This window comes from Xenopus tropicalis, chromosome 2, assembly GCF_000004195.4.
Source record: "Xenopus tropicalis strain Nigerian chromosome 2, UCB_Xtro_10.0, whole genome shotgun sequence".
Classification (NCBI taxonomy): Eukaryota; Metazoa; Chordata; class Amphibia; order Anura; family Pipidae; genus Xenopus; species Xenopus tropicalis.
In genome coordinates this window covers 92024374-92168552 of record NC_030678.2, presented here as the reverse complement: position 1 = coordinate 92168552, position 144179 = coordinate 92024374, and the positions used below count along the sequence as shown (strand labels likewise).

General features: G+C 36.7%; 1 protein-coding gene across 1 annotated transcript; it reads left to right on the top strand.

The window, feature by feature from the left end:
• The first annotated feature begins 27474 nt into the window (after positions 1-27474).
• tbx4 (T-box 4) lies at positions 27475-127604 on the top strand. The gene is made up of 9 exons (XM_002933826.4): positions 27475-27803; positions 37339-37494; positions 67753-67847; positions 83062-83181; positions 95077-95224; positions 116332-116484; positions 120137-120225; positions 121756-122000; positions 124581-127604. Exons 2-9 carry the CDS (start codon positions 37342-37344, stop codon positions 125201-125203), a joined length of 1626 nt encoding a protein of 541 aa, XP_002933872.1. The 5' UTR covers positions 27475-27803; positions 37339-37341; the 3' UTR covers positions 125204-127604.
• Positions 127605-144179: the final 16575 nt, after the last annotated feature.

The following is a 144179-nucleotide window of genomic DNA, read 5'->3' as shown; positions in this document are numbered from 1 at the left end:
TTTATGGGGAATTGAATGAAAATATCTCCGCCTATAATATCTCCACCTATTTTTCAGCAGTGCGTTTTGTAAGAGACATACAAAACACAGTTTGCTTTAAGCAGGCGTTTATTCCTGTGCTCAAAATTTCCGTGTAGCAAAGCAGCCCTGAGCATATTAACAAATTACCCAAAACATTTCAAGTAGAAAAAAGTTACAAAACACACAGACTGGAAAAAGTATTAGATTTTTACAGGAAGATGTCTTGTATGAAAGTCAACATTATGCACTACAAAGTAACATTATGAATTAAACCAGAAATAATTCTTTACACTAAACACTTCAGCTGTTTACCAATTAGACATGGAAAATATGGCATTCCATAAAAGCCTTTCCTAATCCCAAATGTGTAAAGATATTTTTAAATGAGCATAGTGCTTAAGCCCAGAAATTGAAGATAGTGGTGCCAGCCCTATCAAGGTGAAAATGACGTGGAAATTTGGGTGTGCTCATTTTCAGATTTGAGTGGCCCATTTCTAAGTAGTAAATAGAATACAGTCCTTGCCTGTTAATTAAATTACAAAGAAGCAAAGCATTTTTATTTTATAATGGTGTTTTACATTAGTAATGAATAGTTGCAGCAATGAAAAAGAAGCAGATTTTGTACTTTGCACCTATTTTAGTTAATCCTGAAATTTGGCACTCAATATTCTGCCACACTGACTGCAATTTTGATGTTAAGAATTAGAAGTAGGACTAGATATACTAGATTAATGGGTGTATATGAAAAGTAGCACAGTCCTACTGTCTCAGACAGCCTTGTATCTTATGCCATGTGCAGTAGAACCCCATTTTACGTTTTTCAGGGGACCAGAAAAAAATGGTGCAAAATCTGGGAAAATGTAAAATCAGGGAAGTTTATTATGTGTTATATATTAGTGGGACCACAAAGCAATGGTGTAAAATGCAGTGAAGTTACACCGTATATATTGTAGTAAAAGGCTAGTTATCATCATATCCACTGGTCTTAGATAATTCCTAGTGCTATCCAGAGGTGATGCTGCAGATCTATAATGAATTACCATTCACACCCTATCTAAGAGGCTTTCACAAATTTGCACCCATACATACACACACCAAACAGTACATCTTTAGGATACATCATTTACCCTCCCTCATGCATGTGATTTATATCTCACTATCATCCCATTTTGCTCATAGTATATTTTCTCACGTATGTGGGGATTTGATTTTGAGTTGAGTGTTTTGGAAATGTTGAACTTATTCTATGGAACTATTGCTGTAATAATCAATAATAAAGTTGTACTTAAAAAATCAAAAAACCTTCTGCCTCATATGAATGCAGCACAATTTGTCTTTGTTTAAAGATGAATTATTCAATTTATGTCATTATGCAGGTCACAAATTGTAGTGAGCCAGAATCATGTACTCAACATATGTACTTTCCACAAACCTCACCTATCAGACTGGGACCACTTTTTCACTGACACTAGCTCTACAATTAGGTTACCAAAAAAGCAGAAAAAAACTAAGAATAATACATATGATATTGAAATGAAATAATGAAATAGAAATAGATTAAATAAATGTTGATGAACTCTTCCAAGACTACCCATGTTCACTTGGTCATTTATGTTTCAATGTCTTCATAAACCAATTTTTGCCTGGTGCCACATTGCCCTATTACTTTTTTTGATAAAAACAAATTGTGGGGCTGCCCCTCTAAGCTGAAAGAATTCTTGTTTCCGACCCAAGATTTACTTGGAATGATGGTTTGTGTTTTATACAACAAAGGTTTCATATGTTCTTAACCTTGTTATGAGCTAAGGGTGTTCCTGGCCAACTACTGTAGCTGAAAAAATTAGAAAACCACTGTGTAATGTCAAAAGGGGAGTATACACTGATATCTAAGATCCAGTTATTAATCACTGGATTCAGTTTGTTGGCACATTTCTTGGAACAACCAATAAAACGCCAGCAAAATATTTTTCTGTTGCAGAATTAGCATAGTTTTGACACTTTGAAAAATATTTCCCTACAAACATGCTTACATCATTAAGATGGACTCAGCAATACTGTGTGCCAGGATGCTTCTGGTTCCAAACTTTCACACTTGCAAAAATAAGTGTGCATCCCTGTTTATGTCTCAAATCTGCCTACCCAGAAATTCTGTAACCAAGCTTTCTGCTTGCTTTCATCATTTTATGCATGGATGTTATCTGTATACACTTAATAAGAGTTACTCTTCGCTGTGACTAGTATGCAGATAAACAACTGAAAAAACAAATATTCCAGTTACTGTATGTTTTATATAAATTAAGTATATGAGTATATAAAGTAAAAAATAGCAGTATACAAATGATAATAAAAGGCAGATACAGCAAGTAAATACAACCCAGTGCTACTTATCATATATTATATCAATAATTGAACTTTGTAATTCAGTGACCATTGTAGCCTCCTGACCATAGTTACTATTATCTTATAAGTATTATTATAGATACAAATTGTTAATAGTGCTTAATCTGATTGAGCACCAAGGGACAAGCTCTTGCCCCCCTTAGTGCTCTGCACTTCTTCACCCAGTCTGTAGCAGGTGACCACTTATGTCTGTTTCTTGACCTGTTGAGTATGATGCTGCCAATATAGGATGCTGCTACTTAGGGGCTGATTTACTAAGACACGATTTCGAATCCGAATTGGAAAAATTCCGATTGGAAACGAACATTTTGTGACTTTTTCGTATTTTTTGCGATTTTTTCGGCGTCTTTACGTTTTTTGCGTAAAAACGCGAGTTTTTCGGCGTCTTTACGATTTTTGCGTAAAAACGCGAGTTTTTCGTAGCCATTACGAAAGTTGCGCAAAGTCGCGATTTTTTCGTAGCGTTAACACTTGCGCGCAAAGTCGCGCCTTTTTCGTAGCGTTAAAACTTTAAAGGCGCGACGTTTCGCGCAAGTTTTAACGCTACGAAAAAGGCGCGACTTTGCACAACTTTCGTAATGGCTACGAAAAACTCGCAAAATTACCGATCATTACGAAAAAAACGCAATCGGACGCATTCGGCCCGTTCGTGGGTTAGTAAATGTGCCCCCAGGTGTAGGTATATATATTTATTAGCTTTTATATCTGCAATTTGTATTTTAAAAATCCACGTACACACCCTTGAATTAGTTAAGAAACCTGTTGACTCATGGGTAACCACGATAGCCACAGACTATTTGATTAAAGATGTGGACTAATGAAATCTGCCATGCTGTCTAACTACTCTGTTCCGGTTGCTGCTCCAGAAAAAGGTGATAAAATAAATGTATAAGTATAAGCGAGCTGTGTGGATTATATGCTAAACATAACTACATACATATTGCTGATGTAAAAGGGCCAGACTGCAAATAGATTTTTCCTGCACGTTAACAAGAGCATTTTGTATCCTAAGCATTTAATGTAAACCTTAGCCTATAGGAATCTATTTACATTCACCTCTGGACTCATAATTTATGAAAAAAAGGATGCAAAGTGCTGGCTGGAATAATGAGTGATGTGTATGGCTCTATGCACATATGCACTCTGAATTTTAAATGTAACTTTATGCCAGCGATTTCTAGCATAAATGTGGACATTTCTAAATCAGAAACCTGTTTTTTACTACTTTGTATGATGAAAGGTTTGGTAAATGTAAATTTCCAGTGATAGATATATAAAGTGTAAGAATGTAAGAACATTTAGCTCTCTTGTATCAGAGCAGAGTAGTGGAGGCTGTATAACTGGACTATCCATTTCAGTCACACAGTAGAAAGCAGATTACCACTTCTGATATATACTATTACCAAAAGTATCCAGACATCTGCCTGTCCAGCATCTCATTCTAAAAACAAAGGGTATTAATATGAGACTGGCCCTTCCTTAGCTGCTGTAAAAGTCTTTGCTCCTCTTTGCTTCCATTCAACCCCATGAGATTGGGCAGTTATGGTGAGTTATCAGGCCTTGCTTACAATTGGTTTCAATTCATCTGAGGTGTTCAGTTGCATTGAGGTCAGGACTTTGTGTAGAACAATTGTTCTTGCATTCCCATCTCAGCAAATCAGTTCTGTATGGACCGTGTTTTGTGCATAGCAGAATTATCTTGCTGGACTCGAGCTGTTGCCACAAAATGCAAAGCACAGAGTATTAAGGTCTGATTTTACTGGAACCAGTGGTACTAGCCTAAACCATGACAAACAGCCCAAGGCCATTATACCTCCTCAACCAATGTTGCATCAACCAAACCCAGAAGTATCCATCAGACTACCAGATCAACTTTAGTTCTTAAGGTGGCCATACACGGCCGATTGTAGCTGCTGATATCGGTCCCTCGGACCGATTTGGCAGCTTATCACCCCCCGTGTAGGGGCAGAAACGACGGGCATACCTGACCAATATCTGGCCTGAAATTGGGCAGATATCAATAGGGCAGGTTAAAAGATTCAGTCAGATCGAGGACCGCATCAGCTCGTTGATGCAGTCCCCGAACTGACTGTGCCATTGCCACCATTAGAATTCGATCGTTTGGCCCCAAGTGAGGGGATCTTAAAGTGTATGGGCACCTTTACTCAAGAGAAAATAATGCCAGGCAGTCTCCTGAGACCCCCCTGTTTCTTTTAAGCAGAGCAACTGTATATATTGTTACATTTTTGTATATATATTCACAAAGCTTGCATGAACATAGCAAGAATGCTATGATTATATGAGAGTTTTTATGTGAGCTTTGAAATTCACCCCTAAACATGAGTCTTGTTGGCAATTTTGGGACATTTCTGTAGGTCACTGTGAATAGAACCATATGAAAATGCCTAATTCATTGGTTAATAATACTATTTATGATATGAATACTGTTCGGCATTTAAAGTTTGTATACAGAAATACTGAGTGGTTTAAAAGCATGTTTTATTTCCCAGATTGAGACGGATCTTACTGACTTGACGGCAAATGAATTGGCTGCATAGCTAAACTTCTAAGGACTCCTATGGTTAATAAAGTATCATTAGCATTAGTGGGAGGCAATTCTGCCCATTCCAGCCTTTCACTTTCAGGCCTGGAATGGACAGATTCACCATCAAACACCCTTAATGAGCAGTGATTAAAATGAAATTAAGTTAAAAAGATTCATTTATTTTAAAATAAAAAAAAGTGCTTATTTAAAAATCATCTTGTAAAACTGAAATTGTAAACTCCTTTGTAAAATTGGAAACATTGAGTCCAAAATTCCCTAATTAAGACACCCATAAAACAGATGTAATTAAACAAACATTTTAGGTTGTGTATCCCTGGGGTCTTTTAATTGGTTTTCCCATGTGCAACACTGGTACAAAAAAACAACACAGTGTTCCTGAATAAAGAAAGAAGAAAAACCTATTGAATTTCTTGTTTTTCTTTCTGTGTTGGGTCTACATTTGCACCTGCATTTTATCATTTGCTCACAGTTTCTAATGGCTTTTGTGCATATCGTGTACTGCCTTTCTCCATAATGCCCCTGTGTTCCAATGCTGTGATCGAGTAGTCAACAAACCTATTCCAGCAAAGAAACCTACTGATTGTATGTTGTTTGTGGTAGAGTTCATGTCAGAATGCCTGGGACTATAAGCCTGTAGATATCAACAAAATGGTACAGCTGTGTGCAAAGCAACACAAAGCACTCTTATATGCCATACATTGATTCTGATTTCATTGTGGCTGAGTAAACTAATGATTCTATGGCACATGCCACTAAACCAGCACTGCCAACTTATCCATTAGCCATACTACCAATATGCCTAATATTTGAAAAGCATATTAAAATGACAATGTTTATTAAACCACATCAGGCACATACATCAGCATTTGAACAATGCAACACTAATCTATAAACACTTGGGGTGTGGAAAGGTTGTTAGCATCAGCTGTTGCGTACTACTATGATACTGTGCTACATTCCACCTAGTCCATATGTTTCATTCATATACTATTGCCTTTTAATCAAGCATGTTCTAAATAACCAGTAAACCAATTATAATATTTCCTAATTTCTTTAAAGCACCACTCCAGCAGTAGGTACTGGATAAATAATAGGAAGGCACTTAGTTTGTGCAAGTTTTACAGGTATTGTGGGTTTGCTAAATCATCGTGGAGGTGGAGGAGTTCAATAATACACTTTTATGAAAGTGCAGTGCTTGCTTTTATTCTGCTTAGACTTAAATCTTCATTTGTGAATAGGGCAACTTTTAAAGACCTTTGTTTTCTTGTATTGGTTCTTCTATATTCTATTTTAGCTAACACTAGCTAAAAGCCTATTACATACATCAAAGTATATATCTTCAACTAGAATACAGTCCAGTACAGCAAAGGTTATAAAGGACTACTGGGCTAGTGAAGCTGTTATTGTGAAGGTGTCACCTGCAAAAAAACATAAAACACATTTAAAAAGCTCTTTTTTTATTGTAATGCCAGAATGACTACTTTGGAATGAATTACAGGTTTGTTTGCCTATCACTACCTGCAAGAGATCCAGATTAGAATGTTCATCTCTCAGTTACAGCCTATCATTTTATTTTATATTGCAGTGGTATTTAATACATATAATGTTATCACTACTAGACAATGAGAGAAATAATTGTCCATTATAAATTGATGATGCTTCTTGGTAAAATTGCTGTCTAGAAAATACTGACCTTTGGTAAATCAATCTCCAAACATCTTCAGTCAATTGTGATTTATCATCTCACCCATATTAACCCTTACAAACTAACTGAACTTTAAAAATGATGAAATAGAGAGTGATTGTCTAGTAGTTATTAGTAGCTTTAAGGGCTGATAATATATGACATACAATATTACAAAGTTTATGAGTGTATGAGTATATAAGTATTATTATTAGAATTTAAAGAGACAGGCACATATCATGTAAAAAAGGGTAAAAAGGCACAAAGGCATTGTATTGAAAAGGGGGTTATAATAGTCATTTATTATTGAACTCACACCTATACACATGTGAGTGTTCAGATGAGGGGGTGAGTGGGGTAATAGTAACATACCTATTTAATAAATTCCATATTCTATGTATAAGGAATTGCCTAATGAAAAAAATGATACTAAGTCAGACAGGTATTTAAAACAGAAAATGCATTTTATTAAGGTTGATGATGAAGTCAGCATCACACATACAAAAACATATAAGTATAACTATTTATTGAACATATTTGTCCCATTTTTTTAATTTGGATGCCCCCAATACCTTATTTTACTCATAATTCCCTGTAGACCCATGCAAACTTTCAGTCCAGTGATAATAATTCTAAAAATAGTCATTAATACCAGTATGGGACCTGTTATCCAGAATACTCAGGACCTGTGGTTATCAGGATAAGCAGCCTTTCCATAATTTGGATCTCCATACCTTACGTCTAATAAAAAAAAAACTATTAAAATTGTTTAAACATTAATTAAACCCAATAAGATTGTTTTTCCTCCAGTAAGGATTAATTTTATCTCAGTTGGGATCAAGTACAAGGTACTGAGAAAAAGAGAAAAAAATGTGAATTTTTTTTTTTATTAAAATGTCTATGGGAGTCTATGGGAGATGGCTTTCCTGCAATTCAAAGCTTTCTGGATAACAGGTGTTCAGATAAAGGATTCCATACTTGTACAGGTAAGGGACCCATTATCAAAAATGCTTGGGACCTGGGGTTTTCCGGATAAGGGATCTTTCTGTAATTTGGATCTCCTGCCTTACTAGAAAAATTATTTAAACAGTAATTAAACCCAATAGGATTGTTTTGGCTCCAATAAGGATTAATTATATCTTAGTTGGGATCAAGTACAAGGTACTGTTTTATTATTACAGAGAAAAAGGAAACCATTTTTAAAAATGTGAATTGTGTAATTCGATTAAAATGGAGTCTATGGGAGATGTCCTTCCCGTAATTCTGAACTTTCTGGATAATGGGTTTCTGGATAAGGGATCCCATACCTGTACAACTAAAAATGGCACTTAACTAGAAAAGACTAGTGTTTCTTGAAGAACAGGTTGGTATCGCCTCATCTAAAATGAATCTCAAAATAAGTCCAATTCAGAGTTATGACCAAGAAATGCATTTTCTTTCCAAAAAACAGTCATTATTACACACACATTGTGGATGCTCACAATTTACGAACGATTATTAATTCATTCTTCATACATCTTAGGTGCCCACGACCCAGTTATCTAGGAAAATTGTACATTGTAGATATTTTCTTATTTTTAAGACCAGGGGATCTGATCCTGGCAGCCTGTGTGTATAAAAATATATTTATTTATTTATGTATTTTGCCCTGACATGTTCACACAATGCATTCATTTATCAAACTTAACATAATACATTTTTCTTAAAAAAATAAAATAATCATAATAACTGAAAAATGCATCTTATTAACAGGAAATATAGTCATTACTGAAGCAACAAGTTTCAGTATTATTATTTATTTATTTATTAATTTCCTTAGTGAGCAGATATTTTATGAGCTTGAGAACAAAACAAAACGATTGCCTACAAAATAACAGAAAATATCTTTATTAGGGACTCTGGACAATTGTCTTATATACAATTACTCCCACTTCTAGTATTAGTACGTGCGGTTAATCATACTGAATCTGGGTCCAATTAGTAATAATGCTAACAACAGGAATTCTTGAAACCAATTAATATAAGATATATGATAAAATAAACTGGCATCTATAAGTAAAGAAAGTATAAAAGTATATAATAGTAAGGTCCAGATAATTGGTCAAGGAATAAATCAGGCCAACGATGAGATTTGTGTCGGATAATTCTGCACAGCTCCCCATATTATCAGTATGATATTATATCTGTAGTCTACACGGAAACATTTTATTTTTTAGATTATGATCACTACCACTACAATGCTCTCTGATTGCCACATATATATATGCTGACTTTTGATAATACAGGTATGGGATTTGTTATCTGGAAACCCGTTATCCAGAAAGTTCTAAATTATGGGAAGGTCGTCTCCCATAGACTCCATTTTAATGAAATAATGTAAAATTGTAAAAATTATTTCCTTTTTCTCTGTAATAATAAAGCAGTACCTTGTACTTGATCTCATCTAAAATATAGTTAATCCTTAAACAATTAGAATCCTAGAATAGAATCCTAAACAATTGTATTAGCTTTATTTAATTTATAAAGGACTTTTTAGCAGACTTAAGGTAAGGGGATTCAAATTACAGAAAGATCCCTTATCCAGAAAAAAACTGGTCCGAAGAATTCTGGATAACAGCTCCAATACATGAAATTGGCTTGGATGATTTCCTGAACAAACATAATATCCATGGCTATTGTGAAACTGAAATCTACATTTAGTATTGATGTTGGTATATATAGTTTATGTATGTGAGTATATAAGCCAGTATAGGTTTTTATGTATGCTGGGTTCTCTTGGAAGGGTTGAACTTGATGGACTTTGGTCTTTTTTTCAACCCAACTCAACTATATACCCAAGTAATTGATTTGTGTTATAAACCAATTCCAGGTCAGAGCTTTTTACTATGTATGTGGTTTTAAAAGCTTCCATTGGTGCCTTGGTGCATAATAATTACACCTTGTGTCTCATACCCCTTCTCTTTTAGACCTTAAACTCTCTTGAGCAGGGCCCCCTTCACCTTTTGTTTTGGTTTTTGGTTGTATTTATGTATGTAATCTGTATGTTCTAGGCATACACCCATTTATTGTACTGCAGAAAATGATGCGGCTTTATGAATATGTGTTGTTGTTATTATTAATAATAACAACAATAATAATAATGCGGATCAAAGTTTATGCTTTTTTATACTGGATTCACTGGAGTACTGCATTCAGTGTTCATTGACACAACAAGATGGAGTTTTTGTACACACCTGCTATGTGTCTGTGTGAAACCCCCCACACCTAGTATCCAGCAAAGCAAGGCTATAAAAAAAAAGGGGCATTAGATCAAGCAGTTGCTGGGTGGCCCAGTGGAGTATATATGTATGTGCAGTGTAGACCAGGTCTAGAGCCCATATCAACCAACCAGATGTTTGCTTTCAGACATATGATCAGTAAATGGTACTTGCAATTTGGGTCCTGTGGGTTTACTAAATCTGGCGTGTATTTTGTTCACTTTATCCCCAGTATGTGTTATTTGTACTTAGTTTTAGTAAATCAGGCCAGGTAGTAAGGTTCCATTACTTTGTGTGAGCAAAGATTTCCCGGCACCTATGCTTCATGGCCCCTGTCTAAGGTTTCTGCTCTGGCTCTGGCATTGGAACAGTGCTCTTGTTCAGAGTTTGCTGCTCCATTGACTGTAATGCAATCGTGAACTTGCTTTGGTCATGTAATGAAGCATTTTATGAACCGTATTCATGCACTATAGGCATCCAAGGTTCTGCTATAGCAGGCCACTCCAGTCTCACCTTGTTTTTAGGTGAATGGGAGGTATAAGGTTTCCAGATATAAAACTGTGCATGTGAGTTGCTGTCCGTCTCAGTGGGACCACAATGGGTTGTATAGGCTGATCATAAATACCTCAGCACTGATTTCATCCGCACAGTATTACCTTACTGCTTAAAGAAGCCTCGCTGCCAACATGGAGTACTGGTTCTTTAGGCCTGGACAATAAAATCCAATGATAAGTAATGCAAATAGTGTGTTTAAAAGGGATCTCATTGTTGGTTTCCCCTAGCGGGCATTTTATTAGTAGAAGTCTTGAAGCAACTGCTTTTCCTTTCCTTCTCATCTGATGCACAGGTCTTCATGGAGAAGTCACCCCAGCCAGGCACAGTGATGCTCATCTGTTACTTTTAGGAAATCAGTCTGTAAAGCAGAGTTTTGTGTACATGTTACACTCATATTGGAGGACACTTCAATCTACTTCTTTCCATCAGTAGAGAGATATCATGCATGGGGTCCCTTTGTAAATATCTTTTCTCTTAACTTGGTTATTTGTGGAGATGGTGAATATATTTTTATAATACTGTTTCTAAGAATATTTATTGTTCCAGCTGTGTCCAACTTAGTCTCTTGATCCACAATTTGAGGCCTGTTATTGGCATTAATAAGTTGCACTGCTAAAAAGGAGCTCTAGAAGAAACTAAAACTGCACAACTAGATTGGCCCATGTAGCTTAGACTTAGACTTAGACTTATCCTAAATCCCTCCTTTGCATCACCCCAACACATATATACGCAAAGGCTTACCTTCTAGGTATTATGTACTACCTATGCCCAGTGAACTTTTAACTAGAAGTTTCTAGGTAACACTGAAAAGACTCCCTGTTTTGCAAAGGGAAGTGGCTAAGTGGGTAGCACTTCTGCCTGGGGTGGGTTCCCTCCTTTACTCCCAAAACATACAGAAAGGTTAATTGGCTCCTGATAAAAGGTTGCCCCTACTTTGTGGATGTGTTCAGGACTTAGATTGTAAACTCCACTGGGGCAGGAATGGATGTGAATGATGTATAATCTCTGTACAGCACTGCCTAAACTGTATCAGTATAATATAAACAACTGGCAATATATATGTAGAGATATCACAATAATTTAGGCTCAAAATACTCTTGAGCCCCCCAGCCACAGGGTCTGCTACACCTAATTTTATGGTTATGTTCATGACAAGATCAGTGCTCACATGTCCACAATAGAAAGCTGCACAGCTTGCTTCCCCTCTATTTAGCCCTTTGCCCACAGAACATGAGGCAGGCTAGCCAACAAGAGGCTCTTTTTCTAACAAGAGGCAGTATTGCCAATGCAGACAGCCATAGCAATAACCAATTACCTATGATAAGTGGCCTACAGATGGAAAAATGAAAGCATAGCTCTAATTGGTTTCTCTGGGTTATTGTACTGGGGTAAATTTGCACAGTAAAAAACTGCCCTAGTACAAACCTGTCATTATTAAAGGACAAGTATAATTAAAGTCATTGAGTAAATGGGGTAGGCACCCCCAGAGACTTATTTGCTTACCTTTTAACCTGGGTTACAGCTTCACCTCTTTAAAAATTGCACCCAAAGTCGTTTTTGGCAGGGCAAGAAGCCATCATCTTCACGGGAATCCTCTATGGCAGGTTTTTACCCCCCAGTGAAGTAAACTGCAAAGTTTTCCTATACTGCATTCAAACATGCTGAGTGGACAAAGGTGGTTCTGAAGATCCAGTTTCTCTTCCAAAAATATAATTGGCAGTTCCAGAAATATTTTTTTCTCAAAATCTAAATTGTACATTTTTCCATTATGTCATTGATTGTTTTAGTTCAAAGATCTGGAACACTTCCTGATGTTCATTTACCAGGTACTGTAATAGATGATAAGCAAGTACATTTGGTTCACAAGATAATGCAGTTAATTACATTCAGGGGCATGGAACCATGGAGCACACAGATAGGACCAAGTCTGACACTTTTTGTGTGCCAATGTCTTTGGGGCTAATTTATTAATACAGGTGCAAAACTGTCTCAGTGCAGTTGCCTGTAGCAGCTAATAAAGGATCAATAAGACCTAAGACAGAACAGAAAGAATTTTAAAAATAATTCATATATAATTAACTGTTGCCCTGCACTGATAAAATTGGTGTATTTACTTCAAAGCCACCACTATAGTTACTTATAAATTGCAACTTATAACTTACTTACTTGGTTTTAACCATTATTATATAATGGGAGAGAGCAAATACAGCTAAACTATCTGGCCCCCATTTAATTACATGGAGCAACTATAGATACATAGTCAATCACTGTATTAATCAATAGCTGGGTTTTGTGTGTTTAATCAATGAATTTCATGCTTGCAAACAACAGTGTTAACTTGTTGAAAAGTGTGCGCCCTATAAGAGATTTGGTGCAAACACACAAGCATCAGACGCTCCACATATATACATGACATATTTGCAATATTGTGTATAGTAGGTAGTAAACATAACCAATTTGCCCTTTATCCACCTAAAACCCTGTGCCATATTTTCCTTTTGTTGAAATAAATTGTTGGCTGTTAGTGTTTGTACTGCAGTGAATCGGGCACCTGGATATCATGAGAGGGAGGGGAACATTGTCAAACAAATTTGCCCTTTCGTATCTATATATTACATGACTGATGAATGGATACAATTTAAAAATTGCAACTTTTTTCAAAGGTTATGCTTTTTAATCAGATTTTCCCCGCCAAATAAGAGAACTTTCATGTTTTACCATGTACCCGACCATTTCCACACCTTTTCAATTATTAGCATTACCAAGTCCCATATGAGCGCAAATATGCTTAAAACTTCGAAATGCAATGGAAAAAAAGCAACAAAACTCATGTATTTTTCGTAGCAAACTATTATATTTTCCTTGGTTAAAAAGCCAAATACTTAAAAACCCCTGTGTGAATTTGGCAATAAATGGCCTTTTCCCTATTTATCGTAACTCTTATATGGAGCCAAAAAAATTAGATGAGATTTGATTAAACGAGTGAATGAAAACACATCCATGTGAAATGTCTTAAATCTCCCAGTTATTGCTCGGAATACAAAACTCTTTTATTCAAAAACTTCCATAGTCTGCTTAAGCAGAGGAATATTAATTCCCCTGAGCCCATGGTAATTCTACAGCAACATCAAAACAATAACAAAAGAAAATATCAAATGTATTGTTCTGCTGCAGGAGATCAAAACCTTCCAACGCTGCCATTGCGAGTCTCTTCTAAACAACAAAATTGCCTAAATTAAAATATTTGTAGAGATTTCAGATTAATTGGTAAAACGACCTGACTGCACATAAATATTTTGGTTTGCAAAACAATGTATACATTCCCCGCGTTTCGACTTGGTGAAAATATTTTTACAAGAATCTGTTATATTTTTAAATCCAATAAACAAAGCACCGGGTTTCCAGAAAAGGGACGAAAAAATGTTTTGGCTTTAAGAGAAACTTACGCTAATCATTTTCCTCCTTTTATTAAAAACACATAGTAAAGTTGGGAAATGCTGGTTTGGTGGCGGTGCTATAGGCAGATACTTGCCACATGTAACATTTTAATGCGTTTCATAATGTTTATTTGTAGCCAAACGATGAAGCAAAGTATAGTATTACTTCGTGTTGCTAGGGAAAGAAATATATAAATCCCATTCCTTTATCTAAATACAGCCAATAATGTTAATATTTAGCCCACTAAGCAGTTCAAAAGCACATTAAAGTTCACTGCAGGAGAGTTTTGTTCGTTCCTATTTAGGATACACATAATTCACTCATTAATTTATATACAAATGCATAATATTGAATTAATGAACCTCTGATGTGCTGCCAAGTTTCCCGATGTTGTTACCAGGTCAGTAAACGAAAATAGACGAAATTAAGTTAACGTTTCCAAATGCAAACCAAGTGCTCCTAATAGGCTGTCGAGGTGTATGTATTAAGGAATTACATCTGCCCTCTTCTATCCATCCCTTAGCGAATTTCCAAGCCATTGATAAATCCTGCAGATCTAAAACTACATTAGGCGCACTTATGGTTCCAGATGCTGACAAGGGAATTAAGGGAGTCCTTTGATTCCCATCCTATCACAAACCCTAAAATGTGCTTGCCCCGTTTATACATAAGAAAAGTGCTAGCTGCATATGGGTGCCAAAACCTGTCAGCTCAGCCACACATAAACCATCAACTTCGCTCTCTCAGCTCAACTCAAATCCATGGATACAGTGGGGCAAAGTGCAACACTTTTCTAAGAGATTAACCATTGGCAGGGATGCTTGATACAATCTGGAAAACTATGATTATTGAGTGGGAATAAAAACTGATTGAAGAGACTTTCTGCAATTTCTCAGATTTTATTGTATTGCGTCACTTGTGGAGAAACCACTGCAAAATGTTCGCAATATATACACATATATATCCTTGTCTGCGCCTTATTCACATATTATTGAATCTATCTCTGAAGGAAATGATAACTAAGACACCTAGCAATACTTCTACTGGCGTTTAGCCTATACAAATAGCAATAGCTGTGCGTGCTGACAGTCAGATCAAGGCAATTCTCAGTGGATAACTATGCCCTTGTATAAACATACAAAGCATCTCCTGACACCACAAAGGGCTGAGCTGCCCTCAAAGCCAGTCATTATTAACCATCAAGCTCATCGCCCAAGGTTGGAGCCTTTATACATTAAACAAACTCTGGCAGCACCTCCAAGAGACTCATCATGTCTCATCATCTGGGGCTCCAGTAGTAGATATGCCCTGCATGCAATCCTACATTTGTCTAGCGAAGTATACTGGGAGTTGTGGTCCAGCAACATTTAGGTTGCCACCTACGAACACAGATACAGTTTATTTTCCTAAAGGATATAGGACATAAATTAAAAATATTAATTTCAGTGATTTAATAACCTGTCAAATTGCTCAAAGCAGTAATATTATTATTAGTAGTAGTAGTAGTAGCGTTATCATTATTATTATTGTTGTTGTTATTAAGAATAATAATAATAATAATAATAATAGCAATCATACAATTCTAAACGGAATAGTTGATAAACCTGTTTTTCCTTAGCACCAGGGAAATCAATTATTTAAGAGTAAGTGGAATCTGCAGAGTATCTGTGCATCATAACATATAATTTGGAAGTCCCATATGGTGAATCGTCAATGGTAACAAAAACTATTTGTGCTTTTACGATTTTGAGACATCTGTGTTCATTCTCACCTGCTGTGCCCAGTCAATACCTTAACATTCTTAATATCTGAAGATGAATATAAAAACAAATCATTTATGTCTAGTCATCCTAATCCAGTCCCATAGTTGTACCAGGAGCAGAGTCGGCTGTAAAAACCTACAAAGGATATTATTTAGAGTATGGTCAAGGTTAAACAAATAAACACAATTGGACATTATCGAATTCAAAAGGAATCCATGAGGATCCGAGACATGGGAAATTTCTAAACAAGATTCTTTTGGAACAAATCGTTTCGTCATATAGCAGACATGTAAACGTCCTGTCCTCGGGTTTGATAAATAACGTGCAACCAGTAGGATTTACCAGTAGTAGAGAATCGATTTATTTTGTTAAATATTTTTGGCTGGGGGATCAAGAGCATTTTTTTCTGTATTTCACGAGCCCCAACGAGGGATTTGAAAGGAAAAGTTCAAAGAGGGGAAATGTGACAGATTCTATATGCAGTCACTCGCTCTGTTTACATATCATACGTGTTTGAAACTTTTTATAATTCTCAAGGAAAAAAAAAAAATCTCTTTGCGAAGGACGTCTGAGAATTGTAAAGCGAACACTCAGATTAAGGAACACCAGTAGCCATGCCTTTTATAATAACTTTAAAGACAGTTTAATGCAATAACTTTATTTTTTTGTTTTACATTTCAACTTTATTACACGTAAGAGCTTGAGTGGAAGAACTAAGGTCTTATGTTACCCAGTTACCCCTTAATAGGGGTAGGTTTAAAATAAAAAGAATTAAAAAAGAGTCTCGCTGACTTTTATTTTAATTAATATAAAACGGATCACAGCCTTGGCTTTATAGAAATGCATTCGACTGTATCAAAGATGTATCTATAGAGCAATGACAAAGTAGAGGACATCAAGTTGACGGGTGACCATAATGTAGGTTAAGTAGTTAAGCAAAATGTCAGCGCAGTTTCTCCTTAAGGGAAATTAGTTATATTTATGATAAACTCCTTTGTACCCGTGGGTGGAGGTGTTAAAATATTGTACGTGTTCATAACACTTAACTATTATAAATATATTGCTATCACATCAACGTTTCGGTAAACAGCAGGCACCTTCCTCTGCAGTGTTTATGAGTTGTGTCCCTCTCTGTAGAGATGGAGGGAGAGATACCTGACACTACCTTGTCCAAAAGTGCTTACAGAAGATGTTCAAGGTTCCCCTGTCTGCAGAATATTTTATCCTATCAAGGTTTCAATACTAAACACTGACTGATCGAGAAGTATTCTCATAACCAAGTCTTGTATGTGACAGTCTACCTATGCATGATAGAGTGACTGTGAGAGAGACCCCCAAGTGTGGGCGATTCTGTGAGAGTGTGTGTATGAGAGAGATAGAGATTTTCTTGTTTCCCCTTCCCTGACATCATTTAACATAATATTTGACATATAGCAGCCTATAGACACACCAATCAGGGGCTAACTGCTTCCTTATACAACTGCCTCCGTCCATTTTTACTGCCATTCTCCATAGCCATCTGACTAAAACAGATTTTCCAAAAGGAACCCTGTGCTAGAGAACATACTGACAGAACTATAATGGCAGCTTTATTTTGTGGTTCTTACTTGTCCACTCACCGAGGGTCTGCAGGAAAGCTGTGCAGAAGGAAGCTATTGGGAAAATGGCCATAAAAGCCCTGGCCCCCTTGTGGATATGAGTGCTTGGCAGTAACCTGTGCATGTATAAAGCAGTGAAGGTAGCACAGGCTGGATGCACACTAAATGTACAGGAAGCACGCTCAGCATTTAAGAGCCGGGAATCTGGTAAATGTGATGGAATCTAGCAGGCTTTTATGGTGCGTTACACCTGGCCAGCGTCACTAGAAGTAAATCAGGCGCTGCCCTCCCCTCCACTGGCTCCCCATTTGCACCCAAGGTGCCCCGGTGTCTCCCCTGCACTCCTCAAGGGGTGACCTTATTCCTGGAAAGCTGCATCACAAGATGAGCACATGCCTGGAAATGTAGCATTCGTTTTACTCCATCAAATTTGGGGGTTTCTTCTAGTAAATGAACTTGTTTCTCCTGGCTAACACTGTAGTCCCCCTTTCCTTGTTAATTGCCGAGAGGAAGTTCTCCCTTCAAAGCGTTTCTGGCTTACTTCAAATGAATTGCCTGCAAGGAGGAGGTGTGCGGGAGAAATGATATAAGAACCTGGGATCAGCTCTGATTAGAAGCTGAAAATAATAAAAAAAAAAAGTTAAACAAAAACCAAGTGCATTGAGTTGTAGGGCAGCTTTCTGGTCAGCAGCATTCCCTGTGTGTGCTACTAAACACACGTGTGCAGCTAATATTCCAGATTTATTGGGAGCCCTCAGTTATGCCATAAATATAAACCTGCAAAACATGCAGAATAGCAGCTTGTCGCCTACTGCACCCCAGTGCCAGCCACTTGCTAAGCATACCCCCATCTGTATAATGGCACTGACCCGTTTGCTCATCATAGGTTTTACTCTTTTTTTTTTTAATTTAGAAAAACAATTAGCATTGGTGTATCTGTTGCAAAGTGCCTGAACTGTTTCCCTGAAATTCGCTACATTGGCGCAAAACAGCATTTGTATTATTACAAGAGATCTAGTGACTGCCCCAATGTCTACGTTTTTGTATTTTTACCTAAATGTATATTTATTTTTGTTGTTCTGCTGATTTCCGTTTAATATTGCTAATTATACCCATACCCATAACGTGTGTGTGTGTGTATATATATATATATATGATGGCTGACATTCTCAATATGCGATTGAATAAAGGCTAGCACGGAAAAATTGTCCCCGTTTAAAAATCAAATTACATTTTTAATGACGCGCTGACATGTTCTCTCCAATTAATAACAAAGATTTTATGTATTTATGTATATTGTGTGGTCTTGTTGGCCCCGCCTCAGTTAATCATTCTGGGCCCAAATTCGTTATATATCAGATAGTCCCGCAGGTGGGAATGGATAGAACCGTGAATTAATATCTGGGAGATAATTTATCAGTATTTCCTGTGTTGATTTGAAGACCAAATAGATACGATTACAGATTACCAAAGGTGGAACATATAAAAACAAACCTTTGCAGTGATGGTGACACCTAAAAATGATGCATTCAGCCAAGCTTTATATCAGTTCAAAGATTTTATTAATGTGGCATAACGCCTGTGCACATACATCTGTTGGGTTGTGTCATTAATGGTAATTGATTACCCTCTTTTAATTTTAGCATTTTGTTCGGATAGCCACAAAGCATTGTTTTATCCATAGTGCACTTACCGGGCATTTCAATTACGGTGACAATAATCTTGGTCATTATTGCCTCTGTCCGAGTAAATAGGTTCTATATTTTTTTTTAATGACTACTAAATTGAAGCCTAAAAACTTACCTAAATAAGCTGAATGGATCTCCATGTACCGACAAAGTAAAATGTAAATAATCCTTTAGTATAAACGGTATCTAATCTATCCAGTGTCTTATTAACTAGCTGATATGAAGCAAGAGTCACAGCCATAAAGTAATATGGTACTTCTGTTTTGTTTTGGGTTTTTCTGTTTTTGTTGTTTTTTTTACCAAAAAGGAAGCCCTATTATTTTTACTGAATCTACAGAAGATGAGGTATTCAAATATACTTATATATATATTCTGTAAGTAGGTGCTCACATCTGTTGTTTAGAGGTCATTACTGAATGCCTATTTCTCTAATTAAACCAAAACCAAATCCCTACTCATTCTGTAACGAATACAATTGTAGCAATGTGAATCATTTCCCCCTGAAACAAAAGGGAGAACCTAAAGACACACTCACACACACACACACACTCACACACTAGTGCTCTGAAGGGAATTAGAACCACATTGAAACAAGTAATGAAGTTATGAAGCCAATTCCCTTTCAAAAAGTTTACATAATCCATAAATTACGGTCTTTATCGGCCTTTCAAACTGAGTCCAAATTCTTGAATTTACACTAAAAGTATGTCTTTTAACCTGGCCTATATTTGCGATAAGGTAAATCCCAGGGTCATAAATTGCTGTTGGTGTAGCCGCTCGCGTTTAATGGTGCAGACATTAGGGCTTCATTGAGAGGATTGCTTGATCTTCCCATCCTTCCCAGGTTATTAGGCAGCGGTGACTCTGGGGGGAAGGAATGTGTTTGCCAATCTCTCCCTGGCCCCATGATCACAGTTCTCTTGTGCCTGCTCTAATGACTCTCTGCTTTATTTGGAAGCACCTAATTATCTGCACACAGACCAGAGGCTCTAATTCTCCTCACTTCTATACACGGGGAAAGATGCATGTGTCTATATGTACAACTGGAGTGGCAGCACCTGGCTTAGTGCAATAACAACAGAGAAGCGTTCATTTTCTGTGAAAGCTGTAAAAGCTTCCGAACACCAACGCGTATATTATTCAGTTTTAGCTCAGCCAGTGGTTGTCTTGTAACATATAGATGAGTTATATTAGGGCACCTTTCTTATTTTCCTTTACCCTGTCTTCTCTTTTCTCCTCTACCCCTTCTTCTCTCTTCCCATACAGCTTCCATTGCTTATCTTCACCCCCTGTACCTTCCCCACTGTTTCCAACACTTATTTATCTAAAGACTCTATCTTTCTCTGTTAATCTTCTATGTATCAATTCTTTATTTGCTAAATGAAAACTGTAAAATCTATGCTTCTACTCTCTCAGTGTATATGTGTATATGTGTATATCTATCTATCTATCTATCTATCTATCATCTATCTATCTATCTATCTATCTATCTATCTATCTGTTATCTATCTATCTATCTATCTATCTATCTATCTATCATCTATCTATCTATCTATCTATCTATCTATCTATCTATCTATCATCTATCTATCTATCTATCTATCTATCTATCTATTATCTATCTATCTATCATCTATCTATCTATCTATCTATCTATCTATCTGTTATCTATCTATCTATCTATCTATCTATCTATCTATCTATCATCTATCTATCTATCTATCTATCATCTATCTATCTATCTATCTATCTATCTATTATCTATCTATCATCTATCTATCTATCTATCTATTTATCATAATCGGTACAGATTAATGGTGTTTAGCACACTGTCCTTTAATTCCCGTTTCTCACTCACTCTATCATCTTCTGCCTTTCAGGCGTGTGTGCACTGTACTGTTCTGCACTAGGAATCACTTGAAAATTCAGGGACACGTCTCTTAAACACATGTTGCAGGGCAGCACTGATTGCATTTTAAATAAATTGCAATCAGTTCAGCCCTGCTAGTTGGATTCTAGATATGTCCCTGAATTTTCAAGTGATCTGGTCACCCTAATCAATCTATCTATCTATCTATCTATCTATCTATCTATCATCTATCCATCTATCTATCTATCTATCTATCATCTATCATCTATCTATCTATCTATCTATCTATCTATTTATCTATCTATCATCTATCAAGCTAGCTAGCTATCACCACCTCTCTATCTCTCTTAAAATCTGTCGCCTTCTATCTTAGTTATTGTACCCTTGAAATGCACCATTTCAAAGGTTAAACCAAACCACATTGGGCACACAGCAGCGAATTTCCAGTTACAGGTGTATATACAGTAGGTGCCTGTACTGTGTCCCAAACTGCCCCATGACTTGCTATGTATGTATGTATGCATGGCAACCTTCCCATGTCATACACTGAGTGTCAGTGATTGTAGGCTAAAGATGACTGACTAGTAAATAGCCCAGACCCAACCTCAGTAAGCCATATGTGCATGGATAGCCCAAACACTGTAACTCAGTGATTCTCAGCCAGTGGCTCAGGAGCAACATGTTGCTGACCAACCCCTTGGATGTTGCTCCCAGTGGCCTCAAAGCAGGTGTTTATTTTTGAATTTATGGCTTGGAGGCAAGTTTTGGTTGCATAAAAACCAGTTGTACTGCCAAGCAGAGCCTCCTGTAGGCTGCCAGTCCACATAGGGGCTACCTAATAACCAATCACAGCCCTTATTGGGCACCCCCTATGTCCTTTTTTCATGCTTGCATTGCTCCCCAACGTTTTTATATTTAAATGTTGCTCCCTGGTTTAAAAAAAAAAAAAAGGTTGGGGACCCTTGCTATAACTGTTTGCACCAAATAACTGTGAAGCCCCCAGTTTCTGTATAAAATTAAGCATTTTCCAAAATGACTGTCAAGAGATGCTGGGAAGAAATGGCCTAACATATGGCCTTCTTTCATTTTGGTTCCTAGCGCAGCACAGCAGTACAGAGCACACAGGCCTGACAGGTAGAAGATTAGACAGATAGATAGATAGATAGATAGATAGATAGATAGATAGATAGATAGATAGATAGATAGATAGATAGATAGATAGATAGATGATAGATAGATAGATAGATAGATAGATAGATAGATAGGGTGACCAGAAAATTCAGGGACATGTCTAGAAAATCCAGCTAGCAGGGCTGAACTGATTGCAGTTTATTGGTAATGCAATCAATGCTGCCCTGCAATATGTGTTTATCAGAAGTGTCACTGAACTTTTTAAGTGATTCTTAGTGCAGCACAGTAGTACAGTGCACACAGGCCTGACAGGTAGATGATAGATGAAAGATATATAGGTAGGTAGATAGATAGATAGATAGATAGATAGATAGATAGATGATAGATACAGTAGATAGATAGATAGATAGATAGATAGATAGATAGATAGATAGATAGATAGATAGATACAGTAGATAGATGATAGATAGATAGATAGATGATAGATAGATAGATAGATAGATGATAGATAGATAGATAGATAGATAGATAAATAGATAGATAGATAGATAGATAGATAGATGATAGATAGATAGATAGATAGATAGATAGATAGATAGATAGATAGATAGATTTTACACAGATATGCTCTTTTACACACAGAGAAATCCTGTTTTAGAAACAGTGAAAACATACATGTGATGGGATTATTTTGCCCTTAAGAAGCCATGGGTACAACACACACAGGCCCACTGCTTTGCTACTGATCATAATACATTTTCTTTTTCACAGTAAATCCGATTTTTACTTGTGATGTATGACAGGGCCCTAACAGTGTTGGGATTAAGCAGCACAGGATCAATGAGATCCTTTCAAACCAGCACCAAACCCCACTGTTCCTGAAATGACAAGTAAACGAAGGGGGGGGGGGGGGTTGAGCAGCAGTGCTACTGAGCCTACTGAGCTATTGAGCCTGTGGGGCAGAACAAAGGTGTAAATAGAAAGAAGCAAAGTACCCAGGTTTGCGGTATTTTATACCTGTTCTATCCCATAACACTGTTGCTTCTGTGGGGAGTGGGGAGTGTGTGTGGGAAGAGGGGTTAACATAAAACCCAAGTGCCAGAGTCAGGCAAAGTCTGATATAATTGGCATATTAGAATCCTTACCAGCAGGGTGAATCCGTCCCAAGTCCCCGGAACACATCACTTTATCTTCTCTTGCACCAACTTTTTTTAAGAGTGGGAAAATGGTTCATTAAGAGGTTGACCCTAGTATACTCCTATTCTGCTTCTGTTCCCAATCTCTCAACCACGTGACGGGGGGAGTGAATTTGCTTTAAACTCACTTTCAGGCAAATCTGATAAAATCGTGCCCATAAAGAATCAGTAGTTTTATAGCATTGTCTTCCTTAGGCTCTCGGTATGCGGCAGAATCACTTGCCTTTGCACATCTCAGCTTAAACTACAAACAAACAAAATAATAATAATAATAATTAAGCAGGCCTTTATCATCTCATACAGAGGATCACCTGGAACAGAACTGGTAAGGTCCCCTGCTCCCTTCATTATCTTCTATGGCCAAGTGTTCAGGCCAAATGTATAGGGCTCTGCTTTGGGTTCTCAGATTGTATTTCCATCATCTTTGCTTTTTATACCTGAATGGAGGCATGGGAAGGAAAAAATGTACAGCTGCTTTATCGCACAGACACGGGCCTTAGATTAGAGAAATATACAGCATGTATTATTCTTATTATAATACCTTAACCTTTGTAGCGACAATAGCAGACTCATATATAGAGAATAATGGGAGTTTGGCGCTTGTTATATGATAAATATGATTTCACTAATCTTGCACTGCTTAATTGTTATTGTGAGCATTGCTGCTGTTGTTGTTCTTCGTGTTCTTGTTTTTCTTTTTATTATAATTAGTATTGAAATATAAACTTCTGATAAAGAGAATTTTTGCGATTTTGTTGTTTGTGCCGACTGGCAATTATATATTGGATCAATATTTTATTATTATTTATTATTCGCTATTAGCATCTATATAATTCTTCTGCTCCTCGTACTTTAAAGGAATTCGTCATCCTTATGTATTTTAACCGATATATGATTTACATATATAAGGATATGAAAATAAACAAGGCCCAGTGTATACATTAAATGTGTTTAGGTTGATTTTTTTTATATTACCCTTTGGGTTAGTACTATACATATATATATATATATATAAATGTGTGTGTGTGTGTGTGTGTGTGTGTTTATAACTATATTTGGGCAGGTCTCAATATATTAATACATCGATGTAGAGGAAGAATATGGATTGTTTGTATTTTTTAGAATTGTATTTGCATTGCGTTGGTAATTTGTTAGTTTGCGCTCTTCCATTTCGTACCATTTATAATATCGCTCAGTTATTGTTTGATGAGTTTAATTCACTGATATAATGTATCCTCCTTTGAAATTTAAAGCAAACATACTATATTATAAAGAGAAGTGCTATGGAATAAGCAAGTCTCCAAACTGTATTCGTTCATTTCAGAGCCGCCCCTCCCCCAGGTCCATAGTAGTGTTGTGTGTCTGTAATTAAAGTAGCCAACAAATAGGGCATTTTGTTTATTAGGAGTGGTAGGTATCTAGGAAATGAAAGTGGGAGGCAGGGATAGAAAGGCAGCTCAAGGGAAGCCAGGCAGCTGTGTGCAGGGATGGGTAGCAGTGGAGGGAAGCTGGGGGCAAGGCATGGCCCTACAAATTCCCCAAACAGGCCAGACTAATGGCAGGACTAGGTATACTTATGCTTAGTTGAAGGCAAATCAGTGAGGATTAAATACCATCATTCTGTGTATTGCTACTTGGTCCCCCCGACACTGCCATTTATATTTCCCCACTTTTACTGAACACTGACTGCACTGAGATCTTTGAAGCGGAGTCGCAGGGATGGAGTAATATCCACTAGCATGACATTCCGCAGACTTGCCCAAATATTTATTTATTACCGTCTAGATGCTGGGCTCCTTAATGGCCGTTGGCACTAAGTGAATGGGGCGCTTTGTTTGCTCTTGTATCAGCGGGAGCAGCCCTCAAGCCGTACCGTTGTTCATACAAGTTCTCCTACCTGCCCCTTAGCTTTTCTGCGCCCACATTATAAATGGACGATTTTACATTATTTTACCTCTTACTGAAATGTGTGCCTTTTATTTTTATATCATTTGCCAAGCGATTTCTTGAAGAAAAAATCTCAAGGCAATACCTGTATATTTCTTTTTAACCTGGCCCACACTGAGACTTAATGGTCTTTTCATTGGCCCTAATTATTCGTCTACATTTATAGAAAAAAAAACGTATTTGTCTTAATTACCTACATCTATTTACAAATTGCTATATTATGTATTAAAGCACCTTCCATTTATTGGCAGAGGGAAATGGGCAAGTTTATGTATTCGTCTGTATAGGTATTCATACGTGTTTCTCTTTCTGTTTATCCAACCGGCTATTGTTATTATATTTTTATACATTTTTATGAGCCCAAATTACTATCCATCCCTCTATCTATCTATCTATCTATCTATCTATCTATCTATCATCTATCTATCTATTTATCTATCTATCATCTATCTTTCTATCTTTCTATCTTTCTATCTATCTATCTATCATCTATCTTTCTATCTATCACTTTATCAACGATTATCTCACATTTATGTGAGTAAATGTAACCCATCTAAATTTGTATCAACCTATCACTATATCTATCTATCTATCTATCTATCTATCTATCTATCATCTATCATCTATCATCTATCAATCATCTATCTATCTTTCTATCATCATCTATTTGACATCTTTCCATCTATTTTTATTTGTCCATATGTGCATCCGTCTATACACCAACCTGCTTAGTATAAAATACTTGTATATATTTTTTTTATCTATAAATGTTTATTTTATCTATATCTAATGTTTATCTTTATGTTTACCCACGTATTAGCAATTATGTATTAATGAACAAATGTATGGTTTAACTCTATCTAATACTTAAATTCTTTGTTTCAGTCCGCTTATCTGTCAGTCAGGGCTTTAAGAATCTTGGAATCTATCATCTAGCTGTCTGCCTATCTGTTATCTATCTATCTATCTATCTATCTATCTATCATCTATCTATCGATCATCTACCTTAGTCCTAAAACTATAATTATAGAATAAAATAATCGATTTATCTATCTTTCAATATTTTTTTATCTTGTCAAAAATATCTATCTATCTATCTATGTATCTATCATCAGTCTGTCACCTTTTTGTATGCCCTGTCTGTCTCTCTATATATCAAAATAAAATATTTATTTAAAAAGGCAACACGCAAGTTATGCTGTCAGTCAGTTCATGCCACAGCACTGAGAGGTAAGATGATTAAGAAAGCATGAAATATGGAATAATCTAGGCTCTGACATTCACCCACACCCCTTGGAGGGTCAGACATATTATAGCTGATCATTTAAACATTGGGGGCTTACCGTTTGGTAACGAATTCAGCTTTGTAGAGGTAGCAGCTGGAAAGAATTTTGTATAGAATTAATCGTCTGCTAATATTTGCATCGACTGTATTTAACTCAATTTTTTTTTCATAACTGTAGCATATAAGTACTTTATTGCTTACAACATTTTGTTAACCCTTAGATTCCATGTATAAATCTCATGCATACTTATTGGTGAACGATTTAAATGATCCAAATCCTCCAGTGGTACAATTTGATACGTAGGACATTGACATATTCCTTCTAAATTATTTCTGATGTTTTCCAAGTCGTGAAATTTCCAACTAAAATACAAATTTTTTGAATCTTCTATGTTTCGATAGATAAAGTCCAAAGTTTGGTTAAAATATTTTTGGCATTAATATAACAGAAATTATACTTTCTGTGGAAGTACATGTAAGAGTCCTGTAATAATCCTGTCAGCTTTACGTATTCTTTTTAGACGAAATAGCCTCAAATGATTTTGATTTTAGTAAAACCAGAGTAATGAAAGTGTGTTCGTTGTAGCTATGCACGTTTATGTCTAAATATTTTTATATAATGAAGAAAAGTCAGGGTGAATTAGACATTTATATAGGAAAAATATGTCCTCCCTCCCCCATCTGCTAAAAAGGTGAAAACGTTACAAATGCACACAACTTGAAAAGTCTTCCAAAACATTTTATACACAGATAATCTTGCCAGCCTCCCTCTCCATAAAAAGAGAAAGAGAGAGAGATAATAATCCCTATTGTCCGGGACATTATTGCCCTAGATCAGTGCCCACTGGGAATGCTGTACAAATGCCAGGGAAATGGATGTATTTTATCAGCCGAAATGTGGACACTGGTCAGTGGAGAGATGGGCAGGGGGCTAATTGCACAGAGCACAGCACCAGAATGTAGGCGAATGGACTAAAACAGTTAAATTCTGGGGGATGATGCTGAGGGAACAGACTTGCACTGAGACTGATTGACAGCGGCAACGTCAGCAGGAGGGGGGAGACTAGAAGGGGAGGGGGAAAAGAAGGCCAAAAAAATCTATCTCTGAGAAACTTTTTTTTAGAGAAGATCAAGGAAAAGTTTCCGTGGGATCTGGGAATGTCTCCTCTCTCCTGTGTGGAATGAGAGATCGGGATGCGGACACAGTGGGAAGGGAAACTGATCCATAGAAGCAGCTGTGCCGCAATCTAAAGGCAGCATTGCCCACTCCCCTGTGCCCACAGGCCTGGCAGGATCATCCTCACTGCCACTGCAGGGAACCCAGCTGCACCCATCAGGAAATGCTTCTGCTTCGTTCTTGGATATAAAGGGACGTTCCTAGAGCCTGGAGCCTGTTTAACCACTGTAAGTTGCCCATTTACTTGGCACTATTCTGTGTGCGGGGAGGCAGGGCAGGGAGCAGGGCATGGAGACAGGGCAGGGAGCAGGGCATGGAGACAGGGCATGGAGACAGGGCAGGGAGCAGGGCATGGAGACAGGGCATGGAGACAGGGCAGGGAGCAGGGCATGGAGACAGGGCATGGAGCAGGGCAGGGAGCAGGGCATGGAGACAGGGCAGGGAGCAGGGCAGGGAGCAGGGCATGGAGACAGGGCATGGAGCAGGGCAGGGAGCAGGGCAGGGAGCAGGGCATGGAGACAGGGCAGGGAGCAGGGCATGGAGACAGGGCAGGGAGCAGGGCAGGGAGCAGGGCATGGAGACAGGGCAGGGAGCAGGGCAGGGAGCAGGGCATGGAGACAGGGCAGGGAGCAGGGCAGGGGCCCGGGAAGTAGCAAAGAACAAGCAGCAGGTTTATATACCATACACCCAAGGAATAGAGGGTGGTGCCAGTTACTAAGCACCCAAGTGAACTTGCTCCCTCTTGTCAAACTATTCCCTTCTTTTCTTTAGCAAAAATACATATTCCAATACACATGGAAATAATGTTCTCAGCAAATTACTGTAGATTTCAGTTGTTTGACAATATATGACTGGAGAGGCCAATGAGGCCAATGAGGGTCGCATCAGAAAGGTTTTAGGTGTATTGGGTGCATTGCTCTTTACTTTCTAATTTTCAGAGCCTATTTCTAACCCCCTCACATCCAACAGAGCAAAGGAATTTTCTGCCTTAGCTGCCAATAACTGCCTATGGAGTTACTGTTTAGTCTAAACAATAAGGTAAATTAAGTAAATATACGTTTAATCTACTGTCGCAGGCGCAACTTTGACTTCCTAGGTTTACATCAGAACTGCGTGCGTTTAAACTGCAAATCGTAATACTAGTTCTGATGTAAATGAAGGCCTTCACCAATGAAAGTTGTGCTTAGAATTGCGCCTGCGACAGTAGATTAAACTTAACTTTACTAAACAACTAAATTTACTAAATTTTACTCTAAATGCAGCAGTGGGCAAAAAAGCCACTTTGTTCTGATGGGTGTTTAATTCCCTGGTAATCAAAGGTGTCGAACCTGGTAACAGATTAGACACCTCTAGATTATTACTCCCATCACCCAGTGACTGCCAGCATCCCATGACAGTCTGGCCTCTGGCTGAACAACCCTGTATGTAACTATTCTGCACCACCAGGACAATGATGCTAGTAATGATAATAGTAATAACAATGTAATTTGCAATAATGCAATATTGTAGGTTATATTATATGTAAAAAAGATTGCTTTGGATATCATTTATATACTAAAAATTTCTGGAATTTAACTGCATGGTACAAAGTATTATAATTAATTTGGGCCCGCAGAATTCAGTCTTGATGGCCTTTACCAGCCGCATTGCAAGGTCGCAAGGATGAAAAATGGCGAAATATTCTCAATAAATTATAGTCTGGTATAACAATAGATCCGTTTCGCTAAAGTGCATTTACTATGGTATGTACTTTAGTAGTTATAGAGATATTTTAATCACTTGTATCTTAATCATTTTAAAACATTCTATCGTTCGAGCGTTGACAATTTGATTCTAAAAAAAAAACATTTTAAATAAAATGTTTAAATAAATAATGTGTAGTAAATCTATTAACTCTTTTAATATTATTATACCATAATATGCCATATTCTGTTTTTATTCAGTTTATGTATAAATCATCAGCATATCAGATATAAATACAAGGTAATATATTTAAAATGCTTTACCATTTAGAATGGAGAATTCAAAGCGTTTCCTGTTTGTTTAGTTTGAGAGGTTAAAGAGCTTTTGACACTAGATAAACGGTAAAGCTCTGATATCCCAAGAAACGTGACTCTGTAAATATAAATATTTTCTCTTACCTAAAGAGAGCAGCATACGAATATACACACACGTCACTCAGAGGCACTCAGCAAGCATTTCATTCCAATACACACACATTCACTGCGTCTGATCGCTTCCATTTGTTGGCCTAGCGAAATTGAATATAAATAAACTTGAGAGAAGAGGACAATAGCAAAGAGACAGACAGCAACAGTTCATTTTTGTCGAAATTAAAATATAGAAGGGTCACTAATAAAGATAAACTTAAGGAATAATTAAAAAGTGGTGATTTTTTTAGTGTGTAGAAGATCAAATTAATATCAGGAATGTTCGGGGTTCCAGAGAAGCTAATCTTACAATCCCAGCATCAATAGACATTGCACGACAGCTAAATGATGGTCCCAAGATTAACCGTTTAGGTGCAGAATAAATTTTTTTGACATTTTTTAGGAGAGGTTGGAAACAGACTTTTTTAGATCGTTATTAGAGTATATTTCCCCCATGGGTGGAGGGCAAGATGTTTGTGTGCTGAGTCGGTGCGCTCCAGCTCGGACAGGTCTGTCAGTGTCTGGGATCTCTCATTCCCCATGGATAACAGGCCGCTTTGCTCATCAGAGCATCTCCCTATAGCCCCCATGTTGCTCCAATTACAAGGATTATGCAAAGAATCTGCAGGGCTGTACACTCACAGCGGCTACAGGTTAAAATATGTCTCCTTGTCATGCAACAATCTAACCCAGAGAGGTGAGTGACCTGGAAATTCGCCAAAAAAATTGGCATTTTGTTGTCCGCTTGTGTCATTTGTATATTGTATTCTCATTTACAAACACAAGGGCATATAAGGATGAACACAAACAGGACCATTCTGCTAAATAAGTAGCCCCCCCCCACACACACACACAAACACACACTTTGTTTCAAGTAAAAGTCAAGGATGATGAGCCCCAGGTCCCACGGTGAGGCTGTCATACCTTATCTTTATTGGCCTTTCCCCGTCTCTGCCCAATGTAAAGCTTTCCCTTTTATCTGCTGCCCGAGCTCCATCTCCCCGCTCCACTTATCTGCTCGATTGCTCACTTAGGCGCATCTGCCTTGGGTATCACAGTAGCACCGTCTGGCCCATTACAGTAGCATCATGCAGACAAAAAGTAACGAGATAATACCAGTGTGCGAGTTTTTATTTAGCGATATATAATAATGCACTGAGATTTAGTAACTCTGTGCAAACCACATGGGCCCCAGCACTCGGGGGAGATCAGGCCAAGAGCACTGGGCAGGGATCTGGGAATGTTACCATTTTTTCCATATAATAATTTCACATTTATAAACAAAGTTACTAATGCGAATGACTTCATCTGGTTAGAAAAAAAACAACAAAACGTTGTAGCATTAAATAATTCCACATTAGAAAGCTGAAGCAAACCTAGTGCTTCCACGTGTTGTTAGACATGGAGTACAATCCAGGCACAAATCCGTCTCTCAGCCAGCCGACCCCCTCGCCACTTCGGCCTGCCCTGTAATGGAGCGCACAGCAGGCTGCACAAAGTTGCGCCAGGTAGGGATGAGCGCTATCATCGCGCTATTTATATGGCATGATCATGGTGCTTTGCTATTCTCCTGGTAGGAGCAACATCCTTTAGGTGTGAGTCTCATTATATACATCACTGAATATGACTTGTGATCTGTGTTTATGGTTCATCTTACAGCTCCCCATCACACTCTCTTTCAAGTGACCTGTGCTTTTAAGAGCTTCCCCTGCTCACTTTTACAGAAATGAAAATATACATCTGCTGTGGGTTTCTGCAAATGATAGGTCTGCATTGTAAGGGCTAAAGGGAAGAGAGGGAGAGAAATGGAGGGAAGAAGGAGAAGGTGGGGAGAGAGTGTTCTAGTTAAAGGAACATAGATAGGGAACCTGCCACCTCTCAGCTTATTTCTATAGATTACAGCTATCCTGCACATTTTCATTTTTGGCTCTTGAATTTGACTTTTTTTGTGTATAATACATATATGATTCCCCCCCCCCCCCCCCATGCTGGGGTTTTCTCTTAGAAATACATTTATAATACTAAGTACGCATCAGTATTATGGATAGATTTTGCTGGCTAGATCCCATTAGAATAGAAATATAACCTAAAACCGCAAAAAGCTAAGGAATCTCATTAAAATAAGCTGCAGAAATGGAACTTGGTAGATTGGACTGCAATCGTGTAGGGTCTCTTTGAAATCAAATGCAGGGTGAGTTCTTATTTATAGAAAAAAAATGGGGATGGAATTCATTTCTGAAATCCTAAACAAAACTGCAGAGGGTTTTCGTGCATCCAGTAAAATGGGGATTTGAAGTGATTATTCATGTGTTTCATTTTGGCAATGAATGTACAGTTGTAAAGCAAATCAACTTTATATTAAATATGGAGTGAAACATTTCCCCCCTTAACTAAGCGAAAAGTCCTTGATGTCTTGTTAATAGAAGTGCTAGACCCTTGAAAGGGAACATTCATTTGGTGTCATAATTCCATTTCTTTCCCAAACCCCAACATTGGGTCCTTATGTGACTGCAGTCATCAGCAGACAATGAACATCTTCATTAAACAGTTTGATAGTTGAAAGGATTGTGACGTCACAATACAGCAAGAAGCATTGCCATTACACAGCCCAAACTGATTTAGCCTCATTAACCAGTACAAAATAAGGTTTTTTCCAAATAAGACCCATCTAGTACTGAATCTAACTGCCTTGTAAAACTGGAAATAAGCCACATGTCGGCCAAGCTTGAGCCCCCTGTATATCATCCTGAGAGCACATTCAGTTCTTGTTTTCCAGCTGTAGAATCCCATGGCTTTTGTGTTGCTTGGAAATATGTAAATACAAAAGATTAAAGTTCCACTTCTTTTTAACTGTGTAAACGGAACCATTTAATGGGGCTCTTAACCTCAAGATACTGAAGTGCATCAGTTATTTTACATGATCTTGATTAGTGCTTTGATGTGTAATTAGAGTGCATCAGGCCCCCCATTTAACTCTGTATGGGGAGAAAGCTTACGTTAACTAGAGAACCATGTATATATATATATGCATTCCCTATGTTGGCGAGAAATGATTATCTTGTTGGAAACACGTGGCATAAAGTGTGTAAATAGGGTCAAGAAAAGATTCTCTCCACCTTACTTGCCTTATTCCTAAATCCATACCTTACTGCTTAGATCTCTAATTAATAGAAACAGTTGCTGTTGCAAAACCATCAGAAAAAAATGTATTTAAATGTTATGGTGATTTAAAGCATGATTCATTTAATGTGAGCGGCTGAACTGCCAGGGAGCACTGCTTTACATGTCATTTTATAGAAAGCACAGTTTACATACTGTTCCTTCCATTGATAATTCTGCAGCAGGCGTGAAACACTCTGTTTTTTTAAGACGTAAATATGACAGATGAGTAATTTTTTTTCAAGGGGATATAAGCAAGCTTCTTAGCTGGAAAAATAAACACCAGCGACAGACAGCACTATAAATCAAATTCTCATGGTTGCAAATTCTGCCCAAAATGTATCTGCCAAAATATTTACTCTCAACCTTACTCCTAAAATCATATTTCTAATTAGTGCAAAATATTTTTTTTTTACCTGGAGGAATACCTAAACTTGGCTAATTAGATACATTTAATACAAAAGGGGCCTTTTTCAGTATCCAGGAGCTTTATAGAAGAACATTCTGCTTCACTACTCTTTCTAGGCCAAATTCATTACAAAATATGGAATTACGACACAGTAACAGGGCAGAACCTATTTACGATGGCTATTTTACCTTTTAGAAAATATTTAGGTAGCTTATTCTATACGACTACTGACTCAACACTATCATTAATATTGCGTTGCTTCTTGAATTTTACATTAAAATGGTATGTGAGTGTGTTGGGTGGTGGTGGAAAGCTTTGTTTTGATTGATTGGTGTCATGTTCAGTTTGCAGGTTGTTACGATGCAGAGGATATAGCAGTCAGTGTTACACAATGGCACAAGAAGGAAAGTGGACTGATTTATTTAACAGAGAAGAACATTTTCCAGACCCCCCTCAAAAAATAGTACAGTAGCATATTATTATAGAAAAGTGTCATAAATGTTTTTTTTCTCAAATGGATACAGTTTTAGAGAGAATACTGCAAACTGAACTGATATTGTTAGGAACATAGTAGGGACCTGGTTAGTGATCTTACATACAGGATCTGAACAAAAGCCCCACAAATAAATGTAATAGGATCACAGCTTAAGGGATTCGCAGACTTTTTAATTAATGATGGGCAAGGTATGGCCTGCCCAGATGTTCTTGAGGCTGTCAGAGGATTCTGGGTGTTGTAGTAGAGCCATAATGTGCACATGTTTGCTTTATACGCTGTTATGCATTTGGGAATTTATAATGATGTTGAAGACAAGTGAAGAGGAATATAATGAAACTATGCATGCTGCACTAATCTACATAAATGGTTTATTATACTTATTATTGTTAATGGGGAAAAAAGAGAAACTGTTCAGGAAAATCCTTAAAAACTCATCCATATTAAAATATCATATAAAAATATATATATAAAGGCAGTCACCTTTAGAGTTAAAAGACCTTCTTTTCCAAAGTGAAAACAAAGTCTTTGTTGAGTCTACATTTTGTTCAGTATAACATATACATGTCTATCACACATATACAGTACTTATATGCACACATGCACAATGTACATTTATTTTCTTCTTAGCGTTTCATGTTTACTGTAACTGGTCTGTACTTTCTGTGGTGAATTTTTTTAAATTTCACCCTATTTAAGACCTGGAGACCTTAGGAATGAAAATATCCACCAATTCTTCATTCTTTAATAATAAAATAATGAAAAAAGAACCCAGCACTATATTGTGTATAGTTATTTATGTTCTATTTATGTATTGCTTGAACAGGTATGGGACATGTTATCAAGAATGCTCTGGACCTGGGGTTTTCCAGATAAGGGGTCTTTTTGTAATTTGGATCTCCATACCTTAAGTCTACTAAAAAAAACATCTAAATATTAAATAAACTGAATAGGCTTGTTTTGCCTCCAACAAGAATTAATTATATCTTAGTTGGGATCAAGTACAATTAACTGTTTTATTATTACAGAGTAAAAGGAAATCATTTTTAAACATTTGAATAGTTAAAAAATGTGTGTCCTTCCTGTAATTTGGAACTTTCTGAATAACAGGTTTCTGGATAACCGATCCCATGCCTGTGTAATTAAAAATATACAAACATACCTATGTACTTATATAAGTTTGGATTTGGCCTGCGCAGAGGCAGTGGCAAATTTATAGAGCTTTCTAATTCCTACAATATTCTGCAGAAGTTTGTTTTATCCATTTCCGCATTTACCTTTATTTTATATATTCTGTAGTTTATTCTACCATACACAGAGGTTTTGTTCCCTCCAGTTACTGAAGCGGTAAATGCTATTTTTTCTCTATATTTTTACAACATTTCTTTTTCTCCTTGTCCTTTTTTTTTAATAAATTTTCCCTTTCCCTTTTCTGTAGATAATTATTAAAATTGTTGCATTGAACTAACTATAAATTGCACATAGTGCACTTCAGAGTGCAGCACGCTATACATGCATTTTGTTTACTGTTGGCTCAGCCTTCTCTAAAAATAAAGATGTAAAGAGATGAAAATGGAATCCCGTGTGTGCCTCATTACTGGGAGGTGCAGCTACTGACCTGAAGAGATTACATAGTATTTTCCCAACACACACGAATGCTGTAAGAAATCAGTCGCAAATTCGAATTAATGAATTGTTACTGATAAGATCATAATTACATGAATCAATTATATTTTCTTGGGTCAATTAAAGCAACTAACTGCTTCTTTAAAAGCATGTAAAACTCTGGGTTTTTATCAACTTTTTTAAACTACAGTTTCTACAGTTTAGAGTCTTAGTTGACCTACAGATAACAAGAGGCTTTTGGGCACTAAACTTCAGAAACTGGGGGGCCTAGAATCTGCCATCCTTGTAATAACCTGTGCTGTCCTACATATGTTGTTTTCCTGATGTTGTAGAATCTTAAGACTAGAAAACGTGAAAAAAATGGTGGGCCAGTTCTGTGACAATTACCACTTTAATACTGCAGAGCAGTATATCACACGTGTGTGCAATCCATAGAAATGGATGTTATTTTATTCATGTGGGTTTTACCATTAGACGTGCCACCATGAAGTACCGTATTGAAAATCCAGTCATGTATTTCTTGCCTTGTTCTGCGTTTTTGCAGGTCATCGGTATTTATACAGTTCCTATTTTCATCTTATTAGCTTATGAAATGCAAGTATGTTCATTGATAATGCTAGTCTTTTATAAATTCAACATTTTGGTCACATCCATAAAGATCATGTGCATCAGAATGTATTCCTGGATTCGTAATGTCAATAAACATTGTAAATCTATCTATCTATCTATCTATCTATCTATCTATCTATTTGGACTTAGTAAAACACATACACACTGACATCCTTTATAGTATAGTAAGTAGCAACTGGGCAATTTTGAGGTTGGGCTAAAGAAGCACTCGTTCTCAGATTCCTGGGAAACAACAGTTTTTTAAAGTCTGTGCTCAACAGTGGATTTAGTAGTTTAAGTTCATAATTTTAAAAAGAATATAAAACTGCAAAAAAGTTTTATCTAGAATCCCAGCTATGAAATATTCTTCTTATTAAGTAAGAATTTAATAGTGTGTGAAAAAAAATATTGGTTCAGGTCAAATATAAATATTATGATTTCTATTGATATTTTAATGAAATCTTATAGAGACATGTTTTTGGCTTTTGATAATTGTAATTGTAATTTCCTAGTGGTTTATGAGGCTATTTAAAAAAATGCAATTAGAATACACTTCATGGAATATTGAAGTGCTGATTGCATATTAACGACACCAGCCCAATTAGTGTGTGCACAAAAGATTAAGTAAAGCTAATAATTGGAACTTTTTATATCTTTCCAAAATAATTACCATTATTTATCGATCACATGACATTTGGAGAAAATCTAGAACAGGAAAAGTTTGTAAAACTGTAAACATATTGATACTGTCTTAATAAAATAACAACTGCGCCCATAAGATTAATGTACGGATGATCTACCCAACATGACAATGCTTAAAGATTATTTGAAAATATTTTTTACTTGATTTTTGTTTTGCAAAACAATTCTTTTGTCTCTGATTACCCTGATTAACAAATGTGAATGAGGATACAGTGATTTATCTGTCATGATTTAGGTTTAGTTAATGTGAATGAATGAAGAGCTTATTAATGTATTAAGCACTCTTCTATAAACTTTATATATAAAGTAACAATGCATTTAAGAGATTCATCTGTTTAATTTATGGCATGAAAATCTTAAACCATGTTTTCCACGATGCAAGTCAATTTATAAAAATAATTTAAAATCTGAATTTAGAATGATTCTTTACAATAACATATTTTAACAAACACTATTTTTTAACAAGGTTTTTTTTATAAGAAAAAGTATTAATAAATAAAATTAAAAATTTATAAAATAAAAATCTTGAAATTTTAGCATTTCAGTTCAAATGTTTACTTTTATTTTCTTTGTAAGAGGACACAGTGTAACAACTTATCTTTCTGTTGATGAAGGAAATGCTCCAAGAGAAGAGCTTGTCAGAAAGCGAGGACGGGTTTCCAACAACCCAAACAGCTGGACATGCAGAGGCTGCTGCAGGATCACCAACACTGGGAGTAGCAGGTCTGAGCACCTCTTTGAGCAGCCCACAAAGCCAGGATCCAGAGCAGGTAAAACAAATCTCTTCCTAATATAATCCAGGTTTGCCTCCACGTATTAATAGGCCCTGGAGAACTATACATGCGAGGCCCTTATCCCCAATCACTAAATCTTCTTTAACCCCGCTGATACAAAAAATGCTGCATTATTGGACTAGGTATGTAGTTAAGTTTATTAACACCAGATAACTTGTCAGTTTCAGACCACACATATGCTAAGCAAGCACAATAGTCCTGGAAACGAGAGATAAATACTGTATTTCATGATATGTCAAATAGACCATATGCTTCAAACTGAACTTTTTAGCGGGCAGCCCGTGTGTCCCATAGGATAAGAGGAGGATTAAGCTGTTCTTTTATTGTGTGGTATTCAGTAGCACTTAGCTTTTATGTAAACATGCAACGAAAGGGGCAGAGGTGGGGTTTTTGAAACTGGCATATATATTACAAAAAAAATGGAGGGATCACATAACAAATTACAAAAATATAACTTTTTCAGGTAATTTGATCTTTGGATAACATAGGAAACAGAATTAGAATGCCATGGGGATCGAGCTAGAGAGCTAGTATCTTAGCAAAATGTACATATTAACTGGATTGGGGCTGAATCCAAAAAAATCTTTCACATTGAGCAGACTAAGAAAACGGTGGTCTAAATTCGTAATTGCTGCTTGCAAATTGCATCAGGGGTTCATGATTTGGAGGGCTGTTAGAGTTCAGTGCTGCAGCTGAGCTCTAACACCCCATGAAGTAGAATGGTGTTTGACTGCTCAAAGTAGTTGAACATGCTATGCCAATTGACACCTTTTTTTCTTCTTTGATGTGAAGGTGTGCATTGGATAAAACACTCTTCTGACTGTCAGGATATTTTTCCTGGCACTCATAAATGTGTTAATAATTGTGGAAAATGCCATGCCAGGAATGCCCCCTGGAATCTACAGTTTGATATGTAAAAAAATCTACCTTGAAATCTGTCTCATGGTGCTTTGGACCAACACAATGCAATTATAAGTCATTTATTTCTTACCAAGGCAACTTCTTCTAAAGCTGTAGTGACAGAAACCAAGTCCATTATCCCATCCCTTAATGTTCTGTTATCCAGAAAGCTTGGTAAAAAAAAAACGTCAGTAATAAATAAACCAGTAAGATTATTTTGACACTAATAAAGATTAATAAAACCTTAGTTAGGATCAATTACAAGGTACTATTTTATTATTACAGAGATAAAGAAAATCATTTTTAAAATTAGAATTATTTAATTAAAATGGAGTCTATGGGAGGTGGCCTTCCTGTAATTCGGAGCTTTTTGTACAAAGGGGTTCCAGAAAATGGATCCCATACCTGTACATAATAAATTAAATCAAAAGGAAAGATAACATTTTAAAATAAATTCAGTAACAGTCAGACATTTTTTAAAGAGACTGACAGGAAAAGCTTATGTATGATCCTGTTTTGAATATGGAAATATGCAACAGAAAAATTTACAGGGTAAGTGGTTCTCATGATGTTGCCCTAAACTGGTCCAGCTGACTTTATAAGATCATGGATCTTTGTTCCCTGCTACTCTGGGCAAATGGAAAGATAGCAATTTCAAAAGAGATCTCTTTAGGATGTATTTAAGATATACGTACATAAAGTAGCTCACTCATTTATGAAACATGTAGGTAAATTTCTAGTAAAAAGAAATATATGCTTAATTTTAAAGTGATCATTAAATTCACTGCATTTGAGGAGAATGCAGTGTCTCGCTCAGGTGCTGCTTAGCAACCCAAAACAGGGAGGCAACAGTACTACCCGTTCTTATTTTAGGCTTTATTTAGGGGATGTCTGTAAATATAAAAGTAAGTCTATGAAGTGTGACCAATGTGCCTGCAAACCAGGCAACCAGACAGAGGGACCATATGAACGGAGAGAAATGCAGCTCCAAAAGCATATTAGAATCACAAACAGAAAATGGCTACTTGTGTATGTAATGTAGGATGTAAAATGTTTGTAATTGTTTAGCAGCCTGTTTGCTTGTTTTTAATACATATATACATATATACATAGAAAAACATAACAAAACATTATATATATGTGCTATTGAAGGTTTAGGCACACACACTTTAGGATTTTAACCTGGATGCAAATCAGAAATATTTCACAAAATTGAAAAAATGCTGGTGCACACCAGGAATTTATACAAATATATACTATTTATTGGATCAACGTGTCGGCCCTCACCTGGGACCTTTATCAAGATACAATAATACAAAACAGAAAAGTGCTTTATAGAACCAATGAACCAACACCAAACCACACTTATTATAGCAAACAAGTGGATTAACCCTTCAGTGACCAGAGTTCTGGCTTACACCCTGATATAAACAAATCCAGATCATCTGAAAAGTAAAGTGCATTATGCTATAATGTAAAATGCAATTTACAGTATGTATAAGCATTAATAATTATTTTAAAAATATAAATATCTATATCTATATATCTATATATCTCACTCTCTCTCTCTATATATATATATATATATTAGGAACACATTTCCAACAGTGCTCCCCTTATTTGTGTTGGGTGTTCCCATCCATACTTTTTCTTTGTGTTTCCCTCACTCCCAAAAAAACCATCTCAATCTCAAGCAACATTTTTCCCTGCTTTAGTAAATAATGGCAAATAGAGCAATGGGGAAGGAGCATTTATTGAAATCTGAGACGTGATGAATCCCTCCATTTTCACTGTTGTTTTGGCACCTTTTAGTATTTCAGAACTTTTTACAAAACACAGGCAAAAGTTTTTGGCTGTTTATCTGTGAATTGCTTTACCGGTGACTAACCACTAGCATTTGTGGAATTTTGAAACATGCCGAATGGTTTTACTTTTCAGCAATATCATTTAACTCCTAAACCAAAAAAAGTCTTTCTCTACCACAGAGAGAAACATAACCATTGTAGCAATGCTTATAATAATAAAAAGGGATACCCGTAAACATGAAAATAATAATAGTACACACACAGGTGATTTAATTGGAAGCTTGGATTTTCTTACTGGAGATTCCTTGTTGAGCCATGGCAGTGACAGGAAATACTAAACAAAATCCGAACAATGCTCGTTGATTGTCCCAATTTATTACTGGGCAAGGCAAAGGGTAAAAAAGGGTTCTGATGAAGAAAGAAAACTGAAAAAAATATTTTTGGCTTTTAGCGTTAGAATCGCTCTCTACACTAGCCACCTCACCCTGCGAGTATTTGGGAAAGATGAAAGATACAGGGATTCCACATGCCTCCGTAGCCTAAGCCACCTCTAATTTTGAGTGTTATGCCCTTGTGGACATTCTAAAGAATTGCTTAGGGCTTCCATTTGCAGCTCCTGGTTACCTCTAAAAGCCTGCTACTGTCTTTAAAAAAGTTACTACAATGGCATGGATAGGTACCTAAGAAAGGAAGACCTGGGCAAAATTTGTCCAAACATGGAGACTGGACAGCAACTTATATAGACAGGGGTAGAGCTAGCAAGGGCTCTGATCCCATTGGTTGATGAAAAAGGCAAGGAGGGGCTAATAATGACATCTTTTTTTACATATACAGATTATACATTTACAGATCTTCTGATTTCTTTTCTACAACTACAAATATGGCCACATACCTATGCTGAATGAAAAAGTGTGCTCATCTGTGTTGGTAATGATAGTTATCAATGATTTATGTTTAGGCTTAAGTCATGCTAGAAGATTAATATAGCTGCTACTTGTAGCTGGCTCAAAATAGTTTTTGTTGTTTCCAATGGGGGCGCAATAAACAACTCAGCCCTTAGAAAATGTTCTATTTGTGACATAAGCCTTAGCTAGCCATGTGGCAATCATTTTCTTTGCAATATTAGCTCAATGAGCATCATCCAAAAATATGCCTTAACAATCAATAATTACTGCAATAATCATTTTACTGGAACAAGAAGTAAAATGGCCAAGAAAAGTGCCCTTTTCCTATAGTACTAGTTCCCTTTCAAATTCTGTATAGTTAATAAAGACATACATATGTGTCAGTTAGAAACTGATACTTCACACTGACGGTTGTACTTATTTATTTCTTAAATTGTGATACTGCCTTTTTAAAACATGCCCCATAATTCTTTAAGGGACATATTCTTTCTGTAAACTTGTACTGTTGCTTTTTACAGTTCATTCTGCTGCATGTAAATGATTTGGAACTTACATTTACGCTCTAGATTTGCATTGCAAGGGACTTGTTAGAATCATCAGTATGTCTTCAGCCAGTTTCCTTTTGCACTGAAAATAAACTGAATGACTGAAAATGAACTGTTAAATATTATGCTGAAAGTTTAATACACTCCTTTATTAGCATGTTCTACACACTAGCAATCAAGCCACATCACACTTAACTGTTTTTGGTAATTGAAGGTCATAATATTCCACTGGTTAAGACCGTAGTGCTCTTTATGGGTTAGCATTGTGGTATTTCATCTTTTAAATACAGGAGAAATCACTGATGCTTTCTGCAGGCTGTGTAAAAAGTTTAAATAAAAATCGTTTATGCATTTTGTTAATTGCTGGTACAAGATACAGTATTTGTGTTTTAAACAAATAATAAGAAAGTGTACATTTTATGCGTACATACTTGAATAATATTAGTATGACGAAAGATAGCAATATACAGCATGTATTTGTTGCAAGGGAAGTTTGAGTAGTGATTAAAATGGACTTTAAAGAGTACACATTTTTTACATACTAGTAATTAAAGGTTTAGTTTTTTTTATATAAAAAAACAATTTATTTATATAAACAATTTATGAATGCATTTCCCCAACCTATTATTTTATTCCCAAGGCAAGCAACGCCATGCAAAATCAGACCAGGTGAAATCAGCTATTGACTCAAAGCATAAGGGGCATATTTATTACAGTGTGTAAGCCAACATCACTGGTGATGTTGCCCATAGGAACCAATCAGATGTTTGCTTTTGTTTTGTAACTTGTAGGTGACTTGTGAAATCTAACTGCTGGTTACTGTGGGCAACATCACCAGTAATCTTGGGTTACACACTATAATAAATATGCCCCTTAGTGTATTCTTTGCAGCCAGGTAAAAGTATGTTCAGTTGAGGAACGCACAAATATAAAAGAAGAAACTATATAAGAATAAAATTAAGTTTTTGTAAAACAAATGTGTTAACCATTCACTACAGCTTAGAGAATTATTAAACTAGCAATTGTTTTCTAAAGATTTTAAGCAGACTTAAGGTGGCCATATATGCTACAACCATCGGTCTTAAGAAATTAAGATTGTTTGTCCACTTGACTGACGTCAAGAGCTGAATTGCAGATATGCAGATAAAAACGAAGGAATTCTTAGCCGTATCTGACGATTCAGCATTAACGTTTCAGATGTTCGGGCACCTTCAAATGCACCCGATCAAAATTTTCAGTCCTGCCCGATCGACGATCAGTCACCTTGTCTCCCGCCATACACGATGTTTCTGTGCAATAATATCAGTCATGTATGGCCACCTTTAAGGTATGGAGATTCAAATTACTGAGAGATATCAGGAAAAGCCCAGCTCCCAAGCATTCCGGATTTTTAATCCTATTTCTGTACTGACTTATGGACTTTTGCAGATTTCTCCTGCATCCCTTTGTTTTCAAGCAAAAAGTTTATGATGTTGAAGCAAAGGAGCTCCATCAGATCATCGTTTTTACATTTAACATCCACCAAACAAATAATTTTACTTTAATACCTTAATTCATTTTATATATATAAAATATATACACACACACATATATATATATATATATAGTCAAAATGCAATACTGGCACTCACGTATAAATCTCAAATCCGCCTGGGTGCAGTCTTCACAGTGAAACCGAGATAAGAAGAAAAAGAAGCCGCTCTCTCAGGACTTAGGTGCAAAAATAAAAAGTAATTTATTGAGTAGACGAACTATATACATATATATAAACAACTGACAAATCAAATCAGGAATTTAAGTCAAAATAACTGTTTTGTGCATGTTAAATATAAAATATATACAACTACCAGCAGAATATATAAAACTATAAATAAATGCAACTGCCATAAGGTAACCATGCTTACTGCAAATTCCATGATTCTTGTCTGTGCAGCAGATGAAGCCAACCAAGCCTCCTGCTGATTTAAGTTCATTTTTTCTAAAAAAAATCCAAAAAAAAAACTGCTGCTTGAAAAAGTTGAGGAAAAATGGAATTTGCTTATGAAAAATAGGAAATTACTATACATTAAAAAAAAACACCAGACGGTTAATTTCTCATTTATAACATATAATGGCACCCCCTCTTACATTTTGGGTCCCGAGCCAGGCTTTCCTCCCAAAAATGAAGACAAAGTGCAGTAAAAGGTGCAACATTTGTTACTGGTCTAGTAACCCACAGTAACAATCAGCAGTAAGCATTTATTGGTCAGCTGTTTGAAAACAAGCATTTGATTGGTTGCAATGTGTATATATATATATAAACAACTGACAAATTAAATCAGGAATTTAAGTCAAAATAACTGTTTTGTGCATGTTAAATGTAATATATATACAACTACCAGCAGAATATATAAAACTATAAATAAATGCAACTGCCATAAGGTAACCATGCTTACTGCAATTTCCATGATTCTTGTCTGTGCAGCAGATGAAGCCAACCAAGCCTCCTGCTGATTTAAGTTCATTTTTTCTAAAAAAAAAAAAAACAAAAAACTTCTGCTTGAAAAAGTTGAGGAAAAATGGAATTTGCTTATGAAAAATAAAAAAAAACACCAGACGGTTAATTTCTCATTTATAACATATAATGGCACCCCCTCTTACATTTTGGGTCCCGAGCCAGGCTTTCCTCCCAAAAATGAAGACAAGGTGCAACATTTGTCACTGTTCAAGTAACCCACAGTAACAATCAGCAGGAAGTATTTATTGGTCAGCTGTTCGAAAACAAGCATTTGATTGGTTGCAATGTGTTGCTGCACCTGGGAAACTGTGCTTTTCATTACAATACTCTGACAAAAGTTTAGAAATGAAGTCACATGCTAATGCTGGTATTAGTGTCTCCACATCGGTATGCCATAAGTGACATCAATCCCACTATCCAAATGATAGTCACAGAAACACACAAAGTAATTAGGATTCATTTTGTTGCATTACATGCATTAGACAACTTAGCTGTGGGCTGAACTGACAATTGAATTCTTAAGAAACAATAGGGTTGATTCACTAAAGGTCGATAAGTTTTATCTCACTCTTATTGTGTTAAAATTGACGTGAAAAAAACGTGCGATTCGCTAAAGTATTATCGCGTGCGTTAAGTCGCATATCATATGCGTTAAGTTTTGTGTTACCGAATGCGTTCATTTTAACGCATTATATTAATTTGCGCGCAGAAACGCATGATTCACAAACACTTAGACGCGTTAAATATTGCATTTGTCTGTGCGAAAAATAACACCTACTTGAGTCAGGCGGTAATTATAGAAAAGTACAGTTCATGAGCTTTTGGCAATAAAATATGGACTTTGCAGTGTTATTTATTCAAGTCTGTGTTGGCCCTAGAGTAATGTAGCCTCCAGTTTGCAGAGAAATGGTCATTTTCTTAAAAGTAGTTTTACGAAAGTAATGGCATGTATGGCTAATATGGCGTGCGTTTTTTTGCACGCAGCGACTATTTGTGTGCAATGTGTTCATTAGCGTGCGTTCCGTCAAATACCGCACAAAAATAGTCTCCGCGACTTAAGAAACGCAAACAGCATCGCGTCTAAATTAACGCAAGTATCCTTTTAGTGAATCGTGCGCTAAGACGCGAAAAATTAGACGCAATAAAATTTTTAACGCATGCTATAAATAGCGCTCGAAATATCGACCTTTAGTGAATCAACCCTAATGTATTGTGGGGAAAAAAGTTGATTTGTGCCCAAAAAGCATAGTTTTAGTGATGAGCGAATCTGTTACGTTTCGCTTCGCCGAAAAATGCACAAATCTTTCAAAAGATCCGCGAAACGGCGGAAAATTCGCGAAACGGCAAAAATGTTGTGCGGCAAAAAAAATTGTCGCCCGCGACTATTCTTTTTTTGACGCCGGCGACAATTTTTGGACGTGCGGCGAATCCATGCCTGGCGAAACATTTCGCCCATCACTACATAGTTTGCATCATGCACTGCATTCGTACTTGAGCCTTTATTTTCCTTCCTTAAAAGAGAATAGGTTCTCACCAATGTACCGGAATACAGCATTGACAGAATTTGTTTGCACCTCAGTAAAATCTAAAAACAATTTTGATGCACTAGTTTTTTCTATCCTGTCTACAACTTCATCCTCACTAAGTTTTCTCTCAACCACCTCTATCCATTGCAGTCATAAATAAGAAAGGCTACTGATAGCCTTATAATCACCTGTTCAGTTACACATCTGCTTTCCAACTGTGCAAATCCATCCACAGGTCCCTATTGTTTATTAAATAATATGTATGTGTAACCTTCACTGTAACTGGTAAATCAGTTCCTACTCTTGTTTCTCTTTATGCTGGCAAGTCTATGTGCCCTGAATATACTTGTTTTATTATTTTTTAAATCATTCATATATTAGCAAACCTGTACTCAGACTATAGTCATTCTCTAAAAGTTTAATATTACTATATTTTTCAAGATAGTGTTTATGCAGTTTGAGAACTTAAAATTATGTGATATGAATGAACATAGCTGAGGAGTCATAAAAAAGTATGAAGAATTCAGATTTTTTAGCGGCACAACTTGAAAAAGTTGCGAAAAGAAAAGGTTATAACTTTTTCAAGATTTACTATGTGTCAAAACAGCTAAAAATCCAAAGCCGACAATTTGCCAGCTAAAACCTGGTGAGATTGTGTAGAAGTCAATGGCAGATGTTCCTTCCCTTCCCTGAAAACTTTACAGGTTTTCAGATTTTTGATGCTGATTTTATGTCCAAAAAGTAAAGGTTTTGGAGTGACAATTAGAAAAAGTCGCAGTTTTGTGAATTTTCCATGACTTTTACCCGCTCAGACTTTTTCAGTTCAGGCTTTTAAGTAAATGACATTCGTAGAAACGAGTTTATTCTCGAGAAGCACGCTTAAAGCAGAAGGAAATTTACAGTCACAGTGTGCCAAAAGTTAGGCACCACCCAGTTTTTGCATTTACTTAGCTGATACCCCGGGCCTGTGCTCCTGTTAGCAGAAATGTGCCCTGGCTTAGGGTTCTTTGTAGCGAGTACCACCTGTTCTTCTTTTTTTAAAACCCTGGGGCCAACACATGTGCAGTAGTAGTGAAAAAGATGGCCTTTTTTGTTAAAGTTAGGTATTTCACTCTACTGTGCATAGATCTGAGCAAAGAAAGAAGAAACAGGAAAAGAATCGCTCGGTGGTGCTCGTTGGAAGATCCCTGGGTGGGTGCAGTTTTCTGCTAACAGGAGCACAGGTAAGTGGGGGTGCTATTTACTTTAAACATTGGCACAGCCTTTATATCATTGGAAAGGAAGCAGTAATGCCTATTTGCTACAGTAATATCAATAGAATATATCATACTTGGACTTATTTGCTAAAGAGGAAAGATGCAAAGTGCAGATAAAGGACAGACGCTCTGTTTTTTGTATTTTGCCCTGTGATTTGTGCCCAAAGGCACAGGCTTGCTTCTTGCTTTAAATACAGCACTGGCTGCAGTTAGCAGCATTGTTTTAAAAAAGGTTGGGTGGTACATGGGTAACCCCTGGATCCTTTATCAGCTACCCTATTAAGTACCCAGTGGAGCCAATGTTACAGAATACCAGAACATTTTTGTATTTGCACCAGTGCTTGTAAAGGAAATGTTATCCTTTATCCAAAAACCTATTATACAGGCCATGTCCCATAGATTCCATTATAAACAAATATTCTTAAAATTCTTAAAAATGATTTCCTTTTTCTCTGTAATAATAAAACAGTACCTTATACTTGATCCCAACTAAGGTATAATTAGTCCTTATTGGAGGAAAAGCAATACTATTGGGTTTTATTACTGTTTAAATGATTTTTAAGTACACTTGAGGTATGGTGATAGTGATGATTTATGAAAAGATCCCTTATCTAGGAAAACCCTAGGTCCAGAGCATTCTGGATAACAGATCCAATACCTGTAGTATTTTGTCTCATTGAGCTGTAGTATAAACAACTTTGCTGAAGCTTTAAGAGGAAAGGAGAGGCGAGGAGGAGAGGAAAAAGACTACTTTTGGGGGATATCAGAAGCCCAAAAAGTGTACAATTATATGCACTTCCTGTAGCCATTCAATGGTCAACTTTTCTACTCCTCTAGAAGCAACTGATCTGCGACAAATGGGTCCATTGTGTGGAGTACAGTGCAGAGTTCCTTCAACTTCTTTAAATTTAGCGGAAATTATCATTCTGCAAACACATTAGAGAGACACAATGACAATTGTACAGAGAAATGACGATTGGCAACTTAAACTGGTTCCTCAGCCTGCTGAAAAACTACACATTAAATATTGCATAGCTCTTTTGCCCTATGCTTACAATATGCTAGATTTTCTAGTACAATGCAAAGCACAGAGTGTCTGACTATAATGTTAAATATTTACTTTCTGAACTTTACTTTCTGCAGCTATTAAAAACATAGCTGGTGACGTAAAGTCTGAAAGAATGATTTATGCATGAGGCCATGTCACTTATTTAATTAAACATATTTAATTTAACTGGGCATGTAGACCATTGCAATCTCATGGTCATGCTGCTCTAAAGAAAACAAGTTAGTAAGTTATATATATTAAGGCTTAGCTTATGAGACAACTGCCTGAAAGTCAATGCCCTATCCTGCTGACTGTATACTTTGACATACAGGAAAAATTCCATTTGGTTTAAACTTCACAAGCATTATATTTAATTCTGTACTGATTAATTACATCATTTTAATTAATTAATTTACCAGTTTACAAGGCCACTGTATATACTTATATTATTATTATACCGCCATTGTCTCCTCCAGCACTTTACAGAGTAAGGGATACAAATACAAGGCATCACCATAATTGATGCACTTTTGGATTTAAGAATTTGCCTGTTGAAGTATGTGCTATGTCATCAAGAAGCAAAGCCATTACTGGATTGGTGTTTTTTTTTCTTCTTTATTTTGCTTTTAACAATGAAATGGGAGGTACAGAAGGAAAGGGGGGAGGGGAGGGTAACAGATATTCAAATATTTGTTCATCAGTGAGCTTAAAGCATAGGCTGACAACAAGTCGTTGCTGTCAAGTATCATTCCATGTTCACATTGTCAATTCAGCATAATCCAACAGTTTAAGTATACTCTGGATTGGTGTTTTTATCCAGGAGGCCCTACATACCTCTCCCAGGCACTAGCCACACTACAATAAAGGCTTGTTGACCTGCTCTTTATAGAAAAATTCTGCACATTAACAGTCCTAGAGGATTATTATACCAAGAAACGTTTTTCATAAATATATGTAATTGCAAAGGTTTGCTATTAAATATAAAAAAAGAACACGTGCAACATTAGCGCATGTTTAAAATTTTTCCCTAGACACATCTGGAACAATTTGTAGTCTCAGAATTTTGCCATTTATAGCTTGATCTTTTACCTCTATGGAATCTATATACTATGCTTGAAATGTTGCATATTTAAGAGTAATAGTTTCCCTTTCCATCGGTTCACCGTGGTACATATGAGGGATAATGCACATTTTACTGCAATTTTAAGGATATAAGAACCCGCAAAAGGGTTTGATAGCCAAATAAAGGTATCAAGTCCAATAATACTGGGTAAAAACTCCCAGGTGACCTTTAATATATATTAATGATTTTCATTTCAGGGTAGGTGTCTTGTAATTTAATATATTCGTATAATGCAGTTGAAATAGCGGTGGTAAAAGCAAGTTCAGTTAAGAGAACCTTAAAAAAATGAATGTACAATTGTCTACAGCACAGGGTTGATCGAGGATAAAACCATTGCCTGTTTTAAGAAGTGAATGAACTAGAATAGTGTTAACTTTTTTGTCTACTTTTCTTGGTATCAATAGCTGGATGTCCCAGAGGTGGTTACACCTGATAAATATTTGCATTATATCACTCTTCATAACTATAAAATTATGGTTATTAGGCAATATAATTTCTAGATTAGGAGAGGTAGTCAGTGTGTAATTTCAATGTGAAAGGGTAATTCATTTATTACACTGACATTTATGTAACATTATATGCAGTTTTTCACTGCTGTGAAATCTTTAATTATACTATTTCCACAGTTTCCTACTGGGTCTATGTTAAAGGGCAACCCCCCCAAAAACTGCTTTTTATCATGAAACAAATAAATTGAAAAAAAAAATACACATGAATTAGTTTATTAAGTTTGTAATGGTTTTAAAGATACTTGTGGATATAATTGCATTCAAGCAGTATTTGTTTATCCCTTTCTGTTATCTTAAAACCAGTGTAGCAGAAGTTAGTTCTTCTTAGCTGAGTTCAGCGAATATATACAGCCATAGTTATAGATTGTTTAAACAGAAGCTGTAAACAGCAATTAAAACCATTGAAATGTATGCATATCTAGAATTACATTGCATAATGCAAAAACTGTGTGGCAATCCTTTTAAGGACTTGCAGCAGGACTAAGCTGTAAGGACTAAAGTAAGAGTATATTCGAAAATAGACTGAATAGACACCGGAACCATTAACCAATGTCAGTTAAAACATGATTTTATTCATTCGTTTAAAACAATACGCCTGACGCGTTTCGTGAGTGTGTTCTCACTTAATCATAGGCATGCCTTAAGACAGGGGTCCCCAACCTTTCTTACTCGTGAGCCACAGTCAATTGTAAAAAGACTCGGAGAGCAACACAAGCATCATAAAAGTTCATGGAGGTGCCAAATAAGGGCTAAGATTGGATATTAGGTAGCCTCTATGCACACTATCAGCTTACAGGAGGCTTTATTTGGTAGGAAATCTTGTTTTTATTCAACCAAAACTTGCCCCCAAGTCAGGAATTTAAAAATAACTACCTGGTTTGGGGGCACTGAGAGCAACATCCAAGGGGTTGGTGTAAGGCCCACAAATTAGGTAACAATGCAAGAACACCACCTAGACTTCGTTCTTCAGATATCAGAAGAGATTTAGGGCCTGATTCACTAAAGGGCGATAAAAATTATCGCACGCTTTTGCGCGTTAAAAAACGCAAAATAATTTGCGCGCGATTCACCATAGTATTATCGCGTGCGAAAAATCGCCATTTTCGCATGCGGTATTTCTCGCACTAGCTTTACCGTTTTGCGTTAATTTCCGCGCTGAAAAGAATACGATCGCATGATTCACTATAACTTTTGCGCGCTAAATATCGCATTCGGCTATGCGAAAATTAACACCTACTACAGGCAGGCGAAAAATTATACAAAAGTACAGTAAATGATTTTTTGCAATAAAATATGGACTTACAGTGTTATTTATTCAAGTCTGTGTTTCCCCTAGAGTGACGCAGCCGCCAGTTTGCAGCGAAATGTTCATTTTTAATACAGTAATTTTCTGCAAGTATTGGCGTGTATGGCTAACATGGCGTGCGTTCATTTGCGCGACTATTTCTATTTGGCTACAAGTGATGAAATGTTTCGCCAGGCATGGATTCGCAGCGAATTTTTGGACGTGCGTTGAATATTTTTCGCGGCAGATTTTTTCATGCATTTCTCAAAACAATCTGCCAATGGCAAAACGCATGAAAAAATTTGCCACGCAAAAATTCACCGCACATCCAAAAATTGATACAAGTGTCAAAAAATAATAGTCACGGGCAACAATTTTTTTGCCCGCACAACATTTTTGCCGTTTCGTGGATCTTTCGAAAGATTTGCTAATTTTTCACTAAAGATAACCAGAACACATTTGCTCATCACTAGTGGCTACTATTTATAAGCATCTACTATTTATATGATACCATTTATATGCTACCATTTATATGTGGCTAATATTTATATACACCATTTATATGCGGCGACAATTTTTATACACTATTTCTATGCTACCATTCATATGCGGCGATTATTCGCGTAATTTAGCGCATGTACCGGCAAATACCGCATTGAAATAGTCTTTCGCGAGTTAAATAACGCATGCAATATCGCGCGTACAAAAGCGCAAGTATGCTTATAGTGAATCGTGCGAAAAATCGCCAAAATTAAACCGCGGTAAAAATTTTAGCGCACAATAAAAAGAGCGCACGTTTTATCGCCCTTTAGTGAATCAGGCCCTTAATCTTTTACATCGATGGGGAGAAGCCACATTCTAATTCCTGCAAAAGCCAAATCATCAATTTACTGAGAAGCCTTAGTATAAATAAACCCCTCCCTTCCCCTAGATGCAGCCTGTTATCTTTTTAGGTAGGAAAAGGTAAGAAAACAATATAGGATGTCTGTATAATGTCTAGTTAATATTCTAGGATTTTCCCAGACAGTAATATGCAAATAAAATATGTACAGTGTGGCCTCATAAAAAAGTAAATAATAAGCTCAAGTATATTTGTGTTTATATAAGCATGTCCTGTTACTGCAAACAGTGCAATGTATGCATATAAAATGAGTAGTTACGCTGCTGATTCACATATAAATGCTGTGCCAACTTCATGCTTAATGGCTCTAGAACATATGCCTTAAGATAGTCAATGTCAAGTTTAATGTCACTAGAATACACTAGCAATGTAAATTATGTGCCAACTTCACATAGGGAGGCCTATTTATCAAAATTCAAATTTAAGAAAATAACGCAAGTGCACAAAAAATAAAGTGATCAAAACACAAGTGTCTTTTCAAGTTTTTTCTCTAATGCTAGCTAGTCCGACTATTCAATGTTTCAATAAATACTAGCTTGCAGAAAAAAAGCTATCTTGATTTTTGATAAATCTGCCACTCAGTGTCACCAGACTACATAGCATGTAAACGATGTGCCAACTTCACACATAGGGGCAGATTTATCAAAATGTGAATTTAGAACATAATACATAAAAACTCATTCACATTCTTATAGTTACTATCAAATTTTTAAAAGCGTATTTATCAAATGGTGAGTTCTAAGTTTCACCCATCGATAAATACACAAAATCCCATAGGAAAAATAGAACATGGGTGAGTTTTTGTGTATTAAGCTCTAAACTTACATTTTGATAAATCTGCCCTTCAATGCCATCAGCACACATAGCACTATAAATACAAAACCATTGTGAAAACCATCAGTGAAGACCATCAAAGTGTGGCCAGCGGGGGTAGACTTCACACTCCAGGATAGGTTCCTACACACAGACTGGAGTGTGTTTGCTACTCAGGCCACCTGTGGCTCTCACACGAACTTAGACAGCTACACCTCCTCTGTTCTGGATTACATCAACACTACTATAGATAGTGTCACAACCCAGAAGCAAATCACCACATACCCTAATCAGAAGCCATGGATGAACAAGGAGGTGCGTCTCCTACTGAAGGCACGAAACACTGCCTTCAGATCTGGTGATGCACAGGCTTACAGCACTTCCAGGGCTAATCTGAAGAGGGGCATCAAAAAGGCCAAACACTGCTACAACCTAAAGCTAGAGGAGCACTTTTTACACTCTGACCCTCGGCGCATGTGGCAGGGTATCCAGGCCATCAGTAACTACAAATCCAGTCACTTCACCCCCACAGCCACTAATGTCTCCTTTCTGAATGAGCTTAATGACTTCTTTGAGAAAGATAATAAAGAAAATGTCACCAAGATCACTGCCTCACCCAACCACTCAGTTATCACACTTACCTCATCTGATGTATACAATGTACTGAGCAGGATCAACGTGCACAAAGCTGCTGGACCAGACGGTATCCCTGGGCGCATACTGAGGGCATGTGCGGAGCAGCTTGCTGGGGTATTTACAGACATTTTTAACATGTCCCTTGCCCAAGCAATTGTACCAGCGTGCTTTAAATCTACCTCGATTGTGCCAGTGCCGAAACACTCTAGCCCAACGTGCCTGAATGACTTCCGTCCAGTAGCACTCACACCCATCATTATGAAGTGCTTTGAGCGGCTAGTCCTGACACACCTAAAAGACTCTTTCCAATCTTCACTAGACCCACACCAGTTTGCCTACCGTGCCAACAGGAGCACAGATGATGCAATCTCCATAGCGCTGCACTCTGTACTCACACACTTGGATAAGACAAACACCTATGCACGACTGTTGTTTGTGGATTTTAGCTCAGCTTTTAATACTGTTTTACCCTCCAAGCTAATCACCAAATTGAGAGATCTGGATATTAACAGCTCACTTTGCAAGTGGATCATGGACTTTTTGACCAACAGACCTCAGCATGTTAGGTCAGGCCATATTTGCTCCACTACCTCCACGCTTAACACTGGCGTACCACAAGGCATAAGCCCCTTCCTTTACTCCCTCTTCACCCACGACTGCAGGCCTGTGTATGGATCTAACAACATCATCAAGTTTGCAGATGATACAACAGTGATTGGCCTCATCAGCAACAACGATGAGTCTGCCTACAGAGAGGAGATCAAGCACCTGGCCACTTGGTGCACGGACAATAATTTGCTCCTTAACACCAATAAGACCAAGGAGCTCATTGTGGACTTCAGGAAAGGAAGAAGAGGTTCACATGAACCCATTCACATCAATGGGATGGTTGTTGAGCCTGTCTCATCCTTCAAGTTCCTGGGGACCCACATCTCGGAGAACCTATCCTGGGCTACTAACATCTCTAGCCTGGTCAAGAAGGCCCACCAGCGTCTATTCTTCTTGAGAACACTAAAGACGAATCAGCTGTCTTCAACTATTCTGCTGAACTTCTATCGCTGCACAATAGAAAGCATCCTAACCAACTGTGTCACAGTTTGGTATGGAAGCTGTTCTGTTGCTGAGCGTAAGGCACTGCAGCGAGTGGTGAAAATTGCCCAGCGTATTATAGGGACTCCACTTCCAGCCATTGAGGACATTCAAAAGAAACACTGTGTGCGTCGAGCACGCAGTATTCTTAAGGATTACTCTCATCCCGTCCATAAACTGTTCTCTCTCCTGCCTTCTGGACGGCGCTTCAGGTGTCTCAGGTCAAGAACCAACAGACTGAGGAACAGCTTCTTTCCTAGAGCTATCTCCTTATTGAACTCTGCCCCCCACTGACACCTGTTTACATCTCACAACCCTATACTCTTACCATTATACTAATTACACTTTACACTATTTAATATTGCAACACAATGTACATATCTGTTTGAAAATACAAAAATACAAATATCCATTTACAATACATTTGTAAAACTTCTGAGTATATATTCGCACATGTCTACTTGTAAATTCCTGTACACTATGTTCATGTTTATCTGTAAATGTTCACTTGTAAACTCCTGTCTGTAGAAATTAGCAACCTGTATATTATGTTCATATCTATCTGCAAATTCCTGACTACAGTTAATAATACTTGTATATACGATTCATCCATTGTAACTGGTTACTAGTAATCTGTAGTCTGTATATATGCTCACCAATGAATCTTCTGTAATAAGTACCTATAGCTCTACCTGCACATATCCCTTTAAATGCACTTAGAACTTATACCTTTATCCTGTACTTTCTGCTAATTGCACTTCTGGTTAGACCTAAACTGTATTTCGTTGCCTTGTACGTGTACATGTGTAATGACAATAAAGTTGAATCTAATCTAATCTAATTGTGGCTATAATCCCAAAAATGTTGGATCTGAGGCATCCCTAGTAAAGTCAAAATTACTTTCTTCTCCCAAGAGACTATATACCCTTTAATAAAAGACAATATGTGACTATGTGGCTAGCATTTGACATACTGTATGTTGGGCTAAGTTCAAAAACTAGGTACGGCGCAGATTTCATTATTAGCTCCAGCTGAAGAATCCAGAAGTATTTCCCCCGGTTTGATCAATTTTGTGATTTTACAAAACTTTCTTGACAGCTTTAACCTTTTCTTGCCAGTGATTTCACAAGTTACTTCATGAACGCTTCCTATGTATGTGGCAGGTCATGTCATCTGTCCGAGCCGCCTGCTAAAGGAGTACAATACATGAAGGCATCCAGACTATGTATGTAGGTATTAGAAGAAAATTGCAAATGTGAGCACAAGGAATTGTTAGAGAATGTATTCTGTGCTGAAAATCAAAGCTTGTAAAAAGACAGAGAAGGGTGTACTGAAGTTAAAATGTTCATTAGAATAGTGGGTTTTGCAAAATTTTTATTCATGGTATAAAGTTATTGCTAAGAGCTACCTTTTACAATTTTAACCGGGGGCCCTGTGGGGGGGGGGGGGGGGAGCGTGGCTGGTGGGGGCACCTGCGGGGCCCATGGGACAGGAGCCCCAGTGGGCCCTGCAACCCCCAGTCTGACCCTGTTTATATAACCCTAATTCAGTAAAGTGCTGTGGGAGATATTGAGTATATAATCATAATACTAATAATACCACAGCAAAGTTAATTTTTAATGTGCTCACTCAATATTACATTTATCTTTGTAGCCTAGCATCAATAACATCAGTTAAGCTTTTAAGCTCCCATATGCTAGATGATTCAAGTTTCAATTTTTTGTGGATGTAATGGACGCTGCATATGAATGGTTGCCATTTTGGGCTTTATTCAGCTGGATGAGGATTTGGCACTTTAGCAGCATGTGCAGACTACTGGACAATCATTACTGTGGGGCTGCAATGAGATCAGTCCTTCTGTTTGTTACCTCCTGTATACAGCAAAGGCCATTATTGGCAGGGTTCCTGGGTTGTACCTCTCCAGAGACTCTGTCTGATGTTTATATCAGAAAACATAAGCTTATTTTGTATCTAGAGAGTAATTTCTGCACATACACTTGCTTATGTTTTTAAGCTGTTAATGATTGTTCTATAAACTGTTATCACTTTTTATATGTTTTAATATACTACAGTATAGTACAGTCACTCTCTTGCATATTAAACATTCCCTTAACAAAATACATTTGTTCTTTACTTTATGATTTCCATCTCGTACACACAGTGCTGTTGAAAAAGCTTTTCAAAAAAGTGTATTTTTTAAAATAAGATAATTCATTTTAGGCTAGATAAAGTTTGACTGCCATTGGCAGTCAGCCATTAAAATGAGTGTCACAAACAGCATTAACTGATGAATATGGCAGGGAGTGCTAACTCAGGACACTTTGGAGTCTACAGATAAACTCTGAAATGATAGAGTTTAGCATTGGTCTATGATCACTACAGGACATCACCCATGCTGCCCATCTTATTCATGACTTCCAGGTGTAGCCTAGCTCAACCTTCTTGCATGGTACCCCAAGGAATTGTCTACCGGCATACAACTTCAGACCAGCAACTATGTTGGATAAAACATTAAATTTAGCTTGTGCTTGGTACCATACTACATGGATATTGCATGGCTTTAGAGCCATTTATTTGACTTAATTGCAGAGAAGTCTGTACCTAGCCAAGAATCTGTGGGGTATTACCATGTCACTTGATACTGTAGTATTGTTGCTTTTAAGAAAGGGACTTTTTACAGTTCTGAAGCATCAAGCAATTTGAAATAAATGATTTTTAGAAGTCTCAAGTACCCTGGTGATGAAGTGGATTTGTATTTTCATTCATGATTATTTCATAAACCAAAAAAATTACGGCAGTTTGGTCAGACAGTGACCATACAGCCAACTTTTTAAATGATTAATTACACCAATGTCTGTTATACTTTAATAAGAAAGGGTGAATACCCAAATGCATTCTTCCAACGTAAAAGTATTTATATTTTGGGGGCTTAACTTCAGAAGCAGCTCAAGTTGAAGGCAGGGTTTACTGTGGTGTAAAACATATTAGAACAAATTTGGTATTTCCTTTGTGGAGGAGTGCATTTTTTCAGGTTCATCAATTCAATAATGCATTCTTTGCTAGTTTGGCTTAACGGGAATATATGTTGTTAATGTTGTTTTTTTTCTAAAACAAGCCTTATTAAGGATAGCACATTACCAATCCCCTGAATGGAATAATAATAAAAACTCTACAAATTAATCCCAATTGGAATAATATCCTTGGTTGCCATAAACAAAGAGAATTCTTGTTTATCATTAAATCAATAGAGTATTCATAAGGTCACGTATCATTTTCCATTGCACACATCATTTTTTGGAAGTCTATCAGTGAATAAAAATGTATTTCATTTGCAACAAGGGCAGTTAAAATGCATTAGTTGTAGCTTGGAAAGAAAAAAAATCTAGAGAAAATGGAAAAAGGGTTTAAATGTAGCCACCTGTGGCAATGATAGTAAATTATTTGGTTTACAACTATAGTTTTGGACGAATCCTGCGTTAAAAAGATTGAAAGAAGTTTTTGGTTTTATGGGAAAATATATTTATAATACCCAACTTGGTCATAATGGATAGAAACGTTTTCCAGAAAATGATGTTGTTGTTCCAAATGGTCAAAGATCTACAAATATCAATGTGATATTTCAGAGGTAAATGTAGTTCATTGTTTTATGGGTCTTTCTTATTAAATGCTCAGACTGCTACAGGACAGGAAAGAACAGGAAAATATTTAACCATTCTTTAAGAGCAGTACCGGTATTACAAACTAATCACACTCTAGCTATTGCAAATCCCAGCTGTGAGAATGAAGGCTGATGGGAGTAAATATAGCTAGATAGTTGCAGGGAAATGAGTTAGGGCTCCCTGAATTGTTGCTTTCTTTATACCGTGTAAACCAATTAGCTTTCCTTAAATAAAAGCAATGTGTCATGGTTCTTAGCTGGTGTCCTATATTGCTGTCAGTCTGGATTTGTAATGAAACACTTTAGGAGGGTTTCCTATAAAGGATGAAACAGTAGACAGTGGTGGATGGAGTATTCTAGATCTTGAGAAACAAAATGTGCATACAGTTGTGGTAATTTTGTTAAATAGGGCACAATTGCAATAGGCCTAGCACAATTGCATCAAGAGCATTGTCCCTTTGCACCACAAATCCATCAAAATTCTGGGAAAATATTGGTCTGTATTGTGTGTATTGGGAGTTTGAGCTTTCAAGCCGGCTCAACACATTAGAACTGCTTTCAGATAAGTTATTGTTTTTCCTACTCCCATGTAACTGGAGGAGTCATGAGCTGGATTTGGATTTTTTGTTTACTATTGAGAGCTATCCAGTGACCGGTGACCCGTAGCAGGGCGTAGGGAGGCAGGGGTATGACAGCGTCGTAGGGGTTGTAGGCCACTCCCAGCTGGTTTGGGATTGGTGGGTTCAAATGGCTGCAAGTCAGGGGTATAAACAGGTAGCTCAGTGCTTTCTTGCTTCCAGTCCATATTAGACAGTACAGGAAAACGCCCACCCTCCCTCCCCAAACAGGTGAGTTGGTATTATAGTTTGGCTGGCGGAGTGGTTGAGTCCGGGAACCAATGGTTGCATGGTTATTGGTGGTTGGCACGCCTGGCACCTCAGGGGTAAGGAGGTGTGTCAGGAAGTGAGTTTGTTGAGGAGTAGGTGGTCCCAGGCTAGGATGGCAGCTGGCAGCGCTAGTGGCGTTGCGCAGTTATTAGATTGTTACGGTTGTTTGTTATACAAACGTTCAAGTTATCATATGTTCATGATATGTTATCTTATTTTCATGTTATGTTTGTTTATGTTTAGCATATGTTTGTGTTATGCTATTTGCTTACAGTATGTGTTAAATTAAACTTCAGTTGTTAATAAATGTTCTGCGGCCCTTTCCATCCAAAAATGTGGTGTCCGTGTAATTCTTCTGGGATAGGAGGGGTGGTGTGGTAGGTTGATAAGAGGTGGAACAAGTCCCAATGATGCGCCTGTCATGATATCTACCACTTTTAGCAATACAGGTGTCAGGGAGCTGCTATCTTGCTACCTTCCTATTGTTCTGCTGATTGGCTGCTGGGGGGGAATGGGAGGGGGTGATATCACTCTAACTTGCAGCTCAGCAGTAAAGTGTGACTGAAGTTTATCAGAACACAGGTCACATGGCTGTGGCACCCTGGGAAATGAAGAATATGGCTACCCCATGTGAAAGTCTGGTTGTGTTTTTAAAAAAATAATTTTAATGCAGGATTCTGCTGGAGAAGCTCTATTGATGTGTTTTGAAAAAAAAATGTTTTCCCATAACAGTATTCCTTTAAGATTCAGATTTCATTTTGGATTTGGCTGTATCTTTCTGGTCATTCAGTATTTGGGTGGATCCTCAAATTGTGGATTAAAGGGGTAGTTCACCTTTAAATTACTTTTTAATATGATGTATTCAGATATAATTTGCAATTGGTTTTCATTTTTAATTTTTTTTATGGTTTTTCAGTTTAGCTTTTTGTTTAGCAGCTCTCCATTTGGTATTTAACAGCTATCCGGTTGCTAGGGTTTATCCTATCGTAACAACCAGGCAGTGGTTTAAACAAGAGATGGGAATATAAATAATAGAGGTCCTGTATAGACAGATAAGTAATAAAAAGTAACAATGAAAAAAAAAATTGCACTGAGCAATGGTTTTTGGCTGCCAGGGTCAGTGACCTCCATTTGAAAGCTGGAAAGAGGCAGGAAAGAAAGGCAAATATTTTAAAAAACTATAAAAAAATAAATAATGAAAATCAATTACAAAGTTACTAGGAATAGGGCATTCTATAACCACCCCTTTAAGTACGGGATAAATGGCTGTTGTCATCTATTTATAAAATAAAACTGTTTCAATAATATTTACAAATGTTAAAATATAGCTGCACAATATGTATTATTTTCTTATGTGTATGGGTTTATTACCCACAAATTCTATATTATAAACAATAATGAAAATGTTTCAAAAGTATTTAGAATGTTATGAAATACATTATAATTATTGCAAAAGCTTTACAATAAAAAACACCCCTTTGTAAAAATCTGGGGACCCGGCCAAAATGTCAGTCGCTCCTCACTAAATACACTTGTGATTCACAATAACTCCTGTGAGTGCGGGGTTCCACTGTTGTGTGGGAAAACCATAGAGTATAGATTACAGAAAAAAATCATATGTATGACATTTACATTCTTATGAGTTTCTTTTTAACATAACATTTTGAGAAATTATAGGCAGTGCATTTGGTGCAAGGAGAAATAATTGAACAATCACATAAGTGAAATCCATCATGAAGTATATCGCGGGGAAAGATTCCTCATGAATATAAGCATCTGATGTTATATATGAAAACAGTTTCAATGCATATATGCAAGCAAGCTTTGGTTGTGTTTTGGCTAGAGATCTTTGCAAGTAATAGCTGCTATAATAGGTAAAATTGTAATATGATGAGATTTTTTATATATGTTCCATTAAAAGCCTGTTAATCCCAGAGCATATACATCCTATGTTGATCACCTTGTTATTAAAAGGTTTGTTTAACTCCTAGTCTTAGAAATATGTTCTACCACATCACATTAGTTGGATAACATCCATATGTAATAAAAGGCACACAGGTTGCCAAAGTTCAGTAACCTATAGCAACCAATAAAAAAAATTAAACATTACTACCTGTGACTGGTTGCTATAGGTGACTAACAAACTTTGCACCTTTTATTAGATAACCCCATAAGACTTTTGAAAAGTATTCCTTTATGCTTGGTGGAAAAATTGACTGTCTAAGCCCCCAAAGGCACGTTTTTTTTTAAACTAGAGGTAGCAATTCAGTTCTACAACAGAAAAGATAGATTTTGACTGGGGCAGTGTCATCCTATATCCCACTTATTTGAACCAGTCCCTTACCCTTTTCCCCAAGGTCCCCAAATAAATTGATACAGAGTCCAGGATGGAATTGTAAAGGCCACAGCTTTATTTATACAAACAGTATTTGCCGAACATACAAATCTCTAACTAATAACAGTAACAGGGGAATGCTTGCCACTGCACAGAACACACCACAGGAGTGAACGGGCCTCCCTGCCATGCTGGCCACCAGGTGCAGCCACACTGTCACTCCGTTCCAATGCCTCCTGGGCCCAATACCCAGGGAGGTACTGACCCATACTCTACTAGGCAGAGGAACCTGAGCCCCTAACCACCTGGCAAGCATTCCCTACTGCTAGCTAGCTGTGACTGCAATAACAAGGGAGGGTGGGATGTTGCCCTTTGTGCTAATGCATATGGTGGGAACGGAACTCCCTGTACCCATTATATTCTCTCCTAGCAACTTTTTTCACACCACCCTTGCTACTGCCCAACTTTTTAGTCCTCCCTGCCTTTCTAGCCCAGTCAAGGATCCTCTTCCATTAACCCTTCGGTGTCCAGGAGGGCAACAATATTAAACATTAATAAAATATCTGATCTGAAAGCTCACCTCAGATCTTATAATGATGAGAGCTTGCATTGAATGTGTAATCTAAACAGTTACTGACACATAACTTGTGTCACCTGATCTAATAACCAATTAGAGAACCACAGAGCTTGTTTCTATCTTCCACCTAGTCATTATTTACAGGGGTAAGTGGATCATTGGTCAAAGCCTTTGTTAGGCAGACACAGGGAACCTGAAGATGCTTGGAAAATACAAAGGCCTTGAAAGAAGGTTATAAAGGCTGTCCTGAAGGTTAATGTCTCCTTGGCACATTTTAGAAAGCTAGGATTTGGATCACATTATATAGCAAATATGAAGGGCAATAAGGTAGCTAATTTTTAGATTATTGATATTACTTTAATCATTTTTTTGAGAATATTCCACTTCAAGTCAATGAGTATACTTGGCTGTTGTTTTTCTTCTTTTTTTTTTTTTTTTTACATTTCTATTAATTGCTTTACACTCATTTACCATACATGAAATGCATGTGCCTCTTCTATTCAACCTTTCAAAGTGCAAATTTAGAATGACCAGCCATATATTATTAGTTTGGATTTTCTTTTGGTCCCATTGATAAAAGAATGAAAGAATATTTTATCTATCCTTTTTTACTTCTTGGATCCATAGGAAAAATTATACTTTGTCTTCTTCATTGAGCCAGGACTAGTAAAAGACAAATGTCCCGTCCAGCTTTCTTATGCCAAAAATACAAGTAGAGCCCATAATCTCTTGCTCCAAATCCCTTTTTTTGTTCTGAAGGAAGAGACTCAAATATATCATCTTTTTACATGCTCTGAGACAGGAATTAAAATGTGACCTAAGGGACAAGTATGAAATTTTACTATTCATGAGTCGCATTCAGTATATAGTGCCAAAGGATCAAAGCCAAGGTAACAAACAGCCTGAGGAAGGCGCCAGCCACTACAAACCTACAGAGGGGCTGGCAGTATATCTGTCTAAAGAAACAACTGTTTTAAGGTTGCAGTCTGCTCCAATTAACACTCTAAGTAACTACAAAGCACAGCATTATTTTCACTTTGCTCATTGGAAAAATTACTTATTTTTGTAGCAAAAACATTTGTAATAGAGAAGTGAGAGAGAGAAAGAAGAGCACTTTCTATAAAAGTCAAGCTCCTGAAGTCCAGTAAACAGTATTAGCATACTGAGCAAAGGCTAGTCCTGTAAGTAGAGTTCTTCATTCTGTATAGCAAATATCTAAAATAAAGATCTAAAGGACATAATGGCACTTCCCAGATATTACATTATTGTATTTTAGTAGTTCTTTCTCATGCCCCTCTTTCCTTTATAAATAAGCAATTTGGTTGTAGCACATTGATTTAAAGTGCAGAAAGAAGTAACATCACTATATAAAACATCATTTATATTCCTGTGGAAATCCAGAAAATAATTGATCATTTGAATCTTGTCAGAGCCCTGGAACACTAACATGCTTTGGTTTTGCAACTGAATATACCATTTACAGCTATAGTAATCCATAACATTCTAGAAGTGGTTTGGCATACAGATTATGTAGACTTATATTTATTAAGTTTTTATTCAAAAAATGTTTGAAGTGATCCAGATCCATTGAAGTCATACATACTTGTGCATTCCACACATATCTACCTGTCTGTCTGTTCATATATCCCTGGCCATAGATTTATGTAAAATACCATTTTGTGTTTTTATTTTCTCTTCTCCTACACTATGGAGACAGCTAAACAGCAACTGAGACATTCATATGGGATCACTTCAGCGAATGGTTAGTGGCCTGTGACTTGAGAAATATTGTTGTTTTTCAGAGGTCATTTTATAAAACTGGGCAGAATGCATATGGACAGCAAACTTTTTATTCAAAAGTGCCTATTTGTGTACTTTGCTGAGCTTTATATAGAGTTGCCATTGTGTCGCTCAAAGATACCTCATCATTTGAGAATTCTGTTTACTCATCCCTGTAGTAATCAGGGTTACATTAGAGGCACTAAAGGTACCAGCTTAAACCTTTCCATGCCACATATTGTGGAATCTACAGCACTGTCACAGAATTACCAGCAATCTACTGATGAAATATGTAAGAAGCAAATAAAGCAGTCCTGAAAAAATTGCATATTTCTAACACTTTCAGTGGTATTTTTCTATTTTTCAATTTCAATTCATTTCAATTTACACTGTAGAAAGAAACTGTCAGGAAAGGGATGCAGTGCTGTTAAATCCTTTATTATGTGTTAAAAAAAGAAAAATAATTCTCACAACCTCTTGTAACAGCACAGACCTTCTTCACTGAGTGTTTACAACAGCTCAATGAAAGATTCTTGGAAAGAGCTGTATCTGTTATAGTAATTTGCATACAATACACTGCATTTGAATAGACGTCAAGGGATTATGAGACATTTGTATATATTTTAAGCTTCATTAAGTAATTTTAAAGGAAGCATAAATATTACTAAATATATATTTAAAGGGGCAGTTGACCTTTATTTTGGAACGCAATATCACAAATAAAACATTATCCTAAATGCGATATTGTTAATACCAAATGCCTTTCCCATGAAAGATATTCAACTAAAGCTGAATACCATTTTGACAGTTGGAATTACATGAGCTTTCTTTCAGTCACTGGCATTATACCAGACAAGAGGGAGAAGGCGTGAAATAATGGAGTGACTAAAATCTATCTACCTTTCTAAGGACCCATGGATTATTTTATCAGGACCTGAAAACTACTTATTGGCAAGTTTACCTAAAGAAAGTGTGTTGATTTCTTTTTGTTTATAACAAGTTAAATCCACTGAAAGATAATATCACTATATATTAAATAATATAAAAATAACAGAAACCCACACAGCTAAAGGCACAGCTGTAAACATTATGTGGGCCGTGGAATGATACAGTGGGCGTCCGTGGTAGGAAGTGATGCAATGGATATTGTTATGAACCCCAAATTAGTAGCCTGTACTGATGGCTTTCTTTGCATTTTACTTAAGATGTTAATGTCTCAGTTTTAGGACATGGGTAATAGGAGAAATCAGAAATTTAGGAGAGATACTCAGGATTTAGACAGTAGATTGTGTGCAGTGCTCCCATTAAACATAATGGTTTTCAGTTGCTCAAAGCAATATATCCTCACACAGTACATTCTGCCACAGGTATTGAATTTGATCATTGTTATCTAGTAACACAACACAAGATCTGTTTTTAAAATCAGATTTAGCAATTTGTGTTTTTGTTTATATGCAATTGTAGATGATTTTGTACAGTCTTTTGCTTCACTTATGAAAAGTCCTAAACACTAAGGTTAAAAGACTGAATTTGTGGCTGATACATAATGAAGCCTCAGTAAATTTAGATGCAAATACTATGATGAATCTCTCTTATGTTAGAAGTTCATGTCCATCTTTGTATACAAATTCAAACAGTGTAATTTACTATTAAGAACTCAATGGCCTGTTTCTTGGGCAGTTTTAAGGGGGCGGCCCACAGATGCCTATATGGTAAAAAAACAAAAATAACCTTGCCATCACTGAATACTTGTTTACAAAATCAAGAGGAGGAAGAGGTGGTGGTTACCTTTTGGGCCAAGGAATGACACAGTGGGCATGCATGGTAGGAAGTGATGTAATGGACGTGTATATTAAGAATCTTCCTATCACACACGTGAACTACATCACTTCCTGCACATGCATGTTGAGGTTTCTGATTAGGCATGCATCTAACATTATAATTACAGTAAGAGGAGTGAGTATAGCAGTATCCACATTTTTTCATCATTTTTTAAATATATGTCCTTAGGTTGAGCTTCTTAAATTCTATTAGATAACAGCAAGATGACTGACAGTCCTTGTGTGACTGACTTTGTGCTGGTAAGCAGCATTCTTATTGCTATATTCTCTTACATCTGTAATTAAATTTCTGCTTATATACTTTAGAGTACTACAGTACATACTCGGTAACTTTAGGTGGAACAGTAATGTGGGACAGTTTTATATAGGGTTTAAATCCCTGTCAAAACCAAGGCAAACAATCCTGTGTAAATGAATTCTGAACTCCCCAAATTTCCCAGGATCCAAAAATGTAAGTGTTCTTTGTTTGTAAGTGGAATACATGAAATGGCTTTGATTCATATCATTTAATGAATTTGGCATCAATAATATGGAATGGATTGTGTATCCAAACATAGAAGATTAGACATTTTGCTGAAAACTTAAAATGTTTTGAATGGGTTTCAAAATTAGACATGCATGTGTTACAGTCTTGGTTTTCTGCCATGTTTTATAAAATATTGGCAGAGATGGTAATTTTAAATCATTATTTGAAGTGATCTAATGTGATTCCATCTCTGGTGGGCTTTCTGCTTTCAGTACTTTGGCAAGCTTAGTCTTGAAATGTTCACTCTCCTCACACAGTCTCATTATTATTATTTATTTATCCAACCCTTTTCTATTTGGATATATTAAAATGTTATAGTTATTATTAATAATAATAACTACTACTTATGTTAAGAAGGGGAAAAGAAACAAAAAACATACTTTTAGGAAAGGAATGAAAAGAAAGAAAGATTCCTTACACAGTTTACCCCACACATGTTATCTGAGTGAATGTACAAAATTCAACATAGATGGAATGAGAATCACAAATGGAATCTTATATTAGTACTGATGACCACTTGTAATTGCCATCAGGAATAGGGATTATACTCACAAACGTAAAATACACTGCTCTCAATAATGTCTAGTGATGAGTGAAACTGTCCTGTTTCATTTGCCAGTAAATTCAAAATTCTGGAACCTATAGTCAAAAGGCATTTTTTCTTCCATTAGCAAAAACACAATTTTCGCCACAAATCCATACCAGGTAAAAAAAAAATGTCACTTCCAATGTCAGTCTTATAGATAGCCCAATGTGTTTTATACACCTGTGCCAAACTCTTCAAAACCTGAAGGCCCACAATGAGGATGAATTATACTTTGTAACTTAAAGGAGAACTAAACCCTTAAAATGAATATGGCTAGACATGCCATATTTTATATAATGAACTTATTGAACAAGCCTAAATGTTCAATTTCTCTATAGTAGTAATGATACAGTCCTAAAGTTCTCACAGGGGGTGACCATACTGGACATACTGGACACTTCTGTTAGAAGTGACACTCACATGCTCAGTGTGCTCTGAGCAGATGTTGAGAAGCTAAGCTTAGGGGTCATTGGAAATCATCAAGCAAAGAAAATGATGTTTGTCTGTCATCAGCTGTTCCGAACAGGTTGATGATTAAAGTCTGATGCTAACTGCACTGATTTCAGAGCTGCCATGCAGTAATCATCTGTGTTAATTACTAAACTTATATTGTGACATTTATATCCTATATACAGTATATAGTATAATGTGAGTTGGTCCCTAAACTTAGTAACTGACAGCAGCAGAGAGCATGTGCAGTGAAGCAGCAGAAAAGAAGCTGGGGAGCTATTGGGGCATCTTTGGAGGCACAGATCATCATTGTTAAAGGGCTGTGGTTGCCTTGGGGTGGTACAGAAGCACAAAATATAATGTACATCATTTCTAGCCTACATCTTTAGTTAAGCTTTAGTTCTCCTTTAGTTTACTTCAAGGAAGAATTTCTATAGATACCTATTGCCTTTGTAGACACGGCTGGCAATTAATTAAATTATAACTTTGGCCCTGCCAGGTTCCAGGATGTGCTACATTTCTGTACGAATGTCTGTATCCAACAATTTCTTTGATTTGATTTCTAAATGTATTTACGTGTGTTATTAATTGCGGTTTTTAATTTATTTTGCTATTAAAATAACAACAAACTTAAACATACCAGTGTTCCAGTTATGTAATGTAAATATTATATTTTGTAAAAGTAAGAATGCCACAGACAATAGCAGATTCAGCATTCAAAATTAAATGACCAGAGTATCCTTTCTCCATTATTTAGACTATAGAAAACATCAAGGTGTACCTCCATGAGAAGGAGCTTTGGAAGAAATTTCATGAAGCAGGAACTGAGATGATAATAACCAAGGCTGGCAGGTATGTTAAATATTTGAAAATGTGTTATTTGCCTTTAGGAGTCTGAAGCAATCTTAGCACTGATTTCAACTGATATTTTCAAACATCTGTATTCGTTTTTATACAAAGGTCTACTAAAACTAAAAGCTTCTCATGTGAAGTCAGTTTCTGTGTAGGATGTTCTGGGACTAGATCAGGCATAACAACTCTTAGCAGGTTCCTTAGCAGTACCTTGCTTACTTTACAAAATGTGCAACTTGACTGATTTCTGAGAGGTTCAGCAATAATCAACACTTTCCCATTTATCGAATAACTGACCTATGTACATGCTATGTATTAACAAAGGAAACCTTTTATGGATGCCTGTCCTCTATGGGGCCTCTCTAACAAGTGATGAATCACTTGGGCTTTAACTCCTGGATCATTATACCTAATTCAACTGTTGGGATCAGACATCATCCTTTTTCAGGTCAGAACTCCTGAAGATTCCCAATAAAAAAATTCACCATGAAAAAATTTGGCGTACATAAAAAAAGTTACGTTGGCGGCAAAATAGGCACGACTGCACCAAAATGGGCATGGCTGCATCAAAATAGGTGCAGTTGTGTCAACATGGGTATGGTCGTGTCAAATCGGCACGGCACATCAACATGGGTGCAATCACATAAAAAAAGTGCATTTTTTTGCAGTTTCTCAAATTTTCCTATTGTTTGGAGAATTTTTTAGTGAAGCAAAAGCGGACAGATTCACTCATCACTATTCAGGACACTATATTTAGTTTTAAATCTGGTCTTTATCTGATAAGGTTATTTTCTATTACAAGGAATAGGATTGTCCTCTTTATTGAATGTCTACCCTGATTTGGAGAACCTTGAATTGTTTTCTATAGCAGCCGCCTGTCCACATATATATATCTGAAATGCTATCTAATTATATTTCACTTAGTTTTTTTTTAGTCTTTCTACCCTAACAGGTAAAAAAAAATCTTTGAAGGTAACCTCAAACATACTGTACAGTACATGTTTTTTTAAATGTGTTTGTGAGAATAAGGACGACTTGGAAAGTAGTGAAAAGCCATTATTTGTCCTTAGAGCAGAAAAGCTTATGTGCAAGAACAGAATTAATGACATATCTCTAGTCATCAAGCTGTTAGTGGGGGAGTATCACTCCCTTTAAGTTTTTAAGAGTTAGTGAAAATCCCAGCAATTCAAAAAGATAAAAAAACTGGTGCCAAAATAATCAATGATTTATAGTGTAGAAACATCCACAAAATGCACTTACTATCTTTTTAATGTCTCATTCTTTCAGAAAAGGAGGTAAAAATATTATTAATTTCATTGAAATCATCCTTCCATGCCATACATACAGTACAATATGTTAAATAAAAAAAAACTGCTAATATCAGAATACTTCTATCCATTTATTTTTGAAAATACTTTTATCACATTGTTTTGGACATTTTGTCAAACAGAAAACAGCACAGCTTAATGTGGAAGTTTATGTTTTAGTGTTTTTTTTACCTTACTTCATTATTTCTTCTGATGTGTTTTAGTTTATTTAAAGGTAAAAAGAAGATTAAAGAACATATACTTGCTGATTGTTGAACATTTGGTCTGGTTTCTGCTATAGCACTTACTGATTTTGTATAATGTTGTGAACTTTACTCACTGTTTCTGAAACATTGATTAGATGCCTTTAGATCAGGGATCCCCAACCTTTTATACCTGAAAGGGCGCTACATTTAAATGGAAAAGGTGTTGGGGAGCAACACAAGCATGAAAATGCTTCTTTGGGGTGCCAATAAGAGTTATAATTGGCTACTTAATAACCCCTATGTGGCCTGGCAGCCTACAGGAGGCTCTATTCGACATTATATTGGGTTTTTATGCAACCAGAACTTGCCTCCTTACCAGAAATTAAAAAATAAGCACCTGCTTTAAGGTCACGGGGCGCAACATCCAAGGGGTTGGATTTGGGTTCATTGTCTGGGTAGAAGGTTAAAATAAGCTTACACAAACAACACAAAAAAATATTACCCAACCATACCTGCTGGCAGATTTACTAAATCTCTAACATTTCTTATATTTTTATTTTTAAAATTCGACTAAATTATTTTCCACAAACAAAAAATCTAAACTGAAACAGTCTGCACAGGAAAAAGTTGGAGAAACTGCTTTATGAATTGTCACCCTGAAAACTGGAATTTGAATTGTCACACAAAAACTAGTGTGAAAAATCTGAAACCTCTGAAGTTTCACGGCAAAAGAAGAATCTTTCAGGAAAGGGAAGGGACATTTGCCATAGAATTCTAAATTATCTTGGCAAGTTTTTTGCTGTTTAGACGCATAGCAAATCTGTGACTTTTTGCACTTAAAGTCCGACGGTTAGTAAATGGCCCTTTGGTCTTACTATCCTGTAAAAGGTAAGGATGGAGAAATAGAGAGGTGGAGAAACTGTAATATCCATAATATATTTTGGGGGTATATAAAAACAGACAACGACAAAATATTTCATAAAAAAAAAAATATGTAGCGCATTTGACCCCCTACATGGCTGTATATGCATTGTTGCTGAAAAGGATCTGTTAACAGACTTTTCTGCAAAACAATTACATATTTAAGTTTGTGATTTTCCCTACAGTTTATAAGCGCATGTTCACATCTAAACACAAGCGCATCTGAACAAAATGCAATAAAAGCTGCTAGAAATGTCTGTTTGAAACTAGCTAGTTTTTATATCTTGCATCATGGATAATGTCATTTTTTCATTGTTAATGTTCATTAAGGAAAATGTTCCTTTCATATATTTTTCTCTTAACTTCTCAATTTGTAGGGTTTCAGTTTCAGCTCTATCCTGCATAATACATTTTGCCTCAGCTGTAATTTTTAGCATGGTATTAAGTAGCTTATGAGCAGATTCATCAAATTGTATATCAATATAATATCAATATCAACTGATTATACAATAATAGATAACAAATTGAGAAGATGACAATAACCCTACTTCACATGAGGGTGTATTCTATTCATTATTTGCAGTCAACTGTGGTGGTTCCAAGCAGAGTATGTACACTAAGGGGCACATTTACTAATCCACGAACGTCCGAAAAGCGTCCGAATGCGACTTTTTCGCGAATTGTCGCAACTTTTTCGAGCTCTCAATACGAAAATTGCGACAATTCGCGAAAGTCGTAATGGCTATGAAAAAGTCGCGACAATTCACGAAAGTCATAATGGCAATGAAAAAGTCGCGACAATTCACTAAATTTGTAACGGTTACGAAAAAATCGCGTCAATTTACAGAAAAGTCGTAGCGGCGACGAAAAAATCGCAAAAAATAGAAAAAGTCGCAAAATGTTCATTTTACAATCCGAATTTTTCTCATTCGGATTCGTGGATTAGTAAATCAGCCCCTAAATGAAGCAGCCTCCATCTGTTGTCTCTAGAACTGACCAATACCTTAGACATGATGCACATTGGTGTTCTATAGTATCTTTCTGTTTTGTGTTTGTCCACTTTATGGTTGTTTAGAAACTGACAGGAAGAGCAAGCGAATAACTTTCCAGTACAACATGTATAGTTGTAATAGTTGATAGCTATTTAAGAGGCTAAAAATACATGGATTGGTACAAGTAAATAGATATTTGAATACATGCATCTTTTTCTGAATAAATTGGTTCTGAAACAAAAGTACATACCAATGACTTAAACAGAAAAATACCTAATTAAGTATTATAGCAAGACTGACGCCTCATTTTGTGCAGAACAACAAGGCTCACTGTGGGAAGGAGAACAGTTTATATTAAGGTGGGATGCGTAATTTTATTACCAGGTTTGGTGAAACATTTTTTTGTGTATTAAAACTTGCAGTAAAAGGTCCTAGATGTTAAATTCAAAGGAACAAAAAATGATGATGTTAATCAGCAAATTTCATTAGTAAAGGTGGCCATACACATTCAGATTTTAGTCTTCTTCTTTTGATGAACGTTCAGATATCGATCGTACATTTAAATGCAACAATCTAAAACTGACAATTAGATTGAAATTGTAGGATAAAGCCCTAAAAATAACAAATTGTACAATGTTCTGAACATGAAATAGTTGGCAGACACCAATCATAGCAAAGTTACTTCCTGAAAATGCATTGTAGGTCCCCCAAGGATATTGTCAGATACACAATACATGCACAAATTTTATTGTTATCCAATCACAGTGGTACAAAAATTCTTGGGATGATAATTTGGATAACAGTCCGAAAAGTTAATGAAACTATGTTTTGTAAGATTATATCAGTGCATGTTTGGCTGCTTAAGTGGTGCTCAGTCTTATATGTACGCATTCCAGTGTCTGTTAAACTTCTATAATACTAGTCATTCCAATCTGATAAAAAAAACTGCGTAACTGTAGCAGTGTGATATACCAATATTTACCCATCTAGTGTTAGATCATACCTGTAGTCCCAGTGATATAAAATGACAATCGCACAAGACAAGAAGAAACATTTGGAGCTTCTGGCTCGCCTTAGGTTAGTCAAGTTTGAGAGTTCTACCTAATCAGAACAAATGAATAGAAACAGGGCAACAGTTCTACACCAACAATATCAAGACAAATTAGTCTGTGATGAAATCCTTGTTTCCCTTGATGGTGAAGTAAATAATACAGTATGTATGCATCCCACGAAGAAACCTGTAATGCTTCTCTAGACTATAGTGAGGTAAATGTGATTGCATAACCAGAAAAAAGCTTTTCAACAGACAGATGTCTACAATAAGGAACTGTTTAGTATTGATGGTTTTAGAAAAAAAAAAGAAAAACATAAAAGGCTGCATCTGTGTTTTACCTTTCATACTTACCTACTCATTTGTATGGAAACAATTTAACTATGCTATGGGTTTATGTATCCCACACAACACAAATTGCTTCTAAAGCTGCATAAAACCATCTCAACAAATGCAGAAAATAAAATAACAGGACACACATAAATAGATATTTAGTAAGATTTTCCTCACTCGCATGGAAGCAAATGCTTTTATGTATGAACCAAATGAAGCATAGAAACATAAAAGCAGTATAATGGATAATGCTTTTAGGGCCTAAAGGGTTTCCCATTTAAACACAACAATACTTTTGAAACCACATATAAAAGCAAGCCAGGAATTTTTAAATATAATCGCCCAAAAATGGAATTTTCCCAACTGTCTGACCCTCCAATCAAAAGGACACCAGATAAAGCTCATATATCTATCTACAGACTATGAGTTCAATGTTTCTTCTGTAAGTGGCAGTGAAATTAGGTTTGAAAAATGAATCACTGATGAGAACTCCTGTTGAACCTGTATTGTTTGTTATTCTGTGGCTACAATCTGGCATTGGCTAATCCAGCACTTCAAAGCTAACGGTCCTTATACTGTATACAGAATGTCATGGCAGACTAGCGTGAGTGATAAGGAAAAGAAGGGACTCCAAAGACTGACTACACTGGGAAAACAGGACTTTGCACAAAACACTTTGATGTTTTAAGAGAGTGTTTTTAGAGCACAAATTATAAATATTTTCACTAATTTTTCCTATAACTAATTAGGGAATTAAAATAGCAAAAAAAACTGTTGATACATAACCAAGAGGTAAACAATTGATAATGTTTATGACTAGTTGTATGAAATACAGACAAACATCAAAATATGATAAAATTTACAAATTTTGCTTTTAGATCAAACAAAACACAAAAGGTAAAATAATTTTCATCGAGCTGTCATCAGCTTTCACTCTAGAGATCAGATATAATTGCCTGGCACATACTATGATGAAGATGATAACATTCAACTACACATACTCATACATTCCATACATTCAAATATAGTCCATGCTCTGTCATGATAATTGTTTTTAAACCTATATACCATGAACTAAAACCTAAATTGCTTTTTTAAAAAAAAAAAGAACCACTAGGAACATGTTTAAATATTGTATTTAAAAATGCCACATATTGTATGTGGCATTTCAGTAACTGCCACTGGTCATAAAAATGAGGACAGTTAATTGTTGTTAAGTGGCTACATCAGGCATTTTACATGGTCACTTGATCGCATCGTAACTGGTCACTAGGGATAAACTTTTTAACCTGCTACAGTTTTGCGGGTTTTGCTAGCTGAGAATTTTTTCATGTAGTCTGTTTTGTAGGAATAAAAATGCCCAAGCAGTAGTAATTAATTGTGCCGCTACATTGCATAATTAAAGAAAAATGAAATGGGGGATTTGTTCTTTTTGTTCTTGTTGATTTAGAGAATTTCTGGCCTGAGCAACTGGGAGAAAGGATATCTAGATGGTACCATATTGATAGAATAGTCCCGCCATGTTTAAAAAAGTTCTCTCTTGAAGAACAGTTGTAGCATATTGGAAAGGAGCTTCTATAACAAGGCAGGGCAATGTATATGCTATTGCAGAGGTAAAAATGCCCTACCTGCAATGTAACCTTGCCTTCCATTTGACTCTAATGCATTTTGGTCAAATTTCATGGTTTCGCTAAAATTTACAGTTTTACAAACTTTTCTCTTCATTAATGGTCACTTCTAAAGTCACAGAATTATAATACAGGGGATATCTGTGCTGCCATAAGTTTTAAGATATATACAAGAAAATTCTAAAGTTTGTGAGTACAGGATGTTTCTGCTAATTCTGGAATAGAAGACCTACAACAATAAATTATTATCACTTTTGACTGGACATGTCTTAGTAAAATGAGGCTGGATTGCTTGCCCATATTCTCTTCTATACACAGGTATGGAAGCAGTTATCAAGAAAGATCTGAATTACAGGAAGGCCATCTCTCATAGAATCATTTTACATTTTTATAAACTATTTCTTTTTTTCTCTGTTATGATAAAACACTTGAATCTTGTAATTAATCAATTTGGAGGCATTTTTAGTAGACTTAAGGTATGCAGACCCAAATAGCGAAGAGATCTTTTAGCTGAAAAACCCCAGGACTGAGTATTCTGGATAACAGCTTCCATACTTAGTGATGGGTGAAAAATTTGGCAGGCATGGATTCGCAGCATGGATTTCGCCATTGGCGTTTTTTCGTGAAACGGGTGACAAAATTCACAGTGTGTCCAAAAATTGACGCCAGTGTCAAAAGAATTGTCTCACACGTCAAAAGAATTGTCTTGGACCAAAAAGGATTGTCTCTCTCATCAAAAGAATAGTGTCTCGGGTCAAAATAATTGTCTTGGGCCAAAAAGAATTGTCTCTCTCATCAAAAGAGTTGTTTCACGCGTCAAAAGACTTGTCTCAGGCCAAAAGATTTGCGAAAGAGATTCGCAAATTTTTCAGCGAAGCGAAAAGGGACAGATTCACTCTTCACTATCCATATCTGTGATACTACCTAGTTCCTATTGACTTAGCCAGTAAGGCTGTAAAAAAAGCTTAGATGGGGTGGCAGATTTATTCATTTTCAAATAATATTTTTTAAAATTTGATGTGATAAATATTATTACTGTAATTGTTAATCATTGCCATTGGTCCCTTCACTTTTACAAATGCAACCAGTTCCAAAAACAAAATAATTTGAATGTTGAAAATACACTTTCCACTAACTTATATAGTAGCTCACCAGATGGCAATTTTTTTTTTATTCCATTTTTTGAGATCAAAAATGGAAAGCAAACTATGTGTTTTTTCTAAATCATTAAAAAGAAAATTAAAAGAAACTATGAGTAAAGAATGTACAATAAAGGTTGTACAATTTACCTAGGACAAATCTCTTTGACTTGTACATGACCTAGATAGAGTTTAGAAAAATTCAGGGTTTTTTTACACGAATAATAAAAATAAAATAAATTTAAAAAAAACCCTAACCATAAGTAAATCTGCCCCTTAGTGTTCTGCTATATATCTACAGAGAAACTGGTGAAGGTTTCTCCACACAGTGTGAGAATGTACAGCGCAGTAAGACACAAAAAAGCAAAATACATGTAAGGTTAACTGGATTGTTGGGGGATTTACCACATGGATTCAGATGCAATACAAGGTTACAAGGTAGACTGTAGCTTTCCTTAGTCAAAAGACTGTCTAAGCTGAAGTGTTGCAAGATTCTCACCCAGGGTATAGGCCTGCAACTGGCACTAGGTATTAAAAAATGGTGCTATTCTACATACTGTATGATGCTCACTGGCATCAACTCAGTGAGATGCCACCAACTTTTAAAAGAGTTAAAAGATAGAAATGTCTATTTTGAGTGGTAAATAAGACTTGGGCCACTTGGCACTTGACCTGGGGCATATATGGTGGGGTTTAAATGCAGAAAACCCAAATTTTGCAAACAAAATGGAATTCACAGAATACAAAAGGTCATACATATGGATATCTAGTAGGATCCCAAAAGAATTTCACAAAAAAAGTAGATAATCTTACACACACAGAGGAAAAGAGATAACAGAAAAATAGGGAAGGGATAAACATTGGCATCATTTCACTCACTTCTGTGTGGTAACAGTGACTGGAGCAAGCTTGCCTATAAAAAAAATGACATCTCCAAAAGAACTTATCATGGCACAGTTAATTTTAAAACAATTTGTGAATATAAAAAAAGATAAAATATACACAGGACAAAATTAAATAAACAGTGAAAGAATGGATTAGTTTTATGAACTGTGCCAGTAATTTGTTTGCATACCGTCCTCTACTCTTTTGCAAGGAAGATGAAATGGCACTGAGTGACGTATTTATTTTTTTTCAGCACTATTTATTTTAAACTGTCTTCTTTTATCCTGAAGACTTAGAAAATAATTCAGATACCTATATATATATATATATATATATATATCTCAAAGTATCTCAAAGTTTCATTATGAATTTACCTGCATTGTATGTATATATATATATATATATATATATATATATACACAGTATATATATATATATATACCACAAGAACAAACGGAGCACACCCTATTGAAATTCAAATGCCCAGGCTGCTAGCTAAAAAATATAAAGCAAGAAAATGAGCTGCACTCACCAGGACTTGGCAAAAATATAATAAGTTTATTTAAGAAAAGAGATCCTGGATCTCTTTTCTTAAATAAACTTATTATATTTTTGCCAAGTCCTGGTGAGTGCAGCTCATTTTCTTGCTATATATATATATATATATATATATATATGACAGGTTCAATTGTAATTTTTTAAGTTATACTTTCATTTAAAATTAGATTTTTTTTTCAACATGTAATGTTTTGGAACATTAAAATACTCTAAAGATAATGCTGATACTAATAGTGGGTTCCCTAAAATTCCCTCAAGGCAGCTGTAGGTAGATCAGAGGTTTAATTTAGAGTCTTTACCATCAGTATTGGTTGTCACAAATGTAGATATAGGATGGTGTTTTATTTACTGTGGTGTACCCATAATTAATAAAACTAAGAAACTTTTAGCACCAATGGCCCTTTGCCAAGATATAACGTTTAACAGAATAGGCTATATAACAATGGTATAAATGTTGGACAAATATTATGTTTCAGGCCAATATTCCTAAATTATCATTAGCCTTCTGTGCGGTACTGTATCAGATGCTTTAGTAAAGTTCAAGTAGATCACATTCACTGCCATATCCTCATAAAAGGCAATTAAATTATTTTGCCAAGATCTATTATGCATAAAACCATGCTGACACAAACTTGTAGTATTGTTATTTGCAATGTATTCAAGTATCTCATTCCTTATTATACCTTCCAAAAGCTTTCCTAACACTGATGTCAGACTAACAGACCTATAGTTTCCAGTCTGAGAACGGGATAACTTTTTGAATAACCGCACCACTTTAGCAGTTCACCAGTATCTTGGCACCAATCACAGTACCCTGTGATGAAAAACATCCAGTCCTGGACCATTGTTTGTCTTTACATGTCACTTGAGTGGCCTATGCAGCAGTACTCATATTACTAGAAACAGGTCTATTAAAAAGGAAGCCTGCGTTAGCAAGCTCCTCAGTTGTGTAGACACAAAAAATAACAGCTCAGAATTTTTCCTTTTTCCCTGACATTTTTATTTGCGCAAGGCACCAACTTTATTGATCTCTCTGCTTCTGGTTGTTCCTGGCATAGAATGCCACATCAGGAACCAAGTGTTTGTAGAAACACTTGGCTTCCCTTTGGCCTTACAAAGACATCAGGCAGTCATAATGATGATACACAGACTTCTCATGTGACTTCCATATCAAGGTTAAACTAAAAAACTTTGGTACTACTTTGCCTTGCCAAGCCATCAACAAGAATTTATATGTATAAGCCGACACCTACATAGAAATCTAAAGGTGAGACTTTGCTTTGGGATGCTGAACAGTAAAGATTTTTTGGTGTTGGTAATGGTTTAAAGGGCATTATGATGGTGTTTAATATACATATTTGCATTGGGTCAAAACTTGAAACAGACAGGCACCTGGATGAAGCAGGGTCAAATGTATGTAATTATGGATGACTGAAACTGACAAGTATTGTGTTATGGAAAAAAATCACAGCACTGAGGAAATCATCCTGAAATTTTGCTGAAATACATTGAAATATGAAGGCAAACTTACACTGCGGTTAAGCTGTTTTTAGCTTGGCACTATACATTGCCCTTCTTAGAAAAGCTAATTTCCAATATGCTACAATGGTTCTTTATAGGAAAAAATGCTCTTATGCTGCCAATTTCTTCCAAGCCTCCACCTGGAGAGGCCCTAAGATAGGTAGGAAGAGGGTTCGGGAGGTCTCCAATCCCATTGGTTGATATGAAAGGCAAGAAACAGATAATAATAATAATAATAATGTCTGCATTTCTGGCAAACCAGACTATGCCACATGGCAAAATTCCTGTACAGGTTTGAGAAATTGATCCATGGATGAAAATGCAGTTCATTTCTGTGTCTCCTCTTCACTGTGCATATACACTGCCTTAAATAATGCAAGTAATCCCTGTTTTGAATTCTTTCTTAATTCTTCTAATGAATTTCATGCTAGTATAGTGTGAGCATCCTCTCTACTCTGTGGTCCAGGTAATTTGATAAAGACTATGGGGCATATTTATTATGCTGTGTAAAAAATGGCGGTAAAGTTCGCCACACATCGCCAGGCTTCGCTGTATAAAAAAAGGGGGTCAAATCCAGAACTTTTGCCAGAACTTATGAAACTAACGGGATAAAATCTGGCATTAGGATGGCAAACTTTGCCATTTATTTTACACAGCTTTTTACACTGCTTTTTTTTTGGCGAATTTCATTTTATACAGCATAATAAATAGGCCTATGTCTTGTTGATAGAATACAGAAGATTTTTTTCTAAACATTTGTCTTTAAAGTTGTTTAGCTGTAGTCAAAAAGACTGAATATAAAGATGGGCACATCACAGTATTTCATATGGAATGTGGGGGCTCTAGTTCATTGTATTTTGCATTAAATAGAAAAAAGAATAAATTGCTTGTATGCATCTCATAAAAACAAGTCACTTCCATTTGCCTTGTAGCAGTTGTGTTTGAAACTGTATGAAATAGCAGACTAATGGCTATGCCTTATGGTCAGTTATAACAAGGTTTGAGTAAACACGTATTTTCTGCCATAGATCACCACCCATTAAGACTACAATTGCCTTATCACCAAGGACTCCATACACTGGGCCTGATTCACTAAAGGGCGATAAAACGTGCGCTATTTTTATTGTGCGCTAAAATTTTTACCGCGTCTTAATTTTGGCGATTTTTCGCACGATTCACTATAAGCATACTCGCGCTTTTTTACGCGCGATATTGCATGCGTTATTTAACTTGCGAAAAGACTATTTCAATGCGGTATTTGCCGGTACATGCGCTAAATGACGCGAATAATCGCCGCATATGAATGGTAGCATAGAAATAGTGTATAAAAATTGTTGCCGCATATAAATGATGTATATAAATATTAGCCACATATAAATGGTATCATATAAATAGTAGATGCTTATAAATAGTAGCCACTAGTGATGAGCAAATGTGTTCTGGTTATCTTTAGTGAAAAATTAGCAAATCTTTCGAAAGATCCACGAAACGGCAAAAATGTTGTGCGGGCAAAAAAATTGTTGCTGTGACTATTATTTTTTTGACGCTTGTATAAATTTTTGGATGTGCGGTGAATTTTTGCGTGGCAAATTTTTTCATGCGTTTTGCCATTGGCGGAATGTTTTGAGAAACGCATGAAAAAATCCGCCGCGAAAAAAATTCAACGCACGTCCAAAAATTCGCTGCGAATCCATGCCTGGCAAAACATTTCATCACTTGTAGCCAAATAGAAATAGTCGCGCAAATGAACGCACGCCATGTTAGCCATACACGCCAATACTTGCAGAAAATTACTGTATTAAAAATGAACATTTCGCTGCAAACTGGCGGCTGCATTACTCTAGGGGAAACACATACTTGAATAAATAACACTGTAAGTCCATATTTTATTGCAAAAAATCATTTACTGTACTTTTGTATAATTTTTCGCCTGCCTGTAGTAGGTGTTAATTTTCGCATAGCCGAATGCGATATTTAGCGCGCAAAAGTTATAGTGAATCATGCGATCGTATTCTTTTCAGCGCGGAAATTAACACAAAACGGTAAAACTAGTGCGAGAAATAACCCATGCGAAAATGGCGATTTTTCGCACGCGATAATGCTATGGTGAATCGCGCGCAAATTATTTTGCGTTTTTTAACGCGAAAAAGCGTGCGATAATTTTTATCGCCCTTTAGTGAATCAGGCCCACTGTATCTTATGTACTAACTGAATACTATGTACATGAAAAGCATTTAATAGAACAGCAATGCACTAGTGACATCTTGTTTGACAACCACAATAATTTCTGAAGTACGAAAATATTGTGGTTGCGTTCTGAAAGTCACAAAATTTTCGGATCGGAATGTTTGTAAACGGCGCAAAAACCTTTCTGGCTTTGAAACCTTCAATGCATGATTTTGGAAGCCTTCCATAGGACTCAATGGTTTCTACAGATCCAACCTGGGCAAAAGTCGCAATACCGAAGCTTGAATGAATTCCACAATGGTCGTAGTCTTTGCAAAAAATAAGACTTTTTCATGGAAGTTAACGAAAACTACGAATAAGTCGTGGAATTTTAACAAAATTATCGTGGACATTACGAAAAGTTCTATAAACTAGAAAAAATATGATTTTTTTTCTCAAAAAAAAATTGTGGTTTAATGAATGGGCCCCTTAATGTACTTTAACAAAGTCCAGGGTAAAATTGTATTGAAGGCATCAATTGCACAACACTAATACATGAGTTAGGCAGAATTTTAGACTGGTCTAAATAAACAAACATTATTTTACAAGAATTTCCATATGGAATTGTGAGACATGAAAGCCCCAATGTGCGTTGAATATGTTAAAATAGACAACAAAATACCATTAAAATAACATTTTGAGCAATCCAATCATTGTCTGATGACAAGTATTATTTTGCAAAATGCTAAAAAGAGGGAACTACTATTTCCCCTTGATTTATCCAGTTTACTACTTCATTAGCAGGCTTCACCCCCACCGCTTCCCCTTCTCCCCCCCCCAGTGCGTGCACAAACGCTTGAACACACGGGGACACCACAGAGGGGGGAGTGTGACTTGCAAGGCACACAGATGCATTGCAGGAGCACTGGAAAAACAGAGGTTGGGGTAAGAGATCCCAGACTAGGGGTTGGCAACAGAAGTACCCGCCTTGCGCCCCCTCACTGTTGTACCCTAGACAGGTGCCTCTGCTGCCTACCCCTAGTTCTGGCCCTGCTTGTATATGTTGGGATTAAGTAAAATGGCAACAAGCTATTAGTTATGTACATATAAACAAACACATGCTTTACCCACTTACATGTTCATCATCAATATCTTGTCACATTTTTCTTAAAGTTGTATGTTTTTTTTCTTTTCTTATTCTTTCAAGTTTGTAGTAACAAAAGGTATAACACAATGCCCATGCACAGTTGAGTATTTGCTCTAGTTTGATTGTCTTTGCATCATGCAACGCTCTCTGGCACATGTTTTAAGTTTGATTTACAGATAACAGCATGTTGATCATGCAAGTTCTCACCTACCCAAATAGCACATTGTGGAAAAGAGCTGTTCTCCCATCAGAAGAAAGTAAAAGCATTTTGTGACAAGCCCCATCTTTGGCCTGTCACAGTTACATGCTAAACATCTGGAATTTATGGAAAACATTTAATGAGTCACTTGAAACACATTAGTCAACCATTTTGTTCCTTTTTTCTCAGACAAGCTAATGCATTCAATGGAAGAATAAGTAATTGTAAACCAAGATGTTAACTGGAAGGGATTAAGGTTGTACCTGCAATTTAGGTATAAAAGAGGTCATTACATTGTCTGCTTTATCAAAAAGAAAGAATACAAAAAATATGTAATATGGAAAATCGGCTATCAAACTATTTTTGCTCAGACTGCTTGTTCTGGTCCATTTTTTATTGTTTAATGGTTTCATAAGTATGTCTTTGAATGAATAGCATCAACCACAAATTATCAATGTTACAAAAACAATTTGTGCATGCCCAATTTGACACTTGAGTGTTATCAGGCCTCCAAGATTAGAAAAATGATGGTCCATGAATACAGAAACCAAAATAGGCTACTTGTTTTCAGATTAAGGGACAGGTTTATGAGACATCCGCAGCCAAAGTGAATCTTTTCAGAGCCACATAAATATATTTTATGCTTCTTTAGAACTTATGTATCTATCTGATGAAATAAGATGTAATTTCAGGGAAATGGGTTTATGTAAATACTGAATTTATTTAAATTAACTATGACCTCTTTCTTGAAAATACTCTATTACCATGCATTTTATAAGCACATGCCAGATAAAATAGACATGGGTCCATGTAAAAATTCCAGCATAAAAAAAAATCCAGCATTTAGAATTATGCCAATACCGATAAACTGGTATTTGGTTTTGGGAGACCTTTATGTTAAATAATAAATAAAGTCTAAATAAAAATTACATCTTTGTAAATCTCAGACTTAACTTGCACTTGAAATCATCAGTAGCATCAGTTCTGTGACCTGCTGCCCAGAATGTAATAGCGTTTCCACTGCACTGACATTTGGATGTTGGTTGTACTAACAGTCTTTGGTACTAGCAGTAGTAGGTTATATATCTGTATGTTTATTTAACAGATACTTACTCATTAGTACTATCAACTATAATATTTGTTTCTCATTTTTCCCCCTAGGAGAATGTTTCCAAGCTACAAGGTAAAAGTGACTGGAATGAACCCTAAGACAAAATATATCCTTCTCATAGATATTGTTCCAGCTGATGATCATCGGTACAAATTTTGTGACAACAAATGGTAAGACAGTTTTTTGTAATAAATGCTTTGAAGAGTTTAATTAATGTTCTTGTGAACTCATTTTAATTTGAAGAAAAAGTCTCAAATCTGACATGATTTATTACAGCCATATTTGTAAGTGCTTTGGGTTAAATGTGGCAGTAATAAAATAAAATACATTATATTACAATAAAGCAAAGAATATAATACAGATCATGTTATTGTAAGAGACTGGCATGCATTCCTACCTCCAAGCATGCCATTCCCCAAGCTCTTCTGTGTGAATACACTCCAGCGTACATTCTGACATGCAAGGTGATCGTGTCATGACATCAGCGGAAAGTGTGTTTTTTACTCAACTTCTCTCAAAGTACCACTCTCTGCTCAAGTGGTAGTTGACTTGGATCTCCTGGGCTGTTAACTTCTACCATAGTGTTGTTGCAATTACAGGTGGGTTGGTTACACTTTGAATAGATTTCCTTTCTGATTATCGAATGGCTTACCACTCCAGTCATTCTTGGTCTACCTTGGTGAGGGCAACATAATCCAACTATTAATTGGGTCACCGGTGACCTCACTGCCTGGAGTTCCTTCTGTCATTCGAATTGTTTGCCTGCTATAATCATGCCACTGCTTGTCTTGTCAATCACACAAGATTCTTCTCTTCTCCCTAAATGTTATGCTGAATTTTCCTCCACACAGGCTTTATGACTGCCATATTGATCTTATTCCTGGCACTATTTTCTCAAGGGCTTATCCTTTGTCTGTCCCAGAGACCCAAAAAGCACATTAAAGAAAGTTCTTACAGAGGCTTCATTAAAAAATCTAATTCTCCTGCTGGTGCGGAGTTCTTCTTCTTTCAAAAGAAAAATTGGGGTCTCAGATCATTTATTGACTACCGCAGTCTCAATAAAATCACAGTCAAAAACAGAGACAGGCCAAGTCGGTCGGGCACCTCTAGGCAACACGGCCAGCCACCTCATCCCCACCACTTCCCCCTCCAACCCCCCCTTCCCATGATAGAGGAGGGAGCGCAGATGCCGTGCAGGGATCCCTACTCGAGCTCCTGGGTGCTTACAACCTGATCTACATCCATCAGGAGGATGAGTGGAAAACTGCGTTTAACACCAGTGATGGCCACTACCTAGGAATTCCCTTTGGGTTGTGCAATGCCCCTGCAGTCTTCCAAGATTTCATAAATTATATTTTTCATGATATATTGTAGTCTTTTGCTGTAGTATGCCTTGATTTATATCCTGGTATTTTCTTCCTCCTTATCTGAACACATTTTTCAAGTTAAGTCTGTTCTACAGTATCTCCGAGAAAATAATCTTTCTACAAAGTTGGAGAAATGTGAGTTTCATAAGTCAAAGATTTCCTTCTTATATATATACAGTGGTGTGAAAAACTATTTGCCCCCTTCCTGATTTCTTATTCTTTTGCATGTTTGTCACACTTAAATGTTTCTGCTCATCAAAAACCGTTAACTATTAGTCAAAGATAACATAATTGAACACAAAATGCAGTTTTTAAATGAAGGTTTACGTTATTAAGGGAGAAAAAAAACTCCAAATCTACATGGCCCTGTGTGAAAAAGTGATTGCCCCCCTTGTTAAAAAATAACTTAACTGTGGTTTATCAATTTTCAATTTCAATATCAATTTCTGTAGTCACCCCCAGGCCTGATTACTGCCACACCTGTTTCAATCAAGAAATCACTTAAATAGGAGCTACCTGACACAGAGAAGTAGACCAAAAGCACCTCAAAAGCTACACATCATGCCAAGATCCAAAGAAATTCAGGAACAAATGAGAACAAAAGTCATTGAGATCTATCAGTCTGGTAAAGGTTATAAAGCAATTTCTAAAGCTTTGGGACTCCAGCGAACCACAGTGAGAGCCATTATCCACAAATGGGAAAAACATGGAACAGTGGTGAACCTTCCCATGAGTGGCCGGCCGACCAAAATTACCCCAAGAGCGCAGAGACAACTCATCCGAGAGGCCACAAAAGACCCCAGGACAACATCTAAAGAACTGCAGGCCTCACTTGCCTCAATTAAGGTCAGTGTTCACGACTCCACCATAAGAAAGAGACTGGGCAAAAACGGCCTGCATGGCAGATTTCCAAGGCGCAAACCACTTTTAAGCAAAAAGAACATTATGGCTCGTCTCAATTTTGCTAAAAAACATCTCAATGATTGCCAAGACTTTTGGGAAAATATCTTGTGGACCGACAAGACAAAAGTTGAACTTTTTGGAAGGTGTGTGTCCTGTTACATCTGGCGTAAAAGTAACACAGCATTTCAGAAAAAGAACATCATACCAACAGTAAAATATGGTGGCGGTAGTGTGATGGTCTGGGGTTGTTTTGCTGCTTCAGGACCTGGAAGGCTTGCTGTGATAGATGGAACCCTGAATTCTACTGTCTACCAAAAAATCCTGAAGGAGAATGTCCGGCCATCTGTTCATCAACTCAAGCTGAAGTGATCTTGGGTGCTGCAGCAGGACAGTGACCCAAAACACACCAGCAAATCCACCTCTGAATGGCTGAAGAAAAACAAAATGAAGACTTTGGAGTGGCCTAGTCAAAGTCCTGACCTGAATCCTATTGAGATGTTGTGGCATGACCTTAAAAAGGCGGTTCATGCTAGAAAACCCTCAAATAAAGCTGAATTACAACAATTCTGCAAAGATGAGTGGGCCAAAATTCCTCCAGATCGCTGTAAAAGACTCGTTGCAAGTTATCGCAAACGCTTGATTGCAGTTATTGCTGCTAAGGGTGGCCCAACCAGTTATTAGGTTCAGGGGGCAATTACTTTTTCACACAGGGCCATGTAGGTTTGGATTTTTTTTCTCTCTAAATAATAAAAACCCTCATTTAAAAACTGCATTTTGTGTTTACTTGTGTTATCTTTGACTAATAGTTAAATGTGTTTGATGATCAGAAACATTTTGTGTGACAAACATGCAAAAGAATAAGAAATCAGGAAGGGGGCAAATAGTTTTTCACACCACTGTATATATATATATATATATATATATATATATAGTATATAATTTCTTCTTCAGGTTTTGAGATGGATCCTGCAAAGGTTTCTGCGGTTTCTGTGGCCTACACCTGTAGGTGGGAAGGCCATACAGTGTTTCTTTGGCTAATTTCTACTGAAGATTCATTAAAGGATTTTCACAGCTCACACTCATAAAGATTCTAAGAGGCTTATTTACTAAAATTATTTTTTTTTTCTAACCTTGAAAGACATATAAAAGCGACATGGTATGGATTCAAATAAAACTTGATCATTGTTATGTTTATAAAATGTCACGATGATGCTAGAATCGTCCGTACAAAAATTTTGTGTTTACATTCAAAAATCCAGAATTTTCTGCACTGAAGGTATTGTTAAAACTAAAAAAAATTTGAGTTTAAACAGATGTTCATTTCCATGAGTCCTCTTTATTTTTCCCAAACAGGACTAAAATGGCTCTAGCAGCCATTTTAGGAGCATTGGCACTCATTCTTTGAAAACAATAATGTGTTTCACTTGAAATTGGGTGAAAAAGAAAACAATGATGCAATTAACTTCCCCTTAAAAATGTATAAAAAGGACACAATGAGGGGATTAATTTCCTCTTGAAAATACGTGAAACAGTAAATTAACTTCTCCTTAATACTGGGTGAAACAACAAACAATTACAGGATTAATTTCTCCTTGAAACCTGGCGAAACAGAAAACAACAAGGGGATTAACTTCTCCTTGAAGGACAGGCTGTCACTGACTATTTACTCGACAGACCAAACCTGCCAATTTTTTTTTATTTTACAAAAAAAAGTTAATTAAACATTAATAAATCACAAATATGTTAGAAAAACTCAAATTTTTCAGGAAAATTCAAATTTTTTGAGTAACAATATCAGAAAAATCGAGTACTGGCCAAAACCCATTCTTAAATCTCAAAAATATTTAGGAGTAAAAAAAACCCGACTTTTTCTCAAAATTGAGGCTCAAAAGGCTTTTGAATAGTTAAAGTCTACCTTTGCTTCCCTTATAGTTTTAATCCACCCAGATACTTCTCATCCATTTACCTTAGACTTTGACACCTTCAATACTGGGGTGGGGTTTGGTAGGGTCATTCCTCTAAGAATGAAGGCCACCTAGGTGAATTGCTTAAGAAATAGCTTAATCACATTTCTAGATATTCTGGTGGCTTTTCCAGGATAGTTACATAGTTGAAAAAAGACCAGTGTCCATCAAGTTCAACCCATCCAAGTAAACCCAGCACACCTAACCCACACCTACCAATCTATACACTCACATACATAAACTATAAATACAACCACTAGTACTAACTGTAGATATTAGTATCACAATAGCCTTGGATATTCTGATTGATCAAGAACTCATCCAGGCCCCTCTTAAAGGCATTAACAGAATCTGCCATTACCACATCACTAGGAAGGGCATTCCACAACCTCACTGCCCTCACCGTGAAAAACCACCTACGCTGCTTCAAATGGAAGCTCTGTTCCTCTAATCTAAAGGGGTGACCTCTGGTGCGTTGATTGTTTTTATGGGAAAAAGAACATCCCCCAACTGCCTATAATCCCCTCTAATGTACTTGTACAGAGTAATCATGTCCCCTCGCAAGCGCCTCTTTTCCAGAGAAAACAACCTCAACCTCGACAGTCTCACCTCATAGTTTAAATCTTCCATCCCCTTAACCAGTTTAGTTGCACGTCTCTGCACTCTCTCCAGCTCATTAATATCCCTCTTAAGGACTGGAGCCCAAAACTGCACTGCATACTCAAGGTGAGGCCTTACCAGGGACCTATAAAGGGGCAAAATTATGTTCTCATCCCTTGAGTCAATGCCCTTTTTTATACAAGACAGCACTTTATTTGCTTTAGTAGCCACAGAATGACACTGCCTGGCATTAGACAACTTGTTATCAACAAAAACCCCTAGATCCTTCTCCATTAAGGATACCCCCAACACACTACCATTCAGTAGATAGTTTGCGTTTATATTATTTCTACCAAAGTGCATAACTTTGCACTTATCAACATTGAACCTCATTTTCCAGTTTGCTGCCCAGTTATCTAATTTTGTCAAATCGCTCTGCAAAGCGGCAGCATCCTGCATGGAACTTATAGTTTTGCACAATTTTGTGTCATCAGCAAAAATAGAAACAGTACTGTCTATGCCCGCCTCCAGGTCATTAATAAACAAGTTAAAAAGCAAAGGACCAAGGACTGACCCCTGCGGTACTCCACTAACCACACTGGTCCAATTAGAAAATGTTCCATTTACAACCACTCTTTGTACTCTATCCTTCAGCCAGTTCTCTATCCAATTACAAATATTATGTTCTAGGCCAATATTCCTTAATTTGATCATTAACCTTCTGTGAGGTACTGTATCAAACGCTTTAGCAAAGTCCAAGTAGATGACATCAACTGCCATTCCAGCATCAAGGTTCCTACTCACCTCCTCATAAAAGGCGACTAAATTAGTCTGGCAAGATCTGTTACGCATAAAACCATGCTGGCACAAACTAATAGTATTGTGAACTGCAATGTATTCAAGTACCCTATGCCTTATTACCCCTTCCAAAAGTTTTCCTACTACTGATGTCAGACTAACAGGCCTATAGTTTTCAGGCTGAGAACGGGATCCCTTTTTAAATAATGGCACCACATTAGCAATCCGCCAGTCTCTCGGCACCATGCCAGACCTCAATGAATCCTGAAAAATTAAGTGAAGAGGTTTGGCAATCACAGCGCTCAGCTCATTTAATACCCTGGGATGAATCCCATCCGACCCTGGACCTTTGTTTACCTTTACATGTTCAAGTCTCTTTTGAATTTCCTCCTGAGTGACCCATGCGTCACTAGCTAAATTACTAGAACTGGGCATATTACAAGGGAAGTCTTCATTATCTGGCTCCTCAGATGTATAGACAGATGAAAAATAAGAGTTCAAAATTTCAGCTTTTTCCCCGTTCTCATCAACCAACTTACCCCCCCGTGATAATAAAGTTCCCACCCCTTCTTGCTTCATTTTTTTACTATTCACATAATTAAAAAATAATTTTGGATTCTTTTTACTCCTAGCTGCAATATCCCTTTCCATTTCTATTTTAGCTTGCTTGATAGCTTTTTTGCATGCTTTATTTGCTTCCTTGTACCTGATGAAAGTTTCTGCTGCCCCAGCTAACTTGAATGCCCTAAAAGCACGTTTTTTCTTACCAACCTCGACAATAACACTTTTATTCAGCCATAAAGGTTTGCTTTGCGATGCCTCTCCTTGCTTACAAGGGGAATATACTGTTGTGTATACTTGCAAAGCAATGTTTTAAAGATGTTCCATTTTCCTTCTGTGTCTAACCCCATGAAAAGCCTTTCCCAGTTGACACATTGCAGAGATGCCCTTATACTGGCAAAGTCTGCACGTCTAAAATTGAGCGTTTTAGTTACTCCCTTATAGCGCTGTCTCTGCAGCATTATCTCAAAGGAGACCATGTTGTGATCACTGTTCCCCAAATGCTCACCCACACAAATGTTAGAGATGAGTTCATTATTATTAGATATCACCAGGTCCAAAATAGAGTCATTCCTAGTAGCTTCTTGAACCGCCTGAAATAAAAAGTTGTCATTTAGCATATTTACAAACCTACTAGCTTTTTCTGACTTAGCCACCCCATTACTCCAGTCAATGTCCGGATAATTAAAGTCCCCCATAATAACAACTTGACCCAGTTTTGAAGCCTCCTCCATTTGCAACAATAGCTGGGCCTCATCCCCCTCATCTATAAGGGGTGGTTTATAGCATACACCAATGATCATTTTCTTTGTGACCTTCAGCCCTACTGAAATTTCTACCCAAAGAGATTCAACGTTTTCATTGGTAATGTCTTTATTACATGGCTTTAAATCTGACTTTACGTAAAGACAAACCCCTCCACCCTTTTTAATCTCTCTGTCCCTCCTAAAAAGTGTATAACCATTTAAATTCGCAGCCCAGTCGCATTTATCATCCCACCAGGTTTCAGTGATACCTATTAAATCATAATTTTCAATACATGCAATAGCTTGCAGCTCCCTTAATTTACCCGACAAGCTACGCGCATTAGCCAGCATGCAGCAGAGATTATTACTTCTCCCTCTGATGTTTACATTAGCTAAGGGAGAATTAGAGCTAAGGCAATTATGAGACTGCTTTCCTTGTAACGGAAGCTCCTTATCTGATAAACTATATGCCCCCCTCACTCCTCCCCCACAACCCTTTGCTAGTCCCCCTACCCCATCTACACTAATTTTCCCATAGAATTCTAGCTCACCCACCCCCCCCTTGTCTAGTTTAAACACTCCTCCAACCTCTTAACCATTCTCTCCCCTAGCACAGCAGACCCCCTTCCATTGAGGTGCAATCCGTCAGGGCTGTATAGATTGTACCCCAAGGAAAAGTCAGCCCAGTGCTCTAGGAACCCAAACCCTTCCTTCCTACACCAAGACTTTAGCCACGCATTTAGCTCCCTAAGCTCCCGCTGTCTCCCTAAACTTGCACGTGGCACCGGCAAAATTTCCGAAAAAATGACATTGGAGGACCTTTGCCTAATCTTAGAGCCTAGATCCCTGAACTCACTCTTTAAAGTCCCCCACCTACCGTTCATTTTGTCGTTAGTACCGATATGTACCAAGACAGCCGGGTCATGCCCAGCCCCTCCCAATAATGTGTCAACCCGATCAACCACATGCCGAACCCTGGCACCAGGAAGACAGCAAACTGTATGGTTGAAGCGATCCGCTTGACAGATTACCCTGTCCACTTTCCTAATGATCGAATCCCCTATAACCACCATCTGTTTAGGCCTAGCTCTGCTTTCCTCCCCACCACTACTAGTGAAACTGGTCTCCCGGCTGTTAGAGAGATCAGCCTCACCTAGAACCGCCAATCCAGAGTTCACACTCCCATCTTCTTCACACAATCTGGCAAATCTGTTGGGATGCGCAAACCCTGGAGCATCTAGATGATACCGATTATTAGAGAAGAGCGAATTTTGTTTTGCTTTTTGTTTTTGTTTTGCGAAGCTTCTTGGGCACGGTTGTATCAAAATAGGTGCAGTCTCATCGAAATTTGCACGGTCACATCAAAACGAGTGCAGCCGTTGCAAAATAGATGCGGTTGTGTCAAAAATAGGCACGGTCTAATAAAAAAAGGCACTGGACGAATGTTTTGCAGATTTTTCGCTGTTTTCAAATTTTCCTGCTGGTTCTCACATTTTTTGGTGAAGCAAAATGGGACAGATTCACTCATCACTACCCATTATGTTGCTGCAGGTTCCATCTGTGCTCAGCAGAAGATTCCTCACTGTCTTCTCCATCCTTTGCCTGTTCCAGATTAACCCTGGTCTAATTTACAGTGGCTTGCCAAAGAACTTTTCCACATTTCGTCACATTACAGCCACAAACATGAATCAATTTTATTGGAATTCCACGTGAAAGACCAATACAAAGTGATGTACATGTGAGAAGTGGAACGAAAATCATACATGATTCCAAACATTTTTTACAAATAAATAACTGCAAAGTGGGGTGTGTGTAATTATTCAGCCCCCTGAGTCAATACTTTGTAGAACCACCTTTTGCTGCAATTACAGCTGCTACATGGATATGTTTTGTTTTAAACCATTCCATTGTTGCCCTGGCTTTATGTTTAGGGTCGTTGTCCTGCTGGAAGGTGAACCTCCGCCCCAGTCTCAAGTCTTTTGCAGAATCCAAGAGGTTTTCTTCCAAGATTGCCCTGTATTTGGCTCCATCCATCTTCCCATCAACTCTGACCAGCTTCCCTGTCCCTGCTGAAGAGAAACACCCCCAGAGCATGATGCTGCCACCACCATATTTGACAGTGGGGATGGTGTGTTCAGAGTGATGTGCAGTGTTAGTTTTCCGCCACACATAGCGTTTTGCATTTTGGCCAAAAAGTTCCATTTTGGTCTCATCTGACCAGAGCACCTTCTTCCACATGTTTGCTGTGTCCCCCACATGGCTTGTGGCAAACTGCAAATGGGTTTTCTGTTAACAATGGCTTTCTTCTTGCCACTCTTCCATAAAGGCCAATTTTGTGCAGTGCACGACTAATAGTTGTCCTATGGACAGATTCCCCCACCTGAGCTGTAGATCTCTGCAGCTCGTCCAGAGTCACCATGGGCCTCTTGGCTGCATTTCTGATCAGCGCTCTCCTTTTTCGGCCTGTGAGTTTAGGTGGATGGCCTTGTCTTGGTAGGTTTACAGTTGTGCCATACTCCTTCCATTTCTGAATGATCGCTTGAACAGTGCTCCGTGGGATGTTCAAGGCTTTGGAAATCTTTTTGTAGCCTAAGCCTGCTTTAAATTTCTCAATAACTTTATCCCTGACTTGTCTGGTGTGTTCTTTGGACTTCACGGTGTTGTTGCTCCCAATATTCTCTTAGACAACCTCTGAGGCCGTCACAGAGCAGCTGTATTTGTACTGACATTAGATTACACACAGGTGCACTCTATTTAGTCATTAGCACTCATCAGGCAATGTCTATGGGCAACTGACTGCACTCAGACCAAAGGGGGCTGAATAATTACGCACACCCCACTTTGCAGTTAGTTATTAGTAAAAAATGTTTGGAATCATGTATGATTTTCGTTCCACTTCTCACATGTACACCACTTTGTATTGGTCTTTCACATGGAATTCCAATAAAATTGATTCATGTTTGTGGCTGTAATGTGACAAAATGTGGAAAAGTTCAAGGGGGCCGAATACTTTTGCAAGCCACTATATCTAAGGACTATTGTAGATCTACCACAGTTAGCACATTTTACTATTTTTGTTGATAGATTTTCCAAGATGGCTCACTTCAGTCCTCTAAAGAAGCTCTTGTCTGCAGCTCTTCTTGCAAGTATCTTTATTAAAGAGATTTTCCGTCTTCTATTGTATCTGACCGAGGGGTCCAGTTTGTCTCCCACTTTTGGTGTGCTTTTTGTAAATTTGTTTGGAATTAGTCTAAACTTCTGAAGAAGACTTCTGTCCATCAAAAGAAGGCACCTGACAGACGTCATAGACCAGCCTCTTGCTTTGGGGTTGGAGATTCTGTATGGTTATCTATAAAGAATACAATAATACCAAAACTTGCTCTAAGCCACCCAGCACATCAAGCCTAATTTAAAATTTGAAACAGCCAGTGTCAAATTGCATTCGCTCACCCCTTCACAGAGTTGGTCCAGGTGCCTTGTCCCGGACCCTTCACCCAGCGAAAAGGTTTTTCACGACTATTTCTTCATTAAATAATCACAGTTTTTCATGGACACCCATCCCACTAATCCAGTGGTCCAGGTGCAGCGCCACAGACCCGTAGCAAAGGGAGATTCAGCAGCCACAAGAACAATTTCTCAATGGGTACGCACTCCAGACATGGGTGAAGGTGGTTAAGAAATAGCTTTATTCACAATAATCCTGACACATTTCATGTCTTTCAACACATAGTCATAGGTATGCCTAATTGGGAATAAAGCTATTTCTTCCTTCACCCGTGTCTGGATTGTGTACCAATCAAGAAATTGTGCTTAAAAAAGAATATTGTGTTCTAAAAAGAATATCAAACTTTGTATTCCTTCCTCTAAGCTAGGCCTTCATTACATCAGTCCGTTTAAAATCAAAGAAACCTTCAATCCTGTTTGTGTTAAACTCAAGCTTCCTTCCAGTATGAATATTTGAACTCCTTCAATGTCTCCCTCCTTAAACTGGTGGTTAGTAATACCTTTTCTTCTGCCTTTCCTTCTCCTCCTCCTGGGTCTGGCAAAGGGCATCAAGAATTAGTGGTTCAGGAGATTGTGGACTCTTGCAAATTTAGAGGTAACAGTATCTTATTCATTGGAAGGGGTTTGGTCTTGAGCAGAAATGCTGGGTTGCTGCTAGAGACATTCATGCTCCTCGTTTGGCAGGGCTTTTTACAAAAAGTTTCCCGGAAAACCAGTGGGGGCTCCCTAGAGGCATGGTACAGTAAGATGCAACAGCAGACCAGCTTTTGTTCCAACCTTCAAGCGAGCTGGACCCCGGGCTCTTCTGCGCAGATGCTCTCTGGAGTGCGTTCTGATGTTCCACACGCCCAGATGCACACATGAGATTGGTAGTGAGATTGGCGCCGCATCAGTGGACATGCCAACATCATTTTGGCAAGAAATTCGAGAATAGATAGCGCTCCTTTCTGTGTTTTGGTGCCCAAGCTGGTTCAGTGCTTCCTTATCTTGATAAAGCCTCTGTTGTGATTACTATACCTGGTTTTGACTATTTGCCTGATTCCTGACTACTGATTCTTTGCTGCCTGCCTTTTGACCTATCGCCTGACCCTGACTGTGCCTTGCCTAATCCATTTGATACTACATATTCTAATTAACCTTGGGCATTTGTGGGATCCCTGTCAACTCCACTGCAAAACGGCATTGTTGAAGACCGGGGTTGGCAGCGCTCTCCTGCTACGCCTAAAAGGTTAGTTCTTGCAGTTTATGGGCTTCTCAATACTACAGTCCATAACAGTTGTTCTCAGAAAATGTGCAGTTCTTTATTTTTTGGCCATTTTTTTAACAGTTTTTCCTTTGTCTGCATTTCTGCAATAGAAAAGCAGACCCTGAAACTATGTTTTAATTTATATTATAGTAATACATCCATGAGGTACAAATTCATTTTAGTGCACTACTTAAAGGGCTTGTTCACCTTTGTACAACAAATCTATAAAATGCTCAACTGGGGAGACTCTATCTGTATGGATGTGTACATTTTTTTAAGTGTTTTCTCTTTTCCAACCACTTTGCAAGACCAATATTTAACCATTCTTGTGTATTAATTATCAGTAAACTTACATTAAACTCATTACATGTTGTAGGATGGTGGCTGGCAAAGCTGAACCTGCAATGCCTGGTCGTTTGTATGTACATCCAGATTCCCCTGCAACTGGAGCACATTGGATGCGGCAACTGGTCTCATTTCAGAAACTAAAGCTGACAAACAATCACCTTGATCCTTTTGGACATGTAAGAATCCAGTTAATTATAATTTTTACCTCTAACAGAATATTATTTAGTCTTTGAAAATAAGTAATGGCATAATAAATCTATGAATAATTTGTATTCTGAGATCGGTTTAATCTTTACACCAAAATGCAATGGCTCATGGACAAATATTCATTTCTGCTAATGTCTTTTAGTCCAAAACATTAAAGCTGCTACTGTTTATAAGATAATCTTACTAATAAGATAATAAAAAAATAAGGAAACTGTGACTAATTCCAGTGTAGCACTAAAATGATAGCATAAGGCCAGAAGGGGGTTAACCTTTCATATGCCAGGCTAGGGTATAGCACAGGCTTCACCAGGCAATTTTACTCAGGGATGGGCCCTCTGTTTGTAGTAAGAGGATTACCAAAAATAATGTAGTGTTAAGTGGAAATTAATGGGCAACAGGTATTCTTAAGAAGAGATACATATTTGTGGAGCAATAGAGGGGTAACAAGTGAACTAAGCAGGTTTATACAGTCATAATGCAATAATATGAGCATTCGGGCAAAATTAAGGAATTCATTCAATATAAGCTTTTCCAAAAAATATGAGCAATACTCTATGGTCTCACCCAAACAGGTCTTCTGAAGGCATGGCTTGTAGAATGGGGATTCTCTCTCTAGAGAAAGGTTGTCAGGCATTTAGACTGTACAGCCAGGATACTAACCCACTAACCTCCAGTTGGAGCTGTGGGCTGCATGGCTATCCTGTCTAGCACTAAGTGGTTGCTGACCCACTCTTATAACACAAGCTGACTAATCCTAGCTAGGATCAAAGAGAGGATTCCCCTGGGGGCATAATACCCCATATGCAGGTTAATGATTAATTCTTTCTCAATGGCTGCCTGCAGCTGTTTTATGTAGATCCCAAAATTGAAGTTCTACTCCACTCTTCCCCCAGAGGGATTGGAAGAGGAACAGGGGATGTTGGTATTTTAATCTATTCACAGAAAGGTAGTTGTTGATATATGAACTAATGATAGTGTCAAATAGTTAATAAATTTAATTGCTAGCAGAATATACAGTATATTAGTATGTGGTAACTCTAAGGGGCCGCTTTATCAATATTCGACAAATAGTATTTAATAAAGAAAAAATCAGACAAAAGTTGCCAGAAAAGACACAGCAAGTAAAAACTGGTGAGTTTCCATAGAAGTCAATGAGAATTCTACAACTTTATTTATTTATTTATTTTCCCAGTATATTAAAACCTTTAAGTTTTTTAGACTCAGATTGAAAAGGAATGTGATTCACACTAGCATTTTGAGACAAAATAACCACATGGATATTATTGCATTTTTTTCTTAAAGAGATATTGACACCAGAAAGTAAATCTTTTTTTACATCTATCATAACATTGTCTTTGCAAAAACTTTATAATTTTTCCATAAACATATTTGCCTGATATGTTTACATTACCTGTCTGATGCCCTGTGTTCCTCTATGAGGGGGCAGCCATATTTGTCCATTAGCATTAGAAGCTATAACTGACAGGCAGAGAAGGGACAGTCAGGTTGGCAAAACAGTCAGGTTTAGGAACTTCAAGTAACAATTACTTACAAAACCAAACTTGTCAGCGAAAAACCATCAACACAACCTATAGGTAGCTTTTTATGTATATTCATATTTGAAAAGTTGTTTTTTCGTGTCAGTATCACTTTAAATTAGCTGGCATTCAAGAAGAAAATTTTTTAAATGTCTGCATTTGTTTTTTTCACAAACTCAAGTTTTGATAAATCTGCCCCTAAGGGTTACACTAGAAGGCCCAATCCCTGCATTGCCAACCAAAGGCACAGTCTTAACACCAGTTTCTAATTTTTTTTATAACAGCTGGTTATACTTCTGGATATGGTACCTTTAATCAGAGTATAAAACATTTTTTGTATTAGTCCTTTTTGAAACATTAGTTAATGATAAGTTTGATTTTTATAGCAATAATGTTTATATTTACGCAAATAAAAGTTGTCCTAGCAGATATTTTACCTAAAAAATCTAAGTAATAACATAAAAACAATATATGATACAGGGCAAGGGGCAAATTGCAAGAAACAGGTGTTTTTGTACATTGCAGTTTGCCTAAACAGAATATGCAAGTTGCACTCTGAGACTCTGAGACTCAACTCTTTTGCCTGTGCTTACCAACACTGGAGAGGTGGAAGGTGGTTGACATAGGTGTCTTCTGTAAAACCCACCCCCCAAGCTTTTATGATTTTTTTAAGGCTGGTGAGCATCAGGAGACACAAAGTGCTAGGGCAGAGCACCCTTGACCTTGACAGTGCTGTGCAAAGCACAGTAGAAAGGCCAAAAGGGCTACATGCAACTTGTAGTGCATGGGGCTCTAGTCTTTTATTAACAGGCCCTTATTTATATAACACACAATCATTACAATGATTCTATAAAAACAGATTTTTTTCTAACTATTCTAAAATCTAACCACAACTTCTAAGCTTTAAAACTGAGATTAAATATAGCCATATGCTATTTTTTCTTTGATCTTAATTAGGCACTAACATCCTCTTTTGTTTATACAGATGCATGAGCACTGAATAAAATTTTGTAAAGTAAAGGAGATATCTATAAGGATGCTTTACGTCATGCATTCACAAAATATTTATATAGGTTATATGGGATGTATGGGTTTGTTGGATGTAGGTTCTTTTTAGATTAATAGAATAATAAGTGGATGTTTAACCCTGAAAAAATAGCATACAAGAAAAGAATAGGCAGATATACATTTTCAACGCCAGCATTATTAGTTGTTATTAGTAAAGACTTATTAAACAATAGATAATTTAAGGACACAAAAGTTCTTTATACAAAACACTTGCAGACATTTTGTGGGCTGACTTTTTGGGTGCTCACAGGAGGAACAATTTGTAACAGCTTTCAAAATTTTATTTTTGCATTCTGTAAAAAAAAAGTGCAAGGGCACAGAATAATTTATATTTACAATTTATGTATACATGCTGTTTTCATTAAAAGAGCCTCAAGAGAATATTGCTTCTCTCCCAAACCTCCAGATTACAGATGGCAACTTAACCACATTAAAATGGTAGGACATAATAAATTGTTTCTTTCCTCTCAGCAGGAACAAGTTTTAAGGTCCTTAGAGAAAACAGTATTACAATAGACTGTGGGGTTAATATCTATTTTGTTAAAGTGAGTTATGGTAATACATGTCATATTTCTGAATGCTCTCTATAAAGGTAATTATTATTTTACACAGTAATTGTAAACCAGCTCTTTCTTTAAACAATTCTTTAAAATATTTTAAAAATTGTGCAGTTTTAGGATTTGTGTACTAAGAATGGAAGGCCATGACATAGTAGGATAGAAGGAATAGGATAGAAGGACAGTTAGGTCTCTACCGTAAACTAAAAAAAAAAGGTACAAATAAAGGTTAGATGAGGTCAATATCTGTAAGATAATAGTAGAATGTAAGTATAAAACAATCTGTTAGGATAGATGATAGATAGATAGATAGTATATATGCTTTTGAGTAGAAGGTTATATATGGTAACCAGTTTAAAGAATAAGCAAACCTTTTTTTTCTATCAGTAAAATTACTCTAAACAGCCTCCAGAATTACCTACCTTTGTCCCAGCATTCTCTCTGACCTGGTTCCTCAGTTAGAAGTTAATCATTTTTCTTTGCTTCCTTGTGCAGAGTGAACCCTGCCCCCACTTCCTGTTCAGTTCTCTCTTCAATTCGACTACCTGTAGTCGACCTGGAGAGCCTTCTGCGCATGCCTGTAGGCAGCAGGAGCCATTCTGTGCATTAGCAGGGTTTTTTTATGAGAGACCTGAACAGGAAGTGGGGGGGTACCAACTACCAGATATATGAACCGCCCCATTTCATAGGAATGCAAAAAATTAATTTCTACAATATATACCATTTTTACAATGAATTCTCAACCCAAAGAGAAAGGGAGCATTTGTATATTCTGTTTATAATGGAGCACAGACAACCTGCACATTTGGGTTTAGGGTAAGTTTTGCATATACATTACATATAAATTACTTTATTTTTCACTGTCATCACATTACAGCTGATGTGCTTGCTCATTTGAATTTGAGTCACTAAGGGATTACAGTCCCTAAGACATTCACACACACTATGGTAAAACTATCATGCCATGCAAAGAAGTGCGAAGCACATGGGCATCCTGGGAATAGAAAACCTTTAAATAGCCACATTGGGCCTGGGGTCCCCCAGTTTGACCCCACTCAGTTAGACCGTAGGCTATCAGGGCCAACAAACAGTTCCAAGCCACTATTAGGTTTCTGTTTATTGTCAGTCAGGCTAACCATTTTTGAAAGCCACAAAATTATTTTTGCCACTTAATGCATTTCAGATGTGAATATTTATTTCCGTACATAAATCTGCTATACTGGCTGCTTGGGAAGTTTTGGCATTTTTCTAAAATTCATTTTCAGAGTAATTTAAACTCTATTGAATTGAAGTGTAGAGATGGGTAAATTTCACCCAGAACAAATTTGCATAAAATGTTGCACAAACAGAAAAAAAATGTGATTTTGGCAAAAATTTGATGTTTTGCAATATTTTATTTTCTGCAAGATCTAGCCAAAAAAAATTAAAATAAATGGAACCCCTTAAATTAGGTATTTTACAGTGATCCATTATCCAGATTGCTAAAATATTTGGCAAGTTCGTCATAATTTACTGTTTAAATAAACTACTGCTTATTGTTGTGCCTGTTTCTCTGTAATAAGGTTAATTGAATGTTTTGTACCATAATCTAACACTGCAAAAATCCATTTTTATGACAAAACGATCGCATTGGGTTTAGTTATTCTTTAAAGGTGTTCCAAATAATAGGTTTCTTACCTTAGTTAATAACAGAGAACGAAACTTAGAACAATTTTTTTTTTTTTTTTTTTTAATTAGAACCCTTCACTCTCTTTGACCACCTCAAATACCTGGTGAACAGGCTGCAGGACTGGCATGTGTAACTAGTACACTTGTGTATCCCTGTTGCTTTGATAACATTTAAAGACATGATTAGTGATGGGCGAAATGTTTTGCCAGGCATGGATTCGCGGATTGTTTCGCGAAATGGATGAAAAAATTTGCCACGGAAAAATCCACCACGCGTCCAAAAAGAATAGCCGCGGGCGGCAATTTTTTTTGACGCACAATGCTTTCGCCGTTTCGCAAATCTTTTGAAAGATTCGCAAATTTTTCAGCGAAACGAAAAGGGACAGATTCGCTCATCACTAGACATGATCGATCATACAACTGAGGATGATAAGAAGAGATACCGTTTTATGTATAAAGCAGCCAGATGTATATTAGTAATGCACATGTGGCATATACCCCACACAAACATATGAACAACCATTTCATATAAACAGCATGGTATAAATACTGTTAATGTTTCCCAAAATCCAATAATTTGGTTACAAATGTATGAACTTTTGTTAAAATCCTATATATTCAGAAACCCCTAATGGTAATCTACTAGTTATATTAACTATTAAAATTCATGCTTCTGCTAATTTTTCCCATTTTGACTAAAAAAAATTTTAAATGGGAAAAATGAGCAAAAGCATCATTTTTTAAAAAGATAATTTTTAAAAAACATCCCAGTCTTTAAATACATATCTGTGATAACAAAATGCCAGTATCACTTTGCCAATAGCAGTATTGGGGAGCTCAACCCTCTGTTAACTTACCCAAACGGGTATCAGGTGCAAATACTGGAAGAACCTCACCTTGCATGGGGGTCAATATCCAACAGCAAAAAAATCCAGTAGCTCACTGAAGATGCAAGCCGTGAAAAAATTGTGTTTTATTTGCCCAAGTACATATAAACAAGCAAAGAGCAACATTTCGGGACCCTCCAGACCCTTTCTCAAGCGAAAGTATCACTTTGCCAGGCACTTGCTTGCTTGTTTGGTCAGTTCTATCAACTGGTATTATTGTATAGGTTGACTAATTTCTGCTATAGCATTCTCTAAGAAAGAGCATCAACCAGAGCCCTGACCTTTAGCTTATAGATTGCTCTATTCTAGGGAGCAGCACACGTGGTGGTGTTGCATAGAGCCCATGGTTTTTAAACTCAAGCCCTGAAAGTCCAATCTTTGGTCAATAGCCACTTTGGACAATTTTGGTCATAATCTCCTCTTAGCTCATGAAATGGGAAAAATATTAGTGGATGAGCCATTCAGCCATATCTTAAAGAATATCTAGGACAGCAAATACAAATTTACCCAAATATCCCTCCTCTCCACAAGGAGGGAGGGGGCATGAAATTCTGAGGCCACTGTGTCATGGAATGCAAGGAACACTGTATCTTACTGTTTAGTCCACTGTATCCTATATTGCTGTTGAGACTATATCATGAAATTGTGAGGACACTATGTCATATATTGTTTGTTGTATATTGTGGGAATGGGTGTGGCCTTGGCCTTGGGTGTGGACATGGCTTGACCAAATTTTCACACATTGCATTATTAGAACAGCTAAAAATTTGTTGTGTGCACCATATCCCATCCCTCCACATTTTTGAGATACTTCAACAGCTGATTAAAATGATTAAATGTATAAAAATCTACACTTTAAAGTGGTGTGATTTTAAAAGTTGGAAGTAGCATTAATTGGATGTGGTTAAAATTTGCTGAAGTGTTCTGCATTCCTTGGGGACCCATGTCTTCAGAACAGCCCACGGTTCCCCCAACTTCAGCATAATTTGCAGCCACCACAGTTAAGCTTAATGCATTAATACACACAACATTTTTGTACAAATCCAATGCATGTTGCTGTGGGAATTTCCACCATGCACTGTTAAATGTCATTAGCATGTGATTCTTTTCATTAATGTCTATTGTGCCTGTTAACACAGCTGTTAAGGGAACCCTGAACTCCAGGGGTCCCAAGCATCAGTAGGCAGAATTGTAAAACTTGGTTGGGCTGACTGGGCGCACTGGTGCTTAGTGCAATTATATGTAAGTGCAAGTAGTATGTTTAGATGTAGGAACCTTAACAAATGGCATCCAAAGGAGCAACATTTGAATTAAAAGAAGTGCAATGTTGTACATCTGACACTAGGAAATCATTTTGTTAATGAGCAGTGCTACTTTTATTAATAGCTTCATCCATTGTTCTTGACACATTTAAAATGACCACTCATTTAGTTCTCTGACAAAAAACATGTGGGCATAGAAAATGCTTTTCTTCCTTACCTCCTCCCCCTACATGGGATTATCTAGATCCCAAGGATTTAAACACAGGAGCCTGCTTTTTAAGATAGGCACACTTCCAATAAGCATGCTTTCTTTTACTGTGCTCAGTCATCTGAGGTCCTGCAGCTCCCCTCACAATGGAAGATTAGGCTGTCATGATTAAAATGAAAATACTTGTAGTCAGTGCAAAAATTACAACTCATTTTAAATATGAAACTTCCACTTCTACTCTTCAAGGACAAATACTACTAGTACCAGATGTGATGAGGTTGCAAATACCATACAGGACTCAAGCATCCACAAACATTAACAGCTGAAGCACATATTGCACTTCATCATATAACAGGCATTAGAGGACAATATTAAAAAAAAATACATAGCATAGGCACATATGGTTGGTGTCTCTTTGAAAGTTAATGGGAAAGTGCAAATTAAAGGATTTCTACATATTTAACAAGCAGTTGTTTGGGAGTCCCAAAACATTATAATGCAGCTCTTTTCAAGTTGATGATGATAATGATGATTATTATTATTTTTATTATTATTATTATGCAGGATCCATTTTCTGGAAACCTCTAATCCTATTGGGTTTATTTAATGTTTAAATGATTATTTAAGTAGACTTAAGATATGGAGATTAAAATTACAGAAAGACCCCTTGTTCAGAAAACCTCAGGTCCTATATTCTGGATAAATGTTCCAATACCTGTACTTACACTTACGTATACTTCTGTGCAGCTTATAAGCAAAAGAGTTGTTTAAGCTGCAGGCAAGTCTGTTCATTCTAGTCGTTTCCACTTCCCACTGGCCACATCTAATCAGTACCATAAGACCTAGGGTATTTTTGGGGTATTTCAGGTAGTTCAACTTGTTAACACTTCAGTATGTGTGCTTGACAACTTCTCAGTTGGATTTCATTATTCATTTGTTATATTTTTAATTATTTGTTAAATTCTTTCCAGCTATCAAAAGGGAGTCACTAACCCCAAAAGTAAAAAAAAAACATTGCTGGTAACCAGTTAGCAGGTAGCATTTAGTGATCATTTGTCCAAACATCTTATGGTTGCTATGGTGTGCTGCAACTTGGCAAATGTGCATTTTACTATATATGGGGGATAGTTTAGTATTTAGGGTACCACTTTATCAAGCCATATAAGTCATTTGAGTCTCATAGATTATAGTGGGAAATAAATGCCTGTTCTTGTAGGGTTTTACAAGAACAGGCAATTATTTCCCTCTATAATCTATGAGGCCAGTAGTCATTGCCAGAAAATTGCAAAGGCTTGGGGAATTTCTGTAGGAGCTGCAATCCTAATCCTCTTCTGTCTTCTTTTCTCCGGGCCCAGGCAGGCACATGTGCAGTACAGGGAAAAGCCAGCTTTTTGCATCTAAGTTTGGTTCTCACTTTACTGCCAATGCACCTGCCTGGACCAGAACAAATAGAAGACAAAAGAAGATAAAGAAGATGGCAATGAGAGTCTTATATAGTAATACTGCAGTGGTGGGGGTAGGGATTGCTGGATCATGAGTGGGGTTAAGTAGTAATTGGACAGGCATTGGTGAGACATGGCCATGAATGAAGATGCAATTTTCTTTTCTATAGGGCCACATACTACTTGTTAGCAGGGTCCACTATCCAGTGGGCCCAGGTGCCCAGTGGGCTAATAATTGTAGTCCTTTTGGGTGGTTATACTGTCTTCCTGATGGCACACCTCTTCTCCCCCACCTCTGGAGATATCACTGCTTGGGCGCTTTTTTGGATGGTTGATGAGTATTCTACAATTATATGCAGTGCTTATACTTAACTACATGTTTACTGCATGACCTAAATAATCTTGTTTATTACTTAGGCAATAATACTGTCTGTGCAACACCTAAGTGTCATAATCTGAGCACAATTGGCTGCTCAGAACTGTGGACTAAATTGATTAACACAACTGGGAAGTGGGACAATGAGTAGGGAGGAGTTTGGAGATTTTAGTTATTTTGTACCATAAATTATGGCAGGCTATTAATAATAAAGATTGCCTTTTATTGAAATGCTGAAGTAGAGCTATATAGTCTTTTTTTATATGTGCAGACAAACAGATGAGGGTTTCTCAGAAAACTTTGCACACCTGTAAAATACAATGTGGTTTGGGTTTCCACACCAAAATATTACAATGCCACTCAACTGGTACCACTCATTTATCTATACAACACTTATCCACCCCAATGGGTAAAAATACTGGCACAGCAATTATTCCCAATCTCCCCTAGTGCTTTGTTACGGACTTCTGTCCCAATTTGGGCCAAATATAAATATCCTGCCATCATCAACTCAAAATATATCCTTGACTTAGTAAAAACTGTTTAAGAGAATGTGGCCAAGAAGGAACAATGTTACGTACTGTATTTGATGAAATTGCCCTAGAGTTCAGCAACTCTGGTCAATAATTTACTTTTCCCTCAGTTACCTATATAAATACGAAAAATTAACCACAGATCACTTTAAATAGAAAAATCCCACATATTGTTACAGGAGAATTTTGATAACTCATATTTTCCTTGCTGCTTTTGCAAAATACTGTAAACCACAACCATTCCTATCTTTCACTTTAAAGATAAAGTAAATTGGGTCATAGTAAATAAAACATTATACGGCATTCTCCAGGATAGACACAATATGCTTTATTTATGTTTGTCCTTTACTGTGAGACATTCCTTTATTGATATAGCTGGTGCTTTATGACTCTTTGGTCTGACCACTAGCCATTCAGTTTTTGTTATGACTAACCACACTGGGATCTCCAGAGTGTCACCTGAACCTTCATTTATTTGTTTGCTTATATTTCTTATCCAGGCTGCTGACCAAACTAATTTAAGATTAAACTGTTTTTCATTTTGCTTCGCTTTTATTCCTCTTTAAAAAGTTGATGGTTGATTAACCAATTTCTCTTGTAATTTCTTTCTTTACTACACCTCTTTTTTCTTTACTCTTCTTTCCCCCTCTAAATAGATTGCCAGAAATAATAATGCATATTTCTTACTGTGATATCCATCTTGGACTTCTAAAAATGTAAATAAAAACTATTGAAAAGAAGTGCCCAAAGGTGACCCAGTTCTGGACCAGGTTTTATACTATGATAACTATTGTTACAGACCTTATTCTAAGAAAATCCCCAGTGGAAGCATTGCTACACAATAATATCCCATGTGGGAACAAACATAGACAATCCTTAGTGAAGAATATATTCTCAGCTGCAAAACAGACAGTTGCAAAAGGATGTAAAACTGCTTTATTAGATATTTAACAAGTAAAAATCAGGTTAGATAATTATTTAGTAATGGAGCACCTGACTAGCATTGCGATGGATCGCTATGATGTTTTTAAGAACATATGGGATCCCTGGATACAATATAGGGGTCTTAATACAGAGTGAAGGTTTACAAATTTCTATGCTCAACGAGGATGTCCCCACTAATATGTTTTAGCCTAAAGATCTGTATATCTAATTTGTTTTGGACACCTTTTGTTTTTGTTTTTCTTGTTTTCCTTTATTTGCATTATGCTGTATGCTGAAGTATAAGATTTGTATTAAGGCTAACCTTTATGATAGATGTTGCTCTAAGGTCAGATGTAAATATACAACTGTGAATTAGGGTTAACCTTCTGTGACAAATGTTGACTTTGTAATTTTTTTTTTGTAAAACAAAATGAAAATATTATAAAAAAAAAAAACCTATTAAAATAAATGTTACAAAAGTTAGGAATAGCTTGTAGTATAACAGTTCCTTGCTTTAAAGTCTTTGCTTGAGACCTTTGCTTTTCTTGGCCTAGTTAATTGGTTTAGTGGGAAAAGGGGGTGGGTGTAAGCCAGTGCGTCTGAAATTGCTGGATAAAGCAGCTGGAAGGGAATTCATAAGGAAATAGGTGGAGTCAGCTGAGCATATTATAGAACTTTTCAGCTCTATTTTAGTATTTGCTTCTGAGCTTTCAGGATGCATGTGTGCTTATAATGTATTCTGCTTTCCTGAATTCATCTTGTCCTGCACTAAAAATCTGTAATTTACCCAGTTGGCAGTTTCCCTAACTTTATCTGGTACAGCAATAAAATGATAGGAATTTCATTCTGATTCAGCTTCCAGAGAAAACAGGTGTAGAATGTAAAACCCTCTGAAATAAAAAGCAGCCTATAATGGCATGAAAAGTATACTAAAATGCGGGCTCCACATTTTAAGTGGCTGTGAAATAATACATTCTCCTTTGCCTCTTCAAACAGCATGGCACTGCAAAATGAGAAAATATCAGCCAACTTAACTTGAAGAAAATTTACAAAAGAAACAAAAAAAAAAAAAGAGTCACTAACTTAATTGCTCAGCAGTAACCCATAGCAACCAGTCAGCAAGTAGCATTTACTGGTTACCTGTTTAAAAGCAAATATGCTATGGGTTAGTGAACCTGGGCAAACTTAGTGCCTTTTATTTCATATGGGGGATTTATCTTTGATTTCATATATCTAAACCTGCACCCATTCTAGAATGTTTCAGCCTATTGGCCTAGCCATATATGGTTCTGTTTGGACTAGTTAACCAGGTACACAGGCATTTGCCAGACCGCTACCTTAGACTCGGTACATGCCAGGAAACAGATCACTCCTAAAACATTTGATTTATTTCTAATATGTTGCATAATGTAACAGAGCCCCAATTATTTACAAAGCATCCAATACTAATATGATGAAGGCAGTTTCTATCTCTAGCTGGTTTTATTTAAGTAAGGATAAAAAAGATAATTATAAGCTAAAACACTCTACATATTGATCAAGGAAAATTAGTAAAACCACCAGATAGGCAGTGGCCAAATAACCTTTAAAATGTGAATAATCCAAATGAAATTCCAGCAATGTATGGTGTGCTTTCGAAGTACAAGCCTGGCACATACAGAGAATAAAGAGCCTTTTAAATATGGAGGATAACGTATAAAATGAATCAGCTAACAGGGAGCCAAAAGAGTATCTTTTGAACAGTGTGGGAAAATTTTGGCCCAGATGTGAGATGAATTATTCTATTAGCAGACTGAAGAGGAGTTAAGCAAAGGGGAGAGGCTGGAAAGGCTGAGAATTCAGTATGATGGCAGTGAAAGAAAATGATAGTTCAATAGATAGTTAAGAGATTTACCCACAAAAATCTATAAAAATCATTCACAATCATTAGTGATATGCTTTTGAGAGGATTTTGTCTGGACAACGTATTAACATTTTTACAAAATTCCCTGTTAGAGGGACAAAGAGAGAGACAGAGAGACAATTTCTGCATTATTTTCAAAGACAAAACATCATGGCCGTTCTTGACCATTTAAGAACATGGTTAGAAAAAGAGTAGCATACTATTCTGCCTTTTCATGACACTGCTTAAATAATAGTTCATTCATGAAAAGGTCACAAATGTTGTGAATGGTGTATATATCTTAGTGGAATATATCAACATATTTGTACCTTTTGAATTTCTATCTGCTTCATTGTTTCCTACTCGTTTCTGTGCATGTACCTTTGAAGTCTTTCAACCAAAGATCTTTAGTCCATGTGCAGCTGCTCATATCCATTTATTTGGCACCTTGTAGTCTTGATCTGCAAACCAGACGGGGGTTCATCAAATCTCAATCTCAGAGACAGGAAATGATTAATAAATCAATGTAGATTTCATTGTGGTAAATGCTGCGGTTATGCTTCAGGTGAGATTAGTTCATGATTTGTGAGAAATGATTTGACATCTTTCTATACTGGTCTACATTACCCCAAAAAGTCTAACATTTTGACCTCTTGATTTTCACTCATTATTGCCATCATATTGACATTTGCACTTGTGCAACATATGTTGCTGAAGGCAGGTTAAGGTAATACCTAACTCTGTACTTTCTGCAGTAATGAAGACTTTTCATCAGCTCAGCTGCTATTCAACTGTTTAGAAAATAAAGTACAATAAAGGACTAGTCAATATTAAAAAAAAACCATTTACAAATAGAGGATAATAATAGCTTGATTTCAGTCTAAAAGAAACGTATCAAGTTAATTGCTAAAACAAACTGATCAAGTTTATTGCTAAATGTTTTCAAATTGTCTGCCTGTCTTTTTTAAATAAGGGCCCTGGCAGAGGGGATGTTTTATTACTCACACTTATGAGTGAATGTAGTAAAAGTCGGTAACGGAAAAATTATTTGCAATGCAAACATGTATGCTCCTGTGCGAACAAATTTTAGACCATTTCCAGCAATGTAAGAAAGTTTGCAGATTTTATTGTTTGCGACAGTGTGCAGTCTATGTAATAAAATTTCTTAATGAAAAAATTAAGTTTGCTCCAAAAGATTAGTCCACCTTCAAGCATGCCCTAAAAAGTTTGCCGTTAAAATTCGCAATGCAACAACAATCTAATGAACAATATTACATTGCGAAATGTAAATTTTTATTATTTGTGTGCATTTTTTTCCATTTACCACTTTTATTAAATTCCTCCATTAATCTACTTTAGTGCAGGTATCAAAACATCCCGTTACCTTCTTTCTAGGATTAATGTAAATCACAGGTGAGAAAGCATTGCATAGTAACCTGAAGTTTCCGTGCTAGGCAACTTTGCAACGCTTGTGGTGCATAGGTCTTCCCACACAGGGCAATATCATTATAATGAGAATGTCATGCACAGAAGTCTATGGATGCCAATTCTTTTTACACACCTTCTTGATGCAGCAAATCCCCTCCTGTGACATAACTGCAAGTAGAAAATATATTTATAATCGTTCTTTATAAGTTAAGCTTATCTGCTATTTATTATCCATTGCATAGTCATGAAGGAATAGCTTATTTGGTTTGAACAAAAGAACTGTAATTAAAAGGTAAAAAGTTACCAGCCACCAGCCAATTAGCAGGTAATATATAAACATATAGAAGTGTTTCGCTATATGTCACAACAAAGACGTTGTCTAGGTATATAGATATGAAAGCAAGAAACATTTTTTGTACACCATAAAATAAATGGCAGAGAAGTCTTACTTAAAATAAGATATACATAAAAATGTTTATTCTATGGGGCAGATTTACTAATGCACGAACGGACCGAAAATGTTTTTTCGTAATGATCTGTATTTTTTCTTCGCCGTCGCAACTTTTTCGTATGACCCGCGATTTTTTCGTTGCCGTTACAACTTTATCATATATTTTCCACGAGTTTTTCGTCGCTGTCGCGAAAAAATCGGATTGGTTTTTCTGCCGTTTACAATTGCTCAATATGAAAAAATCGCGATGGCGGCGAAAAAGTCACGCAAAATACGATAAAGTCGTGATGAAAAAATTGCGCAAAATACTAAAAAAACGCAATGGCAACGAAAAAGTCGCAAAATTTTCGTTTCCACTCCGATTTTTTCCCATTCGGGATTCGGATTCGTGGATTAGTAAATGTGCCCCTATGTGTGTGTAATTCCTTTATTCCCAGTATTTTTGTATACCTGATGGCATGAGATATGTGTATAATGATGACACTGAGTAAAGGCAAGACACAGACTAGACAAATATTACTAGTAATGGAATCCCTGTCACTAGCACTTAGCAATCTGGGGTATGACAATCTGCACAGCAATGCTCAGCTGTAAATGCCATATGAGTTAGCCTCAGACATTCCACCGCCACTTAAAAATCATATAAAAATGCTCACATGCACTAATATTGGCATAACAAATCTCAGAGGCATTATTCCCAATATTTTAATATTTTCAATACTTTGTGCTGGTTACATGCCAATCTTAACCTTTAATGCACATAACACGTGACATTATAAATCCATCATACTTCTTCCAAGAGGCTAAGAAAAGGACACTATCTGGAATACATCAGCAATAAAAACTGCATTGAAAAGGTAAATGAGCAACTACTGAGGGCAAGCTGAAGTTCATCCAAATCGGAATCTTCAGAGTCTGTTTTTCTTATCCAGCTAAATGTGGATTATATTTCTGCTGCTGTCCAGTGAAGGTTTAGTATATTCCCAGAGTAAAAACAGCGCAGATATGTTTCCTTATGATATGGTCTGTTTTATTTTTCTTTAAGTCATTCATCTTTAGGTCATTACCTGGTAACAGAAGATCCCAGTTTTCATTTGGACAAACATACCCATTCTGTTTTCTGTTATCTGCCAGATGGTCTTGGCATATAAATGTGATGAGTTAGTAGGGGATTACCAAGCATAGTAGGGCCAGATGATATTTTCTTAGATACAGTATGTACACATACTGTATACATATAAAGCAACAAATATAAAGCAAAAATGCAATCAAAGAAGCTAAACAAAATCTAAAAGAGAATCTTATATTTTCTCAGCATTTGACCCTATACTGGGGTATTTGTCATGATATAAAGAACTGAAGTGCTGGAAATGGCACTAAAACCTAATTTGCCATGTCACCTGCAATGCGTGCACATTCATATATCACAATATTCATAGATCTTAGTGAAACAGCAATGCAATGCTGAACCTGGTTCCTGAAACAAATGCAGCAGAAGCCATCTGCTTAAAAGACCATTTTTATTTATTCATTCATTTTATTATTTAAAAAAAGTGTGGGTGAGGATCTCTTTAAATATGTTACAAATATGGATGAGCAAATTTTGTGTGTGTAGTGCCAGGAATTAAGTAATTCTGCCTGTCACTGAGCACATCAGGAAAATATTGGCCCTAAATGCTGGTGCTTGCAGTCTTAAACACATGTTACAGGTGCTGGCTGGATTGGATAATTTCGATTGGAGATTTTTATGCAGTAAGGATGTTTGCCTTTCGGTACTACTAAGTCTGCAAGTGGGTAGCCTTTTCTTATATGATACCAACGGCGAAAAGATTTGCAAATCTTTGAAAAGATTTGCAAAATGGCAAAAACTTTGTGAAACAGCAAAAATTTTGTGTGTTAAAAATTGTTGCAAGATTTTTTTTAAAATTTTTTGTACGCATACAACATTTTTTTAGCGCGGGCAATAATTTCGCCCGCTTCATGAAAAAATCCGGCAATTCACCTCATATGCATGCCTGCCAAATTATTTTGTCCATCACTACCAGTATTTTTATAATTGGAAATGGATATAATCAGTCTGTCTTCTGTGTTTGTATTTTAGTGAGTTCCCGTTACTGTATGAAAACAAATTTTGTATTTATTCTCACCTAAACACACAGTTTTTAAAAATGCACCCACAAGTTTATAATGTGAGCACAATTTTTTTTTTTTTGTGAACAAAGCTGAGAAGGAATTATTTTATTAAGGGTAGCCCTGCTTTTACTTAGAAATATACTAAAAGGCTCTTGATTTATCTTTATGGGTTAACCATCTATTACAGCTTTGCGGTTCAAAGCTATTCACCTATCTTTATGACTTATCTGGCTATTAATCAGCTGTGTACTAAAAGGGCATCCCCCTATTTCTGTGTAATGTTAATTATGTTATGTTAATTATGGATCCTGCCTGCATCATAAAAGATTCTGTGGGAACTTTCTTTTATTCTTTAGCTATTTACAGCAGCATGTGTCCTTAGATTTGAATCTAGAAAACAATTGTTTAGGTTGAATTAATAGAACCTACTGTAAATACTGTAGATTTTCTGCTTGTACAATATTTTCTTTCATTTCACTATTATTTAAATCCTTAGGCTGCTATATTGTGAGCATTGGCTGTTTTCAGGTGAGAATTATCTATAACCACATGACAGTAAGGGAGTTGAGCTCATATATAACAGAAAATATTAAAGGAGAAATGTTTCTCCTTCTTAAACTTAATGTAACTCATATTTTCCCCAGTGCTGGTCTTATGACAAGGGACTCCTTTCGCCTTAAGCCAACCCACTGAACCTCCTTGTTACTTACCTTAATGAAACACAAGGAGACAGAGATGGGGTGAAATGGCCACAGCAATTATCTACATTTTATCAAATAAATAGGACCTTGTCAGCCTAATCCAGGGTAATGTTCTAAAGCCATAATTCCATAAGAGATCGCTACTATGCTTTGCCATTCCTCACTGAAGACTTGAATTTTACTTCCATAGTTGCCATTTAAGTACTATGTCATTATAGCTGTCACTGAGTATTAGGCTGCCTCTACCTACAGAAAGGATGGCCCCAAACTCTGCTACCAGCAGGAGCTACATCTCCCACCATGAGAGAAGTTCAGCAGCCCTGCTGCCAGTCCTAAATCTGCAGTGTCTCGATGATAGGAAATCCAAACAGCCTCTCACCTAGCACAAGCAGTAGTAACATCTGTATCTATCAATCAACCAACCAACCGTGTTGTTGGTGTATGTGCAGTACTCTGGCAAGGTCCTACCACTGTTGTGCCAAATAAAACTTAAAATGCATTATCATTTATCCACTGGTTTGATCCAGAGGAAGGCAAAAAACCCAGCCTGAAGCCAGTACCAATTATGCCTCAAGAGGGAAAAAATTCCTTCCTGACCCATATGGCGATAGGAAACATTCCCTGGATCAAGCAATCAAAGTTAACATGAATTAGTACAATGTTAACTCTCAAGTTTATACTGTAAAAAGATACAGGAACCACAATATAACAATGCATTCAGGAAAGCTTCCACATTCATTTATTAATAGATAATATGAGAACATAAATAAGAAGACTCCTGACATTTTTGAAAAATATGCAAAAAGGGGGTGGGTGGATAGAACGTTTCTGTCTGCTCAGAAGATAAGGAAGTGAATGCTTCTTCCTCCAACATCACATTCCTCCCTTTCTAAGCCCCTGGACCAGCTTTCTTCTGCCCTAACTTTTTCCTTCTAACCTAATCACAGTTGCAGCTTATTCTGCCAATCTTTAAACATAAAACAGTGTAATCTGGCTGCTGGTCATTCAGATCCCTAGTCATGCAGCCCCTGTACTTATGTGATGTGCACCCTGAGGCTTCATGTGGATGTGTAGATGGTACAGTGGCTAGAATGGTGACCTAACAGTGCTGGGTTCTTAAGTTTGATTTATCCAGGATATTATCGGTATAGCTTCTGTATGTACATATGTTTCCTGTATGGGTTTCCTTTAGGTGTTTTGGTATCTTCCCACAGTCCAAAAAAATACTGATTGGCTCACTGGCTTCTTATAAGATTGGCCATGTATTCAAGTGTGTTAGCGCACCTGTGGCAGGGGAACTGAACTCCTCTGGGGAGGGGCTCACCAGAGTGAGCCTGTAAAGCACTGTTACATATGTTGGCACCATACAAATAGACCATAATAATACTGTGGCTCAGGAAGATATTTTCAATAAGAACCTATGAATTGTAACTTAGAACCCAAGGTGTATTTTATATATGGTATTATCTTCATTTAAAAACAAAAATGAAAGTTAATAAATAAATTGCAACAGGTCATGGGTTTAGGAGAGCTAATGATAGGAATAATGACTATTAAAAACATTTTTAAATTTAATTCTACTGTACCTAATGCATAATTCAAAAAATGTACTGGGGTAATACAACACAAGTTCACTCTGTTTTTAAACTTAATTCTCTTAACAAACCATAGGAGCAATGCTCCATTTTGCACTTTCTATAATACTTGGCTTGTTTCAGTTTGTTGAAATTTAAGTAAGCCAGCTGCAAATTACAATGAAGAGGTTTCAAATCTACGTCGCCAAAGTGCACATAGTTCCACTTTTAAACTCAAATCACTGCGTCCACATTAACACCCTCGCAACTTTTATGTGTGATAGTGTAAATGTGTTTTGCGATCAGATGAAAATAAACTGCTAAAAATAACAGTACAACTTCTGCCTGGACTCTGAAAAATGTCTTTTTGGCTGTCATACCTGAGGCCAGATGGTCATCAGCTTTTCCCTTGTATGGGACACAGATGAGCAAGACACTGTATACTCTGAAAATTGCTCAGCTGAGCTGTTGCAGAGCCAGATATTTGATAAAAAAATGTATATATATTAATTCATGATGAGCTTATATATATATGCTGTGAGTATACATATATATATATATAGAAACGAGTTGCTGGAAAGCTGCACACCATAAGAGCAAGATAATACCTGGGTGCCAGTGCTGAAAGCGTAGATACACAGGGTTGGAATGACAGCACACGCAGGATGTTTTTCAAGAAGAATCACAGAGGTTTAGATAAATAAATGTGAGGCTTTATTCAGTCCGACGTTTCAGTTCCTATCTGGAACTTTCATCAGGGACAGTAACATCACAGTGCAGTACAAACGTTTTTTAAGCACAAAAGGGCGCCAAGCCTGTTGCTAGGCAACTATAAACAAACAAACAAAAAAAAAATTATTTTTTTATTTTTTTACAAAACAAAATGAAAACAACACAAGACAGTGGAAAACCATTGCCAAAATTGCATATAGGTGTAGACATATAAGGATAATAAGTCCAGGGGCTTTTCATGCTCTTGCAACTTTTAAAAGAGACAAAATGGCCTGATGTTGTCACTCCCTGAGGTCTTCTTTTTTTGTACCCAATAGCTCTGGACTTATTATCCTTATATGTCTACACCTATATGCAATTTTGGCAATGGTTTTCCACTGTCTTGTGTTGTTTTCATTTTGTTTTGTAAAAAAATAAAAAAAGAATTTTTTTGTTTTTTTTTTGTTTGTTTATGGTTGCCTAGCAACAGGCTTGGCGCCCTTTTGTGCTTAAAAAACGTTTGTACTGCACTGTGATGTTACTGTCCCTGATGAAAGTTCCAGATAGGAACTGAAACGTCGGACTGAATAAAGCCTCACATTTATTTATCTAAACCTCTGTGATTCTTCTTGAAAAACATCCTGCGTGTGCTGTCATTCCAACCCTGTATATATATATATATGTATACAGTATATATATATATATACATGTCCCAAAAAAAGCAGCACCCTGTGGACTTATCAAGAACTGCTTTTATTCCAAATGAATATTGAGGATATGAGATATGGAAGAATGCAGCTGTTTTCTAAGAATGGATGTAATAATTTTCTGGCACTGGAGTGGATACTATTAGAAGTGAGAGGTCTTTGTTGTTGAATGTTATAGATACATATGTATAGGTATAGGATCTGTTATCCAGAAAGCCCTGAATTACAGGAAGGCCATCTCCCATAGAAATTTTAATCAAATAATTACATTTTTTAGAAATTATTTTCTTTCCTCTGTAGTAATAAAATGTACCTTGTACTACAGTATATAGTAATCCTTATTATATAAATATCCTTATTATATACCTGTGTATATATGTATATAAAAGTTTGGTTCTGTGATCCTGAAATGAGGCAGTTTTCCTTTATTCTGCTCGTGAAATGCTTTGAACCACAAAGAATTCAGAGAAAGAAAGCTACACAGAAAGAGAAACTACTTATGGAGCTCTACCAGTATATGCCACAAGTACAGAGACACACACAATGTTTAATTAAACATGGAAGTCATGGAAGGAATTCGATGGGCATTTTTAAGATTTTTTGTGTGTCTGCAATATACTAAACTAAACTAAGATATATTTAATTTTATTTTATAAAATCAGGTGTGTGAGCACATGGTCATGCCAAGTAATCTGCCCCAATATGGAAAATTTAATGGGGTATGTGGTTATCTACTGCTTAGTTGCAAATCTGTCAAAAACTTGAAACGTCCTTCAACTAGTCGAGGTTCCACATAACAACTTCTTTCTGGATCCTTTATATCAAAAGTATAATCGATCTCAACTCTAGAGAGAAATAAGGAAAAGATAAATGTGTAATATTTATATATACAGTAATCTTATACAATAATGAATACAAATTGAAATAGCATTGTGTATTTTTCTGTTAGTCACATGAACCTGTATTAAAAAAATTTATATGTATGCTACTAAATACATTTCAGTAACATTCCTCTTACCTTTTCAGATTATTTTGAATTCAATGCACAAATACCAACCAAGGTTACATATTGTTAAAGCAGATGAAAATAACGCATTTGGGTCCAAGAACACAGCTTTCTGTACACATGTGTTTTCAGAGACATCTTTCATATCCGTCACCTCTTACCAGAATCACAAGGTAAATCTGAAGGTTTTTTATCTTTTTGATACTCATGCATCTTTGTTGGCTAGAGTTTATGTCTATGGAAAAGTTAAGGACATTACACTGTAATAATAAACACAACAGAATAATTTAGGTTGTAAGCAATAATGACTGTTAAAGATCTCTGTGAGGGTTCAGACATTTCTGAGTGTTGCTTCATCCCTTGTTTTATTGCAAGGGGAGCCATAGACAGCAGCATTTCAAACAGGGAAGCCATGTCCTTGGCTGCACACAGCATTGAATTACTGTAAACAAATATGTAAATGTTTCTAAAAGCTTAGAGTATTAAGAGTAGAGGGCAATTAGAGGGCTTGTTTATCAATTGTGGAAGATGAGCTATTTGCACAAATTACTGCCATACCCAAACACTATCCCTTGTGTGTAATAAAAGGCACTTTGCTTGCCCAGGTTCAGTAACCCATAGCCAGGGCCAAAACTAGGGGTAGGCATAAAGGCACATGCCTAGGGTGGAACAATGGGGTGCGCTAAGCACATACATCTTCTTTCTGCCTACCTCAAGGCCAGCCATTTCTTGTGTTTACTGCCCACTTCTTAAATCCACCTCCCCCAGTCAGTGCATGTGCTCACGTGCTGCCACGGAAAGCACAACCAGATGGAGCAAGGTGACCAGTCAGCTTCGTCCACCAATGCCAATGTTGTATTTGCTCCCACAGAGCTCATGTATAATTCAGAGTGCAACTGCCATTGGTCTACTAGGGATAGCCTTTGAGGTAATATGGGCCAGATTCACTGTGTTAAATTAGGTTAAAGATTGTTTCAGATTACCCCTGTTTTCATAATATTTAGAAACGTGTGACCCTATTTTGTATGGATGCAGTATCAAATATGACTATATTTAAAGACATTCTGAACATGTAGTACTGAAAATCCTACAGAAACAAAGAAAATAATTTTACGTGCACTCAACCAGAAATTATTGTGCTTTAGGTTGAGATTATAGGGCCATAACTTCATCAACTACGAAAAAACCTTTGGTTTTGTAAGTAGTTATATCAATTTATTAGAACATAGCTTACATAAAATAATTATAATTTAGCTGTTGTTTTTATACTTTTCTACTAAATACAATAAGCATGTTATATGTGTCACTAACAGCTACTTACAAGGGGTAAAGAAATATTCAAAAAAAGTAATATTTCATATATTTTTCTAAACAAAACTACAAAACCATGAGTCTTGCCAAACATACTTTCTTTAGAAAACTTTCCAGAAACTGACTGAGTTTTAAAAATACATGCATTGCTTAATACAATGTAATTTAAGGAGTCTTTTTATAGAGAGGAGCCTTTCTATTTTGTGTTGTGTGGAAGTTAGGGACCCCACAATTATTGAAAGTAGCTTTATATAAGTACCCCTTATTTCAGTCTTTTCATCCTTCCAAATCCACATAATAGTGTGTTTAATATTATTTGATATGACTATGTTTGCCCAGTATTCAATATTTGATTGGTTCCTTGGCTGCCTGGGGTTGGCATTTAGTACAATTCAAAAATACCTTAACCACCTTTATGTATAGCAACATTCAGACATATGTTTCTCAGTAATAATGACACAATTTTACCCACCTGCTTTGCAGTAACATCCATATATGAAACATCATCATTATTTGAAGTTTTAGTCATTTGTATACATTTGAGGAAGGGAGGGAAATTGTGTATAATAATAACATATCTCACAGATGTGCATGTTAATGGATTAGGGTTCTTGACTGAATACTGGCATAATATGAAAGTCAAAAAGTGATTAGAAAACACTAATAAAGCTGTGTGCAATGCAAAATGAATTTGGCACTGTTTAGTATATATACTTATGAATCAGCAACCTCATAAATTCTCCAATGCCATTCAAAAGAAACAAGCAAATCTAATAATGACTAGAAAAGCTCACCCATAAATCTAAGGTAAAAAGTAATTACAGAATATGTATTTGGTGAAACAGATGGGGAATGCGCCCATAAAATAGCAGCAAGCAGCTTGCTTTTGGCTTGAATAAGTGTCCTGTGAAAATGAAAGCATTAATTTTGGAGCATACAAGCGAAAATTCAAGGTAAGGTTCATCATAAGGAATTCGGAAAATTTTTAAGATTGAGCGAGATATGTCATTCCACATCCAGAACCATAATCTAATAAAAGAATTGTTGTATGTCAAGCTGAACTGTTATATCTCTTTTAATCAATAAAAGCAAACTGTTGCACAAACTATTTATTCAATTGGGTATCCAGAATACTTCTGACTTGCATGTCACTGACAAAATACTGACTGTTTCGGTTTAATCCCTCTTTGCAAGAATGAGCACAATAAGGGAATGTTTATGAAGGCTGGAAAAGCTTTTTCAGCTGACCTTTTTACTGCGTTCCACTATTTTGTTTGTTTTGCCATTTTCTCAAAATTTTTCCACCATTAGATTTTCAGCAAATGTGCTTTGCCTATTTCAATTACATTATGTTAGGCTTTTCAAATAAAACATAACACAGCCTTGGACAAGGCAGACAACTTTTCCTCCTAGGGTCACTAGCGAGGACTTTTCATATTTTGCCATAACAAGACTTTTCTCTTAGATTTCCTATAACACATCTACTGTAAAAATAGTAGTGCAAAATAAGGTTGTTTTTGCTAATCTATTCTGAAAATATTTTGCATAAGGCTTAAGAAAAACGTTATTCATCCAATGACATCATGGCTGAATATCATTGATGAATTTTTCTATAGATGGTGGATGATTGTATGTATGTACTAATACAATTATAGGCCTAAAGGCAGTCATAGCTATAGCCCTAACAGACAGGGTATAATGGGCCACATACAGGAAAACCACCTTTGCATTGCCCATTTTGGTGCATTAACAACAGATTATATTTTGAAACTTACTCCCGCCACAAAGTATGGTACGCAGATAAATGCTGGTATCATCTATAGAGCAGACTTCACCCCTCTTGTAAGCTAACATAAACAAGACACAGGAGTAAATTGCTTTGGGAGACAATGGTGCCATGTAAATAATAATAATTATAATAACAGGAGAGATTTACCAACCAGCAAATTGGTGTTTGTTTATTTTATTTTTATTTGTTTATTTGTTATTAGCTGCCAGAAATTCATTCACAGGGTTGGAATATTCTTGAGACAATGAAATGTGAAGTCAAAGGGACCAATATACCTTTGTTTTTGTTGTTTCACTATGTATTAGTTTAGATGACTTCTGTTTACTGCTTGTCTGCTTTTCTCATAACTTTCCACAGCCATTTGGTGGTATAATCCCCTTTCAGGAAGATAGAAGTAAAGCGGTGTTTCTCAATGAAAATGGTGCCGTGGTCAACCGGAATCAGTCCCTAATTCTTTTTCACATCCATTTCTGATGCAGAAAGAATCTACACTGTTTTTTCTTAGTTTGTACAGAGATATATCAAAATAATTTTTCCAATGCCAGTATCCACCTTGACAAAGCAAAAGCAAGATTTGGTGCTACTGAATCATAGTCCTACATTCCTTTCTAGAAAACCTGCCATATTAAGGCTGCTTTCATAATGTCATTTTGTAATTCAGTTGTTTCACTATGTATTCAAATAAGTATATATTTTAAAGTTCAAATGTGTATTTTCTTTTGTAGATAACACAACTGAAAATTGAAAATAATCCTTTTGCCAAAGGCTTTAGAGGGAGTGATGACAGTGACCTCCGTGTGGCGCGTCTGCAAAGGTATTAAAAACCCCTTATGTATATTTCTCACTGGAATTATATGTAACTGAAATAACACCTGGCTTTGTTCATAGTGATAGTAACTTAGTGAGATACTTATCTTTTTATGCTTTACTGGTTTAATTTCAAGTAGTCAAAGTTTTCTTGTTAGGAGGGAGATGATATTTTCTTGACTCACCCCTTGGCTGGTGTGGGTAAATATTTGAAATATTTATATAGAGTAAATATTTCAAATATTGATATAGAAATGAATTGCATGAATGGAAAATGCTACCTTGAAACTACCTTAATATTAACCTAAAAAAGTAAAAAGGGGTCCATTCATTCATTGGATCGCAAACAGTTTTTCATCTTTTCATACTATGTTTTGTAAAAAGAATTCTGTTATAAGATTGTTTAGATAAACCTTTTACTGTGGTTGGGAAAATGCTTAAAGCCTGTGGGAAGAATATTTAAGCTTTTGGAAGGCTAACCTCCCCAAGCAAATACCATCTATATTGAAAAAAATGCTAAAATAGGAACTACTATAAAATTATTCTTATTCAGTTGCACAACAAACTCTGCACCTACCCCTCCCACATCTATTTCTCCAGGGGAGCCCAGGAGGTATAGGGGGCCAATGACCCATAATTAATATACATACCTCTAGTTCTGGCCCATGAGGGGAAACTTCAGTACCAGCAACAGCAGTGTTTTACATCTTGTCCCAACCAAGGGCAGCTCATCCTTCCCTCCACTCATAACTGTCCGGGTGAGAAGAAGAGCGTACCTATGCAAGGGGTGAGGGTGCCAATCACAAGCGCCTTATCTTGGGCCCACATGGAGCAGACCTCTGGATGATTTGGGTCCCTAAACTTAATTTGCTGTGGAGCCCTGTAACATCAATTACACCATTGTTTTTTTAGTATTGAAACATTTATTGTACATTATTATTATGTTTTTAATGTAACATTATCACATTAATTGCAAGCATGCAGACATCTTGCTAATTACATGTATACTTAATATTTTAATATATTTGAGTTATATTTGCCCTATTATCTGAAATAGGAACAGTCTTCTTTGGCACTGAGAACATCAATTTCCTTCAAGCTCTACTACATCCTTTCAGAGCAATCACTTATGGGCACATTTATTATAGTGTGTAAGTCAACATCACAGGTGATGTTGTCCATAGCTATCAATCAGATCTTTGCTTTTTTCTAACTTGTAGGTGACTGTTGAAATATAATTGCTGATTGGTTGCTTTGGGCAAAATCAATGGTGATGTTGGCTTACACACACATAAATATACCCTATAGTGTGCTGAGCAGCACTTGTTGAACACAACATGGACCTTCTCCAGTAACATTGCCTCCAAAGAAACAGCAAATACATTTTCCATATTACCTTGTGTAGATTAGGGGTTAGATTTTTTTAAGCATAAGAATTATATTGAAATATGAACCTTAGGCTCACTATGTCATTGGTTGCTGGGGATGTACCCTTTGGACATTTTTAAAATATTAACTATTAACATTTCTCTGGCAGCAAAGAATATCCTGTGATTTCTAAAAGCATCATGAGGCAAAGACTGGTATCAAGTCATCCAGGACAGTTATCAGGCAAATCAGATCTTAACCCACTTCATGGAAGTCACCAGGGCCTACAGCATTATCAGTATGAGAATGGAGCACATATGCAATTTGCCCCGTCTGATGCCCAGGACTTGCCACTCAACACCTTCACTGCACAGAGGGACTCTGGCTTGTTTTATCACTGTTTAAAAAGAAGAGGTACAGTGAAACAAATATTAAAATATTCTCATTCTACCCAGGTATTTTAGAGCAACTTGGTCCTAGCAGCATTTGCTTCCCTGTGGAGGATACATATTTTAAAAGCCTTTATTGCAGAAAGAGTTCTGACCCGGGCACTAACGTTTCAGAACTCTTTCTTCAAGATATTGCCTTGGTCATGCTGTCTATTCAAAGGATACTGGATGATCAGATGGATGTGGCCATTGTTTGAATTGCACCCAATATAAAGTTTATTATCTGGAAATGTACCGCAATTGTATATATTCCCAGCACCATTACATTTTCAAAAAAAAAATTGCAGCTTTCACAAGGTGGCCATTTTCCTTCTGACACCTCATCAGTGACATTTACATCTGCAAATAGCACATGTGCACTGTAAATTTCATGCAATGAAGAATGGCTTACACAGGCAGGACTTATTTTGATTAAAAAGAAGCCCTGCTTTGTCTGAGCACTGTAATTGTTAAGCTGAGCTCAGGAGAGGAGGTTTCTCAAGAAGAGTTAACAGGTAGGGCTGAGTTTCAAAGAGGCTGTTCATCTTCTCTCAAAATTATTACTTATACCATTTTAATTTGATGCTCACAGCAATATACTACTAACAGTACATAATGTATTATCATTGATAATACATAGATATTACATAAAAAATGTCCAGTCATTGCTTGATGGCAAAGCTTATTATGTGCTGTAGCATGATCTATATTTGTTCATGTTAAATGTTAAATATGCAAAAAAAAGCACTGGCACTCAGAGCTGCAAACGGGACTAGCCCTTTAAAAATCTTTATTGCGGATGTGCAACATTTCGGGGGAAAGTGACCCCTTTATCAAGCATGCTTGCTAAAGGGGTCACTTTGCCCCGAAACGTGCATTAAGCATGCTTGCGAAAGGGGTCACTTTGCCCCGAAACGTGCATCAAGCATGCTTGATAAATGTTGCACCTCTGCAATAAACATTTTTAAAGAGCTAGTCCCATTTGCAGTTCTGAGTGCCAGTGCTTTTTTTGCTATTTGGAATTTTTGGGAGGGTGCCAAATCCCCCCAGCAGTGTGCACCGAGCGCTGAAATTTTGTGGAGTTAAGGGTGTGCAAGATCTTTTTGTTCGTTTACAAATAAATGTTAAATATGCCCCATGTAAAGGTATAGAAGGTGTTCTTAACACCTGCCATAGAAAAAGGTGAGTACAAGGTTTTGCTTTACCTTGTGCCCACCGGCCATCTGAATGATGTGCAAGTGTACTTTGCACCCAGTCCTACACTTTGAAAATGAGCCCTATGGTCTTTTTTGGTGTTAGCCAGAAAATACATGTATAGTATAATACTGAAAGGTAACATAAATGCCATTAACAATTTGCATATTTAACAACTCAGATGCTAAATTCAGTGCAAAAGAAGTAGCCTTAGTAGCCAGTGCAAAAGAAGTGTAGCCTTAGGCTAATGCCACACGAAGTGTATGGCGCATATTTTCGGCAAGCCAAAAAACACTTGTCAAAAATATGCTCCATACGCTTAAAACTCTCACTACCTGTGCCTGCACCTGAATGAATTGAATACGCTTGGGTGCAGGCACATGTAGCCGATATCCACCTAAAAACGCAAGACTTAGCATTTTCTCAATTTTTTAGGTGGATATCGGCTACATGTGCCTGCACCCAAGCGTATTCAATTCATTTGGGTGCAGGCACAGGTAGAAGCGAATGGAGCGTATTTTTGGCTTGCTGTGAGGCATTAGCCTGAAGTAATTGCTAGGTAATCTTTATTTGACACAGAAGCATAATATATTTTATCTATATCAATCTTTTATGACTCAATCTTTTAAGAATAGTTTTAATGTATGGTTTGGTTTGTTTTTTCAATACTTACCCCTTTATCAGTGTTCCCTCCAATTTCTTCCTGGCTATGTGTGCAAAAAAAATATTTTGTGTGCGCATTTTTAAAATCTACCTTCATGTGCACACCACAAAACATGTTGCCCTGTTTTGACAGTTAAAGGGGACCTGTCACCCAGACATAAAAAGCTGTGTAATAAAAAGTGCTTTGCAAAATTAACATAAGCGCAAACACTTTTTTGTATAAATACACCATACCTGTTATGAATGTATTTAGAAAGCTGAGCTGTCAATCAAATATTGCCTGCCCCACCTCACTTACTTTTACTTTCCATTCAACACTTCCTAGATCTCACTGCACTCCTCAAATTCCCCCTCCTTTCTCACGGACTGTAATTGTGAAGCATGGGCAATAGCTATATTCTAGCGCATACACAAGATTTGAGGGCGATACAAAACTTGCCTTAACAAAACAGTGTCCACAAAATGGTGTCTGCCTGCTTTCTGTGATTGTGAATTCCAAGACTGCAGGAAAACCAATTTAAATAATTTACAAAGTGTAGTAAAAAAGTAAAGTTTAGAAAAGGATTTGAAATGATTTCTCAGTGTTACAGGTCCCCTTTAAAGTACATCATTTTGTTTTAAAGAATGAGTTTTCTAATGACAATCCACAATTTTTCTCAGTATCACCCCCAATGTGCATCTTCTAAATATATAGTTTTTTGGTTTACAGAAGGGGCTCGCCATCTTGACTTACCATGCAAGAGATCTTATTTGGATCCCTCATCATCTATGGCAGATGATCACTATTTTCGATCTCCTCCTCCATATGACCAGCAAATGTTGAGTCCATCATACCGCAATGAAGTTACACCAAGGGAACCATGTATGTACTCTACTTCAGGAGCTGAAATAGCTGGTGTATCAGGGGTAGAAGATTTACCTCCTCCACCTCCACCTTTAAGCTGTAACATGTGGACTTCTGTTTCACCGTACACTAGCTACAGTGTTCAGACAATGGAGACCGTGCCATATCAACCTTTCCCCACTCATTTTACCACCACCACCATGATGCCTCGTCTGCCTGCCATTGCAGGACAAGGGTCTCAGCCTCCGGGAGAATCCCACTTCAGTGTCTACAATCAGCTTTCTCAGTCGCAGGCTCGGGAAAGAGTTCCTTCGTCGTCATTTCCTAGAGAAAGGGTACATCCATCCCTTTGTGAACGAAAACCCCCATCCCCTCATATTAACACAGCCAATGAATTTCTGTATTCACAAAGCTTTTCTTTATCCAGAGAATCTTCGCTACAGTATCATTCAGGCATGGGGACTGTTGAAAACTGGACTGATGGATGACTGCTGCTTCCATGGACACCACATATGAATTATTCTTCAATGACCCAACCAATCTGATTTCTTTCCTTAATACCTGTTGGTATCCTGCACTCCAGAAAGTCTTTTTATCTGAGATTGCTCGATATAGAGGATATAGAGAAATTATCACTATAGACGTGTTAAAGTCAACCTATACAGTCCTGGATCTTCTATATTTCAAAAACTGGGAAAACCAGTAAAAGTAGAACATGCATCAAACTATTTCTCAAATGAAATACAAAAGTGGAAAATCACTACATTTTGCATGCTGAAAAGCTATTTATACATATATATATATATGTATATATATATAAATATATATATATCTATCCAAATGCAAGCCACATTTTCAATGAAGCTTTGCTTTAACAGATGAAATGCTTAATAAAAACGAATGTTACCAGGGTTTTGAAAGACATCTATTTAAGATTTTTTTTTTAAATTAAATGTGTTGTTTAAAAAAACTAAGAAAAATAACTTTTATATGCAAGAGACTACATTTTCTTAGAAATCCTGTTAGACCCAAGTGAAGTGGAAATTTCCTGGTTTCCTTGTTATATAGCTTGGTCATTTTATTTACAGTACATATAAGAGCATAAAAAACATTTTTACTTGTAATCCAAAGTTTCTGTTACTTTTCAGTAATCTTTATTAATTTGTGCAGTTATAAATATTATAAGCTGACAGCGACTCAAGATTTCATCATCCCATCCCTCACTGCTCTTCAATAAATCTCAGACTTTCCCAGGAAGATATCCATAATGTCAGACATTTTCCCAGCCTAAGAAACATTCAGCCCATGTTGTGATTTGGTGATATGTGTGGCATTAATAATTGGTTTGTCTGTTACAGCATTCAAGATAAGAACGACATAATGGAAGCTTAACGTTGCCATGAAAAACTATTATGAACTTGAATATTTTGAACAATACTCCTAATTGTTAGGAAAAATTTATGTAAACAAAGGTTTTCAAAAAGCTTCCTATTATGGAGATAAATTTATTTATGTTTTTTTCAGTGGGTTTTGGTGGCTTGTAAGGGTATCCATGTTCCAAGAACTCCTTTTACTTTATATTGATGCTTTACAGAATTGTTGTTCAGGTTTATCAGTTTGCTCTAGTACTGTGACCCTTCTAAGGCTTTAGCTAAGGTTAGCTCTAGGTAAAATTACTTTGTGGTTAAGGCGTTTTAGCTCTGCAAAAGCATATACATTGCCCTATGTTAGAGAAGCTTCTTTCAACTATGCCACAACTGCTCATTATAGATGAAAATCATTCCATATAGATATCCTTTCTCCTAATTGCCCAGGCCAGAAATTCTCCAAATCAAGTTGACCAAAACCCACTATTGATTTTCCATTGCTTGTAATCAATAATTAATTGATTATTGCTTCAAAGAAGCAGCAGACGGTGAAGGCAAATGCAAAGACTGCATTTTTTTTCTGGTTAAATAGACCACACTGAGAAATGTTAGCGTGGATACACAAAATGTTCGCCACCAGGGAACCCATGAATTTCTTCACAAAACTCTACAGGGAAAAAGCTCACTCTTCCAAATTCACATTTCTGATAAAAAAAAATGTGCTGCATCATTTTCATAAATATATATTTATATATGTATGTAGTATATATACATGCATATAAATATTCATTTAGAGAAACACTGCTTCCTTGCAGCATTGGGTCCTAGGTTTGTATATTCTTCTTGTGTGTGGGTTTCCTTTGTCTTTCCATGGTACAAAACACAAAAAGTTTTATTTACCTATCCACCCTACTAGGTGGACTGGGTGCAGTCCTCAAAGGCGTAGATAGTCAATCAAAAAAGGGGTCGCTTTACACAGGTCTTATCACGAATTTTAGTAGTTTATTAAGTGAAAAACGAAGAAGTGATGCTTCGGCTACTCCTGCAGCCTTTCTCAAAGTTGTATATATACAACACTATATATATATAGTGTGTGTGTGTATGTGTGTGTACATTTACACAATGGGATCAGAAAGTTGAAGTGTACCACCAAGAACTGGTATGTCCGCCATTTGCCATTTGTTTTACCAACTGAACCCTGGCATCTATTCTTCCAGTTATTTTAAATCCGTATTATACCAGTTCTCTTTTGTAGCATCAAGGGGCAGATTTACTAAAAATCAGATTTGTTTGTTTTTAGAAACTCACATAAACTCCTGAGAGTCGATCATACAAAAGTTTCAAATTTTGTTTTATTTTTATCCAAAATGTTCAGGAAAGGTTTTCTTGAAAAAGTTAAGAATTTTGGTGAAAGTTTTATGAATTTTTTTGAGAATATATTGCCATTTCTTAACAAAATCTTAAAATTTAAACGGATGTTTATTTCCATAAATCATCTTTATTTTTCCTAAACGGGAAATGCTCCAGCTGCCATTTTAGGAGCATTGGTGCTCATTTTTGGAAAACAATAATGTGTTTAAGTTTCACTTATTTCAACTGTGTGAAATAGAAAACAATGATAGGATTAACTTCCCTTTGAAAGTGTGTGATTAACTTCCCCTTGAAATTGTGGCATAGTTTTGACCTACCTGTATTTTTTGTCAAGCCTTATTGTATAACTATACATATTATCTTAAGTAAAGGGAGGCTGTGCCTTTACATAAAGCACTCATCACTTTACCTGATATCCCACTGCAGAGAAGTAGAGAAGTACAGACAGTGAATAACTACATGTAGATGACTGTATATTGTTTAACTAGGATGTTAGTAATCTAATATGAACATATTGAGTGTCAGCACTTCTCAACATATTGGTGTCAGTGGTCATATCATGCAAAGCAGATTACTATTCTTTAATTGTATTCATTTCTGAAAGTAGGTAATTCATTTCTAAAGTTCTTGCCTCATTGATAATAATGATAATTGTGATTGCTTTACTATGCGGATGACTGCAATACTACTGGATTGTTTCCCACTTGGTCTATTCCCTGTATAGAACAAGGGAGCACTGGCTTGATAAAAAAAGGCCCAGGCAAACCAGAATCATTTTCACATTGTGCGTTTGGACCAAGCAAAATTACTTTGATTTACATTAATCAGGGCCACAGTTCTTTCATTTTTTTCTTTATTGTAGGATCTGACCCCTGGCAGACAGGGCCTCTGTATTCTGTAGGCACCTGATAGCAATGCATGGTGCTAGAACTCGATCCTGTGATTTTCATATTATTAGATCATGCATTACTTTGTGACTTTTGTTGCTTTTATATTCAAGACCCATTTATTTTCCTATACTTTCCTGTGATGCATAACCTTACAAAGTACCACTTCAGATATTTTTTAGCTAGTTTCAGATAGTTTTGATTCTAATTTAAATTGGCTATTACCCCACATATCTTTGTGATCGCTATTTATTTATTTCAAAACATTGAAGATTTATCTTCAAATCTCCATTGCCACATGGTAAATTAGTAGCCTTTCCATGTGTCTTTGCAGAACATTAAAACCTGGAGGTATAGAATGTTGATGAATTAAATGGCAGATGAAAGGGCTATGTGACATTTGAAACTAAAGTTTCTGTCTTTATATTATAGAATGCCTCACAATTAATGATTAGTGATTTTTTCCGGCAAGAGTGGATTGGCAGAGAATTTCCACATATTGCCATTGGCGTATTGTTTTGCGGAACTTCAAAAAAAGTCACGGTCACGTCAAAATGGTTGCGGTTGCGTCAAAAAAAAAGCCAATTTTTTCCCCGTTTGGGAATTTTTTCCTGTAGTTTAGCAAATTTTGTGGTGAAGCGAAACAGGACAAATTCACCTCTTCCAGTGTATGAGTCACAGATATGGTTGTATTATTTACTTACTGAACTAGGTTTACCAGCTACACCTTTAAGGTTCATGTTCCACACCTTCAAAGTTGCCCTCAGCATCTTACCAATTTAGGGCTCATTTTTCAAGTGTCAGTGACACTGCACATGCTCACAGTATGTTTAGCAGATAAGCTTAGGGGTCATTGAAAATCATCAAAAAACAGACAGTAAGGTTAAATCAGTTATAGAAGCTGGTGCTACAGACCTTATTATTACTCAATATTTAATGTGAATCTGATTTAATTACTCATCAGCCTTGAATCATTAGTTTATTATATGTACAGCATGTTGCAAGATATTTCTAAGCTTGGCAGCAGCACAGACAGGGAGAAGCTTGGGGCATCTTCATTGGCACAGATCTGCAAATCGACTGCGGAGGCCTTGTACTGGTACATAACAACAGGTTTCAGATTGTTTTGCCTAATTCTATGTTGAGCTTTTATTCTACTGCAATAACTCCAAATGTTACATAGTTTTAAAGGTATTTGTAAATCTAATTGCAATTGACTTACATTACAAGCTCTGTTGGTAAGGACATGGCGCTTAATCATTAAACTTAGGGGGCTGATTTACCAACATTCAAATTTGTTTCTTGATTCAAATCTTTTTGTGCTAAAACTCCCAAATGTAAATAAGGGTTTCAAAACTCAAATGTTTCATATTTATTAAGCACAAGTTTTTGTGTTATTCAAATTCTCAAATCTTCTTGAGAGTTTGTAGAAAATAGAGAGTAGAGTAGGACTTCAATGCACTCAAGTTTGTTTCACAGTTTTATTCAATCAAGTTTTTTAGGGTAAAATTTTGTTAAAAAATAACCAAACTTTTGAGTCATTATGCAACAACAGATTTTGAATGGTGTTTAGGCAGAAACTAAAATAGAAAGATGTGTTTTTGCAATATGAACATAGAGGACAGGCAACTTTTAAAACAAGCACTGGTTACTGTCAATATATCTACAGCAGTTATCATATAAACACCTACAGTATTTACAGAATTTTTCCAGGTCCACTAGGAGAACACCAATTTCTTGTGTTTGCTAACATGGGGAAGTCAAGTTATCAGTTTTTGAATTTGCATTTTTTAAAAAAACAATCACAGGAAAAAAAACTGCAACAAGATTCATATGATTTTTATTAGGCAATGACAATATCCAACTTGGATTTTAAGCAGAGCAGAAGGATAGCTTGCATGGTACTTTCACTTCTCTAGCTCAGACATAAAACAGCTTGGTATTTTTAGCTTAATTCCTTAGTATAGCAAACTTCCTCCAAACCTTTAGCAATCCCATATCTTCTGAAAGGTACATTCAGTATAAACCTATTAAGTTTTAATGGCAACCATCAGTATGTGATCTGAGCACACATGCAACCCATTATTCTGGCTACTCCCTGAAATGGTCTTAACCCAGCTAAGCACAGCTGTGCATTTGTGCCATTTTAGTGCCCATTGTTATATGGAACAATTCAGTGAAGGCCAGTCAAATGCTGTAGAGTCACGTAGATTACATTACACAAGGCACAGCGAGACTTTTAGTTGTATTGCCAAGAGCACCAGGAAGCCATAAAAAACAGGTAATACAGCCACTGGAGTAAAAAAAAAAATTCCAAAGTATGGAAAAAGTTAAAAATAGAGCTAGGCAAGACTTTTTAAAACGTCACAGCACAGAAAAAAACAATTTCTCGTACTTTAGATAAGATCTAGAGTGCGAAAGTACTACAAATTCATCTTTTTGATATATGCTGACATAACAGCTGTAATTAAAAAGCATATCTTGGAAGGTATAAAATACTCCAGCATGTTGTACAAGAGTAATATGGGCCTTTCTTTCTGCTGAACTGTGCAATTTCATTTGTCAAAATGACACTATATCAACACCAGGCTAGACGACTTCTGCCAACCTCCTCCAAACAATTTATGGCTTCTGAGTTTCCAGTCCAAGTTCTTTGTGCAGTGAGATGTTTTGGCCTGCACTGCTAAACCACCTCTTTTATTTAAGGAAAAAAATATTTCTCTCATTGTCAGACTTTGACAATTTACAGTGTGACTTGCCATAGTATTTCAGCACTCATACATGGGGAGAAATGCACAGCTGAATCTATTATTCATCCTTGTAGAAATCTTATAGCTACTGTCTGCTCACACCAAAACATGACAGAACCGTGCCTTTAATGTATTTTTTATTCTCAAGATATAACTCTGGTTTTTCTTACAGGTCTGTAATATATTGAAATAATTTAAATAATGAATAATCATAATGATTGTTCCACCATTGCTCTATAGACCACAGTTACATGAGGACTTGTCATTTAAAGTAATTACAACCTATATTAACAAAATGGTAATATAATTTAGCTTTTTGGAAGAGGCCTAGTTCAAAGTATATTTCACTTACAAACTACTGAGAATTTTCATGCTTTTTACATAGGATGCAAACAAAATAGCACCAAAGCCAGATGTTAGGGAATGTAATAACTGGAAAAGCAAGTGATTAGTTTGCTAATATAATATAATACATGTAATTGGTTTTAATAGGTTGCAAGGACAGAAGAATATTGTACACTTTTTATTACATTACCAGTACTGATGTTTAAAATATAATATTGCAAATATAGTAATAGTCCAGCTCTATTAAAGGGAAATGATGACCCTGGACATCTCTAAATAGACATAACATAAAAAGCCCATATGTAAAACACTACTTCATCCATAAAAATATACATTTCTAGTAGCATGAGCCACTGGATAATACCAAATGGAAAAACTGCCATTTTAAGTACTGAAGGCCGCCCCCATGCTGGTATGATTTACTGTGCTTACACAAACCAAAAGCACACATACATGCCAGGGTACATCAGCCAATGAATGGACTGCACTCTTTTACTCCCACAGTTCTTACTTTTAGATTAACATTATTTTCTGTCAGGAGATCTCTGAGGAAACACATGGACAATCACATTTTGGCAACTCAAGGTAAAAGATTTAAAAGATTACTATTTATCGATATATATTCCAATAATAATTATTATTATAATAATTATTATAAATTCTGGAGGTTTAGGTTTCCTATAAAACTTATAAAACTTAGCAGGTATTTGCTAGTCTGAATTGCCTGGCTGGTTGTTAAAGGTTACTAGATATTATATAGCTAGATCTAGGGATGCACCTTATCCCAAATTCGGTTTGTAATTAGGCCTGATTTCAGTCATATTTAGTAGTATTTTGTTTTGGCAGAATACTTGCTTTTTACTAAACCTGATCTCAATCTTGTTTAAAAAGATTATTTTTTATTTGATTACAAAGTACCAGACTACAGTTTCAAAAAACTGTGTATCCTGTCTGTCCTGTCTGGAAATGTTTCTAGTGTCCATATTGGATTAAGTTGGGCAGGGCTGCTCCTGCCATGAGGCAAGTGGTGGCAAAATGCCACCTCTGATAATTTCAAGAGCTGAATTTCCATTTTTCCACTTTTTAAAATGTAAATTAGCTTTTCTGGTGAAGATATCTCAATAGCATGATCTGCACTAGTGATGCAGCCCTACTTGACTCCCTTAAGAGTTAAGCACAGAGCAGGTGGGGGGGTATCAAGGTTGCTGCCTCAGACAACAGCAGTCCCAGAAACACCCCTGAAGTTGAGTCTTGAGAGGTCATTGCATGGAAGTTGCGTAACTGACCTAGTTAAAAATTCCAGTATTGCTGGTTCAATATTTCCCTGTCACATCCAGTCATGCTAATCCAGTGTACACATCAGTATCATAATCACCTAGCCCAAAAGCTGCACTCAAGGTAAGAGAAACAATCATAAAAGACATGCCACTTCTAATACATAATTCACAAATCATAATGGCATTTCTGATTAATCAGTACACTGGAAAGCAGATTTACCTAATGAAGGGGTCATCCAATGTACTGTCAAGAACATGTAATTCTCTTTTCGTCCAGTCTAACATTTCCTTCCAAGGTCAGTTAGATCATCAATTGAATGCTATTTAAAGACAAGCCTAAAATTCTGTTTTGTTTTGGGTTTTCTTTGCCCACAAATGCCACGGAACATGATCAAGGAGGAATGGGATCATGTTCCAATTGATCTCTTGCAACCAAAGCTTACAATGGAGTGGTCACCCTTCTAGAAAGTTTAATCTCTTTTTTTTTACAGCCCATTCTGTAGTTTTTGACCTTAAAGGAACAGTAGCACTAAAAAATAAAAATGTTTTAAAATAATTAAAACATAATGTACTGTTGCCCTACACTGGTAACAGTTGCGTGTTTGCTTCAGAAAGACTACTATAGTTAATAGAAATAGCTGCTGTGTAGCCATGGGGGCAGCCATTTAAATTGAAAAAAGGAGAAAAGGCACAGGTTACATAAGAAGATACCAGATAAACTGTGTAGAATACAATGGGAATGTGCTACTTATCTGTTATCTGCTTAGTAACCTGTGCCTTTTCTCCTTTTTTCAATTTAAATGGCTGCCCCCGTGGCTACACAGCAGGGTATTTATATAAACTGTAGTAGTGTTTATGAAGAAAACACACAACTTTTACCAGTGCAGAGCAATAGTATATAATATATGAATAATTTTTATACACTTTCATTTTTTGGTGTTACTGTTCCTTTAACACTGTGTGGCCTATGGACAGAGAGGTGCTGCGGGCCAACTGGGCTATCATAGTGGCTCTTGATAGTGCATGTGCCTATTTACTACTTCCTGGACAGCCAGGATTCACCTTCTATAGAGGTATATATAGGTTATGTGATGGCTGTGGTGTTTTCATATTACTGTATGCTGTTCTCTAAATGTATCTCTAAATGGGGCAATTACCTGTTTCCATTCTACCAGTCTAAGGCTTTTGATAGGATTAACCACAGATATAGACACCCAGGAAGTTCTATTAATTAGACTAAAGTTTTCCATCACAAGACTGAAAACTTCCTACTATGGATGGCTAGATGGGTAAGTATTTTCTGTTCTCTTCTGGGGTCAAGTAAGATGGTGATTGAGCTGTCCTACAAGAATGGATCTATGTGTTTGGCATGGACACATTAATTATGCAATTTGCAATTTTATGAGACGTTTCTGGAGAACCTTGTTATTGTCTGTGTTCTCAATATAATAGTCATTGTGTAAAATTGGGAGGAGGTTCAGTCACATAGCTCATGACTATGACTTAGGGTCCTAAATAGACAGGAATGATTATAAAGCTTTATGGATATAGGAGGTTAATCCTGCAATTGAACTCCCAGATGGCCCCATGGCCCAGTCCAAAATGAAACTTTTTGGAATCAAATTTGGTGAGGGTGATTATGCCATCCAGTATTGTTAGAAGTAGTTGAAGATAGCATCTGTGCTAAAGGTGGCCATACACAGGCCAATTTCAGATGCCTATATTGGTCCTTTTGACATATTCGGCAGCTTATCTACCCATGCATAGGCACCAACGATGGGCATCCCCGACCTATATCTGACCTGAAATGGGCCAGATCTTGATTTTTCTGTCAAATAGGGACTGCATTGGTTTATTGATGCAGTCCCCAAATCGACGGTGCCTATGCCCGGCATTTTAATACGTTTTAATTTGTCCCTAGGGCCAAACGAAAAAATCAGCCCCATATCGCCACCCATAGGTGAGGGAAAAGAGAACTGGCAACAATAGAAATCGCTTCAAAGTTTCACACAAAGTTTCCTCCTACAGGCAACCTGGCGTGACTTCGGAAAGTCAAAGCAATGCGTAGGCCTTTCCACTACCAATTCCTATTGTTGCCAGTGGAACAGCATTTCGGAGTGGTTCCCTGCAGTAACAGAGATCTATCGTGGGTGACTAAATCACTTCGCCTTTGGCAAAAAGCCTTAAGCTTTTTATTCTAAACACACTAGAAGACGTCTTGGGGCCAATTCAAAAAAGGTCGATAAGCGTTATCACATGGTTTTTTGCATTAAAATTTAAGTAATTTCCCATGCATTAAATTGTGCGCTACTGCAATGTGTTAATTTTAATGCATTGCGTTAATTCGCGCGTAGAAATAATACTAACGTATGATTCACAAACACATATGAAGCATTAAACACGCTAAATATCGCATTAATCTGTGCGAAGATTAACACCTTCTTGGGGCAGGCGGTACTTAAACAAAATTGTGGTTTGTGAGCTTTTGACAACACAACATGGACTTTGCAGTGGGATTTTTTCAAGTATGTGTTGGCCCTAGAGTGATGCATCCTCCAGTTTGCAGGGAAATGGTTACGAACGTAATGGTTACGTGCGTTAATTCATGCGTTAATATAGCAAGCAGCGAAATATATATCGCGCGCAGTGGGAATTAACGCACACGCGGAAAATAACGCAAGAAAAATGCTCATCGCGACTTAAATAACGCTAGGAAGGCTAGGAAGTGGTTAAACCAAATATACTTTCAAACCTATTCAATAGTGCAATGAATTAGTGCAAAGTTAAGACATCACATCCTTTTCTGGTATCCTCTCCTGAGGCATACCTGGTACAATGGTTTGCTGTTAATAAAAGTTTAAGGCACAGAAAATTTTAACTGGATGCCAGAGATGTTCTTATGGTGAACTATAATACAGATTTATTGATCCAATAGACAGATGGTAAGCAGGGTTATCATACTCACAACACAAGCAGTATAGATGGTAATATGAGAGTACACTCTGATGCAGAAGAGAGGGTATGCACCGTTTTATCCCACCTCTTGGTAGAGTCTGGGCAGGGAAACACACCTTTTAGCCAATACCCTCTTTAGAGGTAGTCCAGGTAGATATCTACTCCATCAGGTTGATAACCTCTAGTGGATGAGTCGGGATCAGGGGTTATCCTACCTGTCACTATCTCTACTCCATGGCCCTACACTGAGGCAACATTGCCGGATAGGAGAAATACTCCTGGATCTAATCACTCCTAGATGGGGCTATTAAAGCTGCCCTTTCTAGCTAGAGCTGACTATGTCACTTTCCTGGAAAGTGCTATTAAACAAACTGCTGTGCTTGCTAATTCCTCGTTCATGGGGCCCTGTCCCCGACTTCTCCAAAGTGAATGTTATCACTTTGGGGCAAAATGGCTTCTGTGGCCTACTGTCTGCTCCCAGGCTCAATGGAGTGTTGCTCGGAAGGCAGACTTCAGCCAAAGAGGAAGTCACACCCTCCTGCCAGACACTATATCAGTCTGCATGGGGTGTGAACAACCTAACTAGACCAAAAGGGATAGTGGTTCTAAACTGTAACCTGAGTACAGAGGGCTTTGCCCAATAATAACAAAGATGTGAAGAGGTAGGGTTGTAAAGCCAGAGGGAGCTTAACCCTGTGGGTCCCTACACAACTTTTTCTGCACTTGGAGAAGTTTTGTTGCAGCAAATTTTTATGACAGTTTTGCAAAAAAAATTGCCAGTGGCAAAATGCGGAATTTGGCAGCGAATCCATGCCTGGTGAAAACATTTGTTATCACTAGTGGTAAACTCTTAATCCATACTTTGATAATTCTGCCCCTAAGTAGGATTCTAAATTGACAGGTCAAGAGAAAAGAGAAGAAAGGTATCCATCACCTGCCAAAACAGATAACTGGAATAACTGGAAAAATAATTTGGCAAGATTATTTGGCAACAAAAATAAACCACCTATGCCTACCATTGAAAGGTATATAAAGACTTTCTGATTGGTCATACAATCCTGGGCATCACCCAGCAGCTATAACTGTGTCAAACTTGTTCAAATAAAAAGGAGCGATCTCACCCACAATGGCGACACAAATGTTTCCATCCACTGGATATCACAATTCACTGGTATTTGTGCACAATTCTCACCACTTCTCTCTGTTTGTGTTCTCCCACTGGTTCTTGTTGGTATTCACCCCTCCACAGATGTAGCTTGCGTCACTTAACCTTAAGCTCACTTAAGCTCCTGCTGAGCTTTTTATTTTTTGGTTGAGTGTAAAGGATCTTTTGTTGTTGTTTATATGAATTTTGTGGTCACAGCCTCATTGCACCCCCGCCTAATGGTTTAAAATTTAGCGGTTGAGCAAAACTTTGCCTTTTTTTTATATATATAGAATAACTCTGTGCAGCAAATATTTATTTGCTGTAAACAATATGCAATAACTGGAAATTAATTACATGTCAAAATATTCTAGCACACTTTATTAAAAAAAAATAAAAAAACAGAGCTTCACATTTATCCTGCAAGTGGTCACTCAAAAGTAATAACAACATTTGTATGGGACTCATTTTGACAAGTACTAAATGGTTGATTTCCAAAGCTCTTAATGTAAATGAAAACAACCAGGCTTAATGTTGTGTAAATTAAAGGAGAAGAAAAGTTAAAAACTAAGTAAGCTTTATTAAAAAGGACTATGTAAATACAGCCATACGCACTCAAAGAAACGCTGCACTGAGTTCTCTGTCCAAAGAAACAGGATTTCTTGTCTCTTTGTTTTCCTGTGCCAGAGTCTGCGGAGCTCTCTCCTGCCCCCGTCCCATAAGAATGCTAAGAACTCCCTCCCCCCCTTAGGAATGTGGATCTGAGCCATTTAGCCGGAAGCTGACTCATAGTCTTACAAACTGCGCATGTATACCGGTCTTGGTCTTGGTGCAGGAGCGTGGCATTATGGGAATTTTTACAGAGCTCAGAGCTTTCCTATGTGGCTTCTGATCATCTGAACGGGAGAAATATGGGAAACTTAGGGGCACTATTGAGAGAACTGAAGTTATGCCTGCAGCTTGAAAATAACTCTTTACTAGCCTTTCCTTCTCCTTTAAGAGTTGTTGTACTTTATAGGCTGATACAACAGTGAGAGGATTATAATGATATATGTGATCAAATTAAACCCATTATTGTGACTCTTGTAGTAAAACGGTCCACCTGACCCCACCTATATATCATTTTCTTGTGCAGAAAGCAAACCAAATATAACATGAACATACTACCAGAAACCAGGAGAAACCAGATAATAATCTTCTTTCTTAAATTTCCCTTGCAACCAATTTAGCATTTTTGTCAGATATAAATAGCCAGTTAAACCTTTGAAAACACACTTAGTAATGCTAACTTTCTAGCCAACAATATTACTCTATCAGAAAAATAGTGCAATAGATACATTTATACATCTACATACAAATATTGACTGATACAAGAGGTAAAGAGAAGTCTGCTTAATATAACTTACTTGTATTCTTTCCCATGTCCCTCCTAGACATTACTAAATCATGATAGGCATGGTAGCAAATATACATATATATATGTATTACCCCAAACAATTTAGGTCTCTATAAGAATATATTGCATAAACAAGTTCATATGTAAAACCCTGCTTCATCTAAAGAAGCCATTTTCATAAAAATATACTTTTTTAGTAGTGCTATTGGGTACTCCTAAATACCTAAACTTTAAAAATTATGGGCCGCCTCCTGGGATCATAGGATTCACAGTGCACACAAACAAGCCAAGGCACACATACATGCTAGGCTCCATCAGCCAATAAATGGGCAGAGTTCTGCCTTTTGCATCATGTGATCTCACAGGACACAGCCCATCACTAAAGGTTGGATCAAGGGAAAGGATGTAAAAGGCAATATTTACTGATATATATTCCAGTTTGGCAAGATTCTTTAATAGGTCACTTAACATAATATAAACTATCTGTTAGTTAAGTATTCATTCTCAGGGTATAGGTTTCCTTTAAGCATTCGATCTGTTGAATATGATCAACTAAGCACCTAGTTGCTAAAGTCATTTATCCTAGTTGAGTGTCTTAAAGTATGTTGATATAAAATAGTGCATTTAATTTTACACCAAAAAGTGTAAAATCTTAAAATAATATGCTTGTAAAGCTGGGGAATTAGTAGTGACCCCAAGCTTTACCCTTTTCATGTAAATGTAAAAGCTCTGGGTAGGCGATTTACAAAACAGTATATGCCAGATTCATGCTGGAGTTTATGTCAGAGTCATATACCTCAATGGACTTGGCAAAGTCTGTTAAAGCATATGGGAAGAAATTTCAGCATCTAGTAAACCTGCATAGAACCAGCATAGTGAGTTTGAACATTTTGTACTGAATTTTAATAGCAACCCCAGTTTCTAAAGAGCTTTACTAGACTTGCACTGGTTTTTACACAAATTCTTTACTTGCGGCTTTGCAGCCTTTTCTTAATTTCTTAACTTTAACAGCTTTCACATGGTGAAATGCTTTATAAAATAGCAAAGCAAATTGTATTCCTTCACTGCTTCTTGTTATAAGGCCCTAGTTGTGCATGGTGGGACTTAAGTAGACATGTGCTCTGACAGAGAGGAAAAAGGTAAAGTACAAAAATGGAGGAAGAACTTTAACTCCCAGCATCTATCCACCCTTTTGGAAGTTGTAGTGCAAAGCAGCATGTAGTGCAACAACAGCTGAAAGTTTCTTTTCATCAAACTGAAGAACCCAGTCTGCAGAATTGCTATGGGATTTCAACTCTCTAACTGTGGGCTGGTACATTTGGCAGGAGTAGAAATTCCTAAGATTTAGCTTCCAAAAATTGTAGTAAAAGTCTTGAAAAGTGACCTAGTCCTAGGACCTGGGTCACTACAGAAAATATCTTATTGTATATTTCATCCTCGAAAGTAATTCTAAATAATCATCATATTCAATCCAAAGCCAAACCTGGGTGATAAGTGATAAGATCCTCAGCTGGGAGACTTTTCACTCCAAGTCTCTGTTTGCCTACTATACGTAGTTTATCTTTTCACAGCTGGAATAAGAATCCAGTTTATGCAGGGTGGTGCTTCATTATCTATTATCTATAGTTGGCTTGAACGTATGGAATCAGCTAACATAAATTGCATTTTAGTTAATGCAGATTGAAAAGCTTCATCGGAGTTTGTCAAGAATTGCACATGCACATCTTTCCTGCTTCCTGGAGGTTATCCCTTTGTGAGACAAGTTCCTCGGCAGGATTTGTAACCAGATCAGGTGAGATGTCAATAACTAAATTCCATGTCTGCAAGCAAGCAGTCTGCAAAATACAACAAGCAGTGATAATCTGACAACCTTATGGAGCCACAAGCAGAAAGCCCTGCAAGGCAGAATCACCACATCTGCCTGAGGTTTTACTCAAATAACAAACCAATCCCCTCAGCTGTCAGTACAACAGAATAAGTGTTGGTTAATAGCAATGTAATGATTCAAAATGTCTTTTGTAGCCTACTACCGAATATTTTATGTATGGTAAAGATTTAGAGAAGGAGTGTAACATGGTGCTTTGGCTCAGCAAACCATGTTTGCCCATTGTACACACTTAAAAAAAAGCCATTTTAGCACTTGTTTGTATTGTGTAGGTTCTAATAGCTGTTGATTCTTCTGCTTTTGGTGTTATGCTTTATCCTTAAACTACATTTCTTACCAGCTTGAAGCATGCAACAATGTTTCTTTAGTACTATAGGCTACCTCAGTGGCAGGATAGTCCAGTGATGCATACCTTGATTATGGAACATAATCAAGGTATGCATCACTGGACTATCCTGCCACTGAGGTAGCCTATAGTACTAACTTCAAGCTGGTAAGAAATGTAGTTTAAGGATAAAGCATAACACCAAAAGTAGAAGAATCAACAGCTATTAGAACCTACAGTAGAACCATGTGCTACTTGACAACATGTATTAGTTAATGTAGCCCCTCCCACTAAGCTATAAGGATTTAATGGGTGAGGCAAAGTTTTTATGCTTAGTAATAATCCACTTCGGTTAAAAGAGCTAAAGCCATTGGTGAGGACAAAGTAGTTATGTTATGTATTTATTTGACCCCACTACCCCCACTTAGCTTAATAGAACTGGGCTAATAAACAGGGTAAAGAATCATTATTCAGGACATTAGGGACATAGATGGGGAGCAGGGACATGTGATTTGTTTTAATCACCCTAAAAAGTCAATGAGTGATTCCTCCATGTCTTCTAATCCTTGCCTCCTTGGTTAAATGCCACGGTGGGGGATAAGAACTGACCCTAAGTTTATTTAGACATTCCATTCTCTTCTACCCTATCAGGTATGAGGTAAAGAAAGGGTGTGGTCAAGTGCCTCCCACTTTCCTAGATGATAAGGGTAAGGGTTCCTCTAGCTGCTAGAACAAATGTAAATGTTAGCCCTACTGCACAATGAATTAAAAGCTAGATAGCCAGTAAAGCACAAACATAAATGTTAGCCCCATTGCACAATGAATTAGGAGAGTCAATAAATCGTACCACCCTCCCACTGACAAGTGAATGCAACAGGTGTACCGTGTTTTAAATCAACTAATTCTGGGGTTTAAAGTTTAGGACACTTACAACTAAACAAGGTATCGTACTTCATTAAATAGACCCCATAAAGGTGAACTAAAATTGAGTTGATACATAGGAGTCAAAGTGTCTGAGTTTCTACATGGAAATGTTCAAGTGAGGAAAGGCAAATGGACATATTCCTCTGTAAGTCTAGGAAATAAGGGTTAAACATGCTATTTGAATGCATGCACAATTTTATTTTAGTAAAGAAATAAAATAATTCACAAATAACAATATTCAATAAAATGTAACTTTATCATAAATACACATGTTCTGCTTTAAATTTTGCTGGTATCCTTGACTATGCCTTTATCTCTAATATGAGTTATGGTCCATTCCAATACATGTTTGAGATATAAAGGTATAACTTAATTTCATTTAAATGTATCAAAATAGCATAGCATAGCAAGGTATTAAATATTTAAACCATGTCCTCTTGTTTAAGTAGAATCTTATTAACAAAACATGCATTTATATATATATATATATATATATATATATATATATATATATATATATGCAAAGTATCCGTTTTGTCAAAACACACTTTAGAATCAATCCGCTCATCATGATCGTCATCAGCAATTCTGCATTGTCAGCTTTTGATGAGTGTAATTTCCTGCACACAAGTGAAAAAGTGGCTGCAGGCAGGAACAACTCTGGCTCATGGTCCCTCACTGTTGTTGATCCTTTCATTTCCTCCAGTCAGTTACTAGAGAGTTTTATGTTCTACTTCAGACTATTCATTTAAGGTTGGCAAAAGAAATATAACTTGCAGCAAGCTCCTTTTCTACATAGCTAATCTAAAATGTGAAAGAACACTGAAAACTCTGTGTTTTTGTGTAAATTAATAATACATATGTATGAATACAAATATTTCCTTAAAACAATGGCAACAAGCACATGATTTCATAATCTGCTGTTTTCACAGTATTCTGAAAACAAATTCGTCCAACACTCCCCAAAGTTCATTAACAGAATATCAGACTTGGTATTGTCACAATTGGCAACTCAAGCACAAGTAACTTGAGGCTCTTTTGAATATAACCAGCCTCCTTTTGCCTTTTGATTAATAACTTTGATACTGATTTGCTTCCAGTTAGTGTAGCGCAAGGAGACTCACTGGAGAACCATAACTTCTGTGCACTAACACAGATGCCAGCACAATTCACTTAAATCTCAATACAAGTAGATGCACTGGTTTGCACAGAAAGTATAGTTCACCACCGTGTTTCTACTTTGCTGAACCTAAGTTGTACCAAAGGGAATATCTATTGACCAAAAGATCAAACCAAGACATAATAGAAACAACAAGTCAAAGTGTGGGCATTAGGATCAAAGCTCAGATACAGTAAATGTAATGAACCAGGAAACTCTAAGCAATAAAAAAGTAATGGAACCAGGGAAAGAACTATGAATTCTTATCAGTAAGAAATAGGTATTTGAACAGGATCATGAAAAGAAAGAGAGATCACAGAAATAGAATCACAAAGTATAACCAGATGCACCTTAAAGATAAGCCAAAGGTGCTGTTGCTTTGCTTGGTATTTTTGGTGAAGACCCTTTAAGCAAAATCCTTTTGTAAGAGGGGCACATCACCAAACTCACAAATCTGAAATCCATTGGGAATTTACAAACAAACCTTTGCTTGATGAAATGCTTTTTTTCTTTTTTTTTTCTAGCGAAAAATGTATGAGCAATCATAGACTTTCTGGAGATGGGTATAATACATTCAGGTTAGATCTGTGAAACTGAGAGGCTGTGCAGCTCAAAATAACAAAATCTATATATGAAAATAGTCTCTTTGCATGTTCTAAATATTCATCATCAGGTCATTTGTAAAGTGTTGAGTGCAGTACTTGATATAATCAGCTGAAATGACTGTTGCCAATATGTTGTAGAGCTATTTTGTTGTTCTTCCTAAGCGCTCTGGCACATGGGGAGATTAGTCGCCCGCAACAAATCTTCCTTGTCATGAGCGACTAATCTCCCCGAACTACCATCCCACCGGCGAAAATGTAAGTCGCCGGTGGGATAGCACACAGTTTTTACAATTACAGTTTTTATTAAGAAGGAAATCTAGCATCCATGGTAAGCAAAAAACAAAAAGGAGTGGGAGTTAGGGAAACTTTATAAGCAGTCTGATTAGGTTAGAGCAAGTGTGTCTCCTATCCATTTTCTAGCAGAGAGTGTCATTAAAGTCATCACCTATTCTTATTACCTCCAGATTATGGTTAGTTGCATAAGCACTAGGTAATATATAGGTTTGTTTATTAACAGTGGCTACTAGAATTAGCGTTGGGTGTCTGCTGATTGGTCTAATATCCCCTGAGGGAATAATTTATAGAATCAGATTGCTACGACTGTTTTCATTGTTTGACTCAAGACATATGGGCTTATTTATCAATTTTCGAGTTTGTGAGTTTTAGAGTTTTTTCCTACTTCAAATAAACTACTAAAAAACAAAAAAAATATTTGCTTATTTAAAAAAAACAGATATGACTGGATTTAATAAAATAGTGTAAAAAAAAACTTGAATTACAAGTTCAAAAAAACTTAGAAAACTCTCTAATGGGGACCTTTATTCTGAGCTTTCAGAAGGAGTCCCAAGCCTGACTTGGAAATTTTACTATTCTACTATTCTGATATCTTCAACTTTAAGCAATATAGGTTTCAGGTAGCTGTTATCTTTGCTACCTCCCCATTGTTCTGCTGATCAGCTGCTGGGAGGGGGGTGATATCACTCCAACTTTCAGTACAGCAGTAAAGTGTGACTAGTTTATTAGAGCGCAGGTCACATGGCTGTGACACCCTGGGAAATAAAGAATATGGCTAGT

What these genes read in the sequence shown, in the direction of transcription:
- tbx4 (XM_002933826.4), top strand. Translation starts at nt 37,342, where the DNA reads ATGCTCCAAGAGAAGAGCTTGTCAGAAAGCGAGGACGGGTTTCCAACA. An exon ending in ATAATAACCAAGGCTGGCAG is followed by an intron (nt 67,848 to 83,061) that starts GTATGTTAAATA and finishes TTTTCCCCCTAG; the next exon opens with GAGAATGTTTCCAAGCTACA. An exon ending in ACCTTGATCCTTTTGGACAT is followed by an intron (nt 95,225 to 116,331) that starts GTAAGAATCCAG and finishes TTACCTTTTCAG; the next exon opens with ATTATTTTGAATTCAATGCA.